Below are 143,044 nucleotides of genomic sequence, written 5' to 3'. Positions count from 1 at the left end.
GATTTAAAGCAATGTACCTGATTAAAATGGCTTTAAATTATTTTTAGTGCATAAACACTTCAAGAGGCTACACTGCAGGCGGTGGTGGAGTCGTGGACTTTGTTGTGTGACAGACAGCAAGGGACGCGGTGACCTGAGGTCTGGGCTCAGCCTGGCCACAAACTCCCTATGGGACCAAGGTAAATCTCCAACCTCTCCTAGCCTTGATTTCCCCAGTTTCAAACCGTGAGAGCTGGACTCCAAAGAAAATCCAGACAGCCCTAGATTCTGTGCTGCCCACTTGCCCACGCCTCCCCCTGGTCTTCCTTTCTGCTGTGATTGTCTGGCCAGTTTGCCCTGGGAACCTGACCTCTTCAGGCTGCCTCTCCAGGGTTTTCCTGATTCCATAGATTGGATTCAGCCAGTTGGAGGCTCTGCCTGGAGGGTCAAATGTTAAGAAGGGAGGGGTCAGGGTGCCATCTCTATACTCACAGACAACTTCATCCTGTCAAGATTCCACTCCTGTCGATAGCCCCTTCTTGATGTCTCCAGCTTTTTCTAATGGTGAAACCATTTCTTCTTGGCCTGTTTAGCCCTGTGGGTGGTAACAGCATCTGAGAGTTACTGTCTTCCTTCTCCTCAACATCCCTTGTCTGTTCTCTGCACCCTGCTCACACTTCCGAGTGGAATATTGTCATCAAAGTCTCATTAATTGAACCATCTGGGATGAATTCCATTTCCTGCCATGACTGAATAATCCAGATGCTAATTTTGCTTTTTGATTGAGGCTCCCTAAGGAGGGTCCCCCAAGAAAAGGGACTGCAGCTGGGACAAAGAAAAGTGGCTGCTGGGTTTGGAGACTGGCATGAAGCCAGGGAGGTCTGGGAGCTTCCAAGCAGAGCACGGGAGAGGGCATCCCCAGAGGTGCTGTGGATCTTCAGGTGGAGAACCCTGAAGGGAGTGGGAGGCAGAGAATGCAGGGGACTCTGAAGTGGGAGCTGGGCAGCGGCTCTCTCAGTCCTTGGAGAGCAGATGATGCACAGATGGGGCAAGGAAAGAGAAAAAGCCTTCCCACTCCTGCTTCATCCTTTACCCAGCTGGATGTGGAGAATGAGAATGCTCTGACTGAAGGCAAAGCGTGTGTGTCCTCGGAGAGCCTTGAGAGGGAGGGAGCGCTGCTTGGAGGATTTGTTTGCTTTGGAATAGGGCTCCCAGGAGTCTGGTAAAAGGACTTGGAGTGAGCCGTGGAGGAAGAGCCAGGAGAGGAGCTCCAGAGCAGGATGGAGGGAGAGAGCGGGGGTTGGCGAGAGCCACGGGCTTGCTCCGGGATAGTGACTGGAGATTACAGAAGTGGGGTCAGCTAGGGTTGTTTATGACTCCCAGTTTACATCTCCCAGCTTTGGTGTGAGTAAATGACCTGGAGCCTGGAGGAGAGTGGGGAACTCCCCTCTGAATGTCTGGTCTGTGACCCTACGTAGGTGAGCTGGGACTTGGAGAAGAGCTGGAGGTCAGCGTCAGGCCGGGGTTGCAAAGTATCAGCAGCCTTAGGGCCACAGCCTGGCTGCTTCAGGATCAGCTAGCAGTGCAGGCTGGGCTCTGCCACAGCGGCTCCCACATCCTGGTCCTGGAGCTGCCTGGGCTCGTAGGGGCTGCTCAGTGACCACTGACTTGGCTGGAGAAGGAGCAGCTACCAGCGAGGAATGGGGTCCCTGTCAGTTCAGGTGATTCAGATGGCCTGGAAAGTCCGGGACTGATAAAAGAAAAGGAATTCTGATGACCTCAGGGACCTTCTCAAACTTGGACTCCTGGGGGGCTTTAATCTCTAAGTCAATAGAAAATTCGCGTCTGAATAAGCCAGGCCTGGATTCTGGGCAGCCAGAAATGGATATCTATGCCAAGAGTCTAAGAATCATGTCAGGCCCTGAGAAAGCAAAGGTGAATGGGATGCTGGCTAGCTGCTCTCAGCAGCTTCCAGTCAGCCATCAGGGCCAGAGTTGGCAGGAGCAGAGGGGTGAATATGTTGTGGTCAGTGTTCTGGACAGACACCAGATGCAGATGAGCCGTATGTCTGTGAAACAGATCAAGGGCAGAGGGGCAGGTCTTCTTGTGAAAACTAAGGTATCTCCTATGGAAAGAGGGCTGACAAGAGGTCCATCCATTCATCCCTTCATCTATTTGTAATTGCTTTTTCTGTTGTTCAAGTTGATGAGTTTGTTTGTTTTTTAAACCTTGGGACATCTATCTTTTATTGAAACTTAGTAGGTCAAACTCTTAGAGGTTCAGCCTAGCAGATTAAAAAAAAACAAGCAGTTTACTTCTTAAAAAGCGTAACTTAAATGCTAATAAAGATGATTTAAACCATCTTCTTCATCTGTATTTGACCCTAAAGTTTCATTTCAAATGGAGTCACAACGCTAGGTATTGATCATCACTCCTTTTCAAAGCTTAGGGCATTCATACAAATATTTAAAGATTTTTCATGATCACCATATATCTTGTTATCAAGGTAATGCATACAAATAGGAACAAGTCAAACAGGACAGAAGAGTTTATGATGAAAGGAGACAGTTGCCAGCCTCACTGTTCCCCAGCTCTGGCCTCATTCTTGAGAAGCAAACTTCTTTTAAACATTTCCATTTTTAGTTCTTCTGGTATACCACCGTAACTCTAAATAGCATGCATATGTACTCTTACTCCTTAATCCATTATTTGTAGAAAATTTATTGACTCCCTACAAAGGAAAGTAGGGGGTGTAGCTCAGTGGTAGAGCACGTGGTTAGCATGCACGAGGCCCCGGGTTCAATCCCCGGCACCTCCAGTTAGGACTTGGCTTCTTGTGTAGCAGTTCTTCAGGGGCTCAGACGGTAACGCGTCTGCATACAATGCAGAAGACCTGGGTTCGATCCCTGGGTTGGGAAGGTCCTCTGGAGAAGGAAATGGCAATCCACTCCAGTACTCTTGCCTGGAAAATCCCATGGATGGAGGAGCGTGGTAGGCTAAAGTCCATGGGGTCGCAAAGAGTCGGACACGACTGAGCGACTTCACTCACTCATTACAATGGAAAAAAAAGAAATTGCTTCATGAATATGCCTCTCTGTCCTCCCTCAATTTCCCCAAGTTGTATGGTTTCCCCCTAATGGGTTTTAGTTCTTCCGTTATTTAGCTGTACTGTGTAATTATACCTTGAACCTGCATTTCATCAGCCTCACTCAGGGTAATGGACTGTGGCAGCCAGTTTTGGTCTCTTCCCATGCTTCCCACCCCTCTTTCTTTGGGGAAGGAATCTTTCTCTCCTGAGGCTGTGCTGGGAAGTGCTTCTGGCTGGCCAATCAATGCGCTCCATCTCCTTGGCCACTGGGCATGTTCCCCAACCCAGGTCATTAAAGCGTCCTCCCCAGGCCTTTTACTTCTCTCTTTTTCTCTGGGATTGCCTCTAGCAGGGAAATGGAACATTTCCTCTTGTAATGTCCTTCTAGGCCACCATGTGGAGAGATATTGCTTGAGAAAAACAATCCAGAGGCTGACGGTGGTGAGAGGGGGAACTAACGAGACAGCCTGAGTTCTAATGATGGGAGAGATGGCTGGATCTAGCTCATCGGCAGCCTAGTTCACCTCTTGACCTAAGCCCGAACATTTCATCGTTAGCCTAAGCCCACTGTATTAGCAAATTCTGATTCAGTTCAGTTCATTTCAATTCAGTCACTCAGTTGTGTCTGACTCTTTGCAACCCCATGGACTGCAGCATGCCAGGCTTCCCTGTCCATCACCAACTCCTGTAGCTTACTCAAACTCATGTCCATCAAGTCGGTGATGCCATCCAACCATCTCAACTTCTGTCCTCTCCTTCTCCACGCTGCTTCTATCTTTCCCAGTATTAGGGTCTTTTCCAATGAGTCAGTTCTTCGCACCAGGTGGCCGAAGTATTATGTTTCAGCTTCAGCATCAGTACTTCCAATGATAACCCAGGACTGATTTCCTTTAGGATGGACTGGTTGGATCTCCTTGCAGTCCAAGGGACTCTCAAGAGTCTTCTCCAACTCCACAGTCAAAAGCATCAATTCTTTGGTGCTCAGCTTTCTTTATAGTCCAACTCTCACATCCATACATGACTACTGGAAAAACCATAGCTTTGACTAGACCAAACTTTGTTGGCAAAGTAATATCTCTGCTTTTTAATATGCTGTCTAGGTTGGTCATAACTTTTCTTTCAAGGAGCAAGCATCTTTTAATCTCATTGCTGCAATCACCATCTGCAGTGATTTTGGAGCCCAAAAAAATAAAGTCAGCCACTGTTTCCATTGTTTCCCCATCTATTTGCCAAGAAGTGATGGGACCAGATGCCATGATCTTAATTTTCTGAATGTTGAGTTTTAAGTCAACTTTTTCACTCTCCTTTTTTACTTTCATCAAGAAGGTTTTTAGTTCTTTGCTTTCTGTCGTAACGGTGGTGTCATCTGCATATCTGAGGTTATTGATATTTCTCCTGGCAATCTTGATTCCAGCTTGTGCTTCATCCAGCCCAGCATTTTGCATGATGCACTCTGCATAGAAGTTAAATAAGCAGGGTGACAATATATAGCCTTGACATACTCCTTTCCTGATTTGGAACCAGTCTGCTGTTCCATGTCCAGTTCTAACTGTTGCTTCCTGACCTGCATAAAGGTTTCTCAAGAGGCAGGTCAGGTGGTCTGGTATTCCCATCTCTTTCAGAATTTTCCACAGTTGGTTGTTATCCACACGGTCAAACGCTTTGGCATAGTCAGTAAAGCAGAAGTAGACATTTTTCTGGAACTTTCTTGCTTTTTCAATGATCCAACAGATGTTGGCAATTTGATCTCTGGTTCCTCTGCCTTTTCTAAATCCAGCTGAAACATCTGGAAGTTCATGGTTCACGTACTGTTGAAGCCTGGCTTGGAGAATTTTGAGCGTTACTTTCCTAGTGTGTGGCATGAATGCAATTGTGTGGTAGTTTGAGCATTCTTGGCATTGCCTTTCTTTGGGATTGGAATGAAAACTGACCTTTTCCAGTCCTGTGGTCACTGCTGAGATTTCCAAATTTGCTGGCATATTGAGTGCAGCACTTTCACAGCATCATCTTTCAGGATTTGAAACAGCTCCACTGGAATTCCATCACCTCCACTAGCTTTGTTCGTAGTGATGCTTCCTAAGGCCTGCTTGACCTTGCATTCCAGGATGTCTGGTTCTAGGTGAGTTATCACACCATTGTGGTTATCTGGGTCATGAAGATCTTTTGTGTATAGTTCTTCTGTGTATTCTTGCCACTTCTTAATATCTTCTGCTTCTGTTAGGTGCATATCATTTCTGTTCTTATTGTGCCCATCTTTGCATGAAATCTTCCCTTGGTATCTCTAATTTTCTTGAAGAGATCTCTAGTCTTTCCCATTTTATTGTTTTCCTCTCTTTCTTTGCATTGATCTCTGAGGGAAGCTTTCTTATCTCTCCTTGCTATTCTCTGGAACTCTGCATTCAGATGGATATATCTTTCCTTTTCTCCTTTGCTTCTCTCCTTTTCTCAGCTATTTATAAGGCCTCCTGGGACAACCATTTTGCCTTTTCACATTTCTTTTTCTTGGGGATGGTCTTGATCACTGCCTCCTGTACAATGTCACGAACCTCTGTCCATAGTTCTTTAGGCACTCTGTCTATCAGATCTAATCCCTTGAACCATGAACCTTGCCGTGTAGGGCCAGTCAAGATGGACGGGTCATGGTGGAGAGTTCTGAGAAAATGTGGTCCACTGGAGAAGGGAATGGCCAACCATTTCAGTATTCTTGCCTTGAGAACCCCATGAATGTATGAAAAAGCAAAAAGATAGGACACTGAAAGAGGAACTCCCCAGGTTGGTAGGTGCCCAAAATGCTACTGGAGATCAGAGGAGAAATAGCTCAAGAAAGAATGAAGAGATGGAGCCAAAGCAGAAACAACACCCAGTTGTGGATGTGACTGGTGATGGAAATAAAGTCCAATGCTGTAAAGAGCAATACTGCATAGGCACCTGGAATACTAGGTCCATGAATCAAGGCAAATTGGAAGTGGTCAAACAGGAGATGGCAAGAGTGACCGTCGGCATTCTAGGAATCAGTGAACTAAAATGGGCTGGAATGGGTGAATTTAACTCAGATGACCATTATATCTACTACTGTGGGCAAGAATCCCTTAGAAGAAATGGAGTAGCCATCATAGTCAACAAAAGAGTCCGAAATGCAGTAGTTGGATGCAATCTCAAAAACGACAGAATGATCTCTGTTCATTTCCAAGACAAACCATTCAATATCACAGTAATCCAAGTCTATGCCCTGACCAGTAATGCTGAAGAAGCTGAAGTTGAATGGTTCTATGAAGACCTAGAAGACCTTCTAGAACTAACACCCAAAAAAGATCCCTTTTCATCATAGGGGACTGGAATGCAGAAGTATGAAGTCAAGACATACCTGGAGTAACAGGCAAATTTGGCCTTGGAGCACAGAATGAAGCAGGGCAAAGGCTAATAGAGTTTTGCCAAGAGAAAGCACTGGTCATAGCAAACACCCTCTTCCAACAACACAAAAGAAGACTCTACACATGGACATCACCAGATGGTCAATACTGAAATCAGATTGATTATATTCTTTGCAGCCAAAGATGGAGAAGCTCTATGCAGTCAGCGAAAACAAGACTGGGAGCTGACTGTAGCTCAGATCATGAACTCCTTAGTGCCAAATTCAGACTTAAATTGAGGAAAGTAGAATTTCTGATTAATATAGAGCTAGTCATGGCATAGGGCTCCCCTGGAGGCTCAATGGTAAAGAATCAGCCTGCAATGCAGGAGGTGGAGGTTCTACCCCCAGGTTGGGAAGATCTCCTGGAAAAGGGAATGGCAACCTACTCCAGCCTTCTTGCCTGCGAAATCCCATGGACAAAGGAGCTTGGCAGGCTGCAGTCCCTGGGGTCACAAGAGTCAGACACGACTCAGCAGCTAAACCACCACCAGCAATCATGGCATATTGAACGCCCCATGGCATATAAGATGAGAATTACCAACTATGCTTTCTGTATTATTTTCCTACCACTGCTGTGGCAAATTATCACAACTTTAGTGGCTTAAAACATTACACATTTTATAGTTCTCAGGACAGATGTCTGAAATTGGTCTCACTGGTCTAAAGTGTCTGCAAGATGATGTCCGTTCTGCAGGCTCTACTGGGAAACTGGTTTTTTCTTTCTTTCTTTCTTTCTTTTTTTTTTTTGCCAATTCCAACTTCTAGAGACTGTCTGCCTTCTTTGACTTTGTACCTCCTCTCCACCTCCATCACTAGAAAGACTGGGTTGAGTCCTCACATGACATCACTGTGACTTCCTCTGCTGCCTCCAGCCTCCCCATTTAAGGACTGGTGGGATTACACTGGGGATCCAGCATGCTGTTTTTCTGAGTTCCCTTTGCCACTGTGATCTTTCTGACACTGCTTCTGACGCTCAATGTGTGGTATTTTTTCCAGCACTAATCAATTCTCCAGTCTCCAAAAACAACACCAAATCTCTGGTTCTCTGACACATCTCAGTGTCCTACGATTAACTTCAGTTCTGACTCTCACTACCCAAAGTTAGCAGACCCCAGTTTTAAGGGTTCAGTCCCTCAGACTGACCTCGGTTCAGATGCCAATCACATGTACTGTGTCTCCCGATGACCCGCACTTCTGTCCAGCTGCTACAAATTTGGAGGTGTGCGAAGTTCCCGACTATAATTTTGGATTTGTGTGTCTCCTTCAGCTGCATCAGTTTTTGCTTCATGTATTTTGAGCCTCTGCTGTTTGATGTGCACACATGTAGGATTGTTATGTCTTCCTCCTGAACTGATCTTTTTATTATTTTATAGCATCCCTTTTTGTTCCTAGTAACTTTCTTATTCTGAAGTTCCCTTTGCCAGATGTTAATATACAGCCACACCTAGTTTTAAAATTCATTTTCACATTGTTTTTTCCCCATCACTTTGTTTAATCCACCTTTGCCGTTGAATTTAAAGTGAGATTATTTTTAATTAAAAGAAATATTTACAATGTTGTGCTGGTTTCTGCCATACAACAGTGTAAATCAGCCATAATCATACATCCATCCCCTCTCTCTGTAGCCTCCCTCCCCTCCCCTCATCCATCCTACCAGAGCACCAGACTGGGCACTTCGTGCACAGCAGCTTCTGAAGTAAGAATTTCATTGAATTTTTTTGTTGTGAAGTGAGAATTTTATTGTTGGATTGTCGTTTTTCGTTTTAAATCCATTTTGCTTATGTCTGTCATCTTGACGCATTTAGACCGTGTAATTTAAGGTGATTATCAAGATGTTTGAGATCAATCTACCATTTTACTATTTGTTTTATGTTTGTTTTCTGTGGTTCTTGTTCCTCTTATCTTCCCTTCTTATGGGTTACTTGAACACTTTTTAGGATTCAATATTGGCTTATTTATTAGGTTTAAGAATATAATCTTTGTATAGTTCTTGCTCTGGGCATTACAACACAACACGCATGTAAGTCTTATAAAGTCTATCGTTTCAGCATTTTACCATTTTGAACGAAATGTTGAAACAGTTCCTGTTTGCAGCCTGTCATGCCTGTTAGGTGTGTGAAGAGAAACTCTCCCACCTCTCCTGGAATCCTCAAATACTCTTGACACTGCAGAGACCCCTACTCTATTCCTTCTCCCCACACTTCCTCTGGCTTCCGGAAGTGTGCTGGACTCCTTCATTCCTTCCTGGCTCTCCCTTCTTTTTGCTTCTGCCTTATGGGCTTTATTCATTTTAAAAGTACAAGATTAAATTTCAGGCTGTCTTCAGAAGAACAGGAGATGAAGGAATAAAGGAACAGAAAAGTCAAAGGCCTTTTAAGAGGCATGCAGTGGTGGATCCTGGACGTTGGGCAGACCTATGCCTTGAGAGTTAGCATTACTCGCTCTCCCACCATGGGGCCTGAGTGATCACGGCAAGCCGCGGTGTCCTCTCAGCAGCTCACAGCACTGCTGTGACGGCACGTGCGAGGGCTCTGGTTCCGGGCCTGGCGCAGAGAGGCGCCCCATTCGCGGCTCCTGTCAGCTGTATTTCTGCACCACGGTCGAAAGCTGAGCGCTGGAGGGGGCAGCGCATCGCTGCGGGGTGACCACAAGCCTCTGTCGCTGACTCCTGAAGCAGTCTGACTGAACCACCTTTGGTGCCAGAGAATGTCCCAGGAAAGGAGGTGTGTCCTTGGAGGGGACCACTTCCTGATGGCTCAGCTGAGTAAGGGAGGGGGTTGGGGCCATTTTAAGAAAGTCTCTGCCCAATATACTCCATCTCTTGGGGGCTCCACCCACCCCATGTCAAACAATAAAACTACCATCCACCACCATTAAATGCAGTTTATATATAACCACATGAGTTATATATAACTACTATAAAATGACAAGTTCATAGCTGACATGATGTTACATATTGTAGGCATTTAACTAATTGTAGACGTGATTAAAATGCTTACACATTTCGTCAAAAGATGTTTTTTTTTATAACTGTCGAGAATTTTGGAGCTCCCAATGGTTTCTATGTCTCAAACATTTTTACAGGCTCTGAAAAAACTCAAAGGGCCTGCATCCTTGGCTTGGAATAAATGAAACAGCCGTGGGCAGCATTCTCAGGAGGATGGTGGGGATCAGGCTTGCTTAGGGAGGGTCAGCTGGGTATCCACTGCCCTGATGGCAGGGCATCGTGCCACAGTGATCAGTTTGCTCAACACACCAACACCAGGACCGATCCCACAGAACCCACAGTGAGTAGGCTACAGCAGGCTACAGCCTGTGGGGTATCAGTGGGTGAAATCCTGGCTTTGTTGCCTTCTGGCTGTGTGACTTTATTCAGGTTACTCGCCCACTCTGATCCTCAAAGGCCCTAAAGTCTTTTTACCCTTTTGAACTTTTAGGACCAGCATGGCTTTGAGGCTCTGGTTTGTTGGTTGCTGCCCCTTATTTAACTCCTCAAATATGGGCAATTAATTTGGCTTAAAGTAGGGCATTTCTGGGCACTCTCCTCACTCTGACCTGGAGGCTGTTAGGAAAATAACTGCGCAGAACGAATGGGGCGGGGGGAACTTGTGGCTGGAGCTGTCTTTGTCTTGTTGGCAAAGGGAAGGGGAGATCAAGCCCTTGAGTTACAGAGAAGAGGATCACACACATTTTCTTAGATTGAAGCCATTCCTGAGCTGCTATCTGCACTATTGCAACTCCTACGAAATTGTCAAAGTCTTATCCCTCCAGGTTGGCCTGACATGTTGTCTCCATGCTAATGGGGGTGAGTGAGCCTGAGCTGTAAAAGTGAGGCCACCTGAGACCCGCCCAGCCTCTCACTGAGGGAACTGACAAGACTGGGCACTGTCAGTGAGTGCTTCCTGAGACCCAGCAGGGCAGCAGGGGACGTATGGGCACTTCTGCCTGCTTGGTTCTGGACTGACCCAGTCTGGGCTTAGAAGGGCCATGCCCAGGAGGGCTGCACCCTAGCTGGGAACATGCCCAGTCTGCCAGCACTCGACCTAGGGGAGAGGCCAGGCTGGCGCAGGAAAGCAAGGTCACAGGGTGCCCACGGTCTGGGTGCCCTAGAATGTGAGTCCAAGCCGGGGTTTTTTCCTCTTCTGAAAGTAAGGTCCAGGAATGGGGGTACTATTGTTATTGCTGTTTTATTATTGCTAATATTGGAAATACACACTGGGCAATGTTGTAGGCATCAGAGATTAGACATGGATGAGGTAAATTCCTCTCTTATGAGGCTCATATTCCAGGGGAGGAGACAGACAGCCTTCCCTCTAATTAACAGACAATGGGTACAGATATAGTAACTTCCCTGAAGGGGAAGGGACAGAAAGTTATGCTGTTGGGGTGGGTTAGACTTTAGGAAGGGAAATAAGCAATGGTTTCTGTGAAACAGTGAAGGGGAGAAAGTTATCCCAAGGTCACCACTGGGAATGGCACAGTTAGCGGGCTGTTGCTCTCCACTGTGTCCTGCTCGTTATGCCAACCTATTGGGACCAGGGTCTGAGCTGAGCAGAAACTATGGCACTTTAGGTGTGCGGCCCCAGAGGACAAGGTTAAGGGGCCCCATGCAGGCCAGAACCTGAGCCTTCTATGTTCAGCCTTCAGAGGAATAACTCAGAGTCCTGCATCATGTCCTGTTCCAACTCCGCAGGCTTTTCCTGGCTCTGTCCTGGTGGGCTCCGGAGTTAAGACCTGCCCTTTGCAAAATAATGACTGAGAAGTCAGATTTTGAAGGAGAACTTGGAGACTGTCACCTCTTATTTTATGAAGGAAAAACGTGTCCAAGGAGGAGAGTTATTTGTCTACGATCACATAGCTGACCTGGAGTTGTCTCCTAAGGGATCCCTCTGTGTTCCGTCCACTGATGTGGTTATAGTCCCTTCTGGGCAACTTGCACGGGCCCAGAAGAATGCATCGCTAATGGCGTAATTCCGTGGAAGGTGGGAATGAGGGATATACGTGTGTGGAGTAAACATAGCCTACTTGTGCTGGCTACATCATGCTAATGGCGTGATGAAAAGTTGGCACACACTTGGCACATGGTAAGCCTTCATGGAGTGATGCTCCCCTCCTCTTCCATCACCTGACTGGGGACACGATGTCTGAGTTTTGGGCCTTGCATTTTGTTGGTACTCTACTGAATTTTGCTAATTAACTATGTGAATGCTGAGGTGTGGGGACGTGTCTCTTCCTACTTTGTCATCCTCAAACAGCACTCCTTATACACTCAGGTTGGGGGAGGTCTAGAGGAAGTCAGCTCTTACCTATTCATGCTAATTATATGATCCAACATGCATACACGTGTGTACATACACACACACACACACCCATACACCTACCCACCCCTCACTTTTCAAACTTTTGGAGCCAGCGAAAAATGTAGGCAGGCCTAAGACAATATTTGCTGACCTCTTTTTTCCTGTGTTTTAACAGAAGAAGGCAGTCCTCCGAGCCCACATCTGCAGAGCTCTCTCGGGCACTGCTCGGTCTTTAATCACGTTCTGGGGGACAGGATGATCCGTGGCTCAGGAATCTGCTTGGCTGATAACTCAATTCTGCCGCTGGGCCGCATTTGTGAGCAATGATAGCACACCCCACGGAAATCTGGAATCCAATTAGGGCTAAGGGTTGCATCATTTCTCATCTCTTACTCTGCTTTCCATGGCCCCAGACCATCCGTCTTGCTTGGCTGAGGGCTCCCTGAGGTCTGCAGGACAAACTTCTGACCTTCCCACTGGGGCGGGGCTGCTCTCCTGATGCTCATAGCAGTCACAGGGATTGGAGTCAAAGCACGTGGGGACAGGCTTTTCTTGGTCCCTGGGACTGGGGCATACAGGACAATTCTGGAGAAACTGTTAGAAAATCAGATATTAGGATTTTAATAATGTAGAAAGCAGATGCCAAAAAGGTGTAATCTGCTTTCTTCACACAAGAATGCAAATGTGCCATTAGATAAGGGCTCCATGGCTTTACATCAGGCCGTAAGATCAAAAGTTTCTGAATTTTTCTGATATTCATATTCACTTCCCGATTTTTATGGCTATTAAGATTTGTCCCCCCTTGGAAATATCTGATGGACTACATTTGTCCCAAGGGCTCAGCCTTGTCATTTTATGAACTATTACTATTTAGATAAGGAACAGCAAATGTCTTTCAACTTGCCTCTCAGGTCCAATAGGTTGGTGGTGGCTGCTCTAAAAGTTGGGTCTAGAAAGATTCTGAGTCCTAATTGGGTGCAAAGGGGAAAGAATGCCATTTCAATTAGCAAAATCTTTCCTGCCTACTGGAGTGTGAGAGGGGGCACTTAGTCACATATTTGCTGTGCTCCCACAACCGTTCTAAAGTCTGAAAGGGGCTTTAAAATAAGATAAATAGATCCAGCCCTCACGTTGTTCTCAGGCTGGCGGAGCTGATAAGTGGCAAGTGTTCCCAGTCAATGAACAATGTCCTGGTTGGGGCAGACGCAAGGATCAGTGTGCATACTAGCCAAGCGCATGGACTTTGGACGAAGTCTACTGATACTTAACTGCTGGGTGGCAGTGGGCTAGTCAGCTCTATGCTCTGAGCCACAGTATCTTCATCGGTAAAAAGAAGAAAATACCTATCTCACAGGGTAGTTGAGGTCACTAAATGACATCGAATTTTGAAGCATTAGATGCTTATCTTATAATTATCATTTTTGTATAAACACAGATGGGCCTCTAAACTTTGCCTTGGGTACAGAGATGGTTCCACAAAAGAGGCCCTGTTTTGAATTGCAAGTGGTATACAGGCAGCCTTCAGTAAAAGAGGACAGAGACCATTCAACACAGAGGAGGACATTCTGTCCCCCCTTGGTTAAGGAAATCTGAACTAGGTATTAGAAAATATTAGGATCAACATTCAAAGCAACTTTCCTGAAATAAAGGAAGACTTGAATGTACTGACTGAAAGGAAAATTAATACAGAGTGGTCAACCCTGAGATGAATCCTAGTAAATGAATGTTTGACTTTAAATAAAAAAGTTCTAAGGGCATCCAGTGAAAAACTATCCCTTTAAGAGCTGGGTTTAAAAAATCCCCAAAACAAATGAAAAAATCACATAAAAATTCAAACTGACAGAAGCACTTCCAAAATAGCCAAATAAGACCTCTGAAAATATGCTCCTCCATTAAAGTGATGAAGATTCTGGCAAAAATTGTTGAAATCAATTTCTTCAGAGCTCTGGAAATAACCAAAAGTTTTCAACAATTTGGTATCATTTATTGAAGAGAAATGGCTCAATCATGATAAGAATAGCAAGTTTTATGGTGTTTTCACTTGCCTTATTCTCATCCTCCTCTCAAGCTCCAAGATAGGTTTGAAAACCAAAGCCCTCACAAGCCTGGTGTCTTTAAAAATCAGCAGACTGGCCAACACTGAAGAGGACATAGTGGTTTTAAGCTTTCCCAAAAACCCCATCCCCAAAGAATTGTCATTCTTTAATCTGACAACTCCCTGGAAAATCTCTCTTCTTAGGGCTTACTTGCATTTGACATGGTTCAGAGGTCACTCTGTGCAAATAGCCCTAATCTGAGGACATTTGTCAAAAATAATTAGCAGCCTGAAGTGGCAATACCAGTTGGGGCTAACAAGAAACTGATCAAAATATTAAAAGGAAAACTGAGGAATGAGGTATTCATAGGGCCGTGGAAAAAGCTTTGGCATATACTCAGAATTCCTGAAAAGTGAAAGCGGTTCAGTCATGTCTGACTCTTTGCAACCCCATGGACTGTATGGAATTCTCCAGGCCAGAATGCTGGAGTGGATAATTTTCCCCTTCTCCAGGGGATCTTCCCAACCCAGGAATCAAACCAGGGTCTCCTGCATTGCAGGCAGATTCTTTACTAACTGAGCTATCACGGAAGCCTAAGATTTCCTGAAAGCCTTAAGCAAGTACTGAGTTGTATGCATGCCCAAGACCTGAATAGGGCTTAACCTCCTATTGATCTTGAGGTGCTGAGAAAGCAGAAAGTAAAGACTGAGGCAGACTGTTAAGTGTGAGACTTGTATACTGAAAACCACAAAAGGCCTAAATAAACAGAAAGATAACCTATGTTCATGAATTTTGAAGGTTAAGATGGTAATATTGTTAAGATGGTACTACTTCCCAGTTGGTCTAAAGATTCAGTGTAATCTCAGTAAAAATCTCACCTGCCCTTTTCTCAGAAATTTGCAAGCTAATTCTAAAATTCATATGGAAATGCAAGTGACCCAGAAAAGCTGATATAATCTTCAAAGTGAAAAATAAGGTTGCAAACTTGCTTTTGCTGATTTCAAAACTTATCACAAAGCTATAATAATAAAGACAGTATGGTACTGGAAGTGGAATAGAATTGAGAATCCAGAAACAAAACTCTCACATTTGCTGTTAATTGATTTTTAACAAGGGTGTCAAGATAATTCAATGAAAAGAAGTTTAATAAATAATACTGGGACAACTTGATGTCCACATGCAAAAGAATGAAGTTGAGCCATTACCTTACACTAAATACAAAAATTAGCTCAAAATGGATCAATCTAAATGTAAGAACTAAAACTGTAACCCTATTAGAAGAAATTTTAGGGGTAAATTTTCATGACCTTGAACTTGGCAAAGGATTCTTACATATGACACCTAATACAAGAGCAAAAGAGAAAAGCTAAGTAGGCTGGATATGATCAAAATTAAAACTTTTGCTATTCAAAGGATATTATCAAGAAAGTCAAAAGATAGTTCACAGAATTGGAAACAATATTTTCAAACCATAAATCTAAGGGACTTGCTTATGGAATATATATGCAACTTTACAACTCACCAACAAATGACAAATAACCTAATGAAAACATGTGCAGAAGACCTGAATAAACATTTGTCCAAAGAAGATAAACACATGTAAAAATGTTCAATGTTATTAGTCAGTAGTTAAATGCAAATCAGACCCACAATAAGATACCACTAACTCACTAGAATGGTTACAATAAGAAAGACAGATAATACTAAATGTTTGTGATGATATGGAGAAACTGGAAACCTTATACATTTCCGGTGGGAGTATAGAATGGTTCATTCACTTTGGAAAACAGTTTAGCAGTTCCTCAAAAAGTGGAATGAAGAATAACGTGTGTGTGTGTGTGTATGTGTGTATGTGTGTGTATGTGTGTGTATGTGTGTGTATGTGTGTGTATGTATGTGTATGTGTGTGTGTATGTGTATGTGTGTGTGTGTGTATGCGCACTCAGTCGCTTCAGTGGTGTCTGACCCTTTGTGACCCCGTGGACTCTAGCCCTCCAGGCTTTTTTGTCCATGGGATTCTCCAGGCAATACTACCAGAGTGGGTTGCCCTGCCTCTCTCCAGGGGGTCTTCCTGGCCCAGGGATCGAACCCAAACCTCCTGAACTGCAGGTGAGTTCTCTACCACTGAGCCACCAGAGGAGCCCGAAGAATTACGGTAGTTAGTTGTAGTTTGTCGCTCAGTCGTGTCCAACTCTTTGCGACCCCATGGACTGTAGCCTGCCAGGCTCCTCCTTCCATGGGATTCTCCAGGCAAGAGTACTGGAGTGGGTTGCCATTTCCTTCTCCAATTGCATTCCTAGTTACATACCCAAGAATCTGAAAATATATGCCCACACAAAAATCTTTTATTGGTATATTCATAACAGCATTACTCATAATAAGCAGAAAGTAGAAACAGCCCAAATGTTCATCAACTGATGAGTCAATAAACAACTGTGGTATTACATTCTGGTAATGGGAGAGAGAATTAATTACGGAAGCATGGCCAAGTCACTAAACTCACTAAAAGGAAGAAAGGACGTGAGCTGAAAATTCATAGGAAAACAAGTACAAAAAGCTCTTTATACCCAAGAAGCATCACAAAAACCACTTGTAGGAAGACAAATTAAAATGTCAATTTGTTACTTTAGGCAACAGATTAGCAATGATCAAATTTTTAAAATTAACTGTGTTAGTGAGAGGGTTAGGGAACTGGTACTTTGCTTCTTTATTGATAATCAGAATGTCAGTTTGGGGGCAATTTGGCAAAATTTATCTCAAATACAATTTTACATGCCCTTTGATCCATGCAGTATATTTTAGGAGTCTATCCCGTACTGTATGAAGTCACACAAGGATGTTTATTACAGCATATTTTCAACAACCCCAAACATCCTAAATGTCCTTGATTTGCATTTATCACATTACCCAACAATTGCATTCCTGGAAATTTATTAGAGAAAATTTAGGTCAACACAAAAACTTCATTCAAATGTTCATAACACCTTTATTTATAATATAATATTTATACTGATGAATAACTCATATGCAATGAAATGCACCACTCTTAAGTTTTGTAATTCATTACGTTTGGGTTAATGGATGCTCTTTTGTGACCCACTCTTTATAAGATTTAAAACGTTTCTAGCATCTCAGAAAGTTCCCTTGTTCTTCTTCTAGTTAATCTCTGCTACATCACTCCATCCCCAACTCCCAGGGTCTGATTTCTTTCACCGTAGATTAGTTTTGTATAAGTGGAATCACGCAGTGTGTGTTCCTTTATGTCTGGCTTCTTTGGGTCCAGAACATGTTTCTGAGATCCTTTTGTATTGTAATGTGCATCAGTAGTTCATTTCCTTTTTATTGCCTGTTAGTGTTGCCTGGAGAACCCCAGGGACGGGGGAGCCTGGTGGGCTGCCATCTAGGGGGTTGCACAGAGTCGGACGCGACTGAAGCGACTTAGCAGCAGCAGCAGCAGCAGCAGCAGCAGTGTTCTATAGGATGGGTACACTGCAATTTGTTTATTTATTCCCCTGTGGATAGATGATTGAATTGTTTCTTGTTTTTATCTTTTATGAATAAGGTTTCTATACACATTGCCTGTAAGTCTATTTATTGGAGATGAGTTTTCATGTCTTTTGTATAAAAACCTAAAAATGGAATTGCTGGGTGATTTAATAAAGTTTATATTTAAATTTATAAGAAATGACCAACTATTTTCAAAAGTCTTTGTACCATTTACTTTTTCACTAGCAAAACAGATGGACCTTTTGAAATTTCTAACAGCCGTGCAGTTTTTATGTTCATATTGGCCACTTGTACATATTCCTTTGTGTTTTCTCAGGACTTTGCATGCTTCTAAATTGGGCTTTTTACTACTGAGTTGTAGAAATTCTTGTTTTTTTTTCCAGCTTTGTGGATATAATTGACATAACACTGTGTAAGCTGAAAGCAAACAATATGTTGATTCGCTGCAGTTACACAGTGTAAAAGGATCACCACCACAGTGGTAGCTAACACCTGTATCATATCTCAAAATTACTATTTGTTTTCTTTTGGGAACACTAAGATCTCTTATCACCTTTCAAGTATATTGTACAGTCGCTCAGTTGTGTCTGACTCTTTGTGGCCCCATGGACTGCAACACGCCAAGCTTCCCTGTCCTTCACCATCTCCCAGAGCTTGCTCAAACTCATGTCCATTGAGTCGGTGATGCCATCCAACCATCTCGTCCTCTGTCATCCCCTTCTTCTCCTGCCTCCGATCTTTCCCAGCATCAGGGTCTTTTCTAATGAGTCAACTCTTTACATCAGGTGACCAAAGTATTGGAGGTTCAGCTTCAGCAACAGTCCTTCCAATGAATATTCAGGATTTATTTCCTTTAGGATGAACTCCTTGCTGTCCAAGGGACTCTCAAGAATCTTCTCTAACACCATAGTTCAAAAGCATCAATTCTTCACCACTCAGCTTTCCTTATGGTCCAACTCTCACATCTATACATGACTACTGGAAAAACCATAGCTTTGACTAGACGGACCTTTGTTGGCAAAGTGATATCTCTGCTTTTTAATATGCTGTTCTAAAAGAGCAAGTGTCTTTACATTTCTTGGCTGAGGTTACCATCTGCAGTGATTTTGGAGCCCAAGAAAATGAAGTATATAGTCTAGCATTAAGACTGTGATCACTATGCTGTATATCAGGTCTCTAGAGTTTCTTCATCTTATAACTGGAAATTTATACATTTTGACTAAGAGTTGTAGTAATTCTTAGATATTATGGGATCAAATTCCTTGGTATGTTTTACGAATACTTTCTCCCAGTTTAACTTGTCTTTTAATTTCCTTACTGACAAAGTTTAAAATTTCGATAAGGTCCAACTTATCAGTGTTTTCCATTGTAATTACTCATTTGTGTGTCTTGTCTAAGACATATTTTCATATCATAAAGTAAGAAGATATTCTGCCTGTTCTAGAAGGTTTTAAGTCTATGTCTATGATTTATCTCTATTTTTTACCAGTGCACATTACATTTAATATTTAACAAGTAATTAATTAAAACTAATAAGACTTGCTATGTAGCATAGGGAACTCTCTACTCAGTACTCTGTATAGGGGAAAAGAAAATTAAAAACAAAACAGTGGAGATATATATATATATAACTAATTCACTTGGCTGTACACCTGAAACTAACACAAGTATAAAAAAACAAAATCAAGTATACTTCTATATATATATATACTTGAAGTATACTTCAATCAAGTATACTTCAATAAAAATTTAAAAAAAATCTGATTAAAGAAAAACCAGGAAGGAGGGAGGCTTAAGAAGGGGATATATATATATATATAATTATGACTGATTTGCTTTGTTGAATAGCAGAAACCAACAACATTGTAAAGCAATTATCCTCTAATTTAAACATTTTTTAAAAAAGGAAAACATATAGGAGTCAGTAAGAATGTCAGCGGCCTTGAAGTTCAAGGTGTATCCTGATTGTGTCCAGCTAAGTAGCCTTGGGCATTTCCCTCCCCAGGGAACAAAGTGGGGCAAGGCGGTACCTGCAGCCGTGACTGAGGGTCAGTACAGGTTAGCGTTTTAGAAATCTAACTGGAGAAGCTTACTGCTTAGCAGTGAGGAGACTCCAGAAAGCTGATATCCAAGGAAACTGGAAACTGCCCATACCCAGTGCTGATGAAGGCCAGGGACCCTCCGCCACAGCCCCTCATCCCTCCTGCCTGGGCGCCTCGGGGCAGTGAGTGCCCACTCCCACTCTGACATTTCGACTTTCTGCTAATCTGAGTAAGCCACAAGAGGGCACCGTGAGAATGGCTTTCTAAGCCAACTTGGTGCTCCCTGCCGCATCCATGAAGTGCTGGGCTCTGCCTGCTTGTGTGAAGGTGGTTTTGGCTCTTGAGGGCCAGAGGAGGCCTTACAAGTCACATACGGTCACATGGGGCGGCAGGGAAGAGGGTGGAGCAGTGACTTCCCCCAGGGTGTGAAAGGGTCTGCCCCTCAGAACACAGACCTGGAAAAGGGTCTGTCAGGGGAACCAGGAGGGGAGGAGGGGCTGAAAGCAAGGGCAACAGGGAGCAGCAGGTCCCAGTCAGCCTGCTACAGGGAAACCCGGGAATATGGCAGTCTGGTGTCTGGGGTGGGTCAGTTCATCTTAGGTTAGGAGATGATGGCCCATGTCCCAGCAGACCAGGGGCAGAGCTGAGATGAATAACTTTGTTTTAATTAGGATCAGTTTATGGCAGAGTGGGATGGAGGTGAGGGAGAGGGAATTATCTGTGAGAAGCTATAGATGGCAGACACGGGGCAATGGGGTGGGGCAGTCATGGTCCACCCGTGGCTACACTGGTCACTCTGGCATCAAGGCATCCCAGGGTTAGGAGAAATACTGAGCTATGGAGAGAAAGGCTTGGCTACAAAGTAGGGCTCTTGGTCAGAGCTGACTGGCCCAGACAGAGTGAGGTGAGTGTGTCCAGTTAAGCTGAGTGTCAGGCACCTCTGGAGTTCAGGTCAGAGAGACACTGATAGGAGCCCAGCTCCAGGACACATCGCAGAGATGGTACAAGCCCTAATCTCCAAGCTGGTAGCCCCATAATTCCATCAGAGCTCAGCCCCACGGCCAGGCCCAGAGCCAGGAATAGACTGGCAGGGGGACACAAGGACATCAGACAGGTCCACTTTGGGCCAATCCTACACGGGAACTTGGATATCTACGTGGGATCATGGAAGTCCCCAGAATCCCATACTCAGGCTCAGAGCTCACAGAGTTACTTCAGAATTTACAGGCCGATGATGAGAGCTGTGGAAATCAGCATCTGCTCCTCACTATGGAGACAGAGATACAGTGGCCTGGGGCTCCATCACAGCTGCATAGCAAGATTTCACTTCCCAGGATCAGGACAGAGAGTATCCAGACTCAGCTTCTTTCTCAAGAATTATCTTCAGCATCACAAACCACTGGACTGGAAAGGTGGAGGGCATCACTGTCAGTAGTTGCAAAAGCTTCACTCTTGGCTCTGAGACTGCAGAATCATGCAGGCATGCTCACCTTCTGTACTACTGATGGAAATCTTACGAAGATTCATCCCTGATACCCCTTTCGTGATGCTGAAAGGCCCCCATTTCCCTGGAAATAGTTTGAACCTCTCAGCCTGATAGCTCAAGCCCTCCCTGACTTGACCCTTGACATTTTTATCTTTGGACTTTCCCACCTCCACTGGCATGAACATATCATTCCTGTTGTCTGATAGAGACCAGACTTCTTGGATGACTGCATTCCTCTCTCTGCCTGGAATGTTCTTCCTGTCCTGTCTAACTGATAAGCAGTGAGTCATTCTTGAGACCCTGCTCAAGCCTTGCGTTCTTTAGGCTTACCTGGCCAGCTCCAAACTGGTCACAGGCAGACTGCTTGGTAACAGACAATGTAGGATGTTGCCTCCAAATCTCCTCCTCCTTTTGTGTCTTACCAAGGGAATCCTGATTCTGTCCAAGTAGTCAACCTCAGCCGAGCGACCCGGTGCTCAAGGAGACACGTGGAAGAGGCCAGGCCCGGCATACCGGCCCTATTCCTCTGGCAGTAAGAAGTTAGCTCTGGTGGGCACGTGTGGGCATGTGCCTGGTTCTGGCCATTGCCTGCATTTCCATGGAATAGTGGTCGGAGGTGGCGAGCTCTTATAAAGGGACTCAATCAAGGACTGATTGTGCTGGGCTTGTTTGCCACTGCAGGGTCAGAATCTGAAACAGGGCCTGGTGCCAAGTAGGTGCCAAGAGAGTTGCGAGAAGGTGCCTTCCTCATTAAATCCTTTTCAGGACTGTTTCGCTGGGTTGGCTGAGTAGACGTCCCTCCTTGGGGGAGTCCAAAGGGTCCAGAGAATCTTCTCAGAATCAGAGATGATGGACTAGCTCAGACTTGATGGCCGTTGGGCCTTCTGTCCCCTCAAAATCCATACTCTTGCTTGTTGTTATTTGTTCAAAATTATTCACAGAATGTCTGCTATGTTCCAGCCACTGCATGTTCACAAATGAACAAAACCAAGTTTCTGCCCTACAGGAGCGCGCAGCTTTTTGGAAGGAGACACAAAGTCAGATAATTATCCTCTGAAGCTATAAGGGCAGGGAATCTATGTAATAGAGAGATTTCTTGGTTGCTAACAAAATCATCCTCTCTGGATGGTATAAGCAGAAGAATTTATGAAAGTCTCCTGGATATCACACAGAGTTCTGTGCCCAGTGAAAATGATGTCTCAAATCATGTGGAGAACACACTGAACTCAGCTTCTGCCCTTCCCCACCATTGCAGTGGAAGAAAATGAAGGCGGCTTCAGAGACTGAGAGACCTTGGGTCCGTGGATAACGAGAAACTTCGTGTGTATATAAAGTGTGCTGTGCTGCTCAGGCTCTAAGTCATGTCTGACTCCTTGCGACCCCATGGAATGTATCCCGCCAGGCTTCCCTGTCCATGGGATTTTCCCGACAAGTGTACTGGAGTGGGTTGCCATGCCCTCCTCCAGGGGATCTTCCTGACCCAGGAACCGAACGTGCGTCTCCTGCACCTGCTGCATTGGCAGGTGGAGTCTTTACCGTTGAGCCACCTAGGAACCCCTCATAATGTATTGTAGTGAGTTAGAAAACAACACAGCACTTTTCATTACAGAGCCACGAGCAGGGCACACACACCCTGCCATTTCCTGCTTTACTGAAATCAAACTGATCAGACTCTCAATTATCTTGAAGAACATAGATGTGTTAAAAAAAAAAAAAACTATACTGAAGAGCTATTGCAAAAGTACCTTAGGAATGTGTCCGTTTTATCAGAAGTATTCAAAAAGAAGTATTTTAGTATTCAGCAGTATTTTATCAGAAGTATTTGCTGTTGTCCAGCAAAAATGATTTGGAGATACAGAGGAAACTACCAGTGTCCTGGCCAGGTCCCTTTACCAGCCGTTGCCCTCTGCCCCAGGAACCACGAGAGTCAGCTGGTCCCTTCTCTGGAGAATGCCCTCAGCTATGTAGGAGCCGCATCACAGGGAGGCCGCGTGACCCCTGGCTGCTCTAACTGTGACCCCAGGAGGAGAGAGCATCCCTCTAGTCTGAAGAGCCCTGCTTCTTCCTCCCTGTGGGGACGTGGAGTCCTCCATTCTGCTCCATCGGGAGTGATGGGTGAAGTGCACGGTTCTGCTAAACAGATGGCCTTGCTGGGCACATGGTGGGGCACCACCGTGTTTCCTAGGCCATCTTCTTGACTGCAGCCTTTCTTGAAGCTTCTGTCTGGACATGTCAGGCTGGTTTTGGGGTGGGCCCCAAGGGACTCCTCTACCCAGAGAACTAGCATTCCAGTGGATTGCAGGGTGGAAGGATCCTGCGTCCTTTCTAAAGGGCTTTGGCTGAAAGTGACTCAGTGACTCAGCACTGGAAGAAAGTTCAGGGGAGGGCTTGAGCCAAAAATAGAAAACAAGAATCATCACTACCCAGAGCCTTGCCTGGGACCTGACCGATTGCCCCGAAACCCAGCGGTAGGGATTGAGACCTGACCCTTCAGGGGCCCCTTGGACCCCGATCCAGCCCTATAGACAGCAGCTGTGCACAAAGGACTGCGTGAGTTGATCTTATTTAAGCCCCTTGTTCAGGGTTTAAGGAATTGGCCACCAAATTCTTTGATATTCGCCCATCGACAGATGGGGACTGTGTTTCCTTACTTTGAAGATGGGCTGGCTCATGATGACTTTGACCAGCAGGACACCATGGAAGTGACCTGTGTGAGGTTATGTCACAGAAGGTGGTACAGCCCTGAGCCACCATGGACGTGCTCCCACCTGGAGCCCCATCCTGGTGAAGCTGCAGGTAGGATCCCAGCCTTCCAGCCATCTCAACGGCACCCAACTTGTGAGTAAAGAAGTCTCCAGATGATTCCAGTACCTGCCCTAGTGTTCTCCTGACTTTTGGGTCTTCCCAACACTGTCCTCAGTCTTGCTGAAGCAGAGACAAGTTACCCATACTGCGCTCCAGTTGAATTCCTGGCCTACAGAACCCAGGAGCATCATAAAATGATGGTTTTCTAGCACTCGCTTTGGCGTGACTTGGAAGCAGTGATTACAGCTGAGTCTCCACCCGTGCAGGAAAAGCTAAGGAATCTCTGTCTCACACACACTTGCACATGTGAAGCGATGGTCAGAGTTGTAGAGCTGGTGCAATGCACAGCCAGAATCTATCTCTCCTCTACGTGAACTTAAAACCCCCACTGATTTGCCTCACTCTTCACTCCCAGGAATTTCCTTCCCTAAGCTGTTACACAGATTTGTGATTACATGATCTATCCTTTAACAAAGCATTATTGTGATGTGATGACCTGCACGAGGAAAGCCTGGTCCTGCCCTATGGATCCCTGACAGGCATTCTGACAAGATGCCTGTAAATGGATTGAAGCCCCACCAGGACGGCATGAACCTGGACCTGACATGGACACATATAATCGTATTGTCTATCCCTGAAAAAAAAAACCAACCAACCAACCAATAAACAAACCCAGTTCCTTGGGATTGTACTCTAAAAGGGGGTTTGTAAGCTAGAGCATGTTCAGAGGACTTGGCTGCAAACTGGGCATTAGGAGGGATAGTTGAAGGGATCAGGGACATTTGGCTTTGACAGAAGAAATCTTGGCGGAATATGTGGGCTGTATTCAGAGATCAGAAATGGTGTTAATGGAAAAAGATAAGCTTTGTGGCCCTAGATGGCATAATCAGGAGAGTAGGCTCAATGGGGTAGAGCCTAACTGGCTAATTCAAGCGGTCCTACTTTGGTCACTGCTAAAAGTCCAAAGACACGTGTATTCCATTGTAAAAATCTTTATTATTCTGAAAAGCTCAACACAGGCATCTCAGGTTCCCCTGTAATCAGTTGCCATTGCCACTGGTTAGCATTAGAGAGTCTCCATGGTCTGTCATGAAAGGAAGGAGGGCCTGATTTTGTCAAGAGTTAGAGAAGCTCAAGCCTGTGACAAGAACACAGTGTCCTTGTCAGGACGTTAGTTTTCAGCTTGCTCTGCTGGGAGGATGATGAGAGAACTTCTCTTCTACCTGCAGCCTAGTGTCTTTAGATGAAGCTGGTGAATGAATGTTGGGCAGCCCAGCTGGCCTGGATATATGTGTTCCTTTCTCAGCTGCCCATGAGTACGTGCTCTGAAACAGATAGGTTCTCACAGCCTTCTCTGGTTGTCTGAAAGAGAAGCATATCAGCTGAGACACTTACTAAAATGCCATATTCTCCGGTCCTTTCTCTGCAGATCTAGATTAGTAGATGGGAGTGCGGCTGAGTCTTTGTGTCAGTTGTGCCTAGGGGGCTCTGATCAGGCAGGCTTGGGAAGCGCTTGTGTAGGGAGAAAGAAACGATTACGAGCTCCTGCAGACTCCTTCACATCAAGGTATTTGTTAGACCAGACACAGTATATCCTAAGGTTGGCAATGTGCTCACACCTGGAATTGACTTAGAAGGACAGAAGAGGTACGAGTCCCAGGCTGATCCTTCTTTCTGGATCAGAGAAACCTGGTGGAAAGTGCTAGAAGCTGGGAGATACAAGACTGAAAGATGCGCTGTGGCTTCCCCCACCCCCACCCCCATCCATGGCCAAGGCTGAGCAAGCAGGACCCAGTGACTCCTCCTTCTTAGCCTTTGCTCTTGTCCTTCTGAGGCTTCAGAGGTCGCTGCCCACCAGGTTCAGCAGGGCATTCTTGTAGTCACCGCTTGTGTCTTCCTGAGGACAGGAGGGACATGAGATTTAGAAGGGAGTTTGGTTAGAAGGACATTGACCTGGCTTGGAGTCGTCCCCGTCAGGAGCTCTTATTACTAGGAGCTGTGCTGCTTGGGGGGAGTCCTGGCACATGCTTGTACCGGTTGCTATGCCCCTGCCCCCCGCACTGCCACCTATCTTTCCTTGTTTTCCACTTCAGGCTGTTCCTACTGCCACCACGCACCCCCCACCCCTCACTCTGGCCACCTGTTGCTGCATTCTGAAACTTCTGAAAGGGAAAATGTCTTTTTAACATCTCATAAGCCATGTGTTTCTTGAAAAGTATAGTGAACAATAGGCATTTGTAGAATAACTAGAGACTTGACTAGTAGCCAGTGAAGACTTAGGGATATATTTCTCATGACTTGACTTTCATTAATGAAACTGTCAAGGCCTCAATTGACATTAACAGCTAGAAGAGCTATTTCTCTTGAAGTTACAGCAGTGTGATAATTGCTCTGCGTTTTCTCAACTTTAGAACGTTTACTAATGGGAATCATGTTAGGCAACCCACTGAAGCTCATATGATTTATCTCCTTTAAATGTTGCTGCCAGGATTACTTAAATCTGTATTTGAATGCTACTCCTCAATTCCTACTAAACTATATACTCTCATTGACTCTTCAGATATGGTTACTTCTGCAAGGATTTGGTGTGTCATTTTCACAGGGGTAACTATAAGGCAAAGGCACAGCTAACTTTCTGGGTGAACAGGGACCTCCACTAGGCACACTGACCTCCTTGCCGATCCCTGTATGTACCACACAGCAATGAGTGCAAGTGTGATGCTCCCTGGGAAGGGATGGACACGTGTGACTGATGATATTGGTCACAGCATTCTGGTTTCCCAGCAAGGTCTCTGCTTCAAACTGGTGTTAGACTTGGGAGCTCATGACTCACCATGATCATGCTGCTGAGGGTCTTGCCGTACATCTTCTTGAACTGATTCTTGATAAGATTTAAGTCAATCTCACTCCTGGAAACGATGTTTCTTATCAGGGTCCCATCCAGAGTCCCTGCTCCCTGGATGAAACACAGCAATCAGCCATCACTTCCTGCCTTCCTGGTCCATCTTTGTGACAATGACAAACCTCTGTTGGGTCCAGGGGGCTTTTGTAGGGGATTGGGGAGACAGGAAGGACAGTGAAGCATTAGCAGGATGCACTAGGGGATCCCTTGATCCATCCTTGCTCACTGCTCATATTGCTTCTTATTAGTAGCCAAATGCCCCAGGCTGCAGTGTGTGTTTGATTTGATTCTGGAAACAAAATTCTCTTTGCTCCAAGAATAAGACCTCTTCCTAGGGCAGCAACATCAAGAACTCTGCTTAACTGGAAAATTCACAAACAGGACCCTCCCTCTCACTTTCACCCTTGAATATTTTTATGTCAGAAGGAGCCACGTGGCCACAGGGACCCCACACCCTTTTTTATTTCCCTGGCCAGATGTAGCCAGAGGGCTTGGGGTTCTTGCTTCAGGCGATGTTAACCACTATCAGTCGGAAAAGGTGGGCACCTTTACCTCACCTTAACCTTTGGGAATTATTTTGACTATCTATCTTCCACTGTGGTTCCAGATACCACAACCTGCACCTAATATGAGCATTTGAACAGCTGTCTGGGTGGCCAGTGCAGCCTTTTGGACAATAGGCAACCCAGGTCGGCACGCCGGCACACGCAGAAAAGTTGAATGTGTCCATTCAAAGGGTGCCTTGATCTCCTGGCAATCCTGTGCTTTCTCATGGAAGCTACTTGGACAGTAATGAATAAATGAAATAAATTAAAAAGGACAATTGCACTGACTTGGGTTCAAATCAAGGCTTTGCCATGTATCAGCTCTGTGACCTTGACCACAGTTTCGTCATCTCTGGGAGGGCAGATGGGAGGGCGGATTGCACCATGAAGTGTCAAAGAACTGTGGTAAAAGTTCAGGGCCATGAACACCTGGGAGCGCACCTGCTCAAATCCAGCCTTCAGGGGATGCGGCTTCCCTTCCCTGGCCTGACTTGCCCACTGAGAACTAAAACCAGCCTGATCCACAGGAGGGTGGGATAAGAGGAGGCCCACGTGTGGAGGAACTGGGTGGTGGCTCTGAGCTCCTTGGCTTTGCGACTGGTGCCATGTAGGACTGAGGGTCAGGCACACAGAAAACAAGGCAGTTACCTTCATGGCGAAGTAAAGGCGCTCCGCGAAGTAGCTGTGGAGGTTCCGGGTGCACTTCACTGGCAAATAGGAAAGTTCTGTTAGCAACCAGGGGCTGTGGGCAGCATTGTATACATGTTCATTATATATGTCTTGCTTTGGGTCCTAAGGGTTGTGCACATCTTGGCCTATTTATTGGTGCTCTGCCGAGTCCTGAAGGGCTTTGTGTCAGGAGGGGTGGGGCAGGGAGGGAAGCCCAGGGCACTGGGCACAGGTGCAAAGGCCCAGAGCAGGCAGACAAAAGGGCAGGATGTGAAATGCACTGGGGCCCACAGGGTTGGTCTGGCCCATCGGACCACAGCTCCACCAAGGGAGTCCCTGAGCTCTTACATTCCAGAGACAGCGTCACTGAGAGTCCATCCACTCAGCTCCAGGGAGGAGCCACCATTATGGTGACCGCTGGCCTCTGAGTGTCACTTGTCAGAGGACCCCTGCAGGTTGAATTCCCCTGTGACAGATGGGGCTTGGCTCCAGAGCACCTGGCCCCACACTCTCTTTCATGGATGCTGCTTTAGAGACTGAGTGTCTCGGTGGGGAGGTTGGCGTTTTGACCCAAGGCAGCAGAAAGAGGAGGGCTCTGAGGGAGACAGGCATGAGTTTGAACTCTGCCTGACGGTGCTGTGTGTTAGTGACTTATCTCCCTGCCTTGCCCTGTTCTCATGTGAAGACAGTGATGTGAGTCTTCAGGAGTAATCAACAGGAAGTGCCCAGAAGGGCACCACACGGTCTTGCTTTTCCTTGCCTGTCAATTTTATTTAGGAGTTGTTTAAAGGCAGGGGCTGCCCATGGAAGCTGAGACTGGATCAGGGGTCATGTTTGGATGCTCTGGCATAGATTAGATTGATCACAGCACTCAAAGGTGGCTGGGGAGTGTCAGATGTCCCAATCAACTTTTAGGGACCAGGACATACTGTGAAGCTCCCAGGCTACTTGGCAACCTGGAGTGGAGGTGACCTTGGCTCTATCATGGGAGGGAGGAGGGAAGTCCCTCTGCTCTGGGCCTTGGCTCTTCACTCTGCAATGATTCTTCTGCCTGTCACTTTGGCTCTGGACCCCAGGATGCGCCCTGGCATGGGTCCTTCTACATGAATCTGACCTCATGCTTGGGGGAAGGCTCACAGTGTTCCCCTAGCATCAGGCGACCCATCACTCAGTTTGGACTCCAACTATACTTCATCATTTCTTCAGTCAGCAACTGAGGCAGGGAACAGACCCCTGGCTGAGGTCCTGCTAGTTGGCTTTTTTGGACCTTCACAATCAAAGCCAGAATGTTCTCTGTGTGGCTGCTGTGGGTGAGCATAGCCCCTGGGTCTTGCACAATCCTGCAAATGTGTGCATACACATACATTCACGTACTCAGACACCTTCACACACATACACAAAGACCTACACAGTGCTGGGAACTACATGAGCAGCGCAGGGAACGATCGCGGGCAGCACAGAGCACCCTGAGGACTCTGGGGCTTCCCTAGAAGCTCCAGTGTCCTGAGTGGATGGTACATGCTGAGTGGGGGCTGATATGGAGGTTTACCTTGATTGGGGTGAGCACAGGTCCCCAGCACTTGCCATTGAGCTCTGGGCCCTTTGCCCTTTGATGCTGCCCCTCCACTGAGCCCCAGGGCCGGGAGACACATGTGTACCCGAGCATGGAGCTCCGTCTCTTACCTACTGTAAGCATGGCCTCCTCCAGAGACCCATGGGTCTCACTCTTGATGCTGTCCTCAATGCTCTTGTTGGCAATTTTCTCATATTCCTCAAACACTGTGGAGAGAGCCTTCTCTTAGCCGACATGTGCACTCAGCCTGACATCCCCCAACATCAGAGACTATACATCAATTCACCAGCCCTGACTTCCGCTTGGTTGCTGGGCACCAGGTCCCGGGATCCTCAGCCCTCTCCCCAGCTCCATGTCCTGACATGGCCACACACTGAGTGCTCAGCATGAAGGGAGAGACATCCGCCCCTCATGGCCCTGACGTTGCCTCCCCGCCTCCCCCCGTACCTCTCAGCAGGTGTGTGGCGCTGCGTGTGCACAGGATGGTGATGAACTTCATCTCATCCGTCCCACAGATCTTCTCACCCGCTGCGTACAGATCCTGGCATTGGGACAGCCGTGACAACCAGTGAAGGTGAGCAAGGGGGTGAAGGACCACCCTCGGTCCGCCCTGCCAGCTCGGCATTCTCCTCTGCTCGATCATCTTTTTGACGGGGAGCCTGCTGTTCCCATGGGTAAATTTTCTTCTTCGGGCTGCTCTAGGAGCTGCCCCGCCTCGCCCTGGGCTTCACCCTGACTCTAGGCAGGTCTAAGCGCTCTGCCAGCAGGCGGACCTATGGAGACCTGAAAGTACACATCTGGGCCTTGGAGGCCCAGCATCCCCCGAGTCGAGAGCTGAGTTGGGTCTCAGCCTAGCGTCATCCGAAAACCCCCTCCTCCCCCACTGCCCCGCCTGGAGTCTAGATGGCAGAGGGTGGGGCCAGGTGGCCAGGAAGGCAGAAGCTGCTGAGGGGTAGCCTCACCTGGGCATCTTGCAGGGCCAATCCTGGGTCCACATAACCACTCAAGTCATCTCTGCTGCCCTAGGAACAGGAGAGGTGACTCGGTAAGGGAGGCTGGCTGAGCAGAGCAGCCTGGGCAGAGGGGGGCCGCTGGGCAGGCAGGTGGACAGTTATCCTCTCTGGGCCTTGGCTCTCTCAACTGTAAAATGAGAGTTGTAAGAAATGCCCCGAGAGGGATGGGGAATTCATTGAGCAAAAGTAAGCTCTATGCCTGGCATGGGCCTGGTGGTCAGGACCTGCCCAATGATGTGCCCTCTCCTTCTGCTTCCTGGAGAGGTGTAGGGTTCTGCGATGAGGACCTCCCAACCATGCTGGGATGAAGCCGGTGAGCCCAGGCCCCAGTGGTTGTACCGCACGCTTGCCCCCACCTCACCCAACCCCAGCAGCTCTGGCCAAGAGCCGCTCTCTGGGAGTGGGGAGTGGTTGGGATCCCCCAGACCAGGGGCTCCCAGGATCCAGGGCTGTGATACCTGCAGGAGGCACACCAGAATCCTCTCCAGGTAGCCACTGGTATCTGCTTTGATGTCTTCTTCCAGGTTGGACCCATAGTCTGCCGGGGATCAGGACCGTGAAACTTAGGCCTGCTCTTCTCCTCTCAGCCCCGTTTCCCATACTTCTCCTGACTAAAGCTTTCTAGGAAGGGTGAGTCTTTGGTACAGACTGTCTGCACTGTGCAAGTGTCTGAGTGGCAGAGGCTCCCCACTGGTTGTCATTCAGAGCAAGGAAGTGACATGGGTTGCTGGCCAGGCTCAAAACACAGAGATGGGCCAGTCCAGAGAGCCTGATCAAGCTCCAATTCATTATGTGGCTCATCAAAGCCAGAACCTTCAGCCAGACTCTTCACGAGGCAGACCTTGAGGAAGAGGGGCTTTGCCTTGCATACCGTGGACTCCATGATAGCTAGCTTGGGCTCCACATGCCCCACTGCTGAAATTGGGCCCTGCATGGTCTCTGGGGTCAGCCTATGCCCAGCCAGGAAGGTACCAGCCCCACCACCCGCTGCTGAAAAATTTTGTGGCCCGCAGCACTGCCATACTCTCAAGGGGCAGAGTTAGTGTCTGCATGCCTTTCCCTCCAGCAAACAGCCTGTGAGTTCAGGGAGCTTAGCGGCTAAGCCTGAGCCATATCTGACCTCACTATCAGGCATGGGATTTGGGACACAGTGGGTGCTCAGCACCCATGTGTGGAAAAGCTTAGAAAGAGTCCTTTCCAACGTGGCCCAGGACACTTCCTGTCTCTTATTCCTTGCTACGCTGCCAAAGCTCATGGCCATCCCCAAGCTGGCCTTTAATGCAGGGCCCACATCTTCTCTTTTTGACAGGCCTCTTACCTTCCTCATATGCCTTCATTATCTCCTGCAGCTGGTTCTTGGTCCGAGAAGCCAGAATTTCGATGATGACACCCTCTTTGGTTCCTATGCCCTGTGGATAAAAATCTCTGCTTACTGGAGAGGACCATTTGCATCCTCCTGCTGTCAAGAGGCACAAGGAAGGCCCTAGGAAGAACTCGCCATCGCTCTGCTGGGAGGCCTCTGCTGGAGGATGTTACTGCAGGAGGAGACGCCTGCATTCGTCTCCAGTGGTGGCTGTTATGGGCAAGTGATGTGACGGGAAAACTGTGTCTCAGCTTGCCCCTCCATAGCTAGGTGGTCCCAAACAGGTTGCTCGACCTCCCTAAGCCCAAGGATCCTCATCAGGACCAGGGATGATAAATCACCCCCGCCCGGGGATGGCGGTAATAGATGTAGAATGCCCAGCAGGTCCGTGTACACAGTGAGTGACCTTTCCATGGAGATGATTATTGCTCCTTGGTCCTGACTCCTGAGTTACCTTCAAATGCAAAAGGAGCAATGGAAGTAAAGGGAAACTGGAGAACCAGGCACGAGACAGCAGAGGCTGGTTCCTAATTCCTGCACACCCAGTCTAGTGGTGTCCCGAGAAGGACTGACTTTGGCTTTATCACGACCAGGTGACGCAGGAGGTCAGTCTGTTTGGTGGCAGTCTGAGTGACAGGAACAGAGGAAGGGGACAAAGTAGGTGATTAAATAGTTAATCCCACTAGGGGATGGTCAACAGAGAAAAAAGTATGGGAGACCCCTGTAAGTTAATGATCACTCAGGAAAACAGGTTTGCTTAACCACAAAACCAAGCAGCCTCGCTGAGCAACAAAACCATGCCACAGAAGCGTGAGACATTCCCCCAGCAATGAAACAATGGTGGAATGAGGCCCACATCCTGCCCAGTGGGCTCGGTAAGTTAATGATTCCTAGGACAGGCTCTTCTGCCTGCACTAAAGTCAAAACTCAAGGAAAAGGAGACCTTATATTGAAAACTGAGATGATTTACCATATTTTAGTATATGTTACAGCCTTTTTGCTCATTTCCACTGTTTCATGACGGTCCCGGTTTGACTATTTAGGGACAAGAAAATCCTCCACCCATCGTGGAGGAGGAAAGATGATTGAAGTCTGACGTCCTGCCAAGAATGAGGAAGAAGGTGGTCTTCTCCTCCTCCCCACTTTTCCTTTGATTATAAAGCTGTAGCCCGCTTAGCCTCACAAGCTTTCTATTCTAATAAATCACTTACTTGTCACTTGGCCTCTCACCAACTTCTTTCTGCTCTGAGACAGGAGAACCTATGTTCTACTATGTCCTGAAATGTGTTCTACACTCTCATGAGCAGCAAGCTTCCAGCTTGCTGAGCTCATGCCAAACAGTGGCTCAAGGAGAGCTTGGAGCTCCCTGTGCCAAGCTCTCTGGGGAAAGGAGTCCTGGGCATCATCCCCCCATTCAGTCCTTGTCAGTGATTCTGCCCCTCCCCCAACCAACTTGCTTGTTTACCTTCATGGCATCGTATAGCTCCTTGGCTTCGTATCTGTATGGAGGGTACATGAGGGCTATGATGAGCCTCTCGAACTTGCCACTCAGCTCCGACTTCAAGGTCTCGATGAGATCCTAAGGCAGGAAGAGGGAATGATGATATTCTGGGTGCTGCACCCACCGGAGTGCTGGCAAGGATGGTGGTGGGGCCCAGGGGCTCTGGCGAGATTCCCAAGTAGACTCTGCCATGTGTGGGCGCTGGCTGGGGTTTCTTGGGGCAGCAACTCAGCCCCTCTGAGTATCATTATCCTTTCCTGTGGAATAGACACCATGGCGTCCCTGCTTCATGCCCTTGCTTAGGGGATTGGCAGAGAGATGTCAAGCTCCTTTTCAGTGTAGTGTTGGACACACCATAATCCCGAAATACAAGTTTGTTATTACTCGCTATTGAGTCCCTGTCATTTAGCCCGTAGACACTCGACGAATGAGTGAAATGAATTAAGGAACCTATTTTATGCATGTCTCTTTCTAAGGCCACTTGTGTTTGCAAGAAGCCACAAGGCCACACACAGCTGATCTCCTCACAGCTAAAGGACCAAGGGCCTTTTCAGATCCAGATTTCAAACCCATCCTTGTTTCTTACAGGCTCTGGAGACTTGGACAACAGTCTCTACCTCTCAGAACAGCAGTTTCCTCTAACATCAAATGCAGAGAATAATACATAGCTGTGAAGGTTAAGAGAGAGAAATTATTTTTTAGAAGAGCATATTGGTTCCTCATATGCCGTGTCTGGGTTTTGCCACTCATCTTTCTAGGTTAAATGTCCACATTATTGATGTGCGCTGATGGAGGCTTCCAGCTACCACGACTCTGCATGCATTTACTACTCTCTTTATCTGGCACACCAGTGTCTGGCTCTGTCCTGGGGGCAGTGGGAGGAGGGACAAAGCCAGACTGTGTGCTCCCTGCCCTTGGATTTCCCCCACGGCAAGAGGGAAAGTGTACGTGAAAGGCAGCTCCAATGTGAGGAGAAAACCCCATCGCACAGCACAGGGCCGAGTCTGCCCTGCATCCCTGGCATGTGGGAAAGAAAAGGGCCTTCCAGGCTCAGGAAATTGGGCAAGCAAAGTGTAGAGGCAGGGAAATAGCTCAGGGATGGGACCCTGGAGCGAATGTAAGGGAGCAAGTGAGAGGGAGGCTGGGAAACGTGGGGTGGAGAGCCATCTGTAAGTAAGTTTTCTAGGTAAAACACAGGATGATGAGTTAAATCTGATTTTCAGAGATAAAATGCACCATATTTTTAGCGTATGTCCCAAATGCCCGTGTCGCCAGTGGGCGGGGCTCCTGGTCAGCTGGAGCTCGTCCAGCATGGTGCTGCCTCCCCGGTTGTCTCTGGCAGCAGCAGCCTCCACAGCCCACCTGCGCACACCTGCCCGCCTTTACCTTGCCAAACTGAGCCTTGAAGGACTTGGCGATCTGCTGCCGCTGCGCGTTGCTTCTCTTCGTGAGCACGTCGATGATGGCCTGCTCATTGGTCCCTGCAGGGGGCATGGCTTGAGCACCTCCGTGTCCCCCAGGGGCCGAAGGGGGCTGGGGAGGAGGGAGGGCAGCTGCATGGTGGCCAAGCAGTGGGGACGCACCACCTGGAAAGCTCCCAAACCTGATGATTTTCATGGTGTAGACAAGACAGACAGAAAATCTACCTGTCCACCCCTGGCCCAGTGCGGGTGCAGCCCAGGCTCAGCCTCACAGTGACGGACTCTGAGGCCCCTCGGATCATCTGCTCTGCTCTGGACACAGCCCAGGGCCTTTGGAGCTCACTTCCTGCCCTGACCTCCCTTGTGCTGGTGACTGGGGGGGACGGTGGGGACAGACGATCCAGAAAACCAGATCTGATTCCTGGCCCAGCGACTGGGTGGACAGGAAGCTTCACCTCTCCAAACCACTGCATTTTTTCTTTGGGAAATGGAGCTAATAATAAAGATTTCACAGGAAGCTGAGGACAGAAAATTCCTTCTCAGTTTGTCTGCGAATGGCAGTTTTTGTTAAAGCCACAGTTCACCGGTCGGAGCCAGTGAGAGGGTGAATCCTGCCTAGCGTGACAACATGAGGGCTGTCTGGGCCAGGTCATCCTAATCCCAGTGGGCCTCCAGCCAGCCATCAGGAAAGCAGACGCTGGAGACAGGATGGAGCCGGCCCTGCGGCCAGCCTGAGCCGGGTGGGGGGAGATGCTGCAGAGTCCGCATGGCTGGAGCCCCCTGGAACTAGGTCAGCCCCCCACAGTTTCCAGTATTGTCCCATCTGAAATTCACAGTGACACACAGGGCCCAGAGTTCCTGGGGCTATTTCACAAGTGCGAAAGCTCAGGCTGAGTGAGAGGAGGTCCCTGCACAAGGTCGTGCAGGAACGCATGGCAGATGGCCTCCTGCTTCCCACCCCCATTACTCATACCCACCCTCCCACCTCCAGTCTTCAGGCCTGTGTAGACCTGTGCTGGGGAAGGTGGGCCCTGTGTGATTCTCTGGTTCTCATCAGTAGATGACTGGGAGACCCTGACTCCCAAAGGTGTGAGCAGAGGGGTCTTGAGCCGAATGGGCAGAGCCCCAGAGACTCACTGAGTTCCCATATCAAGGCCACTCACCAATCCCCTTCATGGCTTTGTAGAGGGTCTCTGCGTCAGGGTCTGGGTTGAAGTGGGGGCTGCCCTTCACTGAGACGCCCTCTTGTTCAACCTGCAAGAGAATCCAGGCCTGCTCAGAGCGGGAGTGGGGGAAAGTAGTGCACCTTGCCGCTGCCTCCGTGGGGTGGGCGCCAGCTCGGCCCCTGCCTACCTGTGGCTGAGCCTCCATCCATCCTGGACCTGCGTGTCCTCCTGGGGCGAGTGGAGCCTGCAGCTTCCGGATATGCTAGTTTCCGGCAGACTGTGCTGAGGAAGGGGCACCTGTGTCCACTTGGCATCAAGTTGCCATATGGCCCCCTCATGTCAGGGCTGCAGAGGCCCCTCGTGCCTGTTAGCGCCTTGGTCAAGGGGAGGCCTGGAAGGAGGGGCTTCAGGCTGGGAGGAGGGGCTTCAGGCTGGGAGGAGGGGCTTCAGGCTGGAAGGAGGGGCCTTCTGAGGAGGAGTGGGTCAGTGCCGCCGTAAGAGATGGAATCCCAGCTCTCAGCCCCAGTGCCAGGCCTGGGGAGCTGGGGCTTGTAGGCTCAGTGTAGGGGAAGACCTCACAGGTAGCTGGCACTGTGGCCACTTCCAGAGCCACCGTGTTGATTGTGGGACAGCAAGAAGAGGGTCTAGAGACTGGACCCCCGCCTTCAGCTCTCCCAAGCCCAGCTGCTCGGTGGGGACCATGCCTCCAGCCCTTCTGCACACCCCAGTCCTGTGCCATGTCTCCTTTCTAGCTCTGGGTCCTTTGATCCTCAGGCAGACATTTGTTTCCTCTTTACTTGCACTTTCTGGGTTTTTGTGATGATCAATGACTTTAAGGAAATTAAAAAAAAAAAAAGACAAAAAATTTGCGAGGATAGAGTTAGGGTAGGGGACTTGGCCTGAAAAAGAATCAGCAAGGGCTTGAGGGCGGTGATGCTAGAGCACCCTTTAGAAGCCAGCGGCGGTTTCACTGGGGCGACAGGGAGCAACCATAGAATCTCTTAGATCTGTGAGGCCGAATGACCCAGGGGTTGGTCACTCCAGGGCATAGTTGTGTAGGGAAGGGTACCCCAGGGACTGTGGCCTGACTGAGGGGCTGCTGGTTTCCCTGGGGGCTCTGTGGGACTGCCTTGTCTCCTCTGCAGAAAGGCCCCTTGTTTGCAGAAAGGCTCCTTGTTTTAACAGGCTGGCGCCAGCCGGAGCCACCAAACCGTTCCCATCCCTGCCCCTGTGCTGGGGCGTGGGCTCTGAATCAGGCTGTGTCTCCCTTAGGCAGTGCCATCTGAGGCAGGCAGTAGGCCCAGCCACCCGCAGGTTCTCCTAGCACCACTGGCAGGCAACAGGAAGGGACAACCCTGCTCAAAGCTGCAAGGACAATGATCAAGTAAGGAAAGGCTTCATGGAGCTGAACATGCTGCCTGGAAAGTGTGCGGATGAGGCAGGGAAGCCAGATTGAGCTCAATCTGCCCTCTTCTTGAGAAGTGGGCGCTTATAAGAAAGCAGAGGGCCAGGGCACCCAGGTGAACATCCTGACAGCTCAGGGCCTTTCCAAGTCCTCAGGCTCAAAGGGGCAGAGGGTTAGCTTTAGAAAATACAGCAGGATGTTCTGAAAGTTGTGAAATAAACCAGATAACTGAAGTCCCTAGGGCCTTGATTTCCAAGTCTCTAATCCAAGTCTTGCCTGAGGGCTCCTGAGACTTGTGCTCTGCAGCATTCCTAAGGTGCAAATGAATGATCCCTCTTAAGTGTGTGTTTTGGGAGATGGGCAATTAAGGAGTGGAGGGAGATTGGAGATGGGGACTGAGTGTGAAGGAGACTCAGAGACCCTTCAGATGGAAGGGAATTTAGTCCCATTGCATTTGGTCTCCCATGCGCCTGTTCACCTACTCCTCCTAGCCACCCCTCATCCACTCACCTACTCTCCCACTTACCCAGCCACCATCCACTCATTCATTCACTACCCAGATGTCCCACTACCACGTCATTGCATTCATCCATCCACCCATCCAGTCACCACATCCATCCATCCTTCCTCCCTTCCTTTGTCCTCCCTCTTCCCCTCCTGTTTTTCCTTCCTTCCTTCCTGGCTCTAGCTAGTTCCTGAAAATGCAGAGCAGCTTCCCATCCACGCTATATCTGTAAAGATATTTCTTTTGAGTAAAAGGTGAGAAGTCTTTCTATATCCTTTGCTTGAATTTCAAATATCTAGTGATAGATTTTTATACTTTAATTCTTTAGCACCAAGTTTCATAGAAGAAATGATTAGAAGTAATTCCTTGTGGCAGTTTGATCCAGAGAGCCTGTGTGGTCCCAGGTGTTGCCCAGCTGGGCACACGCAGAGATCATAATCCTTGTTTGTGGAGTCACAAGCATCTGTTACTACTGTTAAAGATTTGACAGGTCCTATGTGCCAGGCTTTGTGTTTTAGGGGCTTTAGGTACTTCAGATGTAATGCACTTCTTGACATCTCTGCCAGTTGCATTAGGTAGTTATGAGTGCCCCATTTTACAGACTGGGCTTGGAGACCTTGGCAAGGCTATACAGCTAGTAAATGATGATGCTGGACTTAACCCACAGCCTGACTCAGAAGCTCAGCTGTCTGCCGCCCCCCTGCTATCAATGACTCAACCTTTTCCAGACGCTGAGGTTTCCCAGCACTCTTCCCTGAAGGAAACCTTGCCCATAGGAATACAGGTTGTTAGTGAGTGTTGGGTCATCTCAGATCTCAGTGCTAAGCTCTGGGGGCCACCCAGGAGGAGCTTTCCTCCTGCCTCTTGCCCCAGGCTGGCACTCAGGGGCTGCGCAGCAGTGATACACCGGGCCGCACATACTAGTCACCATGGAGTGACGGATTCAGCCGGTCTGAGGTTGAGCTCCAGAGGCAGTGTTGGGAAATAGCTCTCCGGGGCTTGTGATTTCACTGCAGTGAGAAGCCTCAGCCTCACTTTCCATACAAAGGTTTTACAGGTGAAAAAGACAATTTCCTAGGAATCAGACCCCTGGATGTGAGCATGGGGTTTTGGAGCTCCAGATAATCTCTTCAGGACCAGCCCACCCCCCACCACACTGGAAGAAAGGTCTGTCTAGGTTCTTCCTGGGCCTTGTGCAGAGCAGGCCAGTCCACACAGGAACATTTGCACTGAAAAGATGACTCATTCTGGCCTGTGACTCTCCATCTGTTCTGTATCTGTGAAGGTCTCTGGTGAATTGCCACACCCTTGCTTCTCCTGTCACAAGGCTGCCGGGGAGAACTTGAGAGATAAAACTTCATCTCCCTAAGAGAGGCACGGACAGTTTCCCTCGAGCTGATCTTTCACCTCCCTCGGGTCCAGTCCTGGTCTCGTTAGAAGCTCAGAGGTCATCTGTCTCTCACTGGAAGCTCAGCCAGTCTCACCTGGGGTCCCCCTGTGATCTTGATGCCCTTGGCTTGTGGATTGCCAAGCCCCACAGAGTTTGAGCTCTGGCGTCAGACTGCTCAGAGTCTAACCCAGACTCCAGCATTTCCTAGCTTGGCAACCTTGGATGCCGTCTTATCCTCCTTGTGCCTCCGTTTCCATATCTGTCAATAAGGATACGGGCATTTCTATGGCAGAGATGTCTTGAGGCCCAAGTGAGAGACTGACTCGGGAATGTCCAGGGCACAGTGCATACTCAGGAAGCCTCATTGTCATTCCTCCAGGTTGGCCAGGTCCCTACAAGGAGGCTTTTGCCTGCCTGGCTGGGTGGGCCACAGGGCTGGGCCTTTACCCTGCCCCTGATTTGGGGAGGAAGGCCCAGAATATGGCCACCCTGGGCAACAGCTGACTTTGGAAAGTGCCCAGCGCTAGGTTCTCCCTGACTCATCTGCCTCCTCAAAGGCCAGTTTCCCATCAGCCAGGATGAAGCTGGAGGCCAGCCTGGCCCTTAAGCTGTCCTGGCTGCCTCTCCAGGGCCAGTCACCCTACCTTGCCGCAGGCCTCCTCTCTGTCCCTCCTGTCCCGGCCTAGCATTTCTGAATCTGAGAGCTCCTGGGAAGTGATCTTTGTGGCAAAGAGATTTCCTGAACTGGGGTAAGCCCAGGTCGCCCACTGAGACCCACAGAGAGCCTGGGGCGGGGACAGAGAGAGACCCCAGTTCATACTAGACCCCTGTCTGCTAGCTGTGGGACTGAGCAAGTCACTAGATGTCGCTGAGCCTCAGTTTCCTCCTCTGTCGAGTGGAAAGAGCAGCCTTTCTACCCCAGGGCCGCCTGGGGATGAATTGAAGGTGTGCAGAGCACATCCCCCCACCCCCTCATTGAGTGGGGGATGCCACCCGCTCCTCGTTTTCCTTCCTTTTGTGTTCTCACGTCCTTAGCTGAGACAGCCTTGGACTCAAACCCGGATGAAACACTCCAGAGAACCTGTGCATTCATCTGGACACAGGAGACTTAGGGGCAAAATGTGTCATCCCTCCCAACTCAGCCATCTGTCACTGTAAATTTCACTCACAGATTTCAACTGTACAAAACCTCTGTGGGCTGGGCTGTCCTCCCATCCCGAGGGGTGGACATTGATGAGGCCTCCAACATCAGCTTATTCAATCAGGATGCTCTCTAGCTCAGGTTCCTTCAGTGACTCCCCATTGCTCTTAAGGTAGAGCCCAAGCTCCTTTGCCTGCCACGGGTGGCTCTGTAGGACCCAGCCCTGTCCTACTCTCTAGGTAGATCTCCCCTGATCCGCTACCCTCCTATCCAGGACCGTCAGGCCTATTTCTCTTTAAAACCAGGCTTCCTACTCTTCTGAGCCTTTGTATATTCTGTTCCCTCTCAAAGGAAACGTTTGCCTGGTTCTCTGTAAACCTGTACACACACCACACACACAGACACACAAACACACGCATCACTTAACCATGATTCCCCCTTGCTTCCAGCGGCCTGACCCCTCCATTTGGGTTCTCTCAGCCCCTCAGCTTTCCCAGCTGCATTTTGAGGTTCCTTTATCTGTCCGTCTCCTCTGTTTCCATTGTTTCCAGCCGTGAGCATCCACGGGGCTGGGGCAGTCTCTCTTTGTCTTCCTCCCCAGTGGGCAGCCCAGTCCAGTGCCTGGCCTGGCAGGCGGCAGATGTTGCCTGAGCTGACTTCTCTCTAGACCCACAGGGTGTGGGAACCCTCCCTCTTTGCTTGCTCTGCACTTACCCAAGCTTTCCACCAGGCCATGTCGTCCACCTCGCCGGCACCTTTCCCCAGGGAGACGAAGATACACTGGTCAGCCCTCCCTCCACTCAGACTCTGCACACTCACCCCGCTGTACTCAGAAGAGTGGGCGGCTTAGGGTGGGGTGTGGTAGCACCAGCAGGCAGGCCCCAGGCCCCACCCAGTACCACCCCTACTCTGACCCCACCCCCTGGGCTAGGCCTAGCTCTGGGTTCCTCTTGTGGCTTTCAGGCCCCACCTAGCACCAGCCCAGACCTGCCCTTGGAAATCCATTACTTGCTGCCAAATGTTTGAGCTGTGGCTGTTACACAGACTGGAAATTCTGAGTTCCAACCTTTGAAAGCCACACTTAGTAAATAGGGCTGTTTATTCACTCTTTGCTAGACCTGATTTATATAAAAAAGGGGCCTATTTATTGCAAGCCATCTCCACAATAAACAATGCAGTGGGGAGCTCTGCAAAAGACATAAATTAATAGCATCCTCCACATACTGGGGTGTCTCTGTGCCTAGATACCTCTTTAATCACTGTGTACTCTATCCCTTTCAAGCTTTGCCACAACCTTAAGAAGCAGGTAGGTGTTCCATGTAGTATAGCAAGAAATGGAAACTCCCAAGTTAAGATAATTTGCTTGAATCATCCTTCTTGGGGGTAGAAGCCACAGGATCCACCAGGCCCCCTTGACTTGCCCGCTCTGCCCTCAGCCCAGGAGTATGAACTGGCTGCCAAGGGAGGGAGGAACCTCCCGGAAAGAGATTAACATTTTCCTTTCTGGAGTTCACTCTCCCTGGGGCCCCTTCCTAGAATGCTTCAACTTTCCGCCTCTTAACCCCTCCTTCCTAAAGGTAAAGATTTTGCCTCAGTGACTGCTCAGTAGCCCCTCCATCCTAGGGAGGTTCCCCAGGGCTTCCAGAACCCCCGCTGCTCCCAGAGCCCCAGAGAAAAGGAATCCCACTGTGGTGTGATTCACATTCGGTGAAATCTTCCATAGTGTTGATGGAAAATGAATCATCCGATCTAAGAAAGAAACGGAAAATTTTATTTGAGCCAAATTTGAAGACTGTGACCGGGGAAGAGCATCTCAGAAAGCTCTGAGAGCTGTTTTGCCCATTAGAAACCAAGGACAGTTATACAAGGTTTTTGAGGCGGAAGGCTGTACATAAATGACGTGCTATGAACACTTTACACAATCCAGATCTGAGTGCCTTGTGACCCCTTACAAGATCAAGAAAGAATGTTATCTGTTAAAAAGTTGTCTGGCTGGTGCTAGGAGAATGCTTTTCATGGTTGAGAATTGCATTTCATGGTTGAGTAATTGTTTCTGTGGACCGGGAGGTTTGGTAAATACATAATGCAGGCTTATTAATACAATGCATGGTTGGGGGAGAGAGGAGACCAAAGGGCAGAGAAAATTTTATGTTTAAACTTTCCGTGTCTTGCCATAAATTATGAATTTTATTTCTTAAGAGTAACAGGTAAGAACTGTCCCCTCTGTTTGTGTTCCTGACCTTGGCTCAGGTGCTTGTTTCTCTGTTCACACCAAGTCCCCAGCTGCTCCTTCCTGAGGTGTGGGTTGGAGAGGGTGGGGTGGGTGGGAGGTGGGCCAAGTTACGGAAGACTGGGTAGATAGCTGGGCTGAGGCGAGGAGCTGTTGCCCAGGACTGCTGTGAGAACTGGGGGTGGATCACACGGGGCTGAAGATGCCATCACTAGAGGAAGATTGCGGCCCACCTCAGGTCACACAGATTGAGAAAGGGCCTTCTCTGGGCCCCAGACTCTGCGCCCTTCTTGGGAGCCCCCGGGGCCAAAACCATGGTGTCCTCCCTGGTGAGGCTTTCGCAGGACCTCATGGAGGCCATGCCCACGTCACCTCATGAGGGTCAGCGTCTGGGGACTGGATACCCTCCAGGAGGGTCTGGCCAAAGTCAGTTATGAGGATGACCCTAGCTAGGTCATCAGTGTGGTGGCCTTGGGCCAAGCTCAGAAAGAAATGCTGGACTCTTGGACAAAGGCCACAGAACTTGGTGCGGAGAGAATGTCAGACAGGGCCTGCCCTCTGAGGGCCCGTAGTCCAGTGACCCAGTGAGGTTGCAGAAGGCCTGCCCTCTGAGACCCAATCGCACCAGCACTGTGCCCTCTTCTCAGGCTCCGCCCTGACTCGCTTCTGCAGTCAAGACCTCACCTTCCTTCTGAAGCGCTGGGCTTGGCTTCCGGGATGCCCAGCACCCCGGCCATTCTTTTCCATCTCTTTTCCGCAAGCAAACTATCCTTTGGGACTCCTCCCTGGGCCTCTGTTCTTCCCCCTTCATGTCAGTTATTCTGAGGCTCGGCTGCCCCTTGGGCTCAGCCAGGTACGTCTCATGTCAGAGACAAGAGCCCCAAGGTCTCCACCTGCTCTTTTGGGTCCCCTGAGCTCAGCATACCCATCTCAGAGTCACGTCACTGAGGGCCTCTTACATCTTGCATCTTCTCATGTCTCTCCTGGAACTTCTCACCCATCCTCTTGTGCTCATAGCCCGTGTGCCTATTTCTTCCTCCTGAATAGTCTTTCCTCACTCTTGGGTAGTCGTGGGCAGCTTGCTGGCCCGGGCTGTGTGCCTCTGCCCCGAGGAGTGATCCTCTTACCCCGGATTACCTGGCTGGGGATGGCCATGTGATGTCACAGAGGCAGGCAGAAGGAGGGTGGCTGACACTACACCTCCCTGAGCCCTACTGAGTGAGCCCTGGCCTAGGCATCTGGCAGAGTTGGGTCCAGCTAGTTGCACCCCGGGGTGAGCCTCTGAGCACTCAGTGTGGGGTCCTTATGGGTGAAATCTTAGTGACCTGCCCTTCCCACTACTCAGACAGGCACTGTAAAGAACACTTGTGGCAGTGAGCTGGCAGAAGCTGGTATAGTGTTGGGGAGGGGCTCAGGGTATAGCCAGGCCAAGCTAGAGTTCTTGTCGGATGTTAGGTTCTTTCTTCAGTTCAGTCACTCAGTCGTGTCTGACTCTTTGACATCACATGGACTGCAGTACACCAGGCTTCCCTGTTCATCACGAACTCCTGGAGCTTGTTTAAACTCATGTCCATCAAGTCGGTGATGCCATCCAACCATCTCATCCTCTGTCGTCCCCTTCTCTTCCTGCCCTCAATCTTTCCCAGCATCAGGGTCTTTTCCAATGAGTCAGTTCTTCGCATCAGGTGGCCAAAGCATCGGAGTTTCAGCTTCATCATCAGTCATTTCAATGAACATTCAGGACTGATTTCCTTTAGGATGGACTGGTTGGATCTCCTTGCTGTCCAAGGGACTCTCAAGAGTCTTCTCCAACACCACAATTCAAAAGCATTAATTCTTCAGCACTCAACTTTCTTTATAGTCGAACTTTCACATCCATACATGACCACTGGAAATACCATAGCTTTGACTAGGTGGACCTTTGTCAGCAAAGTGATGTCTCTGCTTTTGAATATGCTGTCTAAGTTAGGCATAACTTTTCTTCCAAGGAGCAAATGTCTTTTAATTTCATAGCTGCAGTCACCATCTACAGTGATTTTGGAGCCCAAGAAAATAAAGTCTCTCACTGTTTGCATTGTTTCTCCATCTATTTGCCATGAAGTGATGGGACCAGATGCCATGATCTTAGTTTTTTGAATGTTGAGTTTTAAGCCAGTTTTTCCACACTCCTCTTTCACTTTCTTCAAGAGGCTCTTTAGTTCCTCTTTGCTTTCTGTGTAAGGGTGGTGTTATCTGCATATATGAAGTTATTGGTATTTCTCCCGGCAGTCTTGATTCCAGCTTGTGCTTCAACCAGTCCAGCATTTTGCATAATGTACTCTGTATATAGGTTAAATCAGCAGAGTGACAATATATAGCCTTGACGTACTCCTTTCCCAATTTGGTACCAGTCCGTTGTTCCATGTCCGGTTCTAACTGTTGCTTCTTGATCTGCATACAGATTTCTCAGGAGGTAGTCAAGGTGTTCTGGTATTCCCATCTCTGAGAATTTTCCACAGTTGGTTGTGATCCACACAGTCAAAGGCTTTGGCATAGTCAATAAAGCAGAAGTAGATGTTTTTCTGGAACTCTCTTGCTTTTTCTATGATCTAACAGATGTTGGCAATTTGATCTCTGATTCCTTTGCCTTTTCTAAGTCCAGCTTAAACATCTGGAAGTTCTTAGTTCATGTACTGTTGAAGACTTGCTTGGAGAATTTTGAACATTACTTTACTAGCATGTGAGATGAGTGCAATTGTGTGGTAGTTTGAGCATTCTTTGGCATTGCCTTTATTTGAGATTGGAATGAAAACTGACCTTTTCCAGTCCTGTGGCCACTGCTGAGTTTTTCAAATTTGCTGGCATATTGAGTGCAGCACTTTCACAGCATCATCTTTTAGGACTTGAAACAGGACAGCTGGAATTCCATCACCTCCATTAGCTTTGTTTGTAGTGATGCTTCCTAAGGCCCACTTGACTTTGGACTCCAGAATGTCTAGCTCTAGGTGAGTGATCACACCATTGTGATTATCTGGGTCATTAAGATATTTTTTGTATAGTTCCTCTGTGTATTCTTGCCACCTCTTCTTAATATCTCCTGCTTCTGTTAGGTCCATACTGATTCTGTCCTTTATTGTGTGTCTTTGCATGAAATGTTCCTTTGGTATCTTTAATTTTCCTGAAGAGATCTCTAGTCTTTTCCATTCCACTGTTTTCTTCTATTTCTTTGCATTGATCACTGAGGAAAGCTTCCTTATCTCTCTTTGCAATTCTTTGGAACTCTGCATTTAGATGGGTGTATCTTTCCTTTTCTCCTTTGCCTTTCACTTCTCTTCTTTTTTCAGCTATTTATAAGGCTTCCTGAGACAACCATTTTGCCTTTTTGCATTTCTTTTTCTTGAGGATGGTCTTGATCACTGCCTGTTGTACAATGGCATGAACCTCCGTCCATAGTTCTTCAAGCACTCTATCAGATCTAATCCTTTGAATCTATTTCTTGTTTCCACTGTATAAACATAAGCGATTTGATTTAGGTCATACCTGAATGGTCTAGGGGTTTTCCCTACTTTCTTCAATTTAAGTCTGAATTTGGCAATAAGGAGTTCATGATCTCAGCCACAGTCAGCTCCTGGTCTTCTTTTTGCTGACTGTACAGAGCTTCTCCATCTTTGACTGCAAAGAATGTAATCAATCTGATTTTGGTATTGACCATCTGGTGATGTTCATGTGTAGAGTCGTCTCTTGTGTTGTTGGAAGAGGGTGCTTGCTATGACCAGTGTGTTCTCCTGGCCAAATTCTGTTAGCCTTTGCGCTGCTTCTTAAGGCCAAACTTGCCTGTTGCTCCAGGTGTCTCTTGACTTCCTACTTTTGCATTGCAGCCCCCTGTGATGAAAATGACATCTTTTCTGGGTGTTATTTCTAGAAGTTCTTGTAGGTCCTCATAGAACCATTCAACTTCGGCTTCTTCTGCATTAGTGGTTGGGACATACACTTGGATTACTCTGATATTGAATGGTTTGTCTTGGAAGTGAACAGAGCTCATTCTGTCCATTTTGAGATTGCACCTAAATGCTGCATTTTGGACTCTTGCTCACTATGAGGGCTACTCCATTTCTTCTAAGGGATTCTTGCCCACAGTAGTAGATATAATGGTCACCTGAGTTAAATTAACCCATTCTAGTCCATTTTAATTCACTGATTCCTAAAATGTCGATGTTCACTCTTGCCATCTCCTGTTTGACCACCTTCCAATTTGCCTTGATTCATGGGCCTGACATTCCAGGTTCCTATGCAGTATTGCTCTTTACAGCTTCGGACCTGGCTTCCATCACCGGTCACACCCACGACTGTGCGTTGTTTTTGCCTTGGCCCGTCTCTTCCTTCTTTCTGCAGTTATTTCTCCACTTTTCTTCAGTAGCATGTTGGGCACCTGCCGACCTGGGGAGTTCATCTTTCAGTGTCCTATCTTTTCGTCTTTTTATACTGTTCATGGTGCTCTCAAGGCAAGAACACTGAAGTGGTTTGCCATTCCCTTCTCCAGAGGACCACATTTTGTCAAAACTCTTTGCCATGACCTGTCCGTCTTGGGTGGCCCCACATGGCATGGCTCGTAGTCTCATTGAGTTACACATGGCTGTGGTCAATGTGATCAATTTGGTTAGTTTTTTGTGATTGTGGTTTTCATTCTGTCTGCCCTCTGATGAATAAGGATAAGAGGTTTATGGAAGCTTCCTGATGGGAGAGACTGACTCTGGGGGAAACTGGGTCTTGTTCTGATGGGTGGGGCCATACTGAGTAAATCTTTAATATAATTTTCTGTTGAAGGGCAGGGCTGTGTTCCATCTCTGTTGTTTTGCCTCAGGCCAAACTGTCAAGCCTCCACCAGAGATTCCTGGACACTCACAGGCAAGTCTGTTCAGTCTCCCACTGACCTCCAAAGTCAAATTCCCTGGGGGCTCTCAGTCCCTTTGCTCAATCCCCAGGATGGGAAATCTGTTGTGGGTCCTAGAACTTTCTTAACAGCGTGAGAATTTCTCTGTTCTAATTGTTCTGCAGTTTGTGGGTTGTCTGGGGCTAATGGTGACCTCCTCCAGAGGGCTTATGCCACACGCTGGGTGACCCAGGTCTGTTGCAGCCAGAGACCCTGTCCCCACAGCAGGTCACTGCTGACCTGTGTCTCCACAGGAGGCACTCACACACTCAGAGTCAGGCCTGGCTCAGTCTCTGTGGGGCTTCTGGGTCCTGGTGCGCACAAGGTTTTATTTGAGCCCTCCGAGCGTCTCTGGTGGGTATGGGGTTTGAGTCTAAACACAATGTTGGCCCTCCTACTGTCTTGTTGGAGCGTCTCCTTTGCTCTTGGACGTGGGATACCTTTTTTTAGTAGGAACCAACATTCTCCTGTGAATGGTTGTTCAGCAGCGAGTTGCAGTTTTGGAGTTCTTGCAGGAGAAGATGAGTGCAACTCGCCTCCGTGGGCAGGTCAACCTGAGTGCTCCTTCTAGGGGGTCCCAAGACCTCTAGCTTCACATTTCACTCGTGGCACAAACAGCAATGGTTGCTGCTGTGTTTTGGTACCCAGCCTAGAGTGGGCAGTCCTGAGCCTGCAGCCCTGGCTCAAGTGGAGCCCAGATTATCCAGAGTCCTGCAAGCTGCAGGTGAATGACAGAGAGGAGGGCAGAGGATGCTGTGGAAACAGACGGCAGAGCAAGGACTCAGGTCTTGTCTGGTCTCCCGTCTTGGGAGGCTGCTCTGAGGAAGCGATGCTTCACTGATGAATGGTTGCAGTTAACCCCAGAAAGGGGCTAAGAGTAGGGTAGCAGACGGGCAGAATGGAGGTAAGAGATGCCCCTGGCGTGGTGCTGTGTCCAGACTGTGTGTGAGCGCACGGGGCTAACTGCCCGCTAGAACAAGGGAGGGACACTGGGAAGGTGTGGTCTGTTCAGGTAGAGAACAGGCTCCAGAGTCACGAGGAAAAGTAGCAGCTGGGGCTGGGAATGCAGAGCAGCCTCGCAGGCCATGGAATGGGTTTCCGCTTAGCCTGAGCACGCGGAGGCAGCATGGATGCCCAAAGGGCATGCCCGAAGAAGAACAGCACGATGGGACCCAGGTTCCAGAACCTGCAGCTGTGTGGATCCAGTTGTGGGGAGTGGGAGGGAGCGCGGGAAACCAGGGACATGAGGAGGAGGGGAGATGGGCTGCAGACAGACAGGGGAGAGATGGAAACGGTGACAGGATATGGGATGGGTGTGAGGAACGACACGGCTCACAGTGCAGGGAGTTAGAGGCCAAGAGGTCAAGGACCAAGAGGTCCTTGTGTCGATGGGTCACCCTGTAGATATTGACGTTTCCCAGGATGGATTTTGGGCTGCCAGGGAATGTCAGCCCGGTGCCCAAGCTTGCAGTGAATGAGGAGTAGAGGATGGCCGTGGGGAGCAGGGCGGAGGATGGCAGAGTGGAATGGCCGGGCTCTTCCGTGGGTCCCTGACAGCACGCGGGGCCCTTACACTAAGGCCACCTGGGCCCTGGCAGAGGGGCTGGGACTGGCCCACTGGCACAGATGTAGCCACAGCTGAGTCTGCTGTTCACCACAGAAAGCTGCCCATTTGGTGGGAGGCCAGTGGGTGGGACAAGGGCATGCTGGGCTTAGGGCAGGTTCTCCCTCACATCTGCCCCCCTCCATTTCTCCAGGTTTTGAAGAAATATCTCCAGTCTTCAGAAAGAGGAAACAGCTCTCACCATTGACAATGTGATAGAAGGGGCCGCATGATGGGTATGAAATGCTGAGGTAAAAGATCCCAGGAGAAACAAAAGTCGCTATTGTGTTTTTTTCCATGACTCTATTAATACGTTTTGAAACTGATTTTTAAATTGGGCTAGTAAACAAACATAATCTCTGAGCGCCATCTCCTGGAACCATTTACCACATCACACCAGCCTCCCATAATCCCGGCCTCAGCAAGGCTCTGGGCACCATTGCCTGAAGCTGCAAGACAGGAAGGCCCCTGGGGGGCAGGCAATGCCTATTAGCCCCCTGTGCCTTCTGTCCCCAGGTGAGGCTGCTGCTGGTTTAGGGCCAGCCTATTTCTGCATCAGCCCCCAGCTCTGCCCTACGCAGAGGGGCCGCTTCTAGCATCCCCCTCCCTTTATGGCCTCCTGCCTGCATGATGACCACTTCCTGTGACTGGCTATCTGCTCTTTGAGCCAGAGTTTGCTTCATCTTGGTCTTCTAGCCTCTAGAACTACAATAAAATAGATTTCAGTTGTTTCAGCCGCTCAGTCTGTGGTACTTTATTACGGCAGGCCAAACAAATGAATACAATGGCTTTGCTGTTAACTGAATCCATACTGCACCCCTACCCCTGTTTCTTGAACATAAGGGACTCCCTTCTCTATCTCTACTGCCCAAGTCAAGACCTGTTCTCCGACCACGAATCAAACTCACGTCCCCTGTGCTGGGAAACCACTGGACTACAGGCAAGTCCTTCAGGAGCTTCAGTCTTTTTTTCCCTTTAGATTTTTTTTTTTTAATGTGGACCATGTTTTAAAGTCCTTATTGAACTTGTTGCAATCTTGTTTCTGTTTTATGTTTGGTTCTTTGGATGGAAGACATATGGGATCTTAGCTCTCCAACCAGGGATGTTACCTGAACCTCTGCATTTGGAAAGCGAAGTGTGAACCACTGGACCTCCAAGGATGTCCCAGGAGCTTCAGTCTTGACACAGGATGGAAAAGAGATTGACTTTGGCCACTTTCTCCCGCACTGAAAGCAAGCAGGCAAACTGCAAAGCCTGGCTAGGAACGCGAAAAGGAGAGCGCACAGAAAGGGCATGACATTGAGTGGACTTGCGGGCAGCCAGCACAGTGCAGCGGCCCTGGTGGGGTAGAGCGCCTGTCCGACAGCCCGACCTCCTCTGTCCGCATCCTGGGTGCACGAGGCGCTCCGGGGCGCAGAAAGAGGATGGGAGGCCTGCTGTTAAGGCCATAGCCTTGCCAGGGATGCACGCTCCCTCAGGGGTGCTCGCGCTCCTACTTGGTTGTTTGTGGAGGAGGTTGTGGCTGGCCCTGGTCGGGTCTGGGGAGGCTCCCAGCTTCCGGAAGCTCAAGGCTTTGGTCCAAGCCTGGAGGTCCATCTGAGTCTACAGAGGTTGCTTTACATGAAACCAAGGGACATTCAGAAAATGTGCCTATTTGGACTTTACTGGTGGTCCAGTGATCGAGACTCTGTGCTTCTAATGCAGGGGGTGTGAGTTTAACCCTTGGTTGGGGAACCACATGCCATGTGGTGTGGCCAAAATAAAGTAAAATGAAACCTAATTAAAAAAAAGAGAAAGTGTGCATTTTTGTTGTCCTAGTCTAAAATAAGGGAGAAGCATTGCCCAGTATATTTCTCTGGGTATAGGTCTCAGCTTGAGACAGCTCAGATATGAGGCCACTTTTCTAAAAATATCCTGCTTGCCCCCAGGACTTAGGTAGGAGGGGCACCTGGGACAAAAGGCTGCCCATCTACAAGTCAGGTATCAGCTAAGGGCTGCACCTCCTTCCTTCTTCACTAGGGTGAGGCACCTCTGGCTGATGTGAAACCGAAAAGGTCCGATGAGACAGAATGAGGAGAGGTAGGGGGCAAAGAGGGCCCAGGGAGAGATGCCAAGGAAAGTCCCGTTTTCTACTGCCTCTTATTACCATGCACAGAAGGAAGTGAGGCCAGGGTTGGTGGGTGTGGGTGGTAAGGTGTGGGCTCATGCCCCTCCCAGATCTCCCCTGATTTGATGGTCCAAAGTTATGACCACCTCCTCCTTCTGTTCATGGGTGAGGCAGGAGTGATGGGCTAAAAATGAGAAGGCTCTCAACATCCACTAGTAAACAGACATGCTGATTTCAGCCAGGGTCACATTGGGCTCTTTATTAAATTACAGATACATTTCTCTGTGTAGAGTCACAGAGTCTCAGAGATGGGCATGTATTGTATTACAGTTACACACAAACACATAGATATAATGTCGGAGCACAGAGCCAGTTTCAGAAATGTGTCCCTGACACTCTCAGGCCAGGACAATGCTCTCACCCCTTACAAACAATCCAAAATACTCCGCTTCTAAGGAAGAGATAAAATCTCTCTATAGGATTTCACACTATTTAAATCTCCTTTCTGTCTAATAAAATTTCACACACTTGGTATCATGAGTACATTTTCTTTTCCTCTTTTTTTTTACCTATAGCTGTCATACGGATATTCAACTAAAAGGCACAAATATAACATTCAAGGAGATGGGAGTGAGGGTGGAAAGTATTTAACGTACTATCGATGCGGATTAGAGACAGCTAGCTGTGGTGCCTCCGGGATACTCCTTCTGAAGTGCTTCCGTACTCCCGCGGGGTGTGCATGGCCTTGGAACATCATACAGACAGCCTGGGTGGTGGGGAGGATGCTGAGTGCTAAAACATCTGTCGGGAGCACCGTTCCTTCTGTTTCGCAGATGGCGAATAACGGAATTGAACTTCTCTAGGGAAATGGAGAGTCTTCACACTCACACACGTGTCCTCTAAAATTTCCCTGGGCCTAGGGCTTTCCTTGTAGCTCAGCTGATAAAGAATCTGCCTGCAGTGTGGGAGACCTGGGTTTGATCCCTGGGTTGGGAAGATTCCCCTGGAGAAGGGAACGGATACCCACTCCAGTGTTCTGGCATGCAGAATTTCATGGACTGTATAGGCCAGGGGGTCACAAACAGTCAGACACGACTGAGAGACGTTCATTATTCAGGGACCTCTGACTTAGGGACAGAGGATTGGATGGCTGGATGACATCACCAACTCAATGGACATGAGTTTGAGAATGATCCGGGAGTGTTGGTGATGGACACAGCCTGGCATGCTGCGGTCCGTGGGGTCACAAAGAGTTGGACACGGCTGAGCGACTGAACTGAACTGGAATGAGGGACCTGTTGATTTATCTGGGAAGAAAAGGTGCACTTCCAGCTGGTGAACTGTAGAGGGCCTCATCTCTTTCTGAGACATGACTGGAACGTAAGCAACCAAAAGATGGAAACCAGGAGCAAGGAGTGAAGAAGATGAGAAATTCAAGTAGTCCTCTCTGTGCCAGATTAGGGAATGAGACACAGGATTGTATTCATATTTTAAAGATCTTTTGGGTTTTGTTCAAATAGCAGAATTTGACTAAAACCCCATCCTAGACCTTGGTGACAGATGAAGATCAGGTTTTGGGGACTGGGACTCATCATGTGTAATCCTCAGGACATCAGGGTGCTATGTCCTCGCAGGACCAGTATAGATACTTCTCATACAGTGGAGCAGTGCTCACCAGGTAGCAAACTCTGATTAGCAACAGATTCCAACGCATTGTGACCGTAAACCAAGACTCAATATATATGTCTAATTCAGCAAGCAAAGGGCTCTGAATAATCTTGGGGTTTTGGTGCTTTAGAGCTTGGGCTATGGGGGCTGGAGTGACAAAGTGGCTCTGTTGGCTGTCCGGGCAGGGGTCGAGATGAACGGCTGCATTCTGGAGGGGGGCCTGGAGCACGTGGATGGGGAGTGCTGGAACCGTGAGCAGCAGTTGTTGATGGTGAAGCACTCCCGGCTGGGCTGAACGCAGGCCTTAGGGCTGCAGTGCAGTGGCCCACAGTGCGGCCTCATTAGGGCAAAGTTGACGCACTTTCCCTGCGGGCGACAAAACAGAGAGAAGATCACTAGAAGCCGCTGAACTGGGAGCAGAAGGCTGCAGTTTCCCTGGGGCCTGCCGAGCGCCTTCTCTGACTCAGGCCCACCCTTCTCCTGCTGCCCAGAGTCCCCTGATTCCCCTGCTGGGCTTGTCTGGGCCTGCCGGTCCCTATAGGTGCTCCTTATGCAGTACAGACTTCAGGCTTTGGTGGGCCTGCCACTCAATGCGAAATGTTACCCTGAGCACCTGTGAGGCCCAGCCTTGGGACCCACTGTGCCCAGACTCTGTCCTGAGCCACACACGTCTCCAGCTGCCCATCCGTCCTCACCTTCCTCTGCACCCACGGCCGGTCTAAGCCCTCAGCTCCTTCCCTCGGCTGACTCAAGCACCTCCTCTCCCCTGGTCACCTGGCTCCACTTCCCGTCAATCCAGGCCCTCATGGTATCATCCTCAAGTTTCTTCTTCCTCAGCTCACACCTTCAGCTGTGCTTCCTCACTGCCTGGAAGACCAGCCCGGTGCTCAGCCTGGTGCCTCGGGCCATCAAGCCCACAGGCTCCTGGCCTGTCACCAGCACTGCCAGACGCACTGGAAGCGCGCCTGCATTCCAGCTGCGCTCTCCATGCTCCCCTGCTTCGGGCTTGTCCTCCCCGGCCTCTCCATTTCCCGTATCCGGACTGCCATCCTCTGAGGCTGCCTCTGTTTTCCCCTCAAGCCAGTGTGGGAGTGCCAGAGGCACTGTGGCTGGTTCCCTCCTCTCTCAAGCCCATGGGCAGGGTCTCCGTCAACAGCAGGATTCTGTTCCTCCCCGCCCCTAGGATTGCATCCCAAATTCCTGAACTAAACAGGAATTTTACAATCACCTTAGAATCATTTAGGTCAAGTTCCCTAAAAACATTCATTGCAGTTTTCACTAAAGCAGCATTAAGCCCATAAATTTGGGGGGAAAAGTTGGCATTGTGGTCTAGGTTTCTGCATTTTCAAGTCTTCTGTCATAGCGAAAGAGTAAAGTTCTGTGGTTTCTGTACATTATAGGTCAGCACACATTGTCACACACATGTGTGGGTATGTTCTTTTATTGCTACTCTGAATAGATTGGGATCTTCTATCTTTATTTCTAAGCTCCCATATTTCTATTTACTCTAGAACATGAACAGATTATTCCAGACCTAGCATCTTCTGCCTCTGGGCTCCCTTTCACTTTCTCACAGCCAGACTGCAGGGCACCTCTCCCCTGGCCACAGCCTGTCACTGAGCTGCAGGGGCAGGGATGTGCATGTGGGTTGAGGGAGAGGAGTGAGGGGCTCCAGACAGTGGTGGAGGCCCCCGGGTCTGTTGTGTGATCATAAGGGGGTGAGGGAGGCGACTGGGGGCTGAGGGGAGTGTCCTTCTCCTCTGGTTTTCTATTAATGAGGAGATCTAAGCTGGTGACCAATCACTTCCTATATTAACTCAGCTGCTCCACAGTGAAGGAATGTTTCTTGAAGCAATTGGCAAATGGTTGGTGGAACCTTAATCTCCAGGGCTTTGGAGCTTTGGCTCCATTTCTGGATTTCCTGTTTATTACAGAGGGAAGTGTGTGTGTGCGTGCACGTGTGCTTGGGAGTGTGTGAGAGAGAGGAGTTGGGAGGGGATGAGGGTTGTTGAGCATGGGGAAGCAGGCTGCCAACACTGTCCCAAAGTTATGATCTGAGACTTTCATAAAGGTCACAGTCTTGAACAACTTTCAAGTTGGGACTTCCTGGAGGGCAGAAGTGCTGGCCCAGCTCTATCACACACGTGTTTTGATGTTCCCTCTGTGAGTGGCGTCAAAACATAGGAACTCAGGAACTCCTTGGCCATGAATGCATCTGACAGCCTCTCTGTAGCTCTAATCATTCCCAGGACAACTGTTTCCAGTATATATTTATGTGTTCATATTTAGAGGCGGTTTGTAAGCAATATAGTGTGAAAATAAGAAATTAACATTCACAGTTGTTTACGCATCTAACACACTGCACAGAGGAAGGAAGTCCTTTCTAGTTCTTTCGCACTCACTGTGACAGCAGCTTACAGGAGCTGTGGCCTGGCCTTGAAAGTGAGTCTCCCTAGGGTCGTTAGCAGCCTTGCTGCACCCTTACACAACCTTGTCATGTTGAGCCCATCACAAAGCATCAGAACCTTGGTTTCTTTAGCTTCAAAACGCAGAGCAGTGATCACCTGGCTGAACAGAGAGGCAGCCAAGCATGGGTGAGGTCTGGGCCTTGGGTTGTGGATACTGGCCTCATGGCTGTGCAGCTGGGTAGGTGTACAGGGGGTCAGCTTCCTCCCTGGTAGAGTGTTGGGAGGATGAAAAGACAGCTTATATGAAGTACTCACTGGCAATCCCTACTCTGCATAAATGGCCGCTGTTGTGGGAATGAATGAGACCCTTGTGTAAAAGGTCTTGAGTGAGTCACACTCTCTGTAGACAGTTATGTCACTGCCGGCATCACATTCAGTGAGAGTGGAAGGTTTCCTATTTTCACTCGATTTTGCTGATGTGTCTAGCAGAACTGATTTCCATGAACTGAATGGGCTGACCTGGGAAAGTCAGGGAACAAAGAGGATCAGGACTTCCAGTGTGGGTTTGACTCGAGACTAAGAAAGTGAACTGAGTCTTGCTGCATCATTCCGTTGCGTGTGTAGGAAAGACGGTCTGGGAGGGACCATTATCAGATTTCCTCTGGGGATTAGAAGGCAGTGGGGCAGGGAAACATGGTCATTTCACAGAAGGTTACAATAAACAAGAATGATTGCTTCTGTTACAAAAAGGCTGAGTGTTTTGGTAAAGTGAACCTTGGAGGATTTTCCGCATTGTATTGTGCTGAAGGCAGTCATATCTAAATCACCGAAACAAGCAGCTGGCTGAGGTTTTAGAAGGCAGCAGCTCCTGCAAGGTCATCCCCAGACTCCACGGTTCTCTCTCTGAGCATGCTCACATACACAGGCCTGACTGCATTTCCAGTCCAGATGGAGGAGTTTGGAAACAACCTCCCTATGGCTCAGGAACTAGATGGAGGAGAGAGAGGCTGCACGTTTGCGCTGCTGGGAACTGACTCCCCTGAGGCTTGTTTTTCAGCACAGCCTGGTGAAGAGGGCCTGGGCGAGGTTCTGTCTGAACAGAGCTCCTGGGACGGGTTACAGGGCACAGGGGATGGTCAGCAGTGAGAGGACAGAAGGCTTATGTCTGTCCTTGGAAGGACATCTGGTTGATGCTCCTAATCCCCTGCCTGGGCTGAGCTAGGGCAGGCTGAGACCCCCCCAGGCGCAGTCTTGACATGTTCCCACTGAGGCATGCCCTTTCCTCCAGCTCCAGAACTCCTCTCGCTGAGGGGACCTATGGTTCAGGTAGGAAAAACATGAGGCCACTCCTGCATAATATGTCCCTGAATAGGGTGTCTCCTGTTATACATTCAGGGTGGGGATTGGGAGCTGACACTGGCCTGCAGAGACGATAGGCTCCCAGTTGACACTCCATCACTTAGGCTATGATTCACTCTAAGGCCTGGGACCAGAACACAGACGGCTTCAAGAAAGGAATCAGGACTCCTGCACCCACCAGAATACTGGAAGTGTCCACAGATATCCTTAACACTCAAGCCCCAGGATTATGGTTGGGAGGGATGAGGTCAAACGGGAGGGGGGCAGAGGAATGGGAGGGGTCACATCCACCAGGCACAGTCGCGGGCTCCCAGCCCCTCTCAGGATGAGCAGGGTTGGTTTCAGCCAGCTCTGGCTGCTGCCGCTTACTCTCTGGGTGGCCTTGGCAGCTTCCCTGATCTCTCAGGCCTCCGTTTTGCCTCCAGGAAGCACACAGATCACTGTGAGCCCAGAGAGACTAACGGGCAGGCTGGAGAGCTGGTGTTGCAGGGGCCGAGCAGAGCCCTGGGGGATACGAGCTCCCTAGCCCATCACTCTGCCATCCAAGCATGAGCTCCACAGAGCAGCCCTGGGCCTGTGACCGCTTCAGAGCCCTGTGCTCTGGGCAGGAAGGCTGCTTCTGGGGTCTCCCATCTGGGTCTTATCTCTGTCTTGCTCTGTCCTTCCTGCTCCTGACTGAGCATCTCTGGGCGGCTGTCTCTACTGTTCGAGGCATAATGCTGGCATGGGGCTCTTGTGAGCATAATGAGGCTGTGGTTGTGGGGAGAGGTTCCAGGAGAATCAGGTGGAGAATGGGGCTTCCCGGCAAGCAAACCTGGGACTGAGAGCCGTAGGAACGCTGGCACTCTGGCACCAGATAATGTCTCTGCTGGGTGTGAGCAGTGCCTCAGATGTGTCAGTATCGGTGTCCAGAGGCTTTCTGGCCTGACTACAGTTTCCAAACGCCCAAGCGCCCAGTCTCCAAGAGCCTGTTTGATTCAGGGAAGGTGACCAATGCAGCCCTCATTAAAGACTCGGGGTCCACAATGTCCTCCAGGCCCCTGGTCTGGTCTGTAGAAAGGGTCTGAGTTTGGAATGGCCAGGCAAATGATTTCCAGGCAAACCATTGCCCTCCTTGGGCCCCAGGGAGCTGGGTAGGGCAACCTCTGGTGGTCTGTGGGTAAGCACCATGAGATCATGTGTACTGACCCCAAATGGGGGACGAAGCAGTGAGAAGGGTAAAGCCAGGCTCAGAATTCAAGTCAGTGCTCCTCCCAGCCTTTGTGACTTAGTCAAGTCACTCAGCCTCTCTGCGGGATAATAGTAGTATCTACCTGTAATTATTGGGAGGATTAAAGCAATGAAGACATGTAAAGTTTTTAGCTGAGCAACTGACCCACAGAAAGAGCACAGTAGAATTACGCAGCATTATTGTTACATTCCAAGGATGACAGCTGGAAGGATTTGGCTTCTCCCCATTGTCACAGGCAATGACACAGGAGGTCATCTTTGCTACCTGCTAAATGCAGTCAGTGTTGGCTCGACAACATTGGGGAGGGGGTGTCACCATGTCCCACCATTGCTGGCACTTGAGTGACCAGTTCAGGAAGATCTCATGGGTGGGGTGCAGCTAGCAGTCCCCCAGGGGAGGGGGAGTTGTGGAGAGGGACGATTGATGGGAGGCAAATAGGCCTCTCCAGACCTTTTTACTTAGGATTGGCAGTTCTAGTCATAGTTCTGAGAAGAAAGGTCCTGACATCCTTGAGATGAGGACACAGAGGAAACGCATGTGTGCCATGTGGAGAATCGTCTGGAGGCGCATGAGCTCCAGGTCTGCACTTCTTGGGCATTCTTCCTGGCAGATACCCAGACAGGACAGGGTTCTCTGGCCCACAGTCTCAGGGGGCAATGATGAAGGGCAAAACCAAGACCCCAACCCATGGGGAGCATCCCTGTGACCTGCTTACCATGTCTCTGGTTGGGCACCACATTACTGACATCTGATTGCAGCGCTGAACAAATTCACACAAGCTATCCAGTTTTCCCTGAAAAGCAGATGTGTTTGTGAGGACGCGACAGGCCTAGATGCTGCCTCTAGAGGGACAGTGTCTCCTCTCACTTGAAATTGCCTGTCAGGGATCCATCCCCACCAATTCCCTGAAACAACACTGAACTGCCCTTTGGGGGCCCCAACAACAACCAGAACTTGGGCCCATCCCAAGGGGAAAATGCTGGCAGTGATGGGAACGTGAGCCCTTGTACTTTCGGCTTCCCCTGAGCAACTAGGTTTGGGGTGCTTTTGGCTTTCTTTAGCAGCAAGGGAACATAGTCTGGTGCCCACAGCTCGTTTCTGCTCAAGCCGTGCCTACTGGAGCCAGACTTGGGCATGGAGCAGCTGTCCTCACCCCTGCTCCCCAGCCGTGGACTCAGCGCTCCTTCCCGAGGGCCCTTCTCACCTCCATTCGTTTCATTCCCCCTCCTTGGCACCCACAAGGGACAATCACTGTGGGGCACGGCATTTGGCACGTCTCCTCCGGCTCCTAGGGAGAGAAAACACCATGTTCTTGTCTGGCAGCTCCTGGGTGCAGACACATGACGTCTGTTGCCCTGGCACCTGTCAAGTGTCGGCCACTCAGCTGTTTGTGGGAGAATCAAGGACAGATGAGCAGCTCCCGGCACAGGAAGAGAGTGGCCTCCATATGAAAACACACCAGCTCCATTTGGCTTACAAAGACGGCTCCTCTCCAAAGATCAGCAAACTCTACCCTGTCCCCTTGGCTCCCAGAGGCGCCCCTGCAGGAGAGGCTGGGTGTGAGGCTGCACTATGTGACAGCGGCTGTCAGGGGTGCAGCAGCAGCAGGGGACAGGGCTGCACTCACCCACCTCGGGCAGACGCAGCCCCCAGGCCCCACTGCGGCCAGTGCTATGCCAGTCCTGCAGAGGCCCTCTTGGCCACTAGACATCAGACCCAGACCCTCCTGTCTTGGGACACGGTGCTCCTGCTCTAACTGCCTCTTATGGGCCCTGCTTTGGGTCCCCACTCTGGTGGGTCAGCCACAGCCTCCCCACCTGACTTTGGCACCTGTGCTCACCTTGACTCACCTCTCTCACAGCTCGATGCCAGATAAGACTCTCCTTCCTCCTCAGTCCCCCAGAGGCCAACCCCACCAAGGCCCTCACCCTGAAATGAGCCAGGGATGAAGAACAAGGAAACGGAGGCCCAACATGCAGCAGAGCTCAGGGAGGGGGTCCAGGTCCCTGAAACCTGAGGATCCGTTTCCAAAAACTCACCTGGGTCCTGAAAGGACCATCCTACAAACAGTCCTTTGGGAACTGACAAAATGTCCATTGGTTCCAGGAAGGATCGTAGCTGTTCCTGAGTCAGGCTACCCCACATGCTGACCCAGTGCTGAAGGCCTTGGGTCAGACCATGCTGGGGGCTGGGGAGCGGTGCCCTCTGGGCGACACTTTGCGAGTCTGCTTCTCCGTCAGCATCCCTCTGTCACCCTCTCTTTCTACCAGTTCTCTCTGCCCAGATAGGTGAGCGCTGGAAGGGTTGGGGAGGACATCTCCCCAGGTGCCTCTGGGGGCCTCTCTGTGCAGGGCATTGTGTGCATGGGCATGCTCTCAACATCAGGACCAAGCACGTCACTCACCCTTTCTGGATTCAGCACTGGCGGTGGCTCCTTGACGGTCTGCAATGGAAGTGATCAAGATGGAAGTTGTCAAGCTTAGTGCCCGTAAAGCTTATCTCTGCTGAACTGACGCGTTCTGGGGTCAGACCTTGCAGCGTGAATTGGCTTCCCTCAAGTTTCACACCCCAGCCTGGGTGTCACAGCTCCCTCCTTAATGACTTTTCACCTTCATCCATCTTTTCCTGCTTACCTGGTACTCACAACAAGGGACAGTCACTGTGGTTAAAATCATGGGTTCAAAGGCATGTGGAGGGCTCTGGCTCAGCTACGCAGATAGAAGGGGACGCTGCTCAATAGCAGTAGGGAGGCAGAAAATGGGTTTTGGGGTGTCTGCTGTCTGTAGGTCTATAACCAACAGGCTCCCCCTTTCTGGGCCTCAGGCTTCTCAGTTATCAAAGGGGAATCAAGGCCTCCATGTATGGTTAAGTGGGAGACAGACTAAGGTTCCTGGTCCCTGGTAGAGGCTGCACATAGGAGTTTTCATCAGCAGCCCTGACAGCGTATGGAGACAAGAGAGCACTCCCCACACCCCTCCCAGCTCCCCCCTCCCACCCCCTGCAGCCCTCCCTGCCTCCCAGCCCTCGGGGATGACTGTCCACCTCCCTCTCCCCATGCTTTCTCTCCTCACTTCTTGCCCTTTGCAGAAACCTGACCCGCTGGCTTCCAGGCTGCTTTGCTCGTCCTTTCTCAGCTCTGCTTTCCCTCTTCTTCACCCAGCGCTGTCCTGTGCCCTTGCAAACCCGGCTGGCCAGTCCCTCTCCCTCCCCTCCCTCCCCAGGGCCAGTCTCTGCTCTTCTCATTATCAGGGCACCTGCCACACCCTCTGAAGGGGACATTTACCTTCAATGCCCCCCAGGGGCCTACACCAGACCAGCCACTAGACAATGAGCTCTTATGGGCAAAGGTGGCGGGTACTTCATTCCTGCCCCTCTGTGCCCAGCATAGGGTCCTGCACATCCCGGTGACTGTGTGTGACTGATGAAGGAGTGACTAAGGTACCAGAGATGGGCAGGGATCCATGCTGCTTTCAAAGGCACAGCCGCCTCTGAGGTTAGCCCTCTCCAGGCCAGCATCCTTCTCCCTTTGGGCCATCAGTGGCCAGGCAGACCCCTCTTCTTCTCCCAGCAGCAGAGACTCCTGGGGCTTTGATCTACCTGAGTCTTTCTGCTGTAGGGCAGTGTGGTTCTCAGGGGATCTGGGGTCTCTTCTTTGCAGGGGCCAGACAACCCATAGGCCACCTCTATGTGAAGGTGGAAGCATGAGGCAAGTAGCCCCCTAGAGGCCCCGACTGTCTATGCCCAGGAGGGGAGGACAGAGTCTGTGCCTTGTTGGAGCTGATGGGAACCTGCCCACAGGCAGGATCTGAAGCGGGCCCATGCTCGGTCCCTCAGGGCTTGGTGAGGGCTGGACACAGGCTGTGTAGGCAGGGCTCACTCACCCTCCTGTGGCATAGCCACCAGACGCAGCAGAACATCAGGGACAATAGGAGCAGGGCTGGGATGAGTGCGAAGAGGTAGAGAGGGTTGACATAGGGGATGACTTGCGCGGGCGGGGCGGGCGGCGCGGGCGGCATCTCTGGAGGCGGCTGGGCAGCTGCTGAGGGAGCTGATGGGGTAGTCGTATCTGTAGCTGGCCCCCCTGCCTACAGAAAAAAACACATGGCGGAGTCCTGGCATGGACCAGGCGCCTACCACTTGGATCCCACCCCAGTCCTCCCTTACCCCTTTCTGCTTGTTTATCCCACTTGAGGAAACAGATTCTAGGAGATCACAGCTGGTACCCTTTGGAGCCCTGGGCCACAGATCCCACTGCTGGCCCTGCTCAGAGGCTCTCTCCAGAGACCTGTTAAGGAAGTCCAGTCCTCCAAGGAGTGACGGCACAGCCCTCACTGCCTGCGTTGGCTGAGAGCATGGGGTATTGTGAGGATCACAGACAGCTGTGACACCCAGATGGGAGAGAGGTGGGGGTGCGAGAGCAGAGGCAGGGCACCCTGAACACCTATCCATAGCCTCACTCCCTTGCTTCCTGGCTCTGCAGCCTCAGGCAAAGCTAGCTGGGTATGGCCACAGCTGTTGCACCCTCCAGACCCATGTGCCTGGAACCCAGATTTGGAGGGCTTAGGGATCCCAGAGGCCCTGGACTCTGTCTCCTACTACACAGGGCCCCAACCTCTCCCACTCACCCCGGTTGGAATCCAGGATGGAGCCTTGAGGTCCCCACCACAAGGCCCAGCCCAGGGAAGGTGGCAAGGTAGGTCCAGGCTGGGCAGAGCCTCAGCATCATCTCTGGAGCCTGCTAATTAGTCCCTTCCATGTGCCTTCAATGACACTTGGTTCACAGAGAGAGCAAAGGTTTGCAAGGCTTGGACGATAAGGCATACCCCAGGTGCTCTTTTTAGTAGCACTATGGCAATGCCCAACCTGATGGGAGTTCCGCACACAGATGCAGGGTTAAGGGCTCTGAGCTACCTGCGAGACGATGCTTAAGGCACATCAGGCTATCTGCTGGACCTGCCCGGGGTGCTGTTCCCTTCACTTGCCTCCTCAGGGTTCAGAGTGTCAGGACAGCCTTAGCTGCCAGAGCCTTACCCTGGTACTCGCGCAGTCCTTGCTGGTGAGGCTAACATCATTGTTGATGAAGCTGATACCATTGTTCAGGCTAATTTCCAGGGAGAAAGCCCTAAAGCACAGATAGGGTAGACAGTGACAACCAGGTCAGACAGACATAGTTCTTATACTTGGCTCAAACTGTAGCTCATAATCTCCTCACTGTAATGACTTTGAACATCAGGCATTCAGGGATATCAGAGAGCAGACAGCATGGGTAAAGAGAGTTCACCCCAAAGTATTACGAGGTCATCTTCTGCAATGAAGTCTGACGAAGCAGTGAGGATCCCTGAATGAAGTCAGATGTCCTCGTGGCCATGAGCTGAGTGACCAGGGTTGGTGGTATGGTGTCACCATTCCAACTTCTCAGTCAGTACAGCATGAGAGTTTAGCTCCAAAAGGCTGCCCAGAGCAAAGGTGCCACCCATCCCCGGGCACAGCATCTCTTGCATCCTGCTCTCCTCAGTAGAGCCTGGGTTGCAGCAGATCACTGAGCGCCTCAAGGGACTGTCAGCCAAGGCAGGTGCGGAGGATGCATGCATCCCCCTGGAAACATTATTGTGTTGCCCCAGTAGAGGTGGATTCTCAAATTCTTTACACCTCATGGTGGCAGAATCGGGCACTTACTCATCTGGACTCTCTATCTTTATTCCTGGGCATATCACACTGGTATCTTTCACAGAGCTGGCTTTTTCATCTGAAACACAATCGCATGAGAAGAATGTCAACGGACTCATCCATTCATCCACCCACCCCTCCCCTTCTGCCTGCCCTTGGCAAGCGGAGCCACCACTCTGGCAGAAGCAGCTTCTCTTCTCTGCCTTTTCCTGACACCTACGATGCGCCAGGCACCGTTCAAGGCTTGGGCTCTGGTGTTTAATGGGAACAAAGCAGGCAGACGTCTTGCTCTCAAAGGCCTGACATTTGTGGGACTGGAGAGGGAGTCAGACAATAAAGTAGCAAACAACGGACAAATGAATGGCAGGGTGGAAAGTGCCATGATGTCAAAACCAAGGGGAGGGGTAGGGAAGGGAGGGGAAGGGGCTGCTGCAAAGACGCAGCACAGCCAAAACTAAATAAATGAAGTGATAATCAAACTGAAGGTTTCCCTTTGCATTCCTGATTTGTTAATGTTTTTATAGCCTCCTTTTAACTTAGGGACTTTTTTTTTTTAATGAACTGATGAAGAAGAACGATTCGTGAAGAGCATGTCTCATGAAGAAGCATCTCTGTGACTCTCAGTACTTTCTCCAATTCCACTCAGCTTTTCTTCTGTCATTCAGAAAAAATTAGATTTATTAAGCTGTATTTGAGATGTTACAGGCACTTGTCTATGTTGAGATCAAGGGTAATGTTTTATTCTTTACTGTTTCATATTTTCCTGTTTTCTACCATGTAGCATTGTTATAATTAACAATTTCTAATGTATTTTTATTGTTTTTATTTTTATCTTTTTGCCACAGGTCAGGGCTCTTCCCTAAAGAATGGTTCATTTCCATATGGAAAACTTTTTGGACCTAACTCAACCGTCAGATTAGCTATGAACTTCAGACAGTGCGAGTCCTTCATTGGGACTGCAAATAAAAGCTAACTGCCCAGTACGGTTAGGGGAAAGGATTTGCATCTGAAGGACAGGATGGTTGGGATTACTGTGAGCAATTTGTTCTCCATAGGCTGTTCACAATCCTGAACAGGGAGAGGGGGGTGACAGCAGGCACTTCACATACTGAGAGCACAGAAAAGCGTGGCTGATTGTAAAGCAGGTTTCAGCCCAATAGTAACTGGTTAGCTAAATACTCGCCACATCTAGACAACTTTTTGAAGCATAAACACTTTACATACTAGTGACAGGCAATGTAAAACTTAAAGAAATCTTGGTTAATTTTTTTTTCTTTTTTACATTTCTTTATATTTTCTAAACTTCTGTCTTATGTTTTAATCAGAGGCAAACATAATTAAAAGGAAGCAAGTCAATCCTCATCAGTGCATCAGGGCTCCCAGCAGTAAACAGCATGGTGCAGCCACTTCTTATCAGCCTCGACTCTATGCAGTGAGGTGGTCAGTGGAGGAGCCCAGGACTGCAGGATGGGCTGTCCTGTGGGAGAACCTGGTCCTGGCCCATCCCAGAGAGGTGGCATCCAGAAAGGAAAGCAATACAGCCACGGACGACAGAGGAACATCTGAACACACTTCCCGAAAGATAGGTTGTGTCCCACCTTCCTTGAGAAAGGTCATCTCAGCGAGCTGGAAGGCCCAGAGGAGGCAGTTACAAGAACCAGCTTGTGACCTTGGGCACGCTCTTGAATTGACCCTGACTCTGCTTTCAGATCTATACAAGGGAATAACAATAGGTGTATTTTGAGAATTAATTGGGATAGTGCATGTAAGACCTTGAGCACATTAGCCAATGTGCTCAATAAATAGTTCTCCATGCAAATAATTTACTGATGTGGCTCAGACGGTAAAGCGTCTGCCTACAATGCAGGAGACCCGGGTTTGATCCCTGGGTCGGGAAGTTCCCCTGGAGAAGGAAATGGCAGCCCACTCCAGTACTCTTGCCTGGAAAATCCCATGGACGGAGGAGCCCGGTAGGCTACAGTCCATGGGGTCACAAAGTCACGGACACAACTGAGCAACTTCATAGTCACTCCCAAGAAACTACAAACCGTGGGAAATCTAACTCCCTGAGACCATCTACACATTCTGTGGTGTGAGCAGTTGGCAATGGGAGAACCCTGCCTATCCCATGCACCCATGGAAGAAGGAGAGATGGCCCGGAAGTGCTGAGGGAGAGAACTTGCTCTGGGTTTACCAGATGGCCCTGGAATGAGAAGTCATTGAGCATAATGTATCTATCTAATCAATGTATCAGTGGGATAACTTGGAGACCTGAGGAGGAAGAGGAAGTCTAATCGTCCCCAGGCACTCTCTGGGGGAGATGAGACCCTCTTCAGTGATGAGGGCATATCTCCTGCCCCATCTGTGTGCTTCCTCAGGCCACTCGCCCATCGTGGAAGAACACCTAGTGCCTGAATATTTCCAAATAGTAGCTTATGTACATGATAGGGCTTAGTTGCGCACCTACCATATGAACGGCCCCATTGTATAGTGCAGATAATAGAGACTGAGAACAGAACACTCATGAGGTCAAGATCACACATGTAAAGTGGGCCTGAGCCAGAATTCCAGGGTCCAGGCCTGGCGATTGGCATCTGCTCTCAATGCCACCCTCCTGGGAGAGCTCAGTGCACCTGGCCCAGATTCAGGGCCCTGGGGGTGCCATCACTTCCCACCAGAAGAGTTGTGAGATTCAAGTACTTGTCTCTCAAGGGAAGTGAGGGCCAAGGAAAGTGTGGGGGCAGTGCAGCCGTAAGGGCAGACCCAGCATCTCAAGCCCAGCTTCTGCAAGAGCAAGCTCTGGGCCAAGATGGTCTTGATGTGCTGGAGTTGATACCTTCCAGGCTGGGATGAAGGGCAAGGTGGCCAGTCTTACCAGCCAGGTCACTCCTTCCATTGTCTACGCTGCCTTCATCCTCACAGTGTCTGCAGTGAATGGTCAGCAAAGGCTTTGACGGCTTAGCTGGCTAAGGGAATGCAGTGTGCTGTGGGAAGCGTGTCACTTGGTGGCACCGAGGGGCTACTTACCGATTAGCTTGTCTTTGAATTTAAATCTACAAATAACTTCATCTTCATTCTTTGCATTATTAAAACCTTTTCCAGAAATCATCAATTCATATTCATCTGCAAGGGCGACACCCAAAGGTCTGTTATTAGGAGAGTGCTGACTTCCTTCTGATCTTACAGTTATGACAGGCCACACTATAACTGAATTCCCAGGGATTCCAATAAGCAAGCAGCTATGTCTGAACCAATATATGGGCACACACTGGGTCTTACCTGGCATCACAAAGGGTAAAGCTGAGGTGCCTGGGGCTTAAGCACTTGTGGGCCTCTCAATGCCGCCTTTGGTTCATCAAGCTCATTGAAGGCACCCTGTCTGCTACCCTCCATGGGGCAAACCCAGCCACAGGTTTCTGACTTTGAAGTCCCAAGGTCTTCCCTAAGAGGTGCAGGCAGTGTTCCTTACCAGGCCTTCCCTTACATTAATGACCCAGAAACAAGATAATGCAGGCTGAAGACATTCCTGACCCTTGTCTGAGCTGAGCACACAAGACTAAGTGCTTGTGGGCCTTTCTCACACTCAGGGGTCTGTTCCTTCTCACTGTGATTCTCTATGCCAATGGCAGGCTGGATACCCCAGGTACAGGGCCAGGACCTGGGTAAAGCAGGGCCAAGAAGGGAGGCAAGGACCCTGCACAGGAGAATCACCCATGGAGGGTGGAACCCTGTCTTAGCTGTGGTTCTGAAGTCTGCAGTGGCAGCTCTTCACCTCCCTCTTCCTGCTGCTTCACGTACCTCACACAATGCCCCCAGGGATTCACCAAGCATTTCCTTCTGTTAGGGTGGGAGACTTTGATTTGCTAAGGTGTAGTTCTGGGCCATTGGAGAAGGCAATGGCAACCCAGTTCAGTCCTCTTGCCTGGAAAATCCCATGGACGGAGGAGCCTGGTAGGCTGCAGTCCATGGGATGGCGAAGAGACTGAGTGACTTCACTTTCACTTTTCACTTTCATGCATTGGAGAAGGAAATGGCAACCCACTCCAGTGTTCTTGCCTGGAGAATCCCAGGGGCAGGGGAGCCTGGTGGGCTGCTGTCTATGGGGTTGCACAGAGTCGGATATAACTGACGCGACTCAGCAGCAGCAGCAGTTCTGGGCCACAGCCCTAGCCAGGCTGCTAGGTCCCCACTGGTGCTTCCTCGCAACTGAAATACTAATGGATCCAGAGAAGGCAGCCAGTGGGCCTGGCTCCTGGGGAGTGGACCAGGATAAATGCAGGTCTTCCAGCTACAAGCCCAAGGTCAATAGCCTCCACCCCTGTTCTCCTAGTTAAGGTCATTATTTGCCCAAGATCAATTAGCTTGAGGAATATTCCTCAGAAATGTCAGCACAGCTTTGGACCTGACAGTCCTGATTCCCCCTCCTTCAAGTCTTCCTGCAGTCCCTATCAGATCAAGGTGAAGTTTGTAAACTCTCTGTTTTGAGGAAATTAGATTCCTGGGCTGTGGGCTGAAGCCGTCCTGCTGACATGTTTTTATAGGCTTTCGAGTATTTTCAAGAAAATGGGAGTCCATGTTTAAAATCTGAACATTTTCTCTACTAATCCAGATTCCTAGAATTCTTGGAAAATGGGAACATTTGGCATGTGTGGGTTTGTATTTCTGCATGTCAACCACTGACTGGGCCAGAGGCCACTGCCCTCTCAGAAAGGGAAGCTCTCCAGTGGCCAAGTGCTTGCCCCTAACACTACTGACCATCATCCTTGGCTTGGCCTTGGTCCACTCCTCTTTCTGTTGGTACTTTCCTGGTCTAAGAGGGTACCTGAGGCATTGACCTGTCCTTGGAAGAGCTTTAGCAACACGGAAGCATGGAGAGAGCACTGAAGCTTTGATAAAGTACAGGGAAGGTGAACTGATTGCCTTGTGCTAAGAAATTAGTGCTTTCGTGGCCCATTCAGGGCAACCTTGAGGTCCCTTAATGACATCCCCTCCCATGCCCAGTAGCCAACAAACCAATGCTGCTTCTGAACCCGAATCTGCCAGGTTGCTCCCTCACCGTTCACACTTCCTAAGAGCCCTGCCTATCATGACATAAGGATCTGTATTTGTCCAGGAAGAAGCAGCTGGAACTGTGTCCTGCAAACATGCCTTTACCAGCACAACTTGGTCCAGCCTGAGCAAGGTGACTGGGCCTTAATCTCATGGAAGTATATTTCATAATTCATATTCCAGGATTATTTATTGCAAAGAATGGTTTCCTTGCAAAGCAGAACCATAAACCAATGAAACATATTTTAAGTAAAGATATAAGCAGAGAAGAGAAACTTAAGCTATTGAATATGGGGAAATCAGGCTCCAGATGAGGCCAAAAAAAAGCCAGTAGAAGCTTTTTTGCCATAAACAAAGAGCCAAAAGGAATCAGAAATGAGCAAATAAGTGCCATGCCAAAGCTTACAACTCCTGTGTTCATCCAAATGTTGTTTCCCACTAATGAGCACCTACTATGCACCGACCTTTATACTTTCTCCCTAAAATCTCCCAACAGCCCCATGAACTTAGGCATGAGCTAGGCAAGATTTACTACTCAGTTTTACACAGAGGGAAACTGTGACTTAGGGCAGGTCACTTCCTTCGACCCAAGGCAGGTACAGGGATCTGACCTCAAGTGCCCAATTTAGGACACACATCACGTCTGCGCCTGTCTTAATTCCAAACATCCATCACTCTGCTCTCTGGGGACACGCCCTTTCTGACCTGAGTCTTTGGCTTACAGGGCTCTGAGTTGAAACCAGAAAGCCCCCATAGGGGACCTGGTGGTCCCAGCCGCATGGTGGAGATTGGGCCCAGCCTCCTCCATGTGGGTGACTGGAGGGAGGGCAGCAGCGGAGGGCAGGGCCAGATGACAGCCCAGAGCACAGACCACACTGGCTCCCTCAGGAGCAGTGTGAGCTGCCCGCTGCCTGGGCGCCTTCCTTCCTCCTCGGGCCTCCTGCTGCCTCCAGCCCCGCTCAGGTGCTGCTTTGCCTCTGCAGTGGAGCCCTTCTCTCCCGGCAGTACTGCTCTCAAAGGGGGGCTGCTGAACTCTGGCAAGTCTCCAAAGTGGAAGGCAGGGTGGCGGTTTCAATATTTCAGCAAGAGAGACTTCCGGGTAAAGGACTTTTGCTTTGCCCAGAAAGCTGTCCCTCTTGCTTTCCAAAGTCCTCTCCTCATACCCCAATTCCTCCAACAGCAGCAGCCACAGGAAGGAAATAAAGTCACAGGAAGGACTGAAACTGGCTTCCAGGGCTGTACTTCCTGCACATCCCACACGGGTCCACTGCCTACAAGCCCTCAGGCTCTGGAAGGGGGACCGAGTCTCTCTGGAACAGAGAACTTTCTCTCTGGGAGAAAAGTTGTGCATCAGGTGGTCTGGGAGCTCTAGAGAGTGGCGCCGAGGGGGTAGGCTTGTCTGAGAAGGCTGGTGGAGCTGAGCGTGAAGGGGGCGTCTAAGCTGCTTGGGGCTGACGGGGGCGCACAGGTGGGAGTGGCTGGCCCTGGGGAGAGGAGGCGGGGGCACCACACGCGGTGCTGCACAGCCACTTGGACAGAGACTGCACATTGCCAACCGTGAGCTGGGCTTCGCCTTAAGGCAGCAGTTGTTCTTTGGTCTTGATTGCAGGGAATTCCTTTCCCAAGCTCACAGAGAGGTAAGCGTCAGGATGGTCCTACAGTACGACTTCTAACATCAGCCTATTAGGGACAATCTGAATATTGTCTCCCCAGGACCCGTGAAATAAACGGGTCCATCCATGCAATGGCATATTATGTAGAAGGTTGGCGAATACTATGTACTGCATGATGCTATTGATGTAACATATCCCTGTAAAGTATATTTAGATAGGAATTTACCTATCAAAGTTGAACTCTGCGGTTGTTAACTGGGGAGACCATGGGATGGGACAAGGGGGGACCTTATCGTGGTGGAGGGACAGCCTCTACCCAGGCTGGTTGCAGGGGTATCCCACACTGCTCTGCACGATGTGCCCTGCCAACACCCCTGCTCAACACAGCCTGCCCCAGCCACCCTCACAGAGGGCCTGCAGTCACGACGCAGAGCTGGACACCAGACCTCAGAGGGAAGCCCTGCTTGCCCCGTGTCCTACTGTGGCCTCCACTGGGCCCCACCTGCTGGGCTTCTTGCAGATACTCACTCTGGTCTGGTCACATACAGGAAAATGAGGGACCAGGTGCCACCTCCAGCCATAAATAAAGCCTGAATAAATCTTCCTGCCTGGGTTTATTCGGGCTTTATTTCTGGGTCAAGCCTGAATAAACCCAGCAACACACAGGAGGGATGAATCCCCAAACAGTAGTGCCCAGTGCCCCAGGCCAAACCTCTCATTCATCCTCTGTGAGTCACCGGAGAGAAGTTCTATAGCAGCAAAATAGACGGTGGAGGAAGAAATCAGAGAGTAGCTGCTTCTAGGGGGTGGGGGCAGGGATTGTCTGGGGAGAGAGCTGAGGCAACATTCTGGGGACACCTCTGATGTTCTCAGCAGCAGCAGCAGCTGATGTTCTGAGCCTTCATGTGCGCATTTTTCAGAACCCATCAAATGATACACTGAAGTCTGCTGCATTTGGAAAAAAAAAAAAATGAAAAGTGTTCCACAGGTAAAGATATGCAGAATAAAGGGTTTGTGGGTGTGGTAGTCTGATCAGTATAAGTTATTTGGAAATGCATCAAGAAATAAGATGGATTGATAGAGAGAGAGAAGAAAGAGAGAGGAGTTAGATAAACATGTGACCAGGGATATATGGTCAGATATTAATTGCAAGTTCAGTGGAGAGAGGAATGTTCATTATACATTCATTTCCATTTTTGGTATATGTTTGAAATCTTCTGTAATAAAGGGTTGGAATAATAACAATGAAGTGGATGATAAAAAAAGAAGAAGAATGCTGTGGACACAGCCAAGAAGAAGTTATGGTTCTTACTGAGTGATGAGTGGCCATGAGAGACCAAGGGCTGTGAGAAGCCTGGGGGCCCAGCTGATCAGGAAAGGCTGCGGATGGAGGCGCTCTGAGAGTGAAGTCTCAAGGGCTGGGTGGGCTGGACACTGGAAAGCTGGACAACGTTTTGCAGGAAACCCAATACCCCCACCCCCAGCCTCTGCAGCAGATGGGCAGACTTAGAGTAGAGGCTGGACATTGAAAGGCCCAGTTGTCTGGCTTGGGGGCCTCAGCCTCCAGAAGGTTACAGAAGTAGCCTTCTCTGCCCTTCGGGTCCTATGTAGAGGATGGGCTGGAGCAAAGCCCTAGAGGCAGGGAGGCCAGCAGAAGCCTCTGCCTATTCCTAGAGGTAGCCCAAGGTGCTGAAGCAGCCGCGTGCCTCCTGCTCACACCCTCTTGGCTTTCCCTCACTCGGCTCACTGACTTATTCAGAATGACAGCTTCTACTTTATTTGGGGTCCAGGTTCCTGCCTTGAGCTTTCCCTCCCAGTGACAGTCATGCCGTGTGGCAGCTTTTGACAAGATGACAACAATTGTAAAGGTCAGAGCAGCACCGCTGGGCCTCACTGGCAGAGGCTGTGCAGCAGGCACCTGTCACCCCAGCTAGGCCACCACAGGGTGTGAATGACAACAGGCATCCTCCCCTGAGGCCTGCAGGCCCGTGTGTGTCCTGGGGACCTGATCAGAGAATGGAGGCTCTCAGGTTGCTGCAAGCTGGGATGTGCAAGGAAAGACCCTGCACGTGTGTGGGGTCTCCTTCCATGGCCGCACCTTGCACAGGCCACGGGGTCAGAGGCAGGAGGGGTCGAGAGCTTCCACCCACAGAGGGCTCAGCGGGAGATGCTTTCACCCTGGGTGTTCTTTAACCACTTCCCCTCCCCAACCTGAGCTCAGTGTGAGGGTGGAGTCAGAGTCAGGGGTCAGTGATGGAAGTCTTAGTACCAGCTCCTGTAGGTGAGGGCCACCAGCTTCTAGATCCTGTGCCAGTCACTGTGAATTCCACTGCTTCTGTGTCCCACTGAAGATCTGATAGAAGGTATTGTTATTTCTACTTCTTGGAGATGAAATTGGAGTTGGTAGATATTCAGCCATTTGCCTCGGTTTCATGTCCTTGAGCAGCAGAGCTCAGATATGAACGCTGCTCTGTCTGACCCCACAGCCTTCTGCACTGTGGTCTTGCAGCTCCGAGCACCACAGCCAGGACCAGCTTCCTGGCTATGCATCCAGCTGCATCCAACTGGATGCTGTTATTGGGAGCGTGTGCTTTTCCACCCGCCTCAGCTCTACAAATCCCAGTGATGCGGATGCTTGAGCTGGCACACACAGAGCTCAGTTCAGAGAGAGTGCTTCTATCAGCAGTGCGCTACACAGGATCCTCCCGTCTGATGCGGGGACCATCCCAGGAGAGGGACAGCATCGCCATCAGGTTCCAGACCTCAGGGAGAGGCTGTCCCCACTGAACCGCTGCGGGTAATGACAGCTGTGAATATCTGTTGGATGCCTTTGTCAGGATCTGTTACTAGCGTGACACTGGCCGTGAACTATGTCCAGTTCTTTCCTTCATCCACTGAATAGTCATGCTTCTCTTCATTTTTCTGATGAGGAAAATCACACTGATATTTTGTGTATTGAATCAGCTTGGCATTTCCGGGGGGAACCCTAATCAGTCTTGATGCGCTTGTCCTTTTTTATGCTGTTGGCTTCTCTGTGTTAGCGTTTTGTTGAGGGTTTTTAAACTAAAGTTTTTCTTATTTCTTAGTTAAATTTCAAGTTTTGAGCTAAAAAAAAATGTACGCTTGTAATCAGTTAGCAATATTTTTGTGTCAGGTCATTTTGTGGCATACATTAAACATACAGAGCTGTTTGTCAATTATATCCTAATAAAGCTAGAAAGTGAAAGCAAAAGTCGCTTAGTCACATCTGACTCTTTGCGACCCCATGGACTATACAGTCCATGGAATTCTCCAGGCCAGAATATTGGAGTGGGTAGCTGTTCCCTTCTACAGGGGATCTTCCCAACCCAGGGATTGAACCCAGGTACCCTGCATTGCAGGTGGATTCTTTACTAGCTGAGCCACCAAGGCTCAGCTGTACAAACACACACACACACCCCACAACCCCCCACATGTACACCTCACATACACATTCTCTTATGGGCCCAATGTAGTCATATGCCCCCACATTTCTCTGCAATCACCCCACACACTCAGACACCACACTTACACATACAACTCACACTACACACACAAACCATATATACTGAAACCATGTGCTCAGAGCACACTCACAATGCACACTGGACGTACTAACAACTCACACAAACACACACCGCTGTATTTACAAAAGCAAGTCCAGCTCTTACCTCCTACGCAGATATCGGAAGGCTCCACAGAAGTAATTTCAATACAGGACTTAGTTTCGAGCTGAAATAGGGAGATGAGGGACGGGAGCAGGGGATGTGAATGTCAGGAACTTGCTGAGAACCCACCTCTTCCCGCTTCTCAAGTCCAGCCCTCACTCACTGGATCAACGATGTCTTTAAGAGCCTTGAATCCTTGGCTCACTGCAAACACGTGATATGGGCTGTCTGCAATTTCCATTAACTACAGTGGAGAGGAGATGGTTGGCACACAGCCAGAGGCTGGAAACACAGTAGATCCTATCCCAGGAAAAGGACTCTTGCCTGCTGCCATGTTGGATTCCAAAGGCCACTCTCTGGCGTCTGTCAGCAGCCCACCCCCAGGAAGTGGAAAGCTCCTCCACCCGCCCCTCTGGCGTGTAGGTTTACACAACGCTTGGTGTTCACCTGCCATGACTACCCGTTGTCCAAACACTTGGACTGGGATAAAGGGACATCCACTGAGTGACACTGGGACAGCTGTCTCTGAACGCTTTCACCAGCTGGGCTCAAAAGTGGCATGTGGTTCCCTGTGCGGAATTACCTGATGTTCCTCAAAGTTTTTTACACCCACGCAGTATACTGTCGCTCCCATTTGCCGAGCCTTGTCAGCCTACGAGAAAAAAAGCGTTGAGTATAACTCGTCAGACAACTGGAACCCAAAGCTGGTGACGACGGTCTGGACTCACTTCTTTCACAGTTTCTTTTAGTGTCAGTTCCTTCAGAGTTCCATCAGTCAGACAGATAATCATGGAATGAACCTTGTTTTCTGCAGAAAAAATAGGGAGTTGCCTTGTGAGCAAGGCACCTGGAGGGATCTGCCTCAGGCTCTCAGGCCTGCAGCTCTGCTCCCGCACCTCCTCCTCCTGGGGAGGGGCCACCCTGACCCCAGAACTGCCACCCAGAGCACCCCGAAAGGGAAGGGGCCTTAGCCCAGGACCCACTTGACAGGTGAGGAGCCTGAGACTGGCTCAGAGCGCTTCCTAGTGACCCTCACTAGGGGCAGGTGGACAGCCTTTGTCCTGAATGGCAATTGCAGCTACTTCCCTGGTGAGGACAAGCCTCCCAGCTGAGCTCAGGGAGGAGCAGCCAGACTGACTGCCAGAGGCTTGGCCAGGGCCCCGCCCAGCTCCCTGCCTTTCCCAGCAGCCTGTGCTTCCTTCCTGATGAGGCTGCAGCCCTGTAGTCTACATGCCGATGGTTCTGGGCCGAGCACAGTCTTTCCCACTGTTGGAAACACCGACACAGGACGAGAGTCACCCACAGGGGAGAGGCTGAAGGGAAAGGGCAGAGCCAGGACCGTGGTGGACAGAGTGTGGGCAGCCAGGGGGCACCAAGGCCTCTGCTCCCTAAACTGGACTCCGTCTCCTCACTGTCCCTGGAGTTTCTCTTTTCTTTTTCATGAAGCTCAACTGTAGGTCAAGCACTTGATATCTAGCAGAACCAGGAATGTACTGCATGACCCCATGTGGTTCTCAGGAACATCCCTGGGGGAGCTTTCCATCCTCACTGTGGGGAGGAGGAACCTGCAGCACGGGGAGGGCAAGGAGCTCGCTCCATGAGTCAGCGCCTGGGGCTGGCCAGGGAGGGTCTGCACCAGCCCTCTCTGAGGCCTGGGCCGGGCTCTGTCCCCCCTGAGCACAGTGACGTCAGCAGGCAACTCACCTCCTGAGTGAGCTTGTTCAATTTGCTCAATTGCCTGCAACAAATTGAAGGAAAGTTGGGGGAGGTGAGAAGTGAGAAGTGAGAAGACCCAATAATTCTTTAAGACTGTGACAAAGCAGAATAAATTCTCAGGGCTGTAGGATCTGTACCTTTTTAAATCCTTCCTGCATGTATGTGTCTCCTGTAGGCACTATATTCTGAAGTCTGATAAGACCATCATGAACTTCATTTCTGAAAAAAGTCAGTAAAGGGGACTGAGGAGGAATGAAGGTTGACTGTTACAAAATAGACCAGCTGCCCGGCGCCATTCTGCTCTGTGGAGGCCTGCCTGGACCAGAGAGCACCGTGGCTCTGTTGTGACCCCTCTGTCCGTGTCTTTACAGACAGGACTAACCCTAACGCTTCCTCGTCCGCCACCCAGTGAGCATGGAGGATGCTGCCCTTCCGTCCCATAAGCAGGACCTGGCTTTCGATGCGCTCATCCCTGTCTCAGCAGGCAGACCTCAGGGGACTCAGCAAGCGGTGAGTCCGTGCTGAGAGGGGAGCAGCCACGGACGGCACCTGTGGATCCGGCACCCCCAACGTGACTGGAGATGCTGCTGGCACCCAAGGGGCCCCTGGTGAGGGCACATTATCCTCCAACAAGCAAGGCTGAGTTTGGAGCAGTCACTCCGCTGATAACTCTGCCCTGCCCACCATCCTCTCCCACAGGCCCCCTCTAATAGCCTTGGTCCTTCCAAACCACTTCCCTCACTGAATTGGTGGTAAAGAAAGTAGTCAAGCTGCTCCATTAGAGTCTAGGGCTCTTGGGCTTCACGTGCTCTTGAAGAAATAGATAGTAAATGGGGAAGAGGCCCGAGAAATGTCCATGTGGGCTGAAGAGCAGTGACCCCAGGCTGCCACAGGGATCTCTGTTGGCCTCTGTTACAGCAGAGAGTGGGGGGATGGGACTGGGACACGCCAGGGGGCGGGGCTTAGGTTCAAGCTTATCTGGTGTGATGGCTGAGCCTTCACAGCAAATCTTACAGAATGAGGTGCCGAAGGCTGGCTCGTGCCTCAGGCAGAAGGGATTCTGCCATGAGCTGAGAACTGAGAGCCCCTGGTCCTGCCCTGCCTGACCCAGCATGGGAACTGAGGAGGCCTGGGACCAGGGCCAGTGGCCCTGCCCACCCATGCAAAAACAAACAAACAACTCCCCCCTACCCTCTTCCTGTCACTTTTGGGAAGATTTGTTTTGTTGCTGCTGTTGCAGCCCAAATGTGCTGGAACCCGCAGCCCTCCCTAGCTTCCAGCCCAGGACTGAGCTTATCCAGACCTCACTCTGGCCTTTCTCTTGGCTGGCCTGCCACCCCATCCTCATTCCCAGCTCCATGCATGGAGAGAATCCTAGCCTGCTTATGCCCTCATGAAGTCCTTCACTTCTTACAACTCTACCCCACTTTCCCCCTCCCCTCATTTTCACTCCTCTTCTGACACTTTCCCTTGAGGGTGGCATTTTCTTTTTTTTTATATTTTTATTTTTACTTTATTTTACTTTACAATACTGTGTTGGTTTTGCCGTACATTGACATGAATCAGCCACGGGTGTACATGAGTTCCCAATCCTGAACCCCCCTCCCACCTCCCACCCCATATCATCTCTCTGGATCATTCCCGTGCACCAGCCCCAAGCATCTTGTATCCTGTATCGAACATAGACTGGAGATTCGTTTCTTACATGATAGTATACATGTTTCAATGCCATTCTCCTAAATCATCCCACCCTCTCCCTCTCCCTCAGAGTCCAAAAGTCTGTTCTATACATCTGTGTCTCTTTTGCTGTCTCGCATACAGGGTTATCATTACCATCTTTCTAAATTCCATATATATGCGTTAGTATACTGTATTGGTGTTTTTCTTTCTGGCTTACTTCACTCTGTATAATTGGCTCCAGTTTCATCCATCTCATTAGAACTGATTCAAATGTATTCTTTTTAATGGCTGACGTCTCCACTCTCCAGAGAGGACTGGGAGCCCCTCAGGAGACTCCTGCACAGCTCCCTTGGTTCAAGTTCTGAACTCTTGGTTAGAGGAGTCAGCGGTCCTCCTCTCCCCCACGGGCAGCTCCTCTACCAGAGGCCCCCAGCTCTCTTTCTGCCACCAGCCTGACAGCTCCCCACTCACTTGCTTTCTTCCACCTCACACTAACTCAGGTCTCTCTCTGCAAAATGCAGACCACAGGGACACAGAAAACCACGCCTTCCCCAGCTCACTGAGCAGGAAACCTGGTCCCCGCTTCTCCCGGGAGCCAGGCCTGGGGAGTGCGGTCTCCGCGCACTGGCACCACCGCACTCTCTGGGTTTCAGTCATTCGCATCGTGAGCATCTTGAGCTCCTGGATGCTCATGAGCTCTCTATCTTCCACCTCAGGCCCTCGGGCACACCTAGGATGCTGCTTTGTCATGCTGCCCTCCTGACTCCAGCCCAGCCTGGTATTCAGAACCATACTCATGGGCTCCCTTGTCTCAGAGCCACCAAGGGACCAAGCTCCCATCCAGTGAACTCCATTCCTTCAGCAGGCCCACCCCTGTCTCCTGATTCTGACTCTGCCTCTCTTCTTCCCCCGTGGCCCAGAGTAGAGACTGACACACAGGGCAGGTACCCAACACAGGCCAGTGTTCACAAAGGGCCCACGCACCTGCTCCTCCAGGTCCCAGGAGTCCTCACAGTGAGCCAGTTCTAAGAAAAGTGAAGAGGGCTGGGAGGACAGGATGAGTGGACGGCGGGGTCTGGGGAAGTGGAGATGGTCCAGCAGCACAGCGTATGCCAGTGCCAGCACAGTCAGGGCTTGGTAGCAACCAGGGAGCTGGGGCTGGGGTCAGAGTGAGCCCTCAGTGGAGCCCAGGCTGGCCCAGTCTGCACCCAGTGGAACCCTCAGCTCCTAGGAGTCTCCCTGGCCCTCATTCACCAGGCCTGCCTTGGGAGATTAAAGCAGCACTTACCTGTCTGAAGTAAGCTTCATGACGGTGTGACCCTCTGTGGAGAAGGTGATGAAGGACATCCGCAGGTTAGGGCTGGGGAGGAAGCACGTGCTCATGAGAAGCTCTATATGACACAGGCTCACAGTGAAGCCAGCGTGCAGCCAGGAAGAAGGTGCATGCCAGTTTCCTTCTCCCCACCCCAGAGCATCTGCTTTTGGGTTCATTTCCTAAACCTGGAAGTTTCTCTAACTTTAATGAAGGATTGTAGGTACCTAGTGAAGGAAGCCTGTGGAGACACGCTGCCTTCTTGGAACAAGGTACCAGGATGACATCCTGATCCAACCTTACACCCCTCACCCCTCTAAAGTGTCTCTCTCTCTCTTAAACACACGTACACATACGCATACACACACGTGTACGTGCACACTGCACACATCGGATACCTATGCGTTCTCCCACAAGGGCCTCCTAACTGGTTTCTCTTCTTCTACAAAATTCTTTGTGCCTTTGCTTCTCTCCCCTCCCTTACATCCTTCTCGGCTTTGTTCCCACTCAGAGAAATCATTCTCCTTCTCAGCAGCTATTCATATACTTCCCGCCATTTCCTTTCCCTGGACCCTGTCTTTTGGTCCATTGACACTTATCCTTGTTTAGGTAAATTGCTACAGTAGGTTCTTAGATAAGCTCCCTACTGCTCCTGGGTCTTGTTTCAACACATTTTACTCACAATATCAGACTTCCCTTTTCGGCACATAACCTTGATCATGTCAGACCCCTTCCCAAGAATCATCTGTCGATCCCTATTTCTTTACAGCAGGAAATCCAAGTCCCTTGGCCTGGCATTATGTGCCCTGAAGGCTTTGGTCCAAATCTGTCTTGTGCAACCTCATCTACCAACCTTCTTCTGCATTAACCCTACTCTCCAGCTGAACAGACCACTCACTGCACGAGAAGCTTCCTTAATAGTTTCCGTTGCTCTCTCTTCCCCATCCTTCAAGACCTAGTTCAAAATTCCACATCCTCTAGGAAGCCATCGTTGACTTTTTCCCTAAGAATTCTTGTTTTTCCCTTTAATTTGCCTTTGAAGACTTCTGCCTTTTTCTTTTGTCTCCTGACATCATTTAACCTGGTGTTCAGTTACCATGTTACAGGCTTGCCTGTTTCCTCATCTGTATGGCCCTTCAGGGTAGACTGTGCCCCTACAATTATGACCCGCCTTCCAAGTAGGAGGCAAGAAAGCTGCTGAGACCCAATGGAATCTGCATGACCTGCTCTTTTCTGCTTCAGAACATCCCCCTGGGCTCTGTGCTCCTGACTCTAGGGGCTCCCATTCCCACTGAGTCTAAACAGCTGTGTACTCTGCCTGGCGGGGAAACACTCTGCGATTTGGAGAAGCCATACTTTTCAAACTTCTTGACCAAATCCTCCACAAAGGAATAAATGTTCATCCAGTTGTTGTTCACACTGCCTGACCTGAAAATGAAGCAGACTTGAGTTAGAGGCATGAGGTGTATCCATTACGTAGGCAGAATTTCTGCCTCCTCAGTTTCCAATAGACCCTTTAGCAACTCCTTCCTCCCACTCCGTGTGGCTGAAGGCTGCTACACACCCTCAGCAATCTCAGGGGGTCATCCTGGTGGGGAATTCATAAGTTTTGAGTGTGGGAAGGGTGACCAATCAGATCTGGGTGCTTGGGAGTCAGGAACTTTTAAGGGATGAGGAACTTCTGCTAACAAACCAGGATGGTTGTGCAGCTGTCACATCGGAAGTGATGTAGGATGCATCGGTTGGAAAAGCCTCCAGTGATTCTGATATGACTCTTCTGGTCCCTCAATTTCCCTTGAGCATAAACCATTCCCAGGTGTCTCCTCCTCTCTTGTCCCTTGAAAGTGTGTGTTTGGGTGTGGGTCAGGGCTCTTTGGCACAAGATTCCAACAAAAGTCTCTTAGTTGGTCCTGTCTACCATTCCGTCTGCGTTTTCTAGGCTGCAACTAAATCTCTCAACAAACAGTGATGACACTAACAACAGATTCTTTTAACATCATCAAGGTCATCATTCACTGAGATGTATGTATCAGGCCTTCATGTTACATGTTTTCCAATTCCAGAACAACCCCGTGATATCAGCGTTATTTTCATTTTTCAGATAAGAAAGCTGAAGCTCTCACAAGTCATGGGATTTTCCACAATTTCCATATAGCTGTTATGGAACTGAACCCATCTCTAGCCTTAAAACCCACGCTCTACCCATTGCATTGAGCAGACACATGTGACATGGCTATGTCCAACAATTGTTGTTGTTTGGTCTCTAAGTCATGTCTGGCTTATAACCCCATGGACTGTAGCCCACCAGGCCCCTCCGTCTGTGGAATTTCCCAGGCAAGTATACTGGAGTGGGTTGCCATTTCTTTCTCAAGAGGATCTTCCTGACCTAGGGGTCAAACCTAAGTCTCCTGCATTGATGGGTGGATTCCTTACCACTGAGCCCCAGGAAAGCCCATGTCCAATAATTACTGAGTAGAAAACACCAGACTCTGACAACTGACCCACAAAATAGACTTTCTATCAGAAGTGTCCATACTAAAGTGCAAGACAAATCCTTTCTTAACTAATGGTAACACTTGAAATGAACATAATATTGTTTAAGTCAACTATACTTCAATTAGAAAGTAAAACCTTTGTACTTTATGTACTCAAATCACAAAAAGAGAACACATTAGAAGAGCTACATCCAAATGAAATTTATCCTTGAAATGTGAGCATGGTTCAACATATGCAAATTTGAAAATGGGGTAAACAACATCAACAGATGAAAGCTAACAATCACAAGATCAACTCAGTAGATTCAGGAAAAGCATTTGACATATTACAACAACATTTCATGATAAAAAACCTCAAACATTTGAGTATAGAAGGAACATATCACAAAACAATTGAGGCCACACACAGTGAACCCACAGTTAACACTATACTCAGCGGTGGAAAGTTGAAAGCTCTGTTTTTAAGATCAGGCCTGAGCCAAGGATTCCCACTTTTGTCACTCTTCTCCTAGAGCTAATTGGCACAACAAAGAAACAAAAGGCATTCAGATTGGAAAGGAAGAAGTATGCTTGTCGTTATTTGCAGATTATTTGATTTTGTATATAAAGAATTCCAAACACTCAAAGACCTGTTGGAATTAAACAATGAATTCAGTGAATTTTCAAGATATAAATATCAACATACAGAAATCAGTTGCATTTCCAGTAATGAAACGTTGAAAGATAAATAAAGAAAACTATCCTATTGGGAGTAACATCGAAAATAATAAAACACCTAGGGATAAATTTAACTAAAGAAGTGAGAATCTGTGCAATAAAAACTATGTCACAAATAAATGAAAAGACACTCCATGTTCCTGCATTGGAACAAACAACATTGTAAAAATGCCCATATTACCGAAAGCCATATAGCTTCAATGCAATCCCTGTCAAAATTCCAATGTATTCATAGCAATAGAAAAAAATAGTCCTAAAATTTGTGTGAAGCCACAAAAAACTCCAAATAACCAAAGTATTCCTGAGAAAGAAGAACAAATCTGGAGGCATCATACTTCCTGACTTCAAACTCTACTTCCTGATTTCAAAGCTATAGTGATTAAAACCATATAGTATCAGCATAAAAATAGAAACGCAGACAAATGGAACAGAATAGAGAGCCCAGAAGCAACGCCACAGATAGTTAACCAATATTTGAACAAGGGAGCTAAGAGCACCCATGGGGAAAAGGTAATATCTTCAACAAATGGTATTGGAAAAATAAAGCACAGGCAGGAAAATGGAAATGAATCTGTATGTTACACGACTCCCCAAAACTAACTTTAAGTCATAAGACCTGATACCATGAAACTCCTAGAAGGAAATACAGAGAGAAATTCTTTAAAATTAATCTTGCCAGTAACTTTTGGGGATATAACAACAAAATCACAAACAACAAAAGCCAAAATCAACATCAAGCATAAAACTTCGGCAAAGCAAAAGCAACAACAACAAAAAAAAATGAAAAGGCAATCAATAGAATGGGACAAAATATTTACAATCACATATTGGATAAAGGGTTAATGTCTAAAATATGTAAAGGGCATGTACAACTCAATTAAAAATACCCAAATAATCTGATTGAAAAGTGGGTAGAGAAATAGATACTTTTTTCAAAGGAGACATCCAAATGGATGGCAAGTACATGAAAAGATGCTCCATGGCACTAATTATCAAAGGAATGCAAATCAAAAACCACAATGAGATACATCTCTGTTAGAATGGCTATCATCAAGAAGACAAGAGATAACAAGCATTGGTGAGAAAGTACAGAAAAGGGAAACTGTTACAGTGTTGAGGGGAATATAAATGGCTTTAGCCACGGCGGAAAACAATATGGAGGTTCCCGAGAAAACTTAAAACAGAATTACCACACCAGCCAGCAATCCCACTGCTGGGTGGGGAAGTGAATGGGGAATGAAGACAGAATATTGAAGGGACGTACACAATTCCATGGTTATTGCAGCATTATTCACAATAGCAAAGGTAACAGAAACAACCTAAGTGCCCATGAACAGATGAGCAGATAAAGAACACATTGTACATACATGCAGTGGAATATAACTCAGCCATAGACAGAAGGCTATCCTGCCATTGTGTCAATAGTGATGAATCTTGTGCTAGGTAAGATAGGTCAGACAGAGAAAGACAAATACTGTATGTTATCACTTATATGTGAAATTGAAAATAGCCAAGCTCATCTAAACAGGGTACAGTGGTGGTTACCAGGGTCTGGGGGGAGTAAGCAGTGCTGTTTAAGGGTACAAGCTTGCAACTAGTTGACAAATAAATCTCAGGTAGCTAATGCAGAGTTTACTGAATGTACAACAATATTTTATTTTAATCATTAAAATGTCTAAGTGATGAGATCTTAATTATTCCCACCACAAAAAAGAAGTAATAATCATGTGATGTGATAAAGGTGCTATCTAAATATACTTGATATATGTCAACTATATTTAAAGGAAAATAAGGATTTTTAAAAAGGAAGAAATAAAGAAAATCAGAAAATTATATGTATATATTGTATATGAAAATACTGACGTGTAACCATTAAAAAGCCTTTTGATGAAAGTGAAAGAGGAGAGTGAAAAAGTTGGCTTAAAGCTCAACAGTCAGAAAACAAAGATCATGGCACCCTATTCCATCACTTCATGGGAAATAGATGGGTAAACAGTGGAAACAGTGTCAGACTTTATTTTTGGGGGGCTCCAAAATCACTGCAGATGGTGACTGCACCCATGAAATTAAAAGACGCTTACTCCTTGGAAGAAAAGTTATGACCAACCTAGATAGTATGTTCAAAAGCAGAGACATTACTTTGCCAACTAAGGTCCGTCTAGTCAAGGCTATGGTTTTTCCTGTGGTCATGTATGGATGTGAGAGTTGGACTGTGAAGAAGGCTGAGCACCAAAGAATTGATGCTTTTGAAGTGTGGTGTTGGAGAAGACTCTTGAGAGTCCCTTGGACTGCAAGGAGATCCAACCAGTCCATTCTGAAGGAGATCAGCCCTGGGATTTCTTTGGAAGGAATGATGCTAAAGCTGAAACTCCAGTACTTTGGCCACCTCATGTGAAGAGCTGACTCATTGGAAAAGCCTCTGATGCTGGGAGGGATTGGGGGCAGGAGGAGAAGGGGACGACCGAGGATGAGATGGCTGGATGGCATCCCTGACTCGATGGACGTGAGTCTGAGTGAACTCCGGGAGATGGTGATGAACAGGGAGGCCTGGCGTGCTGCGATTCATGGGGTCGTGAAGAGTCGGACATGACTGAGCGACTGAACTGAACCGAATGCCCATGTAGCCATAAAGAAAATATCTCTAATAGGTACTGAATATATTTTCACACAAAGGAAGTAAAAAGGGAACCAAAACCTGTTATTAAAAAAAAAATCAACACAAAAGGCAGAAATGGAGAAAATTAGGGAGAAAAAAAAGCTAAAAGACATACAGAAAACAAATAGCAAAAGTCCTTCCTTATCAGTAATTACTTCAAATATGCATGGATTAAACTCTCCAATCAAAATGTACAAATTGCCATAATGGATAAAAATGATGCAACCATATGATGACTACAAGAGAATCATTTTTACTGTTAAGACAGAAGGAGGTTAAAAAAATAAAAGGATGAGAAGAGATACTTCAAACAAAGATAAATCCAAAGACAGCTGGGATGACTATTAGACTTTACATAAATAATTGTTATGAAAGACAATGAAAGACATTATATAATTAAGGGAGAGTTACTTCACTGAGAAGACAAAAACAATTACAAACAGATATACACAACGGTGTGATCACTCAGTAGAGCCAGACATCCTGAAATGTGAAGTCAAGTGGGCCTTAGAAAGCATCACTACGAACGAAGCTAATGGAGGTGATGAAATTCCATTTGAGCTGTTTCAAACACTGAAAGATGATGCTATGAAAGTGCTGCACTCAATATGCCAGCACATTTGGAAAACTCAGCAGTGGCCACAGGACTGGAAAAGGTCAGTTTTCATTCCAATCCCAAAGAAAGGCAATACCAAAGAATGCTCAAACTACTGCACAATTGCACTCATTTCACACGCTAGTAAAGTAATGCTCAAAATTCTCCAAGCCAGGCTTCAGCAATACATGAACTGTGAACTCCCTGATATTCAAGCTGGTTTTAGAAAAGGCAGAGGAACCAGAGATCAAATTGCCAACATCTGCTGGATCATGGAAAAAGCAAGAGAGTTCCAGAAAAAAACATCTATTTCTGCTTTATTGACTAAGCCAAAGCCTTTGACTGTGTGGATCACAACAAACTGTGGAAAATTCTGAAAGAGATGGGAATACCAGACCACCAGACCTGCCTCTTGAGAAACCTGTATGCAGGTCAGGAAGCAACAGTTAGAACTGGACATGGAACAACAGACTGGTTCCAAATAGGAAAAGAGTACGTCAAGGCTGTATATTGTCACCCTGCTTATTTAACTTATAGGCAGAGTACATCATGAGAAATGCTGGGCTGGAAGAAGCACAAGCTGGAATCAAGATTGCTGGGAGACATATCAATAGCCTCAGATATGCAGATGACACCAACCTTACAGCAGAAAGTGAAGAGGAACTAAAAAGCCTCTTGATGAAAGTGAAAGTGGAGAGTGAAAAAGTTGGCTTAAAGCTCAACATTCAGAAAATGAAGATCATGGCATCTGGTCCCATCACTTCATGGGAAATAGATGGGGAAACAGTGGGAACAGTGTCAGACTTTATTTTTTTGGGCTCCAAAATCACTGCAGATGGTGACTGCAGCCATGAAATTTAAAGACGCTTACTCCTTGGAAGGAAAGTTATGACCATCCTAGATAGCATATTGAAAAGCAGAGACATTACTTTGCCAACAAAGGTCCGTCTAGTCAAGGCTATGGTTTTTCCTGTGTTCATATATGGATGTGAGAGTTGGACTGTGAAGAAGGCTGAGTGCTGAAGAATTGATGCTTTTGAAGTGTGGTGTTGGAGAAGACTCTTGAGAGTCCCTTGGACTGCAAGGAGATCCAACCAGTCCATTCCGAAGGAGATCAGCCCCGGGATTTCTTTGGAAAGACTGATGCTAAAGCTGAAACTCCAGTACTTTGGCCACCTCATGTGAAGAGTTGACTCATTGGAAAAGCCTCTGATGCTGGGAGGGATTGGGGGCAGGAGGAGAAGGGGACGACCGAGGATGAGATGGCTGGATGGCATCACGGACTCGATGGACGTGAGTCTGAGACTCTGGGAGATGGTGTTGGACAGGGAGGCCTGGTATGCTGCGATTCATGGGGTTGCAGAGAGTCAGACACGACTGAGTGACTGAACTGAACTGAACTGATGCACCAAATATCACAGAAACAACATTTAAAAAGCAAACAGATGTAAGGAGATCCAAACAGGTCTACAATAATAGACACTTCAATACCTCACTTTCAGTAATAGAACGATCAAACCGACTCTAAGAAAATAGAGGAATACGGGAATAAAGGATGTGAACATCATAACAAGCCAATTGTACCCGACAGACGTGTATAGAACACTCTTCTCCTAAGCAGCAGAATACACATTTTTCTCCAGGATAGATTACCAGACATTTATTTAAAATTCTTTTTAAAAATATTTCTTCATTTATTTATTTTATTTTTGGCTGTGCTAGGTCTTCGTTGCTGGGTGAGGGCTTTCTCTAGTTGCAGCAAGTTAAGTCCATAGCATAAAATAATCTGGAAATTCACAAATATGTGGAAATTGTTTAAACAATACCCTTTTAATCAGCAAATGGGTCACAAGAGAAATTAGAATATAGGAGACAAATGAAAAAGGAACCATGACATATCAAAACATACAGTGAAAGTAGAGAGGGAGATTTGTAGTTGTAAACAGGTTCATTAAAAAGGAAGAAAAATCTCAAATCTATAAACTAACTTTATAGCCTATGGAACTAGAAAAAGAAATGAAAATTAACCCAAACTAGCCAAAGGGAGGAAATAAAAAAGATTATAACAGAGATAGATAAAACAGAGAATAGAAAAAATACATACCAGTGAAATAAAAAATTTGGTACAATGAAAAGATCAGCAAAATCTACAAACCTTTATATCCACTGACTTAAATAAAGAGGAGTGACTCAAAGTACTGAAATAAGAAAATGAAGTGGGACACTACTACTGATTTTATACCAGTAAAGAAAGATTATAAGAGAGCACTGAAATTTGTAAACCAACAAACTAGATAACCTAGATGAAATGAGAGAGTTCAATAAACAAAAGCTTGATTCAGGAATGAATAATCTCCCAACAGAGAAAAGTCCAGGGCCAGATGGCATCACAGGTTAGCTCCACTACTCATTTAAAGAAGAATTAACCGTAATCCTTCCCAAAATCTGTGAAAAGATTGAAGATTAGGGAACACTTTCAAACTTATTTTATGAGGCTTGCTTACCCTGATACCAAAGCTAGACAAACACTACAAGAAGAAAACAGACTCATATTTCCTATGGATAAAAGTACAACCATCTTCAATTAAAAAATCTAGCAGCATCTGAAAAGGTGGGATTTATTTCTATAATATAAAGAAGGTTCAACACATAAATAGTAAACAATGTAATTAATAAAATTAGTATATTGGAAAACTACATAATCATTTCAACTGAGGTAGAAGAATCCCTTGATAAAATCTAAAATCCCTTCATAAAAACACTCTAATTGGGAACAGAGAAAAATTCTCTGAAAAACATGATAAAGGCTAATACATGAAGAACCTACGGCTAAGTAACAATGGTGAAAGACCAAAAGCTTCTCCCCAAAGATCAAAAGTAGAGCAAGGATGGCCACTTTCATCCCTTCTGTTAACATAAAATTGGAAGTTACAGCCAGAGCAACCAGGCAAAAAAGAGAAATAAAGACATTCAAATTGGAAAAAAAAAAGATATAACATCCCTATACTTGGATAATATAATCTTATATGTAAAAAACCCCTGAAGATTTCACAAAAACATTTAATAAAGCAATTCAGCAAAGTTATAGGATACAAAATTAACATATAAAAATCAGTTATATTTCTATATACTAATAATGTATATTGGAACTCTGCATTCAAATGGGTATATCTTTCCTTTTCTCCTTTGCCTTTTACCTCTCTTCTTTTCACAGCTATTTGTAAGGCCTCCTCAGACAACCATTTTGCCTTTTTGCATTTATTTCTCTTGGGGATGGTCTTGATCCCTGCCTCCTGTACAATGTCATGAACCTCTGTCCATAGTTCTTCAGGCACTCTGTCTGATCTAATCCCTTGAATCTATTTCTCACTTCCACTGCACAAGTGTAAGGGATTTGATTTGATTTAGGTCATACCTGAATGGTCTAGTGGTTTTTCCTGACTTTCTTCAATTTAAGTCTGAATTTGGCAATAAGGAGTTCATGATCTGAGCCACAGTCAGCTCCTGGTCTTGTTTTTGCTGACTGTATAGAACTTCTCCATCTTTGGCTGCAAAGAATATAATCAATCTGATTTTGGTGTTGACCAACTGGTGATGTCCATGTGCAGAGTATTTTCTTGTGTTGGTGGAAGAGGGTGCTTGCTATGACCAGTGAGTTCTTTTAGCAAAACTCCATGAGCCTTTGCCCTACATCATTCTGTGCTCCAAGGCCAAATTTGCCTGCTACTCTATGTATTTCTTGATTTCCTAATTTTGCATTCCAGTCCCCTATAATGAAAAGGACATCTTTTTTGGGTGTTAGTTCTAGAAGGTCTTCTAGGTCATCATAGAACCGTTCAACTTCAGCTTATTCAACACTACTTGTTGGGGCATAGATTTGGATTACTGTGATATAATGGTTTGCCTTGGAAACGAACAGAGATCATTCTGTCGTTTTTGAGATTGCATCCAAGTACTGCATTTCGGACTCTCTTGTTGACTATGGTGGCTACTCCATTTCTTCTAAGGGATTCTTGCCCACAGTAGTAGATATAATGGTCATCTGAGTTAAATTCACCCACTCTAGTCCATTTTAGTTCGCTGATTCCTAAAATGTTAATGTTCACTCTTGCCATCTCCTGCTTGACCACTTCCAATGTGCCTTGATTCATGGGCCTAACATTCCAGGTTCCTATGCAGTATTGCTCTTTACAGTATTGGACTTCACTTCTATCACAGTCACATCCACCACTGTGTGTTGTTTTGCTTTGGCTTCATCTCTTCATTATTTCTGGAGTTATTTCTCCAGATAGCTGTGAAAAGAAGAGAAGTGAAAGGCAAAGGAGAAAAGGAAAGATATACCCATTTGAATGCAGAGTTTCAATTCCAAAGAAAGGCAATGCAAAAGAATGCTCAAACTACCGCACAATTGCACTCATCTCACATGCTAGTAAACTCATGCTCAAAGTTCTCCAAGACAGGCTTCAGCAATATGTGAACCGTGAACTTCCTGATGTTCAAGCTGGTTTTAGAAAAGGCAGAGGAACCAGAGATCAAATTGCCAACATCCGCTGGATCGTGGAAAAAGCAAGAGAGTTCCAGAAAAACATCTATTTCTGCTTTATTGACTATGCCAAAGCCTTTGACTGTGTGGATCACAATAAACTTTGGAAAATTCTGAGAGAGATGGGAATACCATATCACCTAACCTGCCTCTTGAGAAATCTGTATGCAGGTCAGGAAGCAACAGTTAGAACTGGACATGGAACAACAGACTGGTTCCAAATAGGAAAAGGAGTACGTTAAGGCTGTATATTGTCACCCTGCTTATTTAACTTCTATGCAGAGTCCATCATGAGAAATGGTGGACTGGAAGAAACACAAGCTGGAATCAAGATTGCCAGGAGAAATATCAATAACCTCGGATATGCAGATGATACCACCCTTATGGCGGAAAGTGAAGAGGAACTAAAAAGCCTCTTGATGAAAGTGAAAGTGGAGAGTGAAAAAATTGGCTTAAAGCTCAGCATTCAGAAAACGAAGATCATGGCATCTGGTCCCATCACTTCATGGGAAATAGATGGGGAAACAGTGGAAACAGTGTCAGACATTATTTTTTGGGGCTCCAAAATCACTGCAGATGGTGACTGCAGCCATGAAATTAAAAGACACTCCTTGGAAGGAAAGTTATGACCAACCTAGATAGTATGTTCAAAAGCAGAGACATTACTTTGCCGACTAAGGTCTGTCTAGTTAAGGCTATGGTTTTTCCTGTGGTCTTGTATGGATGTGAGAGTTGGACTGTGAAGAAGGCTGAGTGCCGAAGAATTGATGCTTTTGAGCTGTGGTGTTGGAGAAGACTCTTGAGAGCCCCTTGGACTGCAAGGAGATGCAACCAGTCCATTCTGAAGGACATCAACCCTGGGATTTCTTTGGAAGGAATGATGCTAAAGCTGAAACTCCAGTACTTTGGCCACCTCATGCAAAGAGTTGACTCATTGGAAAAGACTCTGATGCTGGGAGGGATTGGGGGCAGAAGGAGAAGAGGACGACCAATGGTGAGATGGCTGGATGGCATCCCTGACTCGATGGACATGAGTCTGAGTGAACTCTGGGAGTTGGTGATGAACAGGGAGGGCTGGCGTGCTGCGATTCATGGGGTCACAAAGAGTCGGACACGACTGAGCGACTGATCTGATCTGAAAGAACAGCAAGGACAGATAAGAAAGCCTTCCTCAGTGATCAATGAAAATAGACAGAGGAAAACAATAAAATGGAAAAGACTAGAGATCTCTTCTGGAGAAGGAAAGGGCAACCCACTCCAGTACTCTTGCCTGGAGAATTCTGTGGACAGAGGAGCCTAGTGGGCTGCTGTCCATGGGGTTGCACAGAGTGGAACACAACTGAAGTGACTTATCATGAATGCGTGCATTGGAGAAGGAAATGGCAACCCACTCCAGTATTCTTGCCTGGAGAATCCCAGGGACAGAGGAGCCTGGTGGGCTGCTGTCTATGGGGGTTGCACAGAGTCGGACACAACTGAAACGATTTAGCAGCAGCAGCAGCAGCAGAGATCTGTTCAAGAAAATTAGAGATACCAAAGGAACATTTCATGCAAAGATGGGCACAATAAAGGACAGAAATGGTATGGACCAAACAGAAGCATAAGATATTAACAAGAGGTGGCAAGAATACACAGAACTATACAAAAAAGATCTTCATGACCCAGATAAACACGATGGTATGATCACTCAGCTAGAGCTAGACATCCTGGAGTGCGAAGTTGAGTGGGCCTTAGGAAGCATCACTACTAACAAAGCTAGTGGAGGCGATGGAATTCCAGTTGAGCTCTTTCAAATCCTAAAAATTGCTGCTGTGAACATGCTGCACTCAATATGCCAGCAAGTTTGGAAAACTCAGCAGTGGCCACAGGACTGGAAAAGGTCAGTTTTCATTCCAATCCCCCCAAAAGGCAATGCCAAAGAATGCTCAAACTACCGCACAATTGCACTCATCTCACAAGCTAGCAAAGTAATGCTTAAAATTCTCCAAGCCAGGCTTCAACAGTACATGAACTGTGAACTTTCAGATGTTCAAGCTGGTTTTAGAAAAGACAGAAGAACCAGAGATCAAATGCAAACATTTGTTGAATCATTGAAAAAGCAAGAGAAAATCACCCACTTCTGCTTTATTGACTATGCCAAAGTCTTTGAGTATGTGGATCACAACAAACTGTGGAAAATTCTTAAAGAGATGAGAATACCAGACCACCTCTTCCGCCTCCTGAGAAATCTGTATGCAGGTCAGGAAGCAACAGTTAGAGCTGGACATGGAACAACAGACTGGTTGCAAATAGGAAAAGGAGTGCATCAAGGCTGTATACTGTCACCCTGCTTATTTAACTTATATGCAGAGTACATCATGAGAAATGCTGGGCTGGAAGAAGCACAAGCTGGCATCAAGATTGCTGGGAGAAATATCAATAACCTCAGATATGCAGATGACACCATCCTTATGGCAGAAAGTGAAGAGGAACTAAAAAGCCTCTTGATGAAAGGGAAAGAGGAGAGTGAAAAAGTTGGCTTAAAGCTCAACATTCAGAACACTAACATCATGGCATCTGACCCCATCACTTCATGGCAAATAGATGGGGAAACAGTGGAAACAGTGACAGACTTTACTGTTTTGGGGCTCCCAAATCGCTACAGCTGGTGACTGCAGCAATAAAATTAAAAGACACTTACTCCTTGGAAGAAAAGTTATTACCAATCTAGACAGCATATTAAAAAGTAGAGACATTGCCAACAAAGGTTTAGGCTTTCCTGGTGCCTCAGAGGTTAAAGCGTCTGCCTACAATGCGGGAGACCTGGGTTCGATCCCTGGGTCGAGAAGATTTCCCTGGAGAAGGAAATGGCAACCCACACCAGTATTCTTGCCTGGAGAATCCCACAGACAGAGGAGCCTGGTGGGCTACAGTCCACAGGGTCGCATAGAGTCAGACACGACTGAGCGACTTCACTTTCAACTTTTCATGGGTTTTCCAGTGGTCATATATGGATATGAGAGTTGGACTATAAAGAAAGCTGAGCACTGAAGAATTGATGCTTTTGAACTGTGGTGTTGGAGAAAACTCTTGAGAGTCCCTTGGACTGCAAGGAGATCCAACCAGTCCATCCTAAAGGAAATCTGTCCTGAGTATTCAGTGGAAGTACTGATGCTGAAGCTGAAACTCCAATACTTTGGCCATCTGATGCGAAGAACAGACTCTTTGGAAAAGACTCTGTTGCTGGGAAAGATTGAGGGCAGGAGGAGAAGTGGACGGCAGAGGATGAGATGGTTGGATGGCATCACTGACTCGATGCACATGAGTTTGAGCAAGCTCCAGGAGTTGGTAATGGACAGGAAAGCCTGGCGTTCTGCAGTCCATGCGGTTGCAAAGAGTCGGCCACTACTGAGTGACTGAAGAACAATACTAATAATGAGCATTCTGAGAAGGAAATTAAGAAAACAGCTTCATTTACATTATCAAACAGAATAAAATCCCTAAGAATTAATTTAATCAGTGAGACAAAGTGAAGTGAAGTGAGGGATTCCCTGGTGGCTCAGATGTTAAAGCGTCTGCCCACAGTGCGGGAGACCCGGGTTTGATCCCTGGCTTGGGAACATCCCCTGGAGAAGGAAATGGCAATCCACTCCAGTGAAATTCTGTAAATATGTAAATCATTGTAAAAACATGATAAGGAAAATCATAATTTTTTCTATGGTAAGACAACCAAGCTACGTCAAAACTAAAACATGCAGTACATGCCCCCGTTTGTGGACTGTTCCCAAATACTCATTGTGCACCAACCATATCCCCTCAAGATAGGAGGATATAATCAACCTTTGAGGATGATGGTCCCTTCCTTCTGATGCCAGTATTGTAAGTTTTAAGATCAATTTTTTTTTCTCATCCTGGCAGGGGATCATTGACCTAAAAACTTATTCTTTATATGCATACCTGGCTAAAATCTCTGATGAGCTTTACATACAATGTTAACCTGTCAGTGTGGTATATGATTCTTTGTCTCAAAAATATATAAAACTGCATCTATAGATAGCTCCTGGTAAGCGGAACAGTTCTCAGAGATTCTGAGATTCTGTTTCTTAGGTTATAATCCGCTGTTTGGCTTAAATAAAATTCTCTACTTTTTCTTCTTTGCCTAATTGTTAATTTACTTACCATCAGCAAACATTATATATTCATGGATTAACAGCCTTAATATTGTTAAATTGGCAATACTAGCTAAGGGTATCTACAAATTTGATGCAGTATCTATCAAAGTCTCAACAGCTTTTTTTTTTTTTGTAGAAATTGAACAATCCACCCCAAAGTTCATATGGGATCTCAGGAAACTCAAATAGCTATAAGCAAAACCTTGAATAATAACAAAGTTGGTAGATTCAAATTTTCTGGTTTCAAAATTTATTACAAAACTACAATAATCAAAACAGTGTGACTCTGGCATAAGGACAGACATATAGAAAAATGGAATAAACTGGAGAGCCCAGAAATAAACCCTCTTATATCTGTTTAATTGGTTTTTTTTTACAAGGATACCAAGACCATCCAAAGTGAGAAATGACAGTATTTTCAACAAATGATGCTAAAAACAGAATGTCTACATGCAAAAGAAGGCAGTTAAATTCTTCCCTCACACCTACAGGGCATACACAAAAGTTAATTCAAAACGGATCAGGGACCTAAAAGTAAAGGCGAAAACTAATAAACTTATAAGAAAACATAGAGAAAAAGCTTCACGATATTGGATTTTGTAATGGTTTTTAGATACGACACCAAAAACACAGGCAACAAAAGAAAAAAGCAGATAAATCAAACTTCATCAAAAGTAAAAACTTTTGTGCAAAAGATACCATAAAAAATGAAAAGATAACCTACAGAATGAAAGAACAGTTGCAAATCATATCTGATGAGAAACTGATATCCAGAATGCATAAGAACTCCTACAACTCAACAACCCAAACCAAACAACCCAGTTAAAAAATGGGTAATGGGCTTAAATATACATTTCTACAAAGAAGATATACAAACGGACATTAAGCACATAAAAGGATGCTCAGCATCACTAGACACTAAGGAAATGTAATCCAAAATCATAGCAATGGCTATTATCAAAACCAAAACCAAATAAAACAAACAAACAAGAAACTTGGAAAGTAATGTCTCAGAGAGAATGTAGAGAAACCGAAACTTGTACACTGCTTGTGTGAATATAAAATAGCGCAGCCACTGTGGGAATAAGTACAGTGTAGTTAACATAGTTAAACACAGAATTAAAAGCATAGAATGAGTCAGTAATTCCACTCCTAGGTATATGCCCCAAAGAAGTGAAAACAGGGACTCGAACAGATCCATGTACACAAACGTTTGCAGCACTGTTCACAATAGCTCCAAATGGAAACAATCCAAGTGCTTCAGTTCAGTTCAGTTCAGTCGCTCAGTCGTGTTCAACTCTTTGCGACCCCATGGACCGCAGCATGCCAGGCCTCCCTGTCCATCATCAACTCCCGAAGTTCACCCAGACCCATGTCCATTGAGTTGGTGATGCTATCCAACCATCTCATCTTCTGTCATCCCCTTCTCCTCCTGCTCTCAATCCCTCCCAGCATCAAGGTCTTTTCCAATGAGTCAGCTGTTCGCATCAGGTGGCCAAAATATTGGAGTTTCAGCTTCAATATCAGTCCTTCCAATGAACACTCAGGATTGATCTCCTTTAGGATGGACTGGTTGGATCTCCTTGCAGTCCAAGGGACTCTTAAGAGTCTTCTCCAACACCACAGTTCAAAAGCATCAATTCTTCGGCGCTCAGCTTTCTTCACAGTCCAACTCTCACATCCATACATGACCACTGGAAAAACCATAGCCTTGACTAGATGGACATTTACTGACAAAGTAATGTCTCTGCTTTTCAGTATGCTGTCTAGAGTGCTTATCAACAGATAAAAAGATAAAGGAAGTGTGGTATATACATTAAATGGAATATTATTCAGCCATAAAAGGAATGACAATTTGATATATGCTGCAACATGGATGAACTTTGAAAAGCATTTTGCTAAGTGAAATAAGTCAGACACATAAGGCCAACTAGTGTATGAGTCCACTTGTATGAGGTACCTAGATTAGGTAAATTCAAATTCACAGATACAGAGAATAGGATAGAGGTTACCCCAGTTGGGAGAGATGAATGGGAGTTACTGTTTATTAGGTACAGGTTTCAACGTCCTCTGCTGACCAAAGCACAAAAACCATATACAGCCTTTCCAGAGCACCCTTCTAGAACAGCCCCTCCCTCAGCACTTCTCATCCTCCTGTCCTAATTCTCCCTTTGGTGTTTATCCCCATCTAACACACTATTTCCTCTTTGATTTATTTCTTGCCTCCTAAAATGAAAGCTCTAAGAGGTCAAGGACTTTTCAAGTTTTGTTTGCTGAATTATCCCCACTGCCCAAAACAGTGACTGGGGTACTGATGTTTTCCAGTAATCGTTTCAGTGAGTGGATGAGCAAGGGAAAGAGGGAGTGAATAAGACTGCTCACCAAGGGAGGAAAGATCCAGAGAACCTGGGAAGTGTCTGAGGAGGTGTCTGACCTGCACCCCTCTTCCCTACAAAGGGCACATGGGAGAGAGTGAGCCAGGGAGTCAGGGCTGGATCAGGGGCCCCTGCAGTGCAGGAGAGTTCCCAGGGTGTGTGACTCTGCCTTCCCTGGCAGTTTATTTTATGCTCATCCTCCATCTGACGCATGCTAGGAAAACCATATAAACTCCCATTCATCCTCATCACAACCTGGTGAGGTAGGTGTGACGATCCCATTGTACAGATGGGGAAGCTGAGGCAGAGAGAGGAGGCGACTTGCTCAAGCCGCATGACTGATGAGTGGAATCTGCCTGACTGCAAAGCTGGGACTGCCTCCTCAGTGGTCATTATTCCCCTCTCCCCAAGAGTATCAGGAAGCAGCCACAGGAGGAAGCCTGTCCTCATACTCCGGGAAAATCTTGTCAAGCCTGTTTTCTGCAGCTGGAATGAATGAGCACAATTTCCAGGGAGTGGTGTTGTTTCCAGGGGCTGAAGGAGTATGCTGTGCTTTCAGAGAAGCCTGGCCAGGCCTCCATGGCCAAGCTGTAAGCCTACTTCTCCCTGATGGCCTAGAAGGGCCCTTTCTTGGACACCCCCACATCCCCTTCCCATTTGCAAAATCCAGTAGGCTTCAGTCCTGGCCAGCCTTAAAGGCAAGTGTCATGACTGACGGTAAAGGGGAGGGTCTGGGGAGCAGCTTCCATACTGGAGCCTGAGTGTGGGAAGAGGGGACTTAATTTGCTCCCCTTTCCTTGCTGCCTTTCCAGCCTCTTGGGAAGGCCCGAACCTTCACAGTGAATTATGTAGCTACACCAGCTATGCTCAGAGGGACCTGTGCTGCCTCCAGCATTTAAGAAGCTAAAGGAGGCGAAAGGTAGGGGAGGGGGCAGGTGAGAGGGGTGGAAAGTGGGCACAACCTGGTTTAAGCAGCCATTTCTCTGGTGCTTTTTTTAGTCCCCCTACTTTACACCTTCCTTGGAAGAGAAGAAAGGGCAACATCTCCCCACTGCTTAACGCTTTGCAGCAATCTAACTTTGAGTGACATTGAGTAAACCATTTAATACTCTCCACCTGTTTCATAACCTTAAGATAGAAAAATAGAACATCGTCCCACAAGCTGTTGGGTGTTTTAGCGTTCAGCACATCTTGGAACCTAATAAGTGCCCAGTTATTATTATTTCATGTGACCCACCTGTGTCCAGAGCCCTCCCCCATCCATCTTGGGGCTGTGCTGTGCCCACACTGGGCTTGACTGCAGAGAGCAGGGGTGTGGTCAGGGGCACTGCAACAGAATGGTAGCTGAAAGGACCCTTTGGGCTCACTGCCACTCTCTGGAAAGATTGACTCAAAGAGGCTGTCTTCCCCCTACAATGTCCACCCATCTCCAACCCCAAAGCCCAAAAGGGGAATTACTACCACACTCTGGGCAATCAGACAAGACGTGCCCCAGGGTGTCTTAGCAGTCTCTCCACTGGACTGTGAGGAGGAAACTACTCTTCCCACCTCTGCTGCCTTTGTGCAGAAGCTGGTGAGCTGGGCACACATCCCCTCAATCACCAGTCTCCATGGAGAGTAAGAATCAGAGGATGTGCAACCTGGGATGCTGGAAGTAGGGCAACACAAGAAGTCTGAGTCCTGTCACCCCCACCAGCCTCGGGGCTACTTCACCCAACCTCGGGGGGCTTGCACCACTTTCCAGAAGACTGAATATGTAAATACTTTCCCTGCTTTATATTTCAGGATTGTTTTGAGGATGGCAGATGGACAGTAAAAGATTTTAAGAACCATAAAGTGCTTTTCTTGGTACTGGGAGTCATACCATTGTTAACACTAAATAAATAAAATTTATCCTCAGCCCCACAGAGGAGCTGAAAACGGAACCAAGGCAGTCTCTCCAGTCTGAGGATCCACCCTTCGATTTCCTTCCTTGAGGGTCAGAAGGTACTTAATGAGAGGCCCGGGTTTCCCAAGGACACATGTAGACAGACCAAACTGCTCAAAGAGTGCACACAGACTGTAATGTGGGTCTCTAAACTGCTCAAAGAAAGAAGCGAAACATTGAGGACCAGCAAAGCAAAGAACTTCTGAGCACTGACACTATGAGGATGCCTCGCAGATGACACAGCAATCTCTCTGGGGCCCAGTAAAATAGAGGTTATTTGGTTAAAAACAAAACACAAACACAAATACAACCCCAAACCCTAAGTGATCTCCCACATGCTGAGAAGACAGCTCTTAGCGATCACCTGTCCCTGCAGCTGTTTAAGGGGCATGCAGGTCACAGATCCAGGCCAAGCTGGTAGCCATCCAGAAACCTACGGTGGCCTTTTTAATTTCCCAAAGAAAAAGTCCCAGGAAACAAAGGCCTAGGGCATTCCTTCTGATTCAGGTCAAGGAGGCCACAGAGGTCTGTTACTTGGGTCTGATCAAGGCTACTCTGCCCTCTCCCCCCAGAGAAGCTGGCATCCATTTAAGCCAAGTCGTGTCCATATTGACATCAGAGACAACACCACCCAATGGCACTGGCAAGGGCAGGAGGGCCACTCACATGTCCAAGATGAAGTAGAGGTCAAATGAGCTGTGGCAGGAATTCTTGTCTTCTCTTGCCCGGCTCTTCCGGTGCCAGGTGCTGGGGCCCTGGCGGTGCTGGAAGCTTTCCGAGTTCTGGATGAGGTGGCGATAGAGCTTCCCCCAGTCCAAACTGAGGTGGTGGAGGTCTTTCCAGCCTGGACCACTGTGCTGGAAGCTCCCCAAGCTCAGCAGCGGAGGTGGCAACACCAGCAGCAGGAAGAGCGTGGGCCCCGGCATGCCAGGCCCCCAGCTCTCCATTTATTTCGGCTGCCTGTGCGGCCTCACTGGATGCCAGCAACTCAAGGCCACCTCAGATGGCAGCCTCTGCCACCTCTGTGCTTTCCCAGGGCCTTTGGCCCCTCCAGCCCTTTCACAAAAGTGCCGTGTGAGCCTTGTCTGGTACCTGCCCTGAGGGCGAAGAGGTGAAGATGACTGGCTTTGGGGGATGGCCCTGTGATGACCCTGATGAGGGACAGGAAGGTTGGCATGGTGACTTTGTGACCTGCTGCTCTGCTCAGCGTCCTGCCTGTGGACAATCCCGGGGGCAGTCAGGGGATCTTTGGAGGGGCAGTAAGATGAGGCCTCCATTTGTCCCTCATCCCAAATCCTCACTTTGGAGCCATTAAAATCCTGGAGATATCCTGCCTTTTTTATCAACTGAAAGAGGGCAGAGCAGAGGTGGCTTAGATAAGGACATCACCATCATGATACCGTCTAGGAACTGGGAGTGTAGGGTGTTACAGGGGTCATTCACGTGACCCAGTAGATGGAATGAGATAGACAGGAAATAAAGTCCTGCAAGGATGTCAAAGTCCCTTGTAAATGAGGGATATGCCAGTTATCCATTTTGTATAAAGACCACTACCAGCTGAATGACAAAACAAAACCTATTTTGTTATGTTCACAGTTCTGTGGACCAGAAATTCAGAAAGGGCTGAGAGAGGATGGCTTGTCTCTGCTCCATGAAAAAACAGGCAAAAACTGTAATGGGGTGGGCTTGGGCTCACAGCCATTAGTGTGTGACCATCAGAACGAGACCCTTAGTCAGCTGCTCAGAGGCCTGTAAGACAGAGAGTTCAGTGAGAAGTGGATCGTGGCCCTCTCCTCGGGCCCTCCAGGCCTTCTGGTCTCAGGCCAGTGAGTGAGCTGGGGGGCCTGGCAATAGGCTGGGGCGCTGTGTGCTGCAGAGTTCCTGAGACCTCATCACAGCCGCCCACTGACCAGACCCAGGCTTTGAAGTGGCGGCCGTCCCCGCCCCATCCCACCTCCGCGGCCTAGTGGAGGCAACAGCATCCGTGGGTCGCAGTCCCCGTTTGGGCGGTCTTGGGAGCCTGAGGGCCAGCAGCGTCCTGGGTTCCTGGCTCCCTCAGTGATGACAGCTGGTCAGGGGCTGGAGACCTGGGTCTGAGGGCATCACTAGCTGAGATCTGCTTCCTCAGCCAGACCTGGACACCGGCAGGAGGATCCAGACTGGGCGCTAGATGAATATCCTGGGCAGGGTAACTAGCCCAGGCACAGACACCCTCCTCTTAGCCAGGGCTTGGACCTCAGAGGATGAAAATCGAGTCTTGAGACCTTTAACAAGTAAAATGAGGGGTAATGATGTCGCTTTGCTTATGGGATTTGATAAGTATTAAAAGTTAAAAGGAGGCAGAATTATATGCCTCCCCTTCCCTTTCTTGTCAGAATGGAGAATGACATTTATTTTGATGAGGTTTACAGTCACATTGTGACCTGACTGTGACCTGACCTTAGGAACAAAAGATCAGACACCAAGGGGTTTGCAACCACTAACCACACTCCTGCCTCATCTTTTCTATCAAAGGGTTTTTGCTGAAAGCTTTCGAGGAGTTTGAGGTTTTTAAGGCACGAGTCACCTGTCTCCTTGCAATAAACATTTGTTTGCTCTAACCTCTGGCATTTTGGTGGTGTTTGGTTTCACTGTGTGTAAGGCATGGAGACTTGTTCAGATAACAAAACCATTCACTCAAGTAAATTTTAGAAATAGAACATGTCTTCCTTCTCCCCCAAACCCTCTAATTTTTTATTACAGTGACTGCAAATATTTTGAGGGATTTGAATCTGTGGTCTGGACTCCTATCAGTGAAGAAGGCAATGTCTTCATTTATTTGGGCTGTTTTTAGTAACTTCCTTATAAATTTCCCTATGAATGTTTTGACCTTTTTTGTCAAGTGCTTTCCTGACATATACTATATTTTTGATGCTATTGGAATGGCATTTTAAATATAGAGTTTTTAAACTATCGCTGTCCTGAAGAAATTTGCTTATTTACTACTCTACTCACCCAGTTTTTTTTTTTAGTTTGACCTCCTTTTATTTCACCTCATTTATGTTAAAAAACGAGTCATTTTTGTACAATTTTTCCATATTTTAAATTTGGTTGTTTCATTATAGCCTCATAATAAATTTTTGTTCTGTCATAAAGTTCCTATAAGCTAGTGGTTAGAGTGTGAAGCTTGGTGAGATTCAGGTTAACTGTTGTTGGTTTATTCCTTTTGCATCACACCAGGAGACACGTGGTACTTGATAGTTGTATTTTTACTGATACTGACATTGGTCGATGGGATGAAGTTTTTCTGTCTGTTCCCACAATTAAATTTCTCTCAACAATGTTTTAATTCATGGTTAAATCCCCCAATAACATTCCAGCTAATGGCTTAAGTGTCTCCTGATGATAAGTATTTATTTTATTTCATTAAGGGTTTCAAAATGGTGACTTCTTTTCAAAAAATTTTTATTGGAGTATAGTTGATTTAAAATGTTGTGTTAGTTTCAGATGCACAACAAAGTGCAACAGCTATACATGTATATATATCCATTCTTTTTTAAGATTCTTTTCCAGTATAGAGTATTACAGAGTATTGAGTAGAGTCCTCGTGCTATACAGCAGGTAAAATGCTAATTTTATTATTCATTTTGTATTTATCAGTTGAGATTCTTTCCCCCCTAGTTTTATTGTGCTATAAATAACATATACATTATAAGGAGAAGGCAATGGCACCCCACTCCAGTACTCTTGTCTGGAAAATCTCATGGATGGAGGACCCTGATGGGCTGCCGTCTATGGGGTCACACAGAGTCGGCCATGACTGAAGTGACTTAGCAGCAGCAGCAGCAGCAGCATACATTATAGACGTTTAAAATATGCAGCATTGTAGTTTGACTTACATACATTGTGAAATGCTTACTATAGTAAGATTAGTTAACATACATCATCTCATCCAGATACAAAAAATAGAAAAAGAAAGAGTATTTTTTCCTATGAAAATAATTCTTAGGATCTGTTGTCTTAACAAATTTCAAATATGCCATATAGTAGTGTTAACTATGCTTATCATGTAATAAATTACATCCCAAGTACTATTTTATCTTGTAACTGAAAGTTTGCATCTTTTGAACAACTTCTTTCAATTCTTCCCCTACCAACTCCTCACTTCCAGTAACCACAAACATAATCTCATTTTAGGAGGTTTTATTTTTTTTAAGATCCCACACATAAGTGAGATCACACAATATTTATCTTTTTCTGTTTTTTTTAATTTCACTTAGCAAAATGCTATCCAGTTTTATTATAGATTCGTAGTATAGTCCAAAGTCAGAGAACATGACTCTTTCAGCTCTATTCTTCTTTCTCAAGGTTGTTTTGGCTAGTTGGAGTCTTTTATGTTTCCAAAAGTTTTAAAATTACTTTTTCTCGTTCTTTGAAAAATGCTATTGGTATTTGATAACTATTGCACGGAGTCTGTAGATTTCCTTGGGCAGTATGGCATTTTTCATAGGATTAATTCCTCCAATAGGCTTCCCAGATGGTGCTAGTATAAAGAACCTGCTTGACAATGCAAGAGATGTGAGAGATGCCAGTTCGATCCCTGGGTCTGGAAGATTCTCTGGAGGAGGGCATGGCAACTCGCTCCAGTATTCTTGCCTAGAGAACCCAATGGACAGAGGAGCCTGCCAGGCTGACTAGGGTCCATAGGGTTGGAGAGAGTTGGATATGACTGGAGTGACTTAGCACACACGCATGCAATTCCTGCAGTTCGTGAACGCAGGCATCTTTCTGTTTGTATTACTTTCAGTTTCTTTCATCAGTGTCTTACACTTTTCTGAGTACAGGGCTTTCACCACCATAGGCAGATGTATTTCTAGGTATTTTATTCTGTTTTATGCAATTATAATGGGATTATTTCCTTAATTTCTCTTGCAGTTTGCTGTCAGTATGTAGAAATGCAACGTTCTGTATTTTTATATCCTGCAGCTTTTCTAACTTCACTGATGATGGACTCTAGCAGTGTTCTGTGGCATCTTTAGGCTCTCTGTGTCTAGTATAGAATCATCTGCCAACAGCGACAGTTTTTCTTCCTTTCCAACTTGAATTCCTTTTATTTCTTTTTCTTATCTGACTGCTGTGGCTAGGATTTCCAATAATACGGTGAATAACAGTGGTTAGAATGGGCATCTTTGTCTTGCTGCTGATCGTAGAGGAAATCTTTCAGCTTTTCACCATTGAGGTTGCTGTTAGTTGTGGGATTATTAGACAGTTCCTAGATCTCCATGTCTTCAGGGTCAGTGATCAGAGCTTTATTCATTCCCTTGTGTCATGTCATGTTTTCCTGGCCTCTGTGATCCCTGATTGACTCTATGGATATGTGCACATTGGAGTAAGCTATCTCCTCTTTCCTGCTCAGACTCTGTGCTTTAGGCTGATGCTTAAGTCTCATCTTGTGTTTTGGGATTTTTGCAATAGACTCTTGCCGATGAATAGTCCTGAAGCACATTAGTATCAAAGGAAAACTTGGTTAGGTATTCAGAGTCTACAGGGAAGTGAATCTGAAAGATTGCGAGGTCTGGCTCTACCAGCAGAGGAGTAGATTTGAAAAGACTGGGAAGGTGGGAACCAAGGGTTTCCTTTATGAGAAATATTGAGGGTATAGGAAGGGAGCTAGCATTTCTGCAGGCTTTAGTAGGTGCCAAGACGTTTTCTGATGGCATATTTGGGAGGCTATGTGGGCGATGGGCCTGGAATGTGAACCTATGTATGGTCAGCAGCCCCTTTAGAGAATGATTGTGTGTGTCAATCCCATACCCTGTTGTCCAGAGCTAAAAAGACCAGTCAGGTAGCTACCTCCGACTCTTCTGACTTCACAAGACACTTCTTACATCTCTGAATTCATCATCCTCTTGTCTCACAGGGCACAAAGAGATGACATTAACTACTGAGCACCTGAATATTTAGCAGGGACTTGGCCCTGTGCTGAACACATTGCAGCAGGTATTGTCAACCTCATGGCATCCTGTAGAGAAGATACCGTTATCTCCATCTTTTCATGAAGAATGAGAAGCACAGGGGGATTACGTAACTTGGCCAAAAGATTAAGTAGCAGCCAGTGAGTGGTGGAGGCAGGATTGTATTCATACTTCAAAGATATTTTGGGCTATTTTCAAAGAGCAGAATTTGACTAAAACTGCATACATTCTAGCCCTTGGTAACAGATGAAGAACTGAGTGTGGGGAATTGGACTCATCATGTCTACATTCACAGGGCACCAGGGTGCTTTGTCCTGGCAGGACCAATATAGATAGATACTTTTCATACAGTGGAATAGTATGAGAAGTTGCTCACCAAACAAACTGTCTTGCTGATCACCAACAAATTCCAACTCCTTTTGACTGTAAACCAAAACACGATATATATGTCCACTACAGTACACAAAGGGCTCTTAACAATGTTGGGTTTTGCTGCTTAGATGCTGGGTTATGGAGATGGGAGTGACATACTACTTCTGCAAAGCTTCCGGGCAGTGGGAGGGATCAGTGGTAGTATCTTGGAGGGTGGCTGAGGGCATATGGGTGGGGGATATTGATGATCTGAGCAGTTGATATTGAGGGGCAAGCACTCCTGGCTGGGTTGAAGGCAGATGTTTGATCCGCAGAGCATTTGTGCACAATGGGGATTCACTAAGGTGAAGTTGATGCACCTTCCCTGTAGAGAAAAGAGAAGAGGATAGGTGAGGTCACTAAGCCACTTGAATTAGGTGCAGAAGGCTGTGGTTTCCTTGGCTTAAGGGGAGCAGACTCAGGCCCCGTCGGGATTTCTGGGGCAGACTTTCTTGATGCCCTTCCTCTCCCTAGCTGCTAGCCTCCAGTCTGCACTCCTGTTAGACTCTGTTCAGGAATTGTTCTGACTCTCATCTCCCTTTGCTCTGGTGTTGAACTTGTCTGCTTCCTTCTGGCCTGGGAGCCTGTGCGGTAAGGACAAGGGTTGATTGTCATTGTAGCCCCAATAAGGTCCAGGTTCTCTTGGTGAGTGTATGCCAAAGGGATGAATCCTCACCACAACCCTCAGGTTGGGCTCTGGGCCCAGAGAGAAAGGGCAGGTAGGGGCACCCTCAGGTGGTGATGGGCTGTGGAAACACATGGGCCCCCAGGTTTGGGTAAACGTCGATACAGATCTTTCGGGCCAGTGTGATCTGTCTGTAGCAAGCAACTGCCCCTGGCTTTCCTGTCATTTCTTCCTTGTCTCCAGCTCCTGCCCAGTGGAAGACCCCCAGCGGAAGAGCCCAGATTGCCAGAAGGAGTGCCCTCAGTACTCTGGCAGCTGGCAACAGCTGGGCACGTCACATCAAGAGATGCAGACAGAGAAATGTCTCCACGTTCTGTGAGTCAGCATAGTGGAGAGAAGGAAGGACACATTGGTCTTTCCCAGACAGCCAGGTCACTTCCAGTGGGAGGGTCCTCCAGGACCACAGGGTCTGCCCTTACCCTCAAAATCTCACTGGCAACCAAAGCAGCCAGAACTTAGGAGTACACTTTGAGCCACAGCTCCTGAGTGTGGACCTTTCTTGGAGTGATCCATGCTGTGTACACTCACACCTTCATGCCTTCATACCCCTCAGTTCATTGTATGCAGCAAAGGATGCAAGGTGCCCAATAAAATAGCCCCTGCTCTCAAGTAAGCTTCCAGACCAGTGGTTTGCTATGGTTGCTTGAATAATGGCCCTGAATATATCCAGGTTGTCATCCTTTGCACCGATGGATGTTGTAGGTTATATTGCAAAAGGGCTTTTGCAGGTGTGGTTAAGATTCTTGAGATGGGGAAACAATCCTAGGTTATCTGGCAGGGGGGCCCTACATGTGATCAAAGGGTCCCATGACAGAGAAGCAGAGGGAGATGTGCCCTCGAAAACAAGGCAATGTGCCTGTGGAAGCAGAGAGGGGTTTATGTACTGCCCTACTGTCTTGTAGAGGGAGGAGGGCCAGGAACCAAGGATCATAGCTCCAGAAGCTGAAGAGTCAGGAGAAGGATTCTCTACTGGAACCTCAGGAAATTGTGTATTGTGAAAGGGCCGACTATTAGAAAAATTCCTCTGGAGATTAGCAGGTGGTAGAGTATAGAGACACTGTCATTTCACAGAAGGTAACAATAAATGACTGATGCCATATTGCATGGAAGGTCACGAAGATACTCCTGGGTACTGTGTCCACATGGCCTGGCTTTGTGTCTCTTGCTGTACATTCAGGGGTGAGATTGGGAGCTGATTCTGGCCTGCAGAGACTGTAGGTCCCAGCTGACACCCTGTCACTTAGACCATGATTCACTCTAAGGCCTGGGACCAGAGCACCAAAGGCTTCAAGAAAGGAATCAGGACTCCTACATCCACTGGAATACTGGAGGTATCCAAATATATCCTATAACACTGGGGGCCCGAGGATTATGGTTGGGAGGGATAAGTTCAAATGGGAGGGGGGCAGAGGAATGGGAGGGGTCACATCCACCAGGCACAGTCGCGGGCTCCCAGCCCCTCTCAGGATGAGCAGAGTGGTCTCAGCCAGCTCTGGCTGCTGCCGCTCACTCCCTGGGTGGCCTTGGCAGCCTCCCTGGTCTCTCAGGCCTCCGTTTTGCCTCCAGGAAGCACACAGATCACTGTGAGCCCAGAGAGACTAACGGGCAGGCTGGAGAGCTGGTGTTGCAGGGGCCGAGCAGAGCCCTGGGGGATACGAGCTCCCTAACGCATCACTCTGCCATCCCAGCATGAGCTCCACAGAGCAGCCCTGGGCCTGTGACCGCTTCAGAGCCCTGTGCTCTGGGCAGGAAGGCTGCGTCTGGGGTCTCCCATCTGGGTCTTATCTCTGTCTTGCTCTGTCCTTCCTGCTCCTGACTGAGCATCTCTGGGTGGTTGTCTCTACTGTTCGAGGCATAATGCTGGCATGGGGCTCTTGTGAGCATAATGAGGCTGTGGTTGTGGGGAGAGGTTCCAGGAGAATCAGGTGGAGAATGGGGCTTCCCGGCAAGCAAACCTGGGACTGAGAGCCGTAGGAACGCTGGCACTCTGGCACCAGATAATGTCTCTGCTGGGTGTGAGCAGTGCCTCAGATGTGTCAGTATCGGTGTCCAGAGGCTTTCTGGCCTGACTACAGTTTCCAAACGCCCAAGCGCCCAGTCTCCAAGAGCCTGTTTGATTCAGGGAAGGTGACCAATGCAGCCCTCATTAAAGACTTGGGGTCCGCAACGTCCTCCAGGCCCCTGGTCTGGTCTGTAGAAAGGGTCTGAGTTTGGAACGGCCAGGCAAATGATTTCCAGGCAAACCATTGCCCTCCTTGGGCTCCAGGGAGCTGGGTAGGGCAACCTCTGGTGGTCTGTGGGTAAGCACCATGAGATCATGTGTACTGACCCCAAATAGGGGATGAAGCAGTGAGAAGGGTAGAGCCAGGCTCAGAATTCGAGTCTGTGCTCCTCCCAGCCTTTGTGACTTAGTCCAGTCACTCAGCCTCTCTGCGGGATAATAGTAGTATCTACCTGTAATTATTGGGAGGATTAAAACAATGAAGACACGTAAAGTTTTTAGCTGAGCAACTGACCCACAGAAAGAGCACAGTAGAATTATCCAGCATTATTGTTACATTCCAAGGATGACAGCTGGAATGATTTGGCTTCTCCCCATTGTCACAGGCAATGACACAGGAGGTCGTCTTTGCTACCTGCTAAATGCAGTCAGTGTTGGCCCGACAACATTGGGGAGGGGGTGTCACCATGTCCCACCATTGCTGGCACTTGAGTGACCAGTTCAGGAAGATCTCATGGGTGGGGTGCAGCTAGCAGTCCCATAGGCGTGGGTGGGCAGTGGGGAGGGGGTGGATGGGAGGCAAATAAGCCTCTCCAGATCTTTTCACTCAGGATTGGGAGTTCTGGGGATTGCTCTGGAGAAGAAAGGAGCTGACATCCTTGATGAAGTTGAAGGGGAAATGCCTGGGTGCCATATGGAGAATCATCTGGAGGCTGATGACCTCCAGGTCTCCACTTCTGGGGTGTTCATTTTGGCAGATGCTGGGACAGGGTTCTCTGACTTACAGTCCCAGGGAGCAACCATCAACGGCAAAACCAAGACCCCAGCCCACAGAGAGCATCCCGGTGTCCTGCTTACCATGTCCCTGCTTGGACACTGCATCAGTGGCTCCAGGCTGCAGCGCTGAAGAAAGTTATAGAAAACATCCAGTTTTCCCTGCAAAGCAGATGTGGTTGTGAGGAAGCTACAGGCACAGACGCTGCCTCCAGATGAGCAGCATCGCCTCCATCTCCCACGAGTCCCCAGGGCTGTGTCCCCACACCCCGGCTGAGGCAGCGCTGCAGGCTTCACCTGGGGCACGGGGCAGGGAAACCTTTTGTCTGCTGGGGAGATGGACTCTGTGGGTCACAGACTGAACTGGATTCTGGAACAAACCAGTGCTTTAGGTGTAGGAGGAGTTTTTTTTTTTTTTGAAACAAAACAAAACAAAACCCAAAACTAATGTCAAAGGTTGGAGGAGGTATGCAGTCGCCAAGGAGAGGTCCTCAAGGAGAAACACGGTGGGCATGGGGACGGGGCAGGAGGTGAAGGAGGGGGAAGAGGGCCTGCATGTGGGGGCAGAAAGGGAGAAGGCAGGGGAGAGACCCGCTCCCTGCTCAGGGGGAAGGGTCCTGATGCTGGGGAGAAAGAGAAAGATGAGGGAAACAAAGGACCGGCCAGAAAGTGGACCTGGTGGGGTAGGATGCAGGGCCAGGCCTCTGAGTGGGAACAAGTCCCTGGCAGGTGGCTTCTTCCCTCTTGGAAGGTGAGCTCTGGCTTTCCTGGGCCCCCGCAGTGACTGTCAGGAGAGACATGGGGCTGGCCTTTCAGCTGCCATTTGAAGCTCCCAGGAGGAAGCAATGGACCCCACAGGGACAGAGGCAGGACCAGAGTGAGGAGGGCAAAGCTGACCCCGGAGATCATGGTTCTTTCTTCCTCACAGCTGCCACCTGCGGGCCTCCCTATTGTCTCTCAGCCTCCTGCCAGTGGGGATCTCAGTCACTGGGAAGAGGGAAGTGTCCTCAGCTTCCCTGCTTCATGTGGCCCTTGTCACCCCATCTCAGTGCCCCAAGGACAATGCAGTGAGCTCTCTACCTCCTTCACTTAGCAGACAGGAACTGCGGGTACTTCTGGGCTGTTAATGGTGCTAAGATCTGGGCTCAAAAATATTTGTTACTGACCTATATGAGGTTCTTGTAATTTAGTTTATTTTCATTCATCCAATCACTGGTCAGCGAAACACAGGCAATTGCTAAAGTTGATGATAAACTTTGTGAGAACTAGGGATTGTTTGCTTGTGAGCCAGTCATCAACATCCAGAATACTGAGCCCATTTCAGGGGGAAGACCCTGGTCCAAAATATGGTGCCCATAAACTCATCTCCACCCATCCAGGATTTTGAAGTCCAGGCCTCTGCTACAGGTACTGGCTGCCCCTTCCTCCCACTCCCCAGTTTGGAGGGCATTATCCTTCATTTCCTAAGGGGACTTCTCACCTCCATCTGTCTTATCCTGTCTTCTTGGCATTCACAGCAAGGGATAATCACTGTGGTATATCCCTGCTCAGGGCATGGCTTCTAGAAAGAGAAAATAATTGAGTCCTTGTTTGGCAGCTCCTGTGCAGACACAGGTTTTCTGCTTCCCCGGGCACTATCAAGTACCGGCCACTCAGCAAACGTTTGCTGGAGAATCAGGGACCAATGGACAGTACCTGGCACAGTAAGAGAGTGGCCTCCATGTGAATGCACACCAACCCTTTCGGTTTAAAGATAGCTCAAAATATCAGCAAACTCTACCCTGTCCCCTTGGTTCCTGGAGGCTTCCCCTGCAGGAGAGGCTGGGTGCGAGGCTGTGCCATGTGACGGCAGCTGTCAGGGGTGCAGCAGCAGCAGGGGACAGGGCTGCACTCACCCGCCTCGGGCAGACGCAGCCCCCAGGCCCCACTGCAGCCAGTGCTATGCCAGCCCTGCAGAGACCCTGTTTGCCACTAGACATCAGACCCAGGCCCCTCTATCTTGGGACGTGAGTCCCTGCTGTAACTACTACTTATGGGGCCTGGTTTGGGTCCCCATCTGCTCTTCCACAGCCTCCTCTCCTGGCCCTTGGTCTCTGTGCTCACCCTGGCTGCCCTTCCCTCACAGCTTGATGCCAGTCAACACTCCCTCCACCCTCTTCAGCCCCCTAGTCCCCAAAAGCCAGCCCCATGAAGACCCTAACCCTGACATGAGCCAGGGATGAAGAACAAGGAAATGGAGCCCAAAATATAACAGAGCTCAGGGAGGGGGTCCAGGTCTATGAAACCCGAGGATCCTTTTCCAAAAGGTCACCTGAGTCTTGGGAAGGACCATCCTACACACAGTCCTTCGGGAATAACAAAAAGCCCATTGATTCCAGGATGGATCACAGCTGTTCTTGAAATAGGCTACCCCACATGCTGATTTACTACTAGAGGCCCTGGATCAGGCCACGTTGGGTGTTGGGGAACGGCACTGTCTAGATGACATTTTGTGAGTCTCACATCCTCTCTGGGGTCCCTCCCTTCCCTCTCTCACCCTATTCTTTCTGCTTGTTCTCTCTGGCCAAGTAGGTAGGAGTTGGAAGTGGGGAGGAAATATCCCCATCCACATCAGGGGGCCTCTCTGTGGAGAGCAGTGTGTGCATCAGGTGTGCTGACAACATTAGGACCAAACACCACTTACCTTTTCTGCTTTCTGGGCTGGTGATGGCTTCTTGAAGACCTAGGATGTTAAAGACACAAACACAGCTGGAAGGGGCATGGAGAGCTCTAGCTCAGCCTTTCATACAGGAGGGAACCCTGCTCAGGAGCACTAGGGGGACAAACATCTGCACTGGGCTGCCAACCTAGATGCCCAAGGCCTGAGCATCTGTGGGTAACAGGTTCCACCTCCTTGAGCCTCAGCTTCCTCAGTTTTCAAAGGGTAATCAATAGCTTTGTGTAGGATCAACAGGGAGACAGACTAAGGCTCCTGTTCCCTGGTAGAGGCCCCACCTGGGAGCTTTCAACAGCAAACGACATCATGTGGAGACAAGAGAACATTCCCCACGCTCCCACTTCCCTCCCCTTCTCTCCTGCCCCAGGCTCAGTCTTTATCCTTTATCATCAGGGTATCTGCCACATGCTCTGAAGGTGACCTCAGAGCCCTCCAGGTACCAACAGCAGGCTATACACCAGCCGGTGAGCTTCTATGGGCAAGGAAAACAGCTGTTTCATTTCTGGGCCTCTGAGCCCTGCATGGGGTGCTGCACATCCTGGTAACTTAGTGATGACTGATGAAGGAGTGACTAAGGTACCAGAGATGGGCGGGGAGCCATGCTGTTTTCAAAGGCATGGCCGCCCCCAGGGTTAGCAGCCTCCAGGCCAGCATCCTTCTCCCTTTGGGCCACAAGTGCCCCTGGAGAATCCTCTTCTTCCCCCAATAGCAGAGACTCCTAGGCTTTTGTTCATTGAAGTTCTTCAGAATCCTGACCACTGTGGGGCAGCTGTGGTCTCAGGACATCTGGGATCCCTTTTCCCCTTCATGGACCACCTTCCTATGAAGGTAAAAGCATGGCACAGACTGTTTTTTGCTAATGTGAGGGCTCCAGAGCTGATAGGAACCTGTCCACAGGATCATGAGGCAGGCACCTGCCCAAGGGGGAGGCTGGTAAGGGATGGGCACAGGCTCAGGCAGGGATCACTCACCCACTTGTGACAGCAGATGCAGACAAGCAGAGACAGGAACAGGGACAGGAACAGGGCTGAGGCGAGCACAGGGGCCCAGAGAGGATTTCTGTCAAGCAGGTTACGGCTGACAACCTTGGGCACTAAGGAAATCTTCTTTGGGACAGTCCCAGGTATTATTATCTCCCCTTCTGGGAAAAACTCAGGTATGGCGGTCTCCTCTTCTGGCACAACCGTGGGTGCTGTGGTCTCCTCTATGACAGTGGTGGGCACCATGGTCTCCTCTTCTGGGGAAATGTTAGGCATGGTAGTCTCCTCCTCTGGCAAAACCGTGGGTGCCGCGGTCTCCTCTGCGACAATGGTGGGCACTGTGGTCTCCTCTTCCGGGGAAATATTAGACATGGTGGCCTCCTCCTCTGGCACAACCATGGGTGCCGTGGTCTCCTCTGTGACACTGGTGGGCACCGTGGTCTCCTCTTCTGGGAAAATGTTAGACATGGTGGTCTCCTCCTCTGGCACAACCGTGGGTGCCGTGGTCTCCTCTGTGACACTGGTGGGCACTGCAGTCTCCTCTTCTGGGGAAATGTTAGGCATGGTAGTCTCCTCCTCTGGCACAACCGTGGGTGCTGTGGTCTCCTCTGAGACCGTGGTGGGCACTGTGGTCTCCTTCTTTGGGAATGCTTCAGTAAATATGATCTCCCCTTCTGGGAACACCTCAGGAAATGTGGCCTCCTCTTCTGGGATCACCTCAGGAAATGTGGCCTCATCTTCTGGGATCACCTCAGGAAATGTGGTCTCATCTTCTGGGGAAACCTCTGGAAATGTGGCCTCATTTTCTCGGAACACCTGAGGAAATGTGGTCTCATTTCCTGGGAACCTCCGAGGAAATGTAGTCTCCTCTTCTGGGAACACCTCAGGAAATGTGGTCTCCTCTTCTGGGAACACCTCAGGAAATGTGGTCTCATCTTCTGGGACCACCTCAGGAAATGTGGTCTTATCTTCCGGGAACACCTCAGGAAATGTGGTCTCCTCTTCTGGGAACACCTCAGGAAATGTGGTCTCATCTTCTGGGACCACCTCAGGAAATGTGGTCTTATCTTCTGGGAACAGCTCAGGAAATGTGGTCTCCTCTTCTGGGACCGCCTGAGGAAATGTATTCTCCTCTTCTGGGAACACCTCAGGAAATGTGGTCTCCTCTTCTGGGACCGCCTGAGGAAATGTATTCTCCTCTTCTGGGAACACCTCAGGAAATGTGGTCTCCTCTTCTGGGACCGCCTGAGGAAATGTATTCTCCTCTTCTGGGAACACCTCAGGAAATGTGGTCTCATCTTCTGGGAACACCTCAGGAAATGCAGTCTCATCCTCTGGGACCACCTCAGGCACTGTCATCTCCTCCTCTGGAACAAAAGTACTCACTGTGGTCGTCCTTGTGATAGTGGTAGGTACTGTGCTTTCTGTTGTGACAGTGGTAGATACTCTGGTCATTGTGACAGTGGTAGGTGGTGTGCTTGTTGTGACAGTGGTAGGTACCGTGCTTGTCGTTGTGGCAACAGTAGGTACTGTGGTTGTCAAGACAACAGTAGGCACTATTGTCCTTATCATGATAACTGTAGGCAGTGTGATCATTGTTGATACAACAGTGGGCTCTGAAGGCTTAACCTATGGAAGGCACACATACCAGGATTCTGAGGTTGGCCTGGGTGATCTCTTCCGGGGCACCCACTGACCATTTCCCACATTGGGTTTCCTGGTCTACCCAGGACCACCTGTCCTCGGGTTGCTTCATCTACAGGGACCACAGTGGCACTGGCTTCTCTCCCCTACTTCCCAGCTCTGTGACCTTGGGCAAAGCTACTCTCTCCCTCTCTCTGAACCTCTATCTCCATGTCTGTGGTGAGGAAGTTAGTGGTATTTGATGCATTAGAAAGAGGCTATAGAAAGTTCCAGCACAGGCCAGGTCCACATGGGACCTTAAGGAATGGGCTCTGTGCTCTTGTTGTTCATAGCCAAGCGTGAGTGAGCTGTGTCCATGGACCTGCACTGTCCAGCCCTTCTCTCCATCAGTGGCTTTGCTGGAGAGAACCAGAAGGGAAGGGGAAAGAGTGAGCCTGTGCTCAGGAAATGGCAGTCTCTGGGTGACCCTGTGCTGGGCCCAGTGCCAGAGGCGGCTCCTGAGTTCTCTTCTCAATGTGCCTGTGGATGGGTGGTCCTCAGGTGGCAAGACTCCTGGTTGGGAAATGGGGGGGGTTTAGTCTCAGGTCCCCAGGAAGATGGACAGGGAGCAGAGGACGCAGACACATACAGGGACTGTCACACTGCGAGAACCCTCACCAGCCGGCACTAGACAAAGGGGCAGTGGGATTAAGCACAGAATCCCTCTTCTCAAAGAAACCTCACTCCAAAGTGACAGGCTCTGTTGTTGCCCATACTGGGCTGCCCCAGGCTAAGCAGCCTGGATGCCGTAGACCTGGGGAAAGCAGCCCCTGGGAGCAGCACTTTGTTCCCAGTTTCCTCCTCCTGAGCTGAGCCCCGCCCTCCCCACAGCCCTGCCAGCTCCCCAGGAGCAGAGGGCAGAGCCCCCCTGCAGAGGTCAGAGCCAGTTTGCAGAGAGGGGCCGTGGAGGAGCATGAGAAAGGAGGAGAGGCAGAAGGGAGGCTGACGACCTCTGAAAGTGACCCCCAGAGTTCCCCAAACAGACTTGGGAGGCCGGGGCTGTGATGGTCAGGAGTGTGTTCAGGGCCCTGCCTGCTGCTGTGCCCATGCAGTGAAGACACACGCTGACTGATCACGGCCACAGCTCTCCCGCCCTCCAGACTCCTGGGTCTGGGAACCCGATTTGGAGGGCCTAAGGGTCTCAGAGGGCCTGGAATCTGTCTCCTAGTACAGCGTCCCCTCTGACACTCAACCTGGATGGAATCCAGGCTGGAGCCTTGAGCTCCCCACCACAAGGCCTGGTCAGGGGCGGTGGCATGGTGGGTCCATGGTGGGCAGAATATCAACACCATTTCTAGAATTGCTTAGAGCTTGAATTGATATATTTCAAGTTAGTTCACAGAGAGGATAGAGTTTCTGCAAGACCTGGACAGATGCCTTCAACCTAGGTGTTCTTGTAGAAGGATTTGCTGTGATTTTTACAAACATGATGAAGGGTTAAGGGCACCTATCTGACAATGGGATGCCGCCTGAGATGCCTGTCGCATAAACTACTCACTTGGCCTTTCCCAAGGAATTTTGCTCCACTTACCTCTTCTTGCCAGGTTTTGTGTTCCTCCATTTTCCCCCCCGTCCACTGAGGTCCTTGTGGCCCCACCCTGTCATTCCCACAATCCTTGCCAGCAATTTTCAAGTCTTCATGTACAAAGGTGACACCATTGTTCAGGCTGTAATCAATGAAAACCTCCCTAAAGCACAGAAAGGCAGAGGGTAACCAACAGATCACAGAGACACAGCCCTTGGCTCAGTCCATAGCTCTCTCACGGTAATGATTTTGACTATCAGCCATCTGGGACTATCAGAGAGCAGTTAGCAGGGGTAAGGGGAGTTTATCCCCAAGCACCATGAGACTGACCTCTGCAATGAAGGTTATCAGACAGTGAGGAGTCCTGAGTGGAGTCAGATGTCCTCCTGGCCATGAGTGAAGTGACCAGGAACAGCTGTCTTGTGTCATCATCCTGACTCCTCTGTATGCACAGAATATGTTGGAGTCCCTTGGAAAAGCTGCCTGGAGCAAAGTTACTATCCCTGGTTGCACAACTTCTCCTGAATCCTTCCCTATGCAGAGCCTGGGCCACAGTGGGTCCCTGAGCTCCTTGAGGGACCACCAACCAGGCTAGGTGAGGATGATGCCCTGAGCTCTCCTGAGACAGATATGTGTTGCCCCGCAGAGGTGACTTCCTACATCCTTGGCCCAATCGCCCCCAAACCCTAAATACTTACTGTCCAGACTTGTCAAACATATGTCCTGGGCAAATTAATTTTTCGTTATTGATAGAGATGGGTCTTTTTCCTAAAAAAAAAAAAAAAGAAAGAAAAGAAAACCCACAAAATTGTCATTGGACATGTCCATTCATTTGTCTTTCCCATTCTGTTTGCCCTTGGAAGCAGAGCTAACACTTGGGCAGAAGCAACTTTTCTTCTGACATGTACCAAGTACCAAGCACTGAGCTCTGGTATTTTGTTTTTTTAAACTTTATTTAAATACAGTTGATATACAATATAACCTAAGTTCCAAGTGTACAGTATGGCAATTCACAAAATTTAAAGGTTGTACTCCATTTATAGTTGTTATATTAATAAAGGGCACTGATATTAGAAGGGAACAAAGCAGACAGAGGCCCTGCTCTCAAGGGCCTGACATTTGTGGGACTAGAGAGGGAGGCAGGCAATAAAGTCACAAACAATGAACAAAAAAATGTCAGAGTGAAAAGTGCTGTGATGTCAATAAACAAGGGAAGGAATAGGGAAGGAGAGGAAGGCACAGCTGCTTAGAAGTAGGTGACCTGTCCTGTCTTTTAGAGACATAGTTTCTCTTTAAGAGAGAGTGAAATATTTACACAGGACATGAAGGGATGTCTGGGATTTTCTTCACAATAATCAATTGTGAGAGTACTAGCAAAACCAGATTGGCCAGGGTTGATAATTACTGAAAGTAGGTAAAGAGCGAAAAAGTTGGCTTAAAGCTCAACATTCAGAAAATGAAGATCATGGCACCGGTCCCATCACTTCATGGGAAATAGATGGGGAAACAGTAGAAACAGTGTCAGACTTTATTTTTGGGGGGGCTCCAAAATCACTGCAGATAGTGACTGCAGCCATGAAATTAAAAGACACTCCTTGGAAGAAAAGTTATGACCAACCTAGATAGTATATTCAAAAGCAGAGACATTACTTTGCCAACTAAGGTCCATCTAGTCAAGGCTATGGTTTTTCCAGTGGTCATGTACGGATGTGAGAGTTGGACTGTGAAGAAGGCTGAGCACCGAAGAATTGATGCTTTTGAACTGTGGTGTTGGAGAAGACTCTTGAGAGTCCCTTGGACTGCAAGGAGATCCAACCAGTCCATTCTGAAGGAGATCAACCCTGGGATTTCTTTGGAAGGAATGATGCTAAAGCTGAAACTCCAGTACTTTGGCCACCTCATGTGAAGAGTTGACTCATTGGAAAAGCCTCTGATGCTGGGAGGGATTGGGGGCAGGAGGAGAAGGGGGGGACAGAGGATGAGATGGCTGGCTGGCATCCCTGACTCGATGGACGTGAGTCTGAGTGAACTCCGGGAGATGGTGATGAACAGGGAGGCCTGGCGTGCTGCGATTCATGGGGTCGTGAAGAGTCGGACACGACTGAGCGACTGAACTGAACTGAACTGAACTGAACTGAAAGTAGGTAAGGCTGCTTCAGGGGCGCTATGCAACGTTTGCTACTTTTGTATATTACTGAAGATTCTCATTAAAGATGAGGTGTATCTGAGGTGGGATTCCTGGAGTGGAGCCAGGTGAGGAGAAAGCCAGGGAACAATCTGGAGAAGAGGTCCAGGCTGTAGGTGCCTGTGCTGGGGCCTGAGGTAACTAGCTTAGCTTGTTGATGGAAAGAGAATGGGGCCTCATGGGCCCTGGGAAGGGGTGTGGGCTTTATTTTAAGTACAGTGAGTGTGTCAAAGGGCTGGCCAGGTCCAGGTGAGTTTGGACACTGAAGAAGCAGGACCTGCAACTGGCCTGGATGTGGGATGAGAACAAAGAGGAGAGAAGGACGACGTGCAGGTTAGTGAGCAGAGCGTCTGGGTGCGTGGTGGTGCCGTCTGTGGACACAGGGAAGCCTCTGTGTTTGGGCTTGTTCTATAACTTTGAGGGAGCTGGGTGCTGGCCCTCAGGAGCCTCCGATGTGTGTTGTGAGTAGCCGTGGAGCCTTCTCCCCTGAGGCACGTTAGGCATTACTGACAAACTATTTCTTTCCATTTTAGATGCCATGTATAAGTGATAATGCACAGTATTTACCTTTGTCTGTCTGACTTCAGTTAGCATAAGATCCTCTAGATCCAGCCATGTCATTTCAAATTGTACAATTTCATTATTTTTCATGGCTGAGTAATATTTCCTTGTGTATGTGGCTATGTAGCACATCTTTATCTATTCATCTGTTGAGGGACACTTAGGTTGCTTCCATATCTTGTCTATTATAAATAATGCCGCTGTGAACATTAGGGCATATGTATCTTTTCAAATTACTGTTTTTGTTTTTTTCAGATAATATATCCAATAGAGGAATTGATGGATCATATGGTAATTCTATTTTTACTTTAATGAGGAATCTCTACATTGCTTTCCCTAGTGACTGCACCAATTCACAATTCCATCAACAGTACACTAGGCTTCACTTTTCTCCACATCCTGGCCAACATGTGCTAATAGCTTTTGACATGTGTGAGGTGACATCTCATGGTGGTTTTGACTTACATAATTAGTGATGTTGGTAATCCGTTTATGTGCCTATTGGCTATCCGTATATCTTACATGGAAAAATGTCTATTTAGGTTTTCTGCCCATTTTTTAACTGTTTTTTTTTTTTTAAATAGTGAAGTGTATGAGTTATTTATATATTCTGGATACTGACTCATTAGTCATACCACTTGCAAATATTTTCTCTTTCGGTAGGTTGTCTTTTCATTTTGTCGATAGTTTATTTTGCTGTGAAAAAGATTTTAAGTTTAATTTGGTCCCGTTTGTGTATTTTTTTATTTCTTTTTCATTGCCTTAGGAGACAGGTCCAAAAATGTATCGCTACAATTTGTGTCAAAGAATATTTTATGTTTTCTTCTAGGAGTTGTATGGTTTCAGGTATTAAACTTACATCTTTAATGCATTTTTATTTTTTATTTTTTTGGTATATGATGTGAGGAAATGTTCTAATGTCATTCTTTTTTTGTGCAGCTGTCCAATTTTTCCAGCACCACATACTGAAGAGCTTGACTTTTCTCCATCATATATTCTTGCCTCCTTTGTCATAGATTAAGCAGTGGCCACAGGACTGGAAGAGGTCAGTTTTCACTCCAAAGAAAGGCAATGCCAAAGAATGTTCAAACTACCACACAATTGCACTCATCTCACACATTAGCAAAGTAATGCTCAAAATTCTCCAAGCCAGGCTTCAACAGTATGTCAATTGAGAACTTCCAGATGTTCGAGCTGGATTTAGAAAAGATAGAGGAACCAGAGATCAAATTGCCAACATCCATAGGATCATAGAAAAAGCAAGAGAATTCCAGATAAACATCTACTTCTGCTTCATTGATTACACTAAAGCCTTTGACTGTGTGAATCACAACAAACTGTGGAAAATCCTTAAAAAGATGGGAGTACCAGACCACCTGACCTGCCTCCTGAGAAATCTGTAGGCAAGTCAAGAAGCAACTGTTAGAGCCAGACATGGAACAACAGACTGGTTCCAAGTTGGGAAAGCAGTATGCCAAGGCTATATATTGTCACCTTGCTTATTTAACTTATATGCAGAGTACATTATGCAAAATGCTGGACTGGATGAAGCACAAGCTGGAATCAAAATTGCAGAGAGAAACATCAATAACCTCAGATATGCAGATAACATCACCATTACACAGAAAGCAAAGAGGAACTGGAAAGCCTCTTGATGAAAGTGAAAGAGGAGAGTGAAAACCTGGTTTAAAACTTAACATTCAAAAAACTAAGAGCATGGCATCCCGGTCCCATCACTTCATGGCAAATAGATAGGGAAACAATGGAAACAGTGAGAGACTTTGTTTCCTTGGGCTCCAAAATCACTGCAGATGGTGACTGCAACCATGAAATTAAAAGATGCTTGCTCCTTGGAAGAAAAACTATGACAAACCTAGACAGCATATTACATTACCAACAAAAGTCCGTCTAGTCAAAGCTATGGTTTTTCCAGTGGTCATGTATTGATTTGAGAGTTGGACCATAAAGAAAGCTGAGAGCCAGATAATTGATGCTTTTGAACTGTGGTGTTGGAGAACTCTTGAGAGTCCCTTGGACAAGGAGATCAAACCAGTCCATCCTAAAGGAAGTCAGTCCTGAATATTCATTGGAAGGACTGATGCCGAAGCTGAAACTCCAATACTTTGACCACCTGATGTGAAGAGCTGACTCATTGGAAAAGACCCTGATGCTGGGAAAGATTGAAGGCAGGAGGAGAAGGGGATGACAGAGAATGAGATGGTTGGATGATATCATCGACTTAATGGATGTGAGTTTGAGCAAACTCTGGGAGTTGGTGATGGACAGGGAAGCCTGGCATGCTGCAGTCCATGGGGTTGCAAAGAATTGGACACATTTGAGTGACTGAACTGACCATACGTGCATGCATTTATTTCTGGGATCTCTATACGGTTCCATGGATCTTTGTGCCAATTTCTGTGTCATTATCCTGCTGTCTTGATTGCTGCAGCTTGTGGTATGGCCTGAACACAGGAAGCATGATATTTCTAGCTTTGTTCTTTTCCCTGAAGTTTACATTGGCTGTTCTTTTTTATTTTATTTTATTTTTTGGTGGTTCCATAGAAATTTTAGGATTACTTATTTCATTTCTGTGAAAAATGCCAGAGATTTTTTCCCTAGGAATTACATTAAATTTGTAGATTGCCTTGTATAGCATGGACATTTTAACAATACTAATTCTTCCATTTCAAGAACATGGCTTTTCTTTCCATTTATTTGTGCTTTCACTTTCTTTCATCAGCGTCAGGTAGTTTCAAGTATGGGTCTTTGAGCTCCTTGGTGAGTTTCAGTTCAGTTCAGTTCAGTTCAGCCACTCAGTCGTGTCCAACTCTTTGCGACCCCAGGAATCACAGCATGCCAGCCCTCCCTGTCCATCACCATCTCCCAGAGTTCACTCAGACTCACATCCATCGAGTCCTTGATGCCATCCAGCCATCTCATCCTCAGTAATCCCCTTCTCCTCCTGCCCCCAATCCCTCCCAGCATCAGAGTCTTTTCCAGTGAGTAAACTCTTCGCATGAGGTGGCCAAAGTACTGGAGCTTTATACCTAGGTATTTTATTCTTTTTGATGCCGTTGTAAATAGGATTGTTTTCTTTAATTCTCTCTCTGCTAGTTTATTATTGGGCTTCTCTGATAACTCAGTTGGCAAATAATCTGCCTGCAATGCAGGAGACCTCCGTTTGATTCCTGGATCAGGAAGATCCTCTGAAGGGTTAGGCCACCCACCCCACTATTCTTGGGCTTCCCTTGTGGCTCAGCTGCTAAAGGATCCACCTGCAATGTGGGAGACCTGGGTTCAATCCCTGGGTTGGGATGATTCCCTGGAAAAGCCAGTCCAAGGGATTCCAAAGAGTTGGATATGACTGAGCGATTTTCCTTTCAATTTCTGATAGTTTATTATTAGTGTATAGAAATGTGACAAATTTATGCATATTAATCTTGCATCATGCAACTTATTGACTTCATTGATTAGTTTTAGTAGTTCTTTTGGTGGAGTTTCTTTTAAAAAAAAATCATTTTCTGTATATAGTATCATGTCATCTGCAGATAGTGATGGATTTATTTGTTATTCCAATTTGGGTGTCTTTTATTTCACTTTTTGTCTGTTCTCTGTGCCTAGGCCTTCCAATATATGTTAAATAAAGTGATAAGAGTGGGCATCCTTGTCTTGTTCCTGATTTTACAAGAAAAGCTTTCACATTTCCATTAATCTGTATTATGTCAGTTGTGGGAATGCCATAAATAGCTTTTATTAAATTGAGATATGCTCTCTCTATACCACCTTTGATGAGAGGTTTTGTTTTTTTTTATCATGAAATGGGTATTGAATTTCGTCAAATGCTTTTTCTGTGTCTATTGAGATCATCATGTGATTTTTATCCTTATTTTTTTTCTGTTGTCAATGTGGTGAATTATATTCATTGATTTATGGATATTGAATCATTCTTACAACCCTGAAATAAATCTAAATGGATTATGATGTATAATCCTTTTTTATATATTGTTGAATTCAGTTGGCTAATATTTTGTTGAGCTTTTTCATCTATATTCATCAGAGATATTGGCCCATAATATTCTTTTTATGTAGTGACCATGTCTACTTTTGGCATCTGGGTAATGGTGATCTTGAAGAATGATTTTGGGAGTGTTGCCTCCCCTCCAGTGTTTTGAAATAGTTTCAGAAGGATAGGAATTGGCTCTTCTGTGCAAGTTTGGTAGAATTCCCCTGTAAAGCCATGTCATCTTGGACTTTTGATTGCCTGGAGTGTTTTGATCACATATTCAATTTCAATACTAGAGGTCAGTCTGTGCAGATCTATTTCTTCCTGATTCAATCTTGGAAGATTATATGTTTCTAGAAATTTATCAATTTCTTCTTGATTGTCCAATTTGTTGGCATACAACTGGTTGTAATATTCCTTTATGACTTTTTGTATCACTGTGATATCAGTTGTGATTTCTTCTCTCACTTCTTGTTTCAGTCCTTTCTATTTTATTTTTATTTTGTTACCACTTTTATTTTTTAATTGAAGGAAAATTGCTTTACAGAATTTTGTTGTTTTATCAAACATCAACAAGAATTAGCCATAGGTACACCCATGTCCCCTCCCTCCTGAATGTCCCTCCCATCTCCCTCCCCATCCCATCCTTCTAGATTGTTACAGAGCTCCTGTTTGAATTCTCTGAGTCATACAGCAAATGCTCATTGGCTATCTATTTTATATATGGTATTGTAAGTTCCCACGTTACACTCTCCATACGTCTCACCCTCTCCCTCCTCCCCTCCTGCCGTGTCCATAAGTCTGTTTTCTATGTCTGTTTCTCCACTGCTGCCCTGTAAATAAATTCACCAGTACCATCTTTTTAGATTCCATATATATGCATCAGTATACAATATTTATATTTCTCTTTTGACTTACTTCACTCTGTATAATAGGCTCTAGGCTCGTCCACCTCATTAGAACTGACTCAGATGCGTTCCTTTTCAATGGCTGTGTAGTACTCCATTGTATACATGAACCACAGCTTCTTTATCCATTCATCTGTTGATAGCCATCTAGGTTGCTTCCATATTCTAGCTTTTGTAAATAGTACTGCAATGAACACTGGGGTACGTGTGTCTTTTTCAATTTTGGTTTCCTCAGGGTATATGCCTAGTAGTAGGATTGCTGGCTCATATGGTGGTTTTATTCCTAGTTTTTAAAGGAATCCCCGTATCGTCTTCCATAGTGGCCATATCAGTTTATATTCCCACCATCAATGCAAGAGGGTTCCCTTTTCCCAACACCCTCTCCAGCATTGATTGTTTGCAGGGTTTTTGATGATGGCCGTTCTGTGTTTCAGTCCTTTCTCTTTTTTTCTTGATGAGCCTGGATAAAGGTTTGTCCATCAACTTTATTTTTTCTAAAAAGATCTTGATGTTAGGAGACTGATCACCCACTAGCTTTGCATACGGAGGGCAAGGCTCCCAGCCAAGTCTCTTTCTCTGCTTGTCCATTCTGCCTTTATTCTTATAACATCTACAGTGCATGGGCAGCAAGGGCTTTGAAAGCTTGGCTGGATGAAAGGAATGCAGTGTGTTGTGTGATTTCTAACTTGGCGTACCACGGGGGTTACTTACCATAGACTTTTCTGGGGCCCAAATGATATCTGCAAACAATTTCATCCTTCCTTTTTTGATGTAGGCCAGATACAGAAAATGTTACTTTATAGGCTTCTGCAAGAGTAACATCCAAAGGTCTGTGTTAGGAGAGGCTCAGTGTTGTCTTCCCTCTGATCTCACAGTTACAGAATTTCACCCAAAACTGAACTCCCAAGTGGTTTCAATGAAGAAGTAGCTCTGTCTGAACCAAACTCTGGTTACCTTCTGTGCAAGAGCCTCAACTGGTACCGCTGAGGGTCCACTCTGAGGATACTGGGCTGGGTTTTGAGCACTTGGGGTGCTGCGACAACCCCCTCTGAACAGTTGAGCTAAGAGACACCCAGTCTCATACCCTCCACAGGGACAAATCTGGACCCTGAAAAGCCATGCTCTTCCCTAAGGCGTATAGACAGTGCTGGCCACTGAAAATCACAGAGGAACCAAGACAACACAGGATGAAACAGTCCTGACCTTCGGGTTGGGCACACAAGTCTGGTGCTTGGGGGTTTTCTGACACTTGAGGGCCTGTTTCACCTCCATATGTTTCTCTGTGTCTATGGCAGGCTAGAGACCCCAGGAGCAAAATCAGGACCTGGGTGAGGCATGCAATGAGGCAAGCACCCTGCACAGGAGAATCCCCCGTGAAGGGTGAAATCCTCTCTTAGCTGTGGGTTTGAAGTCTGCAGTGACTATTCTTCCCCTCCTTCTTCCTGCCCCTTCATGTGCCTCACACAAAGCCCTGCCCCCACCACAGAGATTCACCAAGCACTTCCTTTGGCCAGGGTGGTAGACACTGAAATGCAATCTGGGCCCTAGCCCCTCGCCAGACTACTGGGTCCCCAGTGGTGCTTCTTGGCAACTGAAAAAAATATCAGGGGATCCAGAGAGGGCAAGTCATAGGCCTGCCCCTGGGGAGCTGGTCAGGATACATGCAGGTCATCCTACTGCAAGTCCATGGTCTTTAACCTCCACCCCTGCATCCTGGCAAAGGTTGGCTAGTTCCAATTGCATATCCTTGATTTGCCCAAGATCGATTAACTTGGGAAGCATTCCTCAGAAATGCCAGCACAGCCTTGGACCTGGCAGTCCTGATCCCTCCTGCTTCAGATATTCCTGTAGTTTCCATCAGATCAAGGTGGGGTTTGAAAATTCTCTTTTGAAGTAAATAGATTCTTGACCTGCTAACATGTTTTCCAACATGTTTATGCTGGAAACATAAACCCCCATGAGGGACCTGGTGGTCCCAGCCTCGTGGTGAAGATTGAACCCAGCCTCTTCTTCCGTGAGGGTTACTGGAGGGAGGGCAGCAGCCGAGGTCAGGGCTGGCTGATAATCCAGCGCCCAGACCACACTGGCTTCCTCAGGAGCAGCGCATGCTGCCCGCCACCCGGGTGCCTTCCTTCCTCCTTGGATCTCCCGCTGCCTTCATCCCTGCTCAGGCGCTGCATCAGCTTTGCAACAGAGCCCCTCAGTCCCAGGCAGTGCTGCTCTCAAAGGATGGCAGGTCTCCAAACTGGAAGGCAGGGTGATGGTTTCAATATTTCAGCAAAAGAAACTTTCAGATAAAGGACGGTTGTGCTGTCCAGAAAGCTGAACCTTTTTCTTCCCAAATTTCTACCCATCGTACCTTAATTCTTCCAACAGTATCAACCATGGGAAGAAAATGAAGTGACAGGAAGGTCTAAAATTGGCTTCCAAGGCTGTATTTGCTGCATTTCCACACGCAGTTCACTGCCCACCAGCTCTCACAGGGCAGAAGTACTGAGAGTCCCTGGAAGGGAGACCCAGCCTTTCTGGAATGGAGAGCTTTCTCTCTGAAAGCAAACGATACACCAGGCCACCCGGGGGTTCCAAAGAGCTGGGAGGGCAGACCTCTCCCCGAGAAGGCTGATGGAGATGAGCAGGGAGAGGGCATCTAACTTGCTTGAGACTGACTAGGGTACACAGATGAATGTGACCTGCCCTCCCCAGGGAGCAGGGAGCTCCACATGCATAAACATGCCCTGGAGCACCGCATGCTGAGTGGCATACCCACTCCGAGAGAAACTGGACTTTGACCAATTGTTACCTGGCTCTCCACTTAAGGCAGAAATTCTGCTTTGGTCTTGAGCAAGGGGATTCCTTTCCCAAGTTCACAGGGTGGTAAATATCAGGATGGTCCTACAGTATGACTTCTAGTATCAACCTATTAGGAATAATCTGAATATTGACCACGGGAGACTAATGGAAGAAACCGGCCCATCCACGCGATAGAATACTGTGCCCAAAGTTGGAACATTCGGTGTACAAGATCCTATTAGTTTAAAAATATCCTTGTAAAGTATACTTAGGTAGGAGTTCCATGTGAAAGAGGAATTCTTTGTGATTGCTTTCTCTGGACACATTAAGCTGGTGACAAGGGGGGACCTTATCAAGGTGGAAGGGCAGCCTCTGCCCAGGCTGGTTGCCAGCGTGCCCCGTGCTGTGTGTGCAGCGTCCTGCCTTCATCCCTCGGGTTCTCCTGCCCCACACAGCCCCCACAGAAGCACTCTGGCAGACTCGAGTAGGACACCAGACCTCAGGGGGAGGCCTTGCTCTGCACTGCTTCCTACTACGGCCTCCAATGCTGGGCCTCACCTGCTGGGCTGGTCATAGACAGGAAAAAGCATGACCAGGTGGTGCCTCCAGCCTGCCTTCCAGGGTCAAATCCCAAGCAAATCCCAAGTAACACACAGCAGCGGTGAACCCCCAAACCAGAGAGGCAAATGCCCCAGGCCAGACCCTGAGCTCACTCCGTATGAGTCCCTGAAGAGAGGTTCTAAAGCAGCAAATTGGCCTTTGGAGGAAGCAATCAGGGAGTAGCCGCCTCCAGGAGGTGGGGAGGGTAGGGATTGCCTGGGAAGGGAGCTGAGAGGACGTTCTGGGGCAACTCGACTGTTCTGAGTTTTCCTGTGTGCCTTTGCCGGAGCTCACCAAGTGATACTGAAATCTGCTGCATTTCAAAAAGAGAATCTTAACAAAATTTTTTTTTCCAAATTAAAGATGTGTGTTGCGATAGCCTGGTGACTGTTATTTTTTTTAAACTTAATTTTTTTTTTGTTTTAAACATTTTATTTTGTATTAAGGTATAGCTGATTAACAATGTGATACTTTCAGCTTAACAGTGAAGGCATTCAGCCATAAATATATATGTATCCATTCTCCCCCAAACTCTCCTCTTATCCAAGCTGCTGCTTAACGTTGAGCAGAGTTCCATCTACTATACAGTAGGTCCTTATTGGTTATCCATCTTAAATATAGTAGTGTGTACATATCTATCCCAAACTCCCTAAACGACCCCTTCCTTCAGCAACTGTAAGTTCGTTCTCTGTGAGCCTATGTTTTGTAAGTAAATTTATTTGTATTTCTTTTTAGATTCCATGTATAAGGTACGACACAGTATATTTCTCCTTTGTTTTACTTCACTCAGTATAACAATCTCTAGGTTCATCCATGTTGCTGCAAATGGCATTATTTCATTCTTTTTAATGGTTGAATAATATTCCATTGTATATATATATATATATATATATATATATATATATATACACACACCAGATCTTCTTCTTCTTTTTTTTAAATACAACTGTTTTCACACAGCTTATTCAGAAGTTTAAAAGTTAAAATGTGGGCATTCCCCCCCTCCTCAAAAAAATATCCCATGCCACTTTCCAACATGTTGTCTATCACCCTCCTGTTCTCATTACCCATGCTTACCACACACTCTTGCAAAAGTCATGGGGTCAAGACCCCACTTTATTTGGTAATCCAAAGAAAGTACATGGTTATACAGAAGACTCTCACTTCCTTGTCACTAGCAAGCATGACTGAAAGAATAAGGGGCAAACGCATTATCTTCATCCCGAGTTACTGCTACTGCTGCCATGTCGCTTCAGTCGTGTCCGACGCTGTGCGATCCCATAGATGGAAGCCAACCAGGCTCCCCCATCCCTGGGATTCTCCAGGCAAGAGTACTGGAGTTAACATTTCTCTAAAATTCTTTTTCCTTCCTCTAAGTCATTAAGACCCAAAGCAGTTTCACTTACTACTGTAACTTTGATGTTCCTTTTTTTCCCTGAATGGCTAAGCTAGGACATACTTTCCTTTCATAGATGATGTTTACAACCTCAAGACTGGCAGGAAGCAGTCTCCCAGTTGTGACTTGACCATAACACTTCACAATAGGCAAAGTTACCGCATAGGTGCTACTGATGCTTTAAGAGTCATCAAAATTTTTTAAAGCAATAATGCATTAATATGGAGCCTCCATATCTTTCTGTTGCAGCAAAACTTCTCTAAAAGTGGTGGCAGCTGTGAAAGAAAAGGCACTTCGAGCTAAAATTCAGAGGGTCTCTCTTCAGAGACCACCCCAGCTGAGAGGCCTGGTCAGCCCAGGCCTGCAGGTGACCCTTTAGGGTGGAGAGGACTATCCCCCAGGAAGGCATCTGCAAAGGAAAAATTTGTAATCATGATTCCAAGGCAAAATGGTTACTTAAAGTTGGGAGAGGAGAAACACTAAGAATACAAATACTGTTGCACCAGAGGCTGAGGAGTGAACTGTACAAGGATCTGTAGGCTGGCCCTGCACTTTGTACTGGGCTGGTTCCTTCACCGCTTGTAAAGAGGTCCTGGAGACGGAATAGGAGCAGCAACTTAGCCAAGGGGGTTCCAGGCCTCCGGCTTGTGCCTGGGCTCCCCCTGCTGTGTTCCCAGGAATGAGCCGAGGTCCTGTTGGCAGCACTTGTGGGTATTGCTGGTCTATGGCAATATCCAAAGGGATTTTCTGATACAGATGTGAAGAGAAAATAAGGATTTTCTACATGATCTGAGGCTCCTTGGTGACGCCCAGCAGCCTTTGGGCCTGCTAAGAGCAACAGTGGATCAAGCTGGCATCCTCCGTCAACACTCAGAAAAGCAGCATGAGTATTTTAGATGGGCAGGAGCAAATGAATCAAAATGGATTGAGAATCTTTAGCCTAGTGCCATAAAGTGCACCATGATTGGAGGCTACAAAAAGCCACTTGCCAGAGGCTGAGGAGTGGGGAGAAACCACCATAACCACCCATTCAGAATGGTGGGTCATTTCCTTCAGCCAGAATGCTGGCTGCTGATTTATTGCTATATTTCCTTTAGTACTAGGAACTTTTAGCTGTAAAGAAGAAAAATACTTGGTGGTCTTGACAGGAAGCATGTCACTGAATCACAGAACTGGCTGATAATAAGTTTATGTTTATGTTGGATGATGGCTGTTTTTCTCCTTCATTCTGATGAACTTAGGAAAACTTGATTTTTTTTAAAAAAACATCAGATTGGCCCATGAAGCTTCTAAAGAAGCAGGACAGCTGTTCATGGCCAATACAGTAGCAACAGTTGTCTTTGCACTATGGAAGAGAATCACCATGGTCACCTTGACACGTTGGTGGGTTCCATAAACTGCCTGGAAACTCTTCAAAACAGTATGTGAGAAGAAAACCATGATGTTGTACCAAGAACTCTGCTTGATTTAGGATCCCATTTCAAGGAAAACTATTTCACTGCTTTCATGCAGGAAGCTATTGCCCCCTCTGTCCCCCTGCTGGCAGGCCCTCAAAGTGCTTGTAGGTATAACTGATGAAGACCCAGTCTTTGTTCTTGTAGTCTGTCTCAGGGTGATTACTTGTTGCCACTGTTGGCTTAATCAGGTTCTGGAAACTCATCGAAGTTTGAGGTACCATCAACGTTTTTAATTTCAGTAGATATTGCAGCAGGTCTCTCTCTGATATGTTCCCAGTCAACACCTTCAAAAAAAAAGAATTATTTTTGATTTCCTCAACTCCAGGGGCTCAAATTCTATGTTCCCATTCACAGCAGAATCTCAAAATTAGATCCTTGGCTTTCTTGGAAATAGGAACTTCTGGAGGAAAAGTCAAAGTTTCTTTCCAGTTCATCACCTTCTTACATGTCTCTTGAGGGGACTCAGGACAGAAAGATGGGTAGCCAGTGAGCATTTCATTCTTGATCACCCCCAGCGACCACCAATCACAGAGCTTATTGTACCCGGTCTGCATGAACACCTCAGGAGCAATGTAGTCAGGAATGACTACTGTGGAGAAGGCTAGCTGACATCTATTTCTTTTCCAGGTTTCTGCTTTTTGGAATTCTGGTTCTGAAAAGTGAAATCACTGGGGAGGCTTCCGTTCAGATGTCTATAAAGTTCTGTCCTATGTGCTTTTTTCAGCCCTGTGCAAAGGCCAAAGTCAGAAAGCTTCACATGGCCCTTGCTGTCCAGGAGAAGGTTGTCTGGTTTGATGTCCCTGTGGATGACTCCAAGTTGGTGAATAGAGTCTAAGGCTAACGCTGTTTCTGCTATATAAAACTGAGTCTCCTCTTTCGTTCAGTGTCTTTTTCAATCAACAGGGTCATCATGTCCCCTCCAGACAGCAACTCCAGGATTAGGCAGAGGTTTAGCTTATCCTGAAAACTACAGAACATTTTCACAACCTGCAAACCGCCTGCACGAATGTGGCCAACCTGCTCTTTTCCAAGCGTTATCTGCTTTACGAAGTATTTTCATTGCATACACATGGCCCGTATCTTTCTTCTGAACAAGCCGCACCTCACCAAAGGCTCCTCTGCCGATTACTTTTAAGGACTCAAAATCTTCCAGTCCAAGTCTTGTTCTCTTCAAACGAAGAAACTCTGTTTCCTTCCGAGCATGCGCTGATCTCTGGAGTCGTTTCTCTTCATTGGTGAGGCCTTCTTCTCCCATCACTTTTTCTAACTGCTCTTGTCTCATTTCTCGTTCTTCATGTTGAGCAATAAGGTTGCTATAAAAACTCTCCAGTGTCACTCTGGTCACTGTCACCCTTTCCTTTGTGTGACTACTCATGGACGAGCAAGGTGTTGAGCCTGTCATTCCCATGGCAGAGCTACAGGGGAGGCAGGGCGGGGGGCCGCAAACAGCCGCAGGCGCCGGCCGGGCCCGCGGTCTCCATGTGCTGTGCGGAGAGGCGAAACCCCAACAGCAGCTGCCCTCCTACGGGCTCTGAAGTAGGGGCCGAGGGGCGGTTACGGGTGAAGGCAACAAGAAGATCCCCAACTGCCTGAAAAGAGGGCAAGCGCAGGGGCCAAAGCTGCCCAGTCGCCCATTGCGGAGACCGGAGACGCCACACTGCGCATGCGCGGCTTCCCGCAGTCCCAGGGAGGATTCCGGGTCTACACGAGCTCCGTCCCGCCCCTCCCCGCCTTTTTCCAGCCGGAGAGGCCGGGTTGAGCTGAGAAGTGTGAGGGGTGGGGCCCTCTTCTCTTTATCCATTCCTCTGTTGGTGGACATTTAGGGGGCTTCCATGTTTTAGCCACTGTAAACAGTCCGTAATGAACATTCCGTTCAGTTCAGTCGCTCAGTCGTGTCCGGCTCTTTGCGACCCCATGAATCGCAGCTCGCCAGGCCTCCCTGTCCATCACCATCTCCCGGAGTTCACCCAGCTTCACGTCCATCGAGTCGGTGATGCCATCCAGCCACCTCATCCTCTGTCGTCCCCTTCTCCTCCTGCCCCCAATCCCTCCCAGCATCAGAGGCTTTTCCAATGCTCTTCACATGAGGTGGCCAAAGTACTGGAGTTTCAGCTTTAGCATCATTCCTTTCAAAGAAATCCCGGGGCTGACTTCCTTTAGAATGGACTGGTTGGATCTCCTTGCAGTCCAAGGGACTCTCAAGAGTCTTTTCCAACACCACAGTTCAAAAGCATCAAATTCTTCGGTGCTCAGCTTTCTTCACAGTCCAACTCTTGCGTCCATACATGACCACTGGAAAAACCATAGCCTTGACTAAACGGACCTTTGTTGGCAAAGTAATGGCTCTGCTTTTCAGTATGTTATCTAGGTTGGTCATAACTTTTCTTCCAAGGAGTAAGCATCTTTTAATTTCATGGCTGCAATCACCATCTGCAGTGATTTTGGAGCCAAAAAAGATAAAGTCTGACACTGTTTCCACTGTTTCCTCATCTATTTCCCATGAAGTGATGGGACTGGATGCCATGATCTTCGTTTTCTGAATGTTGAGCTTTAAGCCAACTTTTTCACTCTCCTCTTTCACTTTCATCAAGAGGCTTTTTAGTTCCTCTTGGGGTGCATGTATACTTTCAGATCATGGTTTTCTCAGGATTTATGCCCAGGAGTGGGATTGCAGGGTCACATAGTAGCTCTATTTTTATTTTCTTAAGGAACCTCCATATTGTTCTCAACGTGACTATATGAATTTACATTACTGCAAACTGTGTAGGAGGGTTCCCTTCTCTCCACACCTTCTCCAGCACTTATTGTTTACAGATATTTTGATGATAGCCATTCAGGCTGCTGTGAGATGGTGCATCATTGTAGGTTTGATTTGCATTTCTCTAGTAATTAGTGATGTTGAGCATCTTTCATGTGTTTGTTGGCTACCTATATGTTTTATTTGGAGAAAGGTCTGTTTGGATCTTCTGGCCGTTTGTTGATTGGGTTGTTTGCTTTGATACTATTAAAAATCATATGGTGTTGTTCAGTTGTTAAGTGGTGCCTGACTCTTTTTGACCCCATCAACTGCAGCATGCCAGGCTTCCCTATCCTTCACACTGTCTCCAGGAGTTAGCTCAAACTCATGTGTATTGAGTCAGTGATGCCATCCAACTATCTCATCCTCTGTCACCCTCTTCTATCCTGCCTTTCCCAGCATCAGTCTTTTCTAATGAGTCAGCTCTTTGCATCAGGTGGCCAAAGTATTGTAGCTTCAACTTCAGCATCAGTCCTTCCAATGAATATTTAGGACTGATTTCCTTTAGGATTGACTGGTTGGATCTCCTTGCTGTCCAAGGGACACTCAAGAGTCTTTTCCAACACCACAGTTCAAAAGTATTAATTCTTTGGCTGTTAGCGTTCTTTATGGATTTGTGAGGTTCAACTCTCACATCCATTACATGATTACTGGGAAAACCATAGCCTTGACTATATGGACCTTCATCAGCAAAGTGATGTCTGCTTTTAAATACACTGTCTAGACTTGTCATAGCTTTTCTTCCAAGGAGCAAGCATCTTTTAATCTCATGGCTGCAGTCACCGTCTACAGTGGTTTTGGAGCCCAAGAAAACACATTCTGTCACTGTGTCCATTGTTTCCCCATCTATTTGCCATGAAATGATGGGACCAGATGCCATGATCTTAGTTTTTTGAATGTTAAATTTTAAGCCAGCTTTTTCACTCTTCTCTTTCACATTCATCAAGAGGCTCTTTAATTCCTCTTCGCTTTCTGCCATTATAGTGGCATCATCTGCATATCTGAGGTTGTTGATATTTCTCCCAGCAATCTTGATTCCAGCTTGTGATTCATGCAGCCTGGCATTTTGCATGATGTACTCTGCATGTAAGTTAAATAAGCAAGGTGACAATATACAGCCTTGACATACTCCTTTCCCAGTTTTGAACCCAGCCCATTGTTCCATGTCTGGTTCTAATTGTTGCTTCTTGTCCTGCATACAGGTTTCTCAGGAGACAGGTAAAGTGATCTAGTATTCCCATATTTTTAAGAATTTCCCACAGTTTGTTGTGATCCACACAAAGGCTTTAGTGTACTCAATGAAGCAGAAGTAGATGTTTTTTTTGGAATTCCCCTGCTTTTTCTATGATTTAGTGGATGTTGGCAATTTGGTCTCTGGTTCTTCTACCTTTTCTAAATCCAGCTTGTACATCTGAAATTTCTTGCTTCATGTACTGCTGAAGTCTAGCTTTGAAAGGTTATGAGCATAATCTTGTGAAATGAGTGCATTTGTACAGGAATTTGAGCATTCTCTGGCATTGCCTTTTTTTGGAATTGGAATGAAAACTGAACTTTTCCAGTTCTGTGGCCACTGCTGAGTTTTCCAAATTTGCTGGCATATTGAGTGCAGCACTTTAACAGCATCATTTTTAAGGATTTGAAATAGCTCAACTGGAATTCCATCACCTCCACTAGCTTTATTCGTAGTAGTGCTTCCTAATACCCACTTGACTTCATACTCCAGGATGTCTGACTCTAGGTGAGTGACCACACCATTGTGGTTATCTGGATCATTGAGGTTTTTTTTGTACAGTTGTTCTGTGTATTCTTGCCACCTCCTCTTAATCCCTTCTGCTTCTGTTAAGTCCATACATTTCTGTCATTTATTGTGCCCATCTTTGTGTGAAATGTTCCCTTGATATCTCTAACTTTCTTGAAGAGATCTCTAGTCTTTGCCATTCTCTTGTTTTCCTCTATTTCTTTGCATCGTTCAGTTAAGGAAGGCTTTCTTTTCTCTCCTTGCTTTTCTCTGGAACTCTGCATTCAGTTGGCTATGTCTTTCCCTTTCCCTTTTACCTTTTAATTCTCTTCTTTTCTCAGCTATTTGTAACGCCTCCTCATACAACCACTTTGCCTTCTGCGTTTCTCTTTCTTGGGGATGGCTTTGGTCACCACCTCCTGTACAGTGTTATGAACCTCCATCTATAGTTCTTCAAGCACTGTGCCTACCTGATCTAATCCCTTGAATCTATTCATCAACGTCACTGTATAAGCACAAGGGATTTGATTTAGGTCATACCTGAATGGCCTAGTGTTCCCTACTTTCTTCAGTTTAAGCCTGAATTTTGCAATACGGAGCTGATGATCTGAGCCACAGTCAGCTCCAGGTCTTGTTTTTGCTGACTGTATAGAGTTTCTCCATCTTCGGCTACAAAGAATATAATCAATCTGATTTCGGTGTTGACCATCTGGTGACGTCCATGTGTAGTGTTGTCTCTTGTATTGTTGGAAGAGGGTGCTTGCTATGACCAATGTGTTCTCTTGGCAACTCTTAGCTTTTGCCATGCTTCACTTTGTACTCCAAGGTCAAACTTGCCTGTTACACCAGCTATCTCTTTACTTCCTACTTTTGCATTCCAGTCGTCTGTGATGAAAAGGACATCTTTTATTTGGTATTAATTCTGGAAAGTCTTGCAGCCCTTCATAAAACCACTCAGCTTCACCTTCTCTGGCATTAGTGGCTGGGGTATAGACTTGCATTACTGTGATGCTGAATGGTTTGCCTTGGAAGTGAATTGAGATCATTCTGTCATTTTTGAGATTGCACCCAAACACTACATTTTGGACTCTTTTGTTGACTATGAGGGCTACTCCATTTCTTCTAAGGGATTCTTGCTCACAGTGTAGATGTAATGGTCACCTAAATTAAATCCACCCATCCCATCCACTTAAGCTCACTGATTCCTGAAATGTCGGTGTTCACTCTTGCCATCGCCTCCTTGACCACATCCAGTTTACCTTGATTCTTGAATCTAACATTCCAGGTTCCTATGCAATGTTGTTCTTACAGCATTGGACTTTACTTTCACCACCAGACACAACCACAACTGAAAGACATTCTCACTTTACCGCAGCCTATTCATTCTTTCTGGGGCTGTTCGTTTGCTCTTCCCCAGTAGCATATTGGACACCTACTAACATGGGGGGCTCATCTTCCCATGTCATATCTTTTTTGCAATTTCATCGTGTTCATTGGGTTCTCATCACAAGAAGACTGAAGTAGTTTGCCATTCCCTTCTCCAGTAGGTGATATTTTGTCAGGCTCTGACTGGCAGGGACATGCCCTTCATCTGCTCCATGTAGCCAGACAGCATGGCATGACCAGTGCCCCAGTTGCCCCACTGCTGGAGCTGTTTGTAAATTCTGGAGACTAATTGCTTGTTCACATTATTTGCAAATATTTTCTCCCAGTCTGTCTGTGGGTTGTCTTTTCATTTTGTTTATTATTTCCTTTGCTGTTAAAAAACTTTTGAGTTTAAGTAAATCTCCTTGGTTTATTTTTGCTTTTATTTCAATTATTCTGGGAGTCAGATCGAAAAAGATATTGCTGCTGTTTGTCTCAGAATGTGTTCTGTTTTCCACTAGGACTTTTATAGTGTCTGATCTCACATTTAAGTTTTTAATCTGTTTTGAACTTATTTTTTGTGTATGGTGTTAAAGAATAAACGAATTTTGTTTTTTTTTACATGTAGCTGTCCATTTTTCCCAGCACCATTTGTTGAAGAGACTGTCTTTCCAACATTGTGTAGTTTTGCTTCTTAGTCATATTAATTAATCATGTTGCTGCTGCTGCTAAATCACCTCAGTCGTGTCCAACTCTGTGTGACCGCATAGACAGCTGCCCACCAGGCTCCTCCATTCCTGGGATTCTCCAGGGAAGAATACTGAAGTGGGTTGCCATTTCCTTCTCCAATGCATGCATGCATGCTAAGTTGCTTCAGTCATGTCCAACTTTGTGCAACCCCATGGACAGCAGCCCACCAGCTCCTCTGTCCACAGAATTCTCTAGGCAAGAATACTGGAGTGGATTGCCATTTCCTTCTCCAAATTGATCATCGGTGCATTAATTTATTTCTGGGTTTTCTATCCTGCTGCATTGAGCTATATTTCTATTTTTGTGCCAGTACTTGTAATTTATTTTGAAATGCATCGAAAACTAAAATGAACCGATGAAGATAGAGAGAGTTAGATAGGTTAATATTAAAGGAAATACAATTGATATTAATTGCAAATCCAGGTGGTGAAGAAAGGGGTGCCCACTGTACAACTGTTTCCACTTTACTGCAAGTTTGAGGAGAAGGCAATGGCAACCCACTGCAGTGCTCTGGCATAGAAAATCCCATGGACAGAGGAGCCTGGTAGGCTGCAGTCCATGGGGTCGCTAAGAGTCAGACATGACTGAGCAACTTCACTTTCCCTTTTCACTTTCATGCATTAGAGAAGGAAATGGCAACCCACTCCAATGTTCTTTCCTGGAGGATCCCAGGAACGGCAGAGCCTGGTGGGCTGCCGTCTATGGGGTTGCACAGAGTCGGACATGACTGACATGACTTAGCAGCAGCACCAGGTTTGAAATGATTCATAATAAAAGTTTGGAAGAAAAAGAATTTACTGAATGAAAAAAATAAAGACATGGATATAGCCAAGCAGATCATAGTTTATACTGGGTGACAAGTGACTATAATAAGAGGCCAAGGGCTGTGGGAAGCCAGAGGAGCCAGCTGACTAGTGAAGTCTCGATAACTGGAGCCAGCAAGCGGAGGAAGTTCTCCAGGAAGTCTAGGCCCACACTCACCAGTCTCTGCAGCAGGTGGTCTTAGAGCAGAGGCTGGGTGTTAGAAGGCACGGTTGTCTGGCTTGGGGGCCTCAGCCTTCGTGGTCAGTGGGTTAGGGCAGTGGCCTTCTCAGCTCCTCAGGCTCTGCGTAGAGGATGGGCTCAGAGGACCATAGGCCTGGAGGCAGGGAGGCCAGAGAGGCCTCTGCTTAGTGCTGGAGGGAGCCTGAGAGGCTGAAGAGGCCACGTGCATCATGCTTACTCCCTCCTGGCATTCCCCTCATTTGAACCTCTGACGTATTCAGAATGACAGCCTGATGAACAGATTCTTCTGCTTTATTTCAGGTCCAGCTTCCTGCCTTGAACTTTCCATTTCAGTGACAGTCATGCTGTGTGGCAGCTTTTGACAAGATGACAGCAGTTGTAAAGGTCAGAGCAGCACCGCTGGGCCTCACTGGCAGAGGCTGTGCAGCAGGCACTTGCATCCCAGCTAGGCCACCACAGGGCATGAATGACAATGGGCAATGTCCACTGAGGTCTAACAGGCTTGTGAGTGTTCTGGGGATACGATCAGAGAATGGAAGCTGTCAGGTTGCTGCACAGCAACCTGATGTGCAGGAAAGGACTCTGCACACATATAGGCTCTCTCACCACATTGCACTGCCACTCACAGGGTCAGAGACAGGAGGAGTCAGACAGATTCCCCCCACAGAGGGCTCAGCTAGAGGTGCTTTCATCCTGGGTGTTCCTTAACCACTTGCCTCCCCAACCTGGACTCAGCAGGAAGGTGGGGGCAGAGCCAGGAGTCAGTGATAGAAGTCTTAAAACCAGCTCCTGTTGGTGAAAGCCACCAGTTTCTAGATTCTGTGCCAGTCATTGGGAACTCCACTGCTTACACATCTCACTGAAGATCTGATACTGGGTGTTGCTATTTCTACTTCTTGGAGATGAAATTGGAGCTGGTGAATACTCAGCAACTTGCTTCGGTTTTGTGTCTGTGGGAGGCAGAGCTTGGATATGAACACTGCTCTAGACAGATGCCCATTAGTCAGACACCACAGCCTATTGCACTGTAGCCTTGCAGTTCAGAATACTGAAGCCAGGACCAGTTTCCTGGGTCTGCGTCCAGTTGCATCCAAGCTGGGTGCTGTTACCAGTGGGAGCTGGTGCTTATCCACCCGCCTGAGCTCTACAAATCCCAGTGATGTGGATGCACAAACTGGCACACACAGAGCTCACTCAGAGAGCGGGCTTCTAACAGAAAGACAACTGCGCAGGATCCTCCCCACACTGATGAGGGACCCCATGGGAGAGACCCTCCCATGGGAGAGAGGGCACCCTGTCAGGTTCCAGATCTCAGGGAGAGGCCATCCTCTGTGAACCACTGGGGGTAATGTTGGCTTTGAGAATTTGTGTGGATGCCTTTGTCAGATATGTTCTTATGATTCTGGACTTGAACTTTGTCCAATTCTTTTTCCAGCCATTGAAATATTCCTATTTTTGTTTTCCGTTTTCCTGATGTGGTAAACTCAGTGATATTTCAGTTGCATTTCTGGGATGATCCCTAGTTAGTCTTGATGTATTATCTCTTTCTTATGTTTAGTTTCATTTCAGTTGCCAAGTATTGTTGAGGGTTTTTAAGTATCAATAAATATTTAATTTTTAAAAGAAGCTTTTGGTTTTAGATTTTAAGAGCTAAATTTACTTTTGTCACCTATCTTGCAGTATATATTCAAGTCTATTCCATTATGTGGTATACCTTAAACTCATTCAGAGCTATATGTCAATAACCTCTCAATAAATCCGAAAGATAAAGTAATTAAACACGTATATGGGCTTCCCTGGTGGCTCAGTGATAAAGAATCTGCCTGCAAGTGTGGCAGATGTGGTTTCGATCCTTGGGCAGGGAAGAGCCCATGGAGAAGCAAATGGCAACCCATCCAAGTATTCTTGCGTGGGAAATCCCATGGACAGAGGAGCCTGGCAGCCCAGAGTCCATGGGACCCAAAGAGTCAGATGCAATTTAGTGACTAAACAGTAACAGAAACATCCACACAACCCCTGGCGTATACATGTTATACAATCACACATTTACTTCTATATCAAAAACGCTTATATTCTGGACAGATTTATATATAATCCCCTCCCTTGCACATAACACCACACTCATGTACACCACAAACACATACTATACACCCTCCACTCAAAGCACACATACAATAGATACACAATCACATCACATACAAAAACACCACAGATACCTCCCCCCACAATCACAACACTCTTATGCCACATGAATACATCACATACACACACACACACACTTCTGTCTAGATCTGTGACTTGGCTCTCACCTCCTAAGCAGACAAAGTGTGTGTCCCCAGCCATCATTTCCATACACGAATTTTTCACGAGCTGGAACAGAGGGGTGGCAGAGTCAGGGAGATTGGTAGCAGGGACACGGGGGAAAAGGCAGTTCACCTCCCCTCGCATGTTTAACACACACTCACCGAGGCAACAAGCTTTTCTGCAGAATTGAATTTGTCCATCCCATACATTTGGTCCTTTCTTTCTACAATATTATGTAGCTAGAAGGGAGAGGAGATGGTTGGCACACAGCCAGGGATTGAGCACACAGCAGGTCCTGTCCCAGGAGACAGGCTCTTGCTTGCTGCCATGTTGGACTCCAAGGGCCACACCCCGGCGTCTGTCAGCAGCCCACCCCTCGGGGAATGGAAAACTTCTCCACCCGCACCTCTGGCGTGTAGGTATACACAACACTTGCTATTCATCTGCCATGACTACCTGTCGTCCAAACCCTTGGGCTGGGGTAGAGGGTCATCCGCTAGGTGACGCTGGGGCAGCTGCCTTTGCAAGCCTTCCCCAGCTGGGCTCAAGAGTGGCACTTGGTTATCTGTTCTGAATTACCTGATCTCTCTTATAGTCTTGTATACCCAAGCTGTAAACCTTGGCCCCCATATCCCGAGCCTGTTGAGCCTAAGAGAAAAAAATGTTTTGAGTGGATACACCCAAATACATGGAGCACAAAGCTGATAGTGATGGACAGGACTCACTTCCTTCTTTGTGTCCTGTAACGTCCTTGGTAGCAGTGGCCCCGCAGTCAGGGTGATGATCAGGCTGGAAGCACTGCTCTCTGCAGAAGAAGCAGGGAGTGGCCTGGTCAGAAAGGCACCTGGAGAGACCTGTTCACACGGCTAGGCCCCCAGCACTGCTCCTGCACCTCCGCCTGATCCAAGTAGCCACTATCAGATGCCTAGAGAGGAAGGGCCTTAGCCCAGGACACACTTGACAGGTGAGGAGCCTGCGACTGGCTCAGAGCGCTTCCTAGTGACCCTCACTAGGGCAGGTGGACAGCCTTTATCCTGAATGGCAACTGCAGCTACTTCCCTGGCAAGGACAAGCCTCCCAGCTGAGCTCAGGGAGGAGCAGCCAGACTGACTGCCAGAGGCTTGGCCAGCGCCCCCGCCCAGCTCCCTGCCTTTCCCAGCAGCCTGTGCTTCCTTCCTGATGAGGCTGCAGCCCTGTAGTCTACATGCCGATGGTTCTGGGCCAAGCACAGCCTTTCCCACTGTTGGAAACACCAACACAGGACGAGAGTCACCCACAGGGGAGAGGCTGAAGGGAAAGGGCAGAGCCAGGACCGTGGTGGACAGAGTGTGGGCAGCCAGGGGGCACCAAGGCCTCTGCTCCCCAAACTGAACTCTGTCTCCTCACTGTCCCTGGAATTTCTCTTCTTTTTCATGCAGCCAAGTGTAGGTCAAGCACTTGATATCTTGTAAGAACCAGGAATGTACTGCATGACCCCATGTGGTTCTCGGGAACATCCCTGGGGGGAGCTTTCCATCCTCACGGCAGGGAGGAGGAACCTGCAGCACGGGGAGGGCAAGGAGCTCGCTCCATGAGTCAGCACCTGGGGCTGGCCAGGGAGGGTCTGCACCAGCCCTCGCTGAGGCCTGGGCCTGCCTCTGTCCCCCCCTGAACACAGTGACATCAACAGGCAACTTACCTCCTGAGGTAGCTTGTTGAATCTGTTTATTTGCCTGCAACAAATTGAAGGAGAGTTGGGGGAGGGCAGTGAGATGACCAAATAATACTCTAAGAACTTGACAAAGCAGGATAAATTCTCAGAACTGTCTTTGTACCTTTATCAACCCTTCCTGCAAGTTTGTGGCTCCTGTAGGCACTATATTCTGAAGTCGGCTAAGACCATGCCTTATTTCTCGTCTGAAAAATCAGAAAAGAGGATAGAGGGAGATGGTGGTTGATCATTAAAAAACAGCCCCAGCTGTCCTGACACCATTCTCCCCTGTGCAGACCTGCCTGGACCAGAGAGAACACAAGTGGTCCTGTCGTGACCTTTCTGCCCGTGTCTCTGCCACTGACAGAACGTAGGCCTTCTTCATCTCTCATCCAGTGAGGATGCAGTTTTGTTGGTCCTGTAAGTCAGGCCTGGTTTTCAAAGTGCTCATCTCTGTCTCAGGCATCCAGACCTCAGGGGACTCAGCAAGGGCCCTGCCTTGACCATCTGTGTTGAGAGGGGAGCACCCTGGACGCGCACCTGTGGATCCGGCGCCCCCAATGTGACTGGCTGTACTGCTGGCCCCTAAGTGTCCCTAGTGAGGGGTCCCTAATGAGGGCATTATCCTCCAACAGGGAAGGCTGAGTTTGAGAAGTCACTCTGCTGATGCTCCTGCCCTGTCCCCTCCTCCCCTGCTGCAGACCCCTGTGGTGGACTTGGTCCCTCCAAGCCACTTCCCCCTCTGGATTGGTGCTAAGGGAGGTTGTCAAGCTGCTCCATCAGAGTCTAGGGCTCTTGGGCTTCTTGTGTTCCTGAAGACATAGACCATAAGCTGGACAAGATGCCTGAAGCCTGTTCATGGCAGCAGAAAAGCAGTGGTCCCAGGCTGCTGCAGGGATCTCTGTTGGCCTCTGTTAAAGCAGATAGCAGGGACTGGGACTGGGACACACCAGGGGGTGGGGCTTATGTTCAAGCTTATCTGGTGTGATGGCTGAGCTGTTACAGAAAGTCTTAAGAGAATGTGGCACCTGAAGGCTGGCTCTTGCCTCAGGCAGAAGGGATTCTGCCATGAGCTGAGATCTGAGAGCCCCTGGTCCTGCCCTGCCTGACCCAGCATGGGAACTGAGGAGGCTTGGGACCCGGGCCACGGGAGGCTGAACCGGGCCCTGCCCACCCAACTCTTCCTGTCACTTCTGGGAGGATTTCTTTTCTGTTGACAGCAACCCCAAATATGCCAGAACTCTCGTCCCTCCACAGTGTCTGGCCCAGATCTGAGATTCTCCAGGCTTCACTCCTGCCTGAGCCTAAGTTTTTCTTAGGCTGCCCACACCATCCGTCCACTGGTTCCCCCTGCTTTCCCCACTCAATCCCTCCTCCCAGCTCCATGCGTGGAGAGAATACTAGCCTGCTTACGCCCTCGTGAAGCCTTTCACATCTTAAAACTCCAAACCTTTTATCCCCTTCCCCGATCCCCACTCCTCTTCTGACACATTCCCTTGAGAAAGACAGCCTCCCCTCCACTCTCCAGAGAGGACTGGGAGCCCCTCGGGAGCCTCCCCACAGGTCCCTTGGTTCAGACTGAATCCTCTGCCTAAAGGAGTCAGCGGTCCTCCTCTCCCCCACGGGCAGCTCCTGTACCAGAGGCCCCCGACTCTCTCTCTTCCACCTGTCTGACAACTCCCCCTCACTTGCTGCTTGCACCTCACACTCACTCAGGTCTCTCTCTCCAAAATGCAGACCACAGGGACACACAAAACCACGCCTTCCCCAGCTCACTGAGCAGGAAGCCCGGTCCCCGCTTCTCCTGGGAGCCAGGCCTGGGGAGTGCGGTCTCCGCGCACTGGCAGCCCACACTCTCTGGGTTTCAGTCATTCGCATCATGAGCTTCTTGAGCTCCTGGATGCTCATGAGCTCCCTATCTTCCATCTCCAAGCCTTCGGGCACACCTAGGGTGCTGCTGTGTCATGCTGCCCTCCTGACCCCAGCCCAGCCTGGTATTCAGAACCATACTCATGGGCTCCCTTGTCTCAGAGCCACCAAGGGGATCAGTCCACTGAAGCTCCAGCACTTCATCGCGCCCACCCCTGCCCCCGGTCTGATTCTGCTCCCCGCTTCCTGCACTGGCCCAGAGCAGAGACTGACACAGCAGGAGCCCACACAGGCCAGTGTTCACGAAGGGCCCACGCACCTGCTCCTCCAGGTCCCAGGGGTCCTCACAGCGAGCCAGTTCTAAGACACGAGAAGAGGGCTGGGAGGACAGGACAGGTGGAGGGCTGGGCTTAGAGGAGGTGGAGGCATCTAGCAGGATGTGATCTCTCAGTGCCAGCTCAGCCAGAGGCCAGTGGGGGCCAGGGAGCCAGGACTGGGGGTCAGAGTGGGCACCAAGGGGAGCCCAAGATGGTTTAGTCTGCACCCAGTGGGTCCTCGGCGAAGCCCTCAGTTCCCTGTGCCCCTCCCACCATGCCTACCTTGGGGGATTAAAACAGCACTTGCCTGTCTGAGGTGAGCTTCATGACAGTTCTGGCCTGTGTGGAGGAGGTGATGAAGGACATCCGCAGGTCAGGGCTGGAGAAGAGTTATGCAAATGAAGCCGATGAGCA

General features: G+C 47.8%; 2 protein-coding genes and 1 non-coding gene across 7 annotated transcripts; 1 reads left to right on the top strand and 2 right to left on the bottom strand.

Annotated features, from left to right (window-relative positions):
- The first annotated feature begins 2,725 nt into the window (after positions 1 to 2,725).
- Positions 2,726 to 2,797, top strand: TRNAA-AGC (transfer RNA alanine (anticodon AGC)). Its single transcript has one exon. It is a non-coding gene; the product is annotated as a tRNA-Ala (tRNA).
- A 21,931-nt stretch (positions 2,798 to 24,728) lies between these two features.
- LOC138087202 (annexin A8) lies at positions 24,729 to 41,045 on the bottom strand. Of its 5 annotated transcripts, none has more exons than XM_068982174.1 (12): positions 40,964 to 41,045; positions 35,806 to 35,896; positions 34,608 to 34,807; positions 33,186 to 33,299; positions 31,676 to 31,766; positions 30,816 to 30,895; positions 30,307 to 30,366; positions 29,792 to 29,885; positions 29,455 to 29,550; positions 27,751 to 27,809; positions 26,489 to 26,611; positions 24,729 to 25,552 (listed from the first exon to the last, which is right to left on the bottom strand). In XM_068982174.1, exons 1-12 carry the CDS (start codon positions 40,982 to 40,984, stop codon positions 25,493 to 25,495), a joined length of 1,089 nt encoding a protein of 362 aa, XP_068838275.1. In that variant the 5' UTR covers positions 40,985 to 41,045; the 3' UTR covers positions 24,729 to 25,492. The 5 variants fall into 5 exon arrangements, with proteins under 5 accessions (XP_068838275.1, XP_068838276.1, XP_068838277.1 ...); XM_068982175.1 differs by having other exon boundaries at positions 34,608 to 34,702; XM_068982176.1 differs by lacking the exons at positions 30,816 to 30,895; positions 31,676 to 31,766 and having other exon boundaries at positions 34,608 to 34,702.
- An 11,859-nt stretch (positions 41,046 to 52,904) lies between these two features.
- On the bottom strand, positions 52,905 to 98,872 carry LOC138087287 (anthrax toxin receptor-like). Its single transcript, XM_068982298.1, has 15 exons — positions 98,613 to 98,872; positions 79,844 to 79,915; positions 78,464 to 78,535; positions 78,160 to 78,250; positions 74,363 to 74,431; positions 73,943 to 74,023; positions 73,783 to 73,843; positions 66,459 to 66,554; positions 63,441 to 63,510; positions 62,796 to 62,886; positions 61,646 to 61,849; positions 60,169 to 60,207; positions 59,615 to 59,693; positions 53,631 to 53,830; positions 52,905 to 53,132 (listed from the first exon to the last, which is right to left on the bottom strand). The coding sequence occupies exons 1-15, from the start codon at positions 98,870 to 98,872 to the stop codon at positions 52,905 to 52,907; spliced, it is 1,713 nt and encodes a 570-aa protein (XP_068838399.1).
- Between the last annotated feature and the right edge of the window lie 44,172 nt (positions 98,873 to 143,044).

This window comes from Capricornis sumatraensis, chromosome 10, assembly GCF_032405125.1.
Source record: "Capricornis sumatraensis isolate serow.1 chromosome 10, serow.2, whole genome shotgun sequence".
Taxonomy (NCBI): Eukaryota; Metazoa; Chordata; class Mammalia; order Artiodactyla; family Bovidae; genus Capricornis; species Capricornis sumatraensis.
This window is presented reverse-complemented; position numbering and strand designations above follow the sequence as displayed.

Excerpts from the sequence above, each read along its gene's own strand:
- LOC138087202 (XM_068982174.1), bottom strand. The coding sequence starts at position 40,984 with ATGGCCTGGTGGAAAGCTTGG. Across the intron at positions 30,367-30,815 it reads TTCTGGTGTGCCTCCTGCAG|GGCAGCAGAGATGACTTGAG; the intron begins GTATCACAGCCC and ends TCCTGTTCCTAG. Across the intron at positions 29,551-29,791 it reads CGCCACACACCTGCTGAGAG|TGTTTGAGGAATATGAGAAA; the intron begins GTACGGGGGGAG and ends CTCTCTCCACAG.
- LOC138087287 (XM_068982298.1), bottom strand. The coding sequence starts at position 98,872 with ATGCCGGGGCCCACGCTCTTCCTGCTGCTGGTGTTGCCACCTCCGCTG. Across the intron at positions 74,024-74,362 it reads AAAACTTTGAGGAACATCAG|TTAATGGAAATTGCAGACAG; the intron begins GTAATTCCGCAC and ends TCTCCACTGTAG. Across the intron at positions 62,887-63,440 it reads AAGATAGAGAGTCCAGATGA|GGCTTTCTCCCTGGAAATTA; the intron begins GTAAGTGCCCGA and ends TCTGTGCTTTAG.